Source organism: Amphiura filiformis, chromosome 6, assembly GCF_039555335.1.
Source record: "Amphiura filiformis chromosome 6, Afil_fr2py, whole genome shotgun sequence".
NCBI classification, from domain to species: domain Eukaryota; kingdom Metazoa; phylum Echinodermata; class Ophiuroidea; order Amphilepidida; family Amphiuridae; genus Amphiura; species Amphiura filiformis.
In genome coordinates, this window is record NC_092633.1 from 41,405,072 (window position 1) to 41,549,250 (window position 144,179).

General features: G+C 37.8%; 4 protein-coding genes across 4 annotated transcripts in view; 2 read left to right on the top strand and 2 right to left on the bottom strand.

Annotated features, from left to right (window-relative positions):
• The window catches only part of LOC140154532 (ATP-binding cassette sub-family C member 5-like), a 36,040-nt gene extending 33,508 nt beyond the window's left edge, over positions 1 to 2,532 (top strand). Inside the window, 1 exon segment of the mRNA XM_072177102.1 lies at positions 2,170 to 2,532. Coding sequence (XP_072033203.1) covers positions 2,170 to 2,265 — 96 coding nt within the window. The 3' untranslated portion in view covers positions 2,266 to 2,532.
• A 30,026-nt stretch (positions 2,533 to 32,558) lies between these two features.
• LOC140154533 (E3 ubiquitin-protein ligase TRIP12-like) lies at positions 32,559 to 91,621 on the bottom strand. Its single transcript, XM_072177103.1, is given in 41 exon segments — positions 32,559 to 38,941; positions 38,944 to 39,069; positions 39,872 to 39,975; positions 41,398 to 41,492; positions 41,987 to 42,100; positions 43,624 to 43,788; positions 48,589 to 48,753; positions 50,311 to 50,465; positions 52,104 to 52,218; positions 52,352 to 52,450; positions 53,046 to 53,199; positions 54,264 to 54,406; positions 55,095 to 55,246; positions 59,549 to 59,703; positions 60,310 to 60,509; positions 61,008 to 61,196; positions 61,711 to 61,905; positions 64,046 to 64,237; positions 64,789 to 64,898; positions 65,939 to 66,301; positions 66,627 to 66,835; positions 67,286 to 67,451; positions 68,482 to 68,600; positions 70,647 to 70,753; positions 71,632 to 71,690; positions 71,693 to 71,752; positions 74,634 to 74,790; positions 75,845 to 76,001; positions 78,522 to 78,571; positions 80,740 to 80,804; positions 81,809 to 81,920; positions 82,214 to 82,336; positions 82,779 to 83,033; positions 83,518 to 83,613; positions 84,555 to 84,715; positions 84,718 to 84,738; positions 85,535 to 85,630; positions 85,810 to 85,892; positions 87,233 to 87,460; positions 89,150 to 89,243; positions 91,618 to 91,621. Coding segments are annotated over 41 exon segments (5,481 nt in total). The 3' UTR covers positions 32,559 to 38,873.
• Positions 91,622 to 93,892: 2,271 nt separating this feature from the next.
• LOC140155418 (uncharacterized) lies at positions 93,893 to 117,370 on the bottom strand. Its single transcript, XM_072178264.1, has 4 exons — positions 117,089 to 117,370; positions 112,006 to 112,221; positions 104,078 to 104,224; positions 93,893 to 94,870 (listed from the first exon to the last, which is right to left on the bottom strand). Exons 2-4 carry the CDS (start codon positions 112,158 to 112,160, stop codon positions 94,489 to 94,491), a joined length of 684 nt encoding a protein of 227 aa, XP_072034365.1. The 5' UTR covers positions 112,161 to 112,221; positions 117,089 to 117,370; the 3' UTR covers positions 93,893 to 94,488.
• A 14,732-nt stretch (positions 117,371 to 132,102) lies between these two features.
• LOC140154534 (uncharacterized) overlaps positions 132,103 to 144,179 on the top strand; it is a 94,538-nt gene continuing 82,461 nt past the window's right edge. The window contains 1 exon segment of the mRNA XM_072177104.1: positions 132,103 to 132,220. The gene's annotated coding sequence lies outside the window, so the exon portion shown is untranslated.

Sequence of the window (144,179 nt, forward strand, 5' to 3'; positions counted from 1 at the left end):
TATCAAAATATCAATTTTAATGATTTGCCATAAAATGTGTATTAAATTGCTAATTTCAAAAATCAAAATTATTTGATATCAGAATGACATTCTTCGTATTCAGAATGCAATTCGATATGTCTGATGTGCTCTAATGTCCCAAAATAAATACTGTCCAAACGTTCATACCCCAGCCCTTAAGGGACATCATAGTGACCTTTTTCAGGTTAGCCTCTGTTAAAAAGTAAGAATGACCTGCACCTACTATCATGAAACTCACTCAGGCCCGTATGCAAAAGTATACAAAAAGTCCCAAATTTTGAGAATTTGCGAGTGCAGCGAGCCAAAAAATCAGTTTTTTTACGCATTTTTGGTCAAAAAAAGTCCAAATTTGGGGAAGAAAGTCCACTTTTCACAAAATTGCCCCCCCCTTGGAAAAAAAGTCCACTTTTTCAAAATCAGCACCCCCAAAAAAATCCTGCGACGGGCCTGAACTCACTGGTACTAGAACCATACAAAAACTTATTGTCTAAGTATGCATAACAAATGTCAAACAGCAATTGTTTCTATTTAATGAAAAATTTCTCAAAATACTGATTTTTCACCAATTTGCCCAAAACAATCTTATGAGATTAATTATTGGTAAATTATGCTTTACAAATCCACTTGATTACTCACATCTTATGAGATGTAAAGGTTCATAAACCAATATTAACACACATGATTGATAGTTGGTGTAGCTAGGTCATGTTTACTTTTCAACAGGGGCAAACCGGAAAAAGGTTGCTATGAGGCCCCTTAAAATAAATTGGAAAGGGAAACAAATACTGAGCAAATGTATGATTCATTTCCATTCAGGGCCAGTGCAGTTACATCTGGTTGGTTTGCTTCATCAGTGTTAGTATGCTTACAGTATATGCTCCCAATGCAAATCCGTCCAAGTGGTGAAGCAACTCTCCTGCAGGCTTGCTTACTTGCTTATTTCGGCCGGGTGGTTTTCCATATCCTCTTGCCCTGCATCACAGTTCCTAGGTCAAATGCTTCCAGCTTTTACTTTTTCCTTGATCATGTAAAATCAAACATTGATTGCAACTGAAAATAAAATTCACAGACATTTTCAAAACATGTTTGCAAAAAAATCATCAAATTTTTGCCAATTTTTCAAGCTTTATGCAATATTTTGGGGTCATTTTAACCTCCAGAAAAAAAAGAAGAAAAACCTTGACCAACTGACTGTGCTTGAAAAGTCCATCCACCCTTAAAACAGGTTCATCGCCTAAGTAATATGCATGCAAAATGATGTGAATATTATACATGCAATGTTAATGCTATGCATCAATCATAAGCCTATTCCATTTTCTAACCAAAATCAAAATGCACAGGCTGCTGAATTTGACAGACCGGGCAACCTGTTGGCCAAACCAGATTCTATGTTTGGCAAAATGGTAGCTGCAGCACAACAAGAAGGCGAAGAAGATTAAGTAAGAATGGATGCCTGCCATTGAAATTAATATCATTATGATCTGTGCAGAATGCCAAATAATCATTACGTTTCACTACCTGGAGAGAATTGATCAAAAATTGAATTCCCTCCCGAGGTTTGTATCTGTCAATGAGTTGACCAGATCACAAGGATGTCATTATAGCTAGAAGCAGTATATAACACAAATGGGTCAATGACCTTGTGTGGTATTTGGTTCCCAGGAAGTGAGTTTTGCCTGAGGCAATTTGTGGTTAAATGTTGATCCCTCACCACAAGAGTTATTACTGTCGATTTAGTTGAAAAAGGAGGTGAGACATGATCAAATCTCTCCAGTGCTTCAGGTGATTTGCCGAAAGGAAGTAGCGATCATGACAAAAACAGCTTTCCACTGTTAAAAAATTGATACCGTCATCCTCTGTACACAAAATGAATCAATACAGACGTTAGCATACTTTGATTTTATTCGGCAATATTCTCTAATCATAATGATATTAAGTATCATGTTCATGCATCAAACATACAACTATTCTGGTATTCAGATTTCCTTTCCAAATTAAGCGTACTGCTAGCCGTCCAGCGTATATTATTTTGCACAAGGTCCAATGCACACGCTTGATGTCGCTCGCGTATACACGATGGTTAACGCGGAAAAGGAACCTTGGAAAAAATTATAATCCATTTTTGTTCCTGTTTATGAATCCAAACAGGTTGCAGAATTTGACAGACCCGGAAACCTGCTTGCAAAACCAGATTCTATGTTTGGCAAGATGGTAGCTGCAGCTGAACAGGAAGGTGAAGAATAGGATTAAGACATTTACCTAAAGCAGGTTCCTGCCGGATGTGCCAATGTTTCCAGTCCATTGTAATTTTGTTTTGTTACCAAAAGTATCTACTCCTATGTCATTATTGTCATTATCAATCAAAACTGCTGGTGGTTAAGTTTACAAAGTATTTTCACTGGAGAGATATTTACAAGTCGCTGTGATGTGGACACTCCTGCGATGACCAATACAACCAGAAACTAGAGAGAGAGGTATAATTCCCTATTTTCTGCAAGCACCAATTGAAATGTATATATATTGGAAAAGACTTGCTATTCTCAAGGATCTGCAGACATGTTACCATTGATGAATCTTGCCAGCTAACAACTTTAAAGCTGTTACCTATTACCAAATGACCTTATTTGAAATTTTGTACAAAAGAGCACCACAGCAAATAAAAGATTCATCCTAATCCCAAAACAAAGGTGCTGGGGGAGGGTTTATATTAATCAAATTGAAGTAAACATCTTTAAAGTCTCAATATTGTAAATCAAATGTCAAAAAGGTTTTACTTTGTTTATATAAAGAATTTCATCAAGATGTATAATGTTGGCTGCAATGTGCATGCAGAGAACAAAAACTATTATAAAATGTAGAGATCCCTTTTGGTATGACTAATAATGCATACTAACCTAGTATGCAGTTTTAACTATCTGTAAAGGAGCTCTAAAAACATCTGTATGAAAATGTATTAATTTTCAAAGTACAGGTTGTCCCAGAATGATTTGTATTCACTTGTATACAGACCATATTATTTGAATGTTTTAATTTAGATGATAAATAACAACTTCGCTTTCATAATTTGAACTTCACAAGGTCCATATTTGCTATTTATTTTCATTGCAAAAACTGCACTTAACTGATGATGGATATGATGTTTTTGAACAAAATTGTGGCATATACCAAAACTTTTAATTTGGACCACCCTGTACATGTATGTAAGCTGTTTTTTGATATTGGGCTATGCAGTTAAAATGTTTTGAATAAAATTGTGGCATATACCAATACTTTTTTTGGACACCCTGTATGTATGTAAGCTGTTTTTTGATATTATGTTATGCAGTTTAAATCCATGCACCCTGGATGGAAAACATGACCTTAATCTCCCACAGAGGGAGTATAGATTTCAAATGGAGTTACCCATTCAGGCAATCCTATTTGAAATTCACACTCCCTGTGTGGAAAGTCAACGTTATATCTTCCATAAGAGGTGTATGGATTTCAACTGGAATAGCCTTTTAAGAATCTAAATTAATGATGTTGTATTTTACAAACAGTTTTACTATAGGCCTAAGTGACATTTTAATGCAAAGTCTTACTGCTTGACAATCATGTGAACCAATGGCTGAAATATTTGCAGTAAGTTGAATCAAAATATTTTACCTTGTTAAAATTCTTTTCCCCAAATAGTGTTTCACGGTGCACATATCCAGCAGGAATATGTGGCTGGAGAATGGTGTAATATAAAATTGGCTTCAGGATGAAAAGTTGCCTAACAGTTTGGGCATTAGTGCCATTAATGGGAGTAAGCAAATTGTATGCACTGAGAAGAGGAAGAAGAATTTTGATCGGCACATTAATTCAAAAAGATGTTGAATCATGAACATGTTTTTTAACACTTTTAAGTGCTAAAAACTTTTGGACCTCAATTTGAGAACTATTATGTCAGGTACAGAAAAGTAAAACTGTGCCTTTACAGTTTTTTATAGTTGTCTTATCATTCGTTATGGATGATATTGAATACATTATGTGACATTTCATTATGTATATCGTCACTCCTTGTAAAAATAAACCACTTCATATGTATATCTGCATAAAGTTATTAAAAGTATAGTATAATTCAAATTCTATATATCAATGTATGATACTGGGATATATACAGTTGGGGTACCAGAAAGGGGGTTATCATCCTGCAATTTAAAAAATTGGGTATGGTGATGTATGGGGCGCTAAATAATGCTTTGTATCTCACTCCCCCATTGGACTCGGTCCCCCATAAACCTGAACTGAACTGATGTATATTAAATGATTGTATCACTTCAATGTGTAAGGCATTGAGAGGAACACAAAATGGGCTGTTCCATTTAAATCCATACAACCCCTATGGGAGACACGACCTTTATCTCCCACACAGAGGTATCCCCCATTCAGGTAACTCTATTTGAGATTCACACTCCCTGTGTGGAAGATAAAGGCTGTGCCTTCCATAGGGATTGTACATGTATGGATTTGAACTAGAATAGCCCAATGTAACAAAAACATACTGACAGAAATAAAAACTAAAGAGTAGGACTCTTAATTCAGCATTTATATATGCGAAGTACTGTTTACTTCAATATTTTTAAAAGATGTGTCAAATTTAAATATAATTTTTTGTAAGTTATCTATGTTATCATATGTACAAAGTGCAAAAGTAAAATGTTATGATAAATTACAAAAGATCTAATAAATTGTGCTCAAATTTAAAATTAAAATGGAACCTATTAGCTGTTTTATTCATTGTGTCTGATGTGGTTGTGAGTGTTCACACAAAATAATAGGAGAAAAGGAATGAAAAATGATTGACTTATTTAATAGAAAGGGGTACGGTTGCGGATGGTTCACAGTTGGATGCATGGTGCGATCACAATATATTATGATCATATCATGAATTTGTGCAAAATTATGAATATTGATTTGTCTCTTTAACAAAGAGACAAATATTGATTCGTCTCTTTGTTAAATTCATGTTACACATGAATTCTTTGATTGTCTTGAATTGTAGAATTCACTTCACCATTAGCAATCTATAATACCGAATTTATTAATTCGTTTTAAACAATTCATTGGCCAGCACTGGTGGCATCCATTACTGCCCCACAACTACCTTATCCATCTGTCCCCAACCATACCCCAAATGCCACCCACCCCTACTCTACTGCACCTACGCTCCTACTCCTTATCCCACCCATCCCAACCTCATTCTACAAACCCACCCCACATCTACCCACAACCCACACCACTCCCTAGCCCACCTCTACTCCCAATCCCACCTACCCTATCCCATTGCCCCTTTGTGATGATGCAAATTACATAATACTTGAATTTGCATATTTTTCACTTAAAACTTATGACAGACCAGTTGGATATCCTCTCCATGGTGTCCCCATAGTCTATTCAGGACCAGAAAACTTGGGCAGAATACAGCACCATCATCAGATAGCTGGACGGCTGGACAGAGAGAGTGGTTTACTAGGTTTCTATTCTTCCTAAAAGGCCCTATGTCACCTGATCGATAACGCAAAGTATCCTTCAAAAAACAAGTTATTTTAGAATATCTCCTGAAATTCAGTGTTATCTTAGAATATCTACTGATATTTTCCATTATTTTAGAGAATGTTGTGAATTTTTGTGTTTTTTTTACAATATTCTTGTGTTTTCTTAGGATGTTTCGTTATTTTGCGTTATCGATCAGGTGACATAGGGCCTCCTAAACATAGTTCAGGCAAGACAAAAATCTAAGTGGTGGTCCCCTATCCCCCCACCTTATCCCTACGAAGTCAAATTGGCGATGTGAAACCAACACTGATAATTAAATTTTTATTTTAGCAAAATGCTACACAATGAGATTTCAAAAGTTCCAAATCACAAAAGTGTGGCATGCTGTTATATGTTAGGCAAACATTGTCACCAAGATTCCAATCTTGCTGACACATCACAGGTCACACATCAAGGCACAGTTTTGTAACCCCAATGAGCCAATCCATGTAAACTCCAGGGATGTGCACTGCAGCACCTCTTCAATTTTTTTTCTTTTTCTGTGTGGTGGTAGATATTGTTGCGAAAGTAAAATGCTGAAAATTTGAGCTTCATATTGTACTCCATTTTGTTTTCCTGTGCCAGCAATTTGAAATTTAGGGGGGGTTTGGAGGTCCAGACGATGTTTGGAGGTCCATAAATGTATAAAGGGAACCCCTACAACTTTGAAAAGTATGTATCCTGCGGTACTTTTTTGTGTAGAATTCAAATCTGGCATCAAAAAAACGTGTAACTCTTTTACTTTAGAAGATATACGGCCCTCAAAATGCAACTTCGTCCCAACTTCGGGGGGAGGGGGGGGGGGTCAGAACTCCAAAAGTAAACATAATTTTAACCAATAATAATAACCAAGATAACACTCATTGAAAACAACACAACTATGTTAAATCAGATCTTCTCTGGTTAAATCCACACTACACATATTTTTGTTTTACCTATGCAATGAGCAATGAGCTGGTATTATAGTTTCAGTTAGGTGAACGATTATAAAGCAAACGCAAGGTAACAATACTGTGTGACCTTTGTTTACGAAATGAGACAATAATAGTCTGCATATTGTTAACCAGCATTCTTGAAAAATGAGAAACATAATGGTTGCAGACGGTTTGGAAATAATTTCTTCATATTTTTTGGTGTTATCTGTCGTTTACATATCCTTCATAAAACACCAAAGTGCGAATATTGCCAAGCACCTAAATTAGCTAAAAATTTAGGACATGTTACAAAACTATATTTTCTAGAATTTCAGAGAGACCTCTAAATATTGGCTGGTTATTTTTCACAGTGACGTTAACTAGGCAAATCCCCTTTTACTTATAACATACATTAAAACACCAAAGTGCAAATATTTCCAAACACCTAAATTAGCTAAAAATTTAGGACATGTTACAAAATATATTTTAGAACGGAGTACTTTAAATATTGGCCGGTTATTTTTCACACAGTGACGTTAACTAGGCAATGCCCATATACCTATAACATGCACCGTTTGTCGAGGTCACGCGTCAATGGTGAGAGTACTGTGTATTATGTATAGGAAAATGGACGGTAACTGCAGTATGTCCATTTTTTTGCCAGTCAGAGCCCTTTGGTGGCACATTAATATTATCCATTATTATTTATATCAGGCTTTTGCTATGCGGTAAAACCTAGCCACCGGGTTTAACCAATGTGTATTGTAATGTAAGCTTACCTTTTGACCTTCTTGTTTTCTGCTCTTTACTCTCCAAAGACAATTTCGGAATAATTATATATAGGTTTATTTGTAGATGTGGATTATATTTCCTAATCATCATCCAGAATTGCTGCAAATTAAGTTTGTGATTTTACTTGTTTATACAGTACGAAATTTCCTGTGAGCCGCTACGATGTCTGTAGTGTATTGTTGTGCTGTTGTATCATGACCCGTGTTGGTGCCGTTACCATGGTAACGCGTACGCGATACGCGTACAATATTCAAGAAATATTGTATTGCATCGGGGTATTTTGAAAATATTGTACAATATACAGTTTTATTGTATCGCTCAAAATCCTGATATAATAATGGATAATATTAATGTGCCACCAAAGGGCTGACTGGCAAAAAAATGGACATACTGCAATAATAATATTGAATGGCTTATTTTCGTGTGATACCGTACAAGAATATATTGCACTCGATAGAAAAATATTCTTGTATCACACTCAAAGCCATTCAATATTATATAAATATTGAGCCTATTGAAGAGGCGCTGTGGTGCACATCCCTGGAGTTTACATGGATTGGCTCCAATATGTTTGTATTCCTTGAACGACCTCGCAATGTGTTGGGTACAAAATCATACCCTTCAACTTAAGGTCAAATTTTGAGCTATGACTATTGAATGGGGTTAATGAACTGTGCCATTGGTGATGATATTGTTTTGATTCCTAGTGAATGTTTTACAGATTCATACAGGTTCATTCCTATAGTTTGGTTCATTTGGTTCACTGATCATTAAAAGACTACACCCATTGAAATAAATTCCAACACATAAAACATGCAACTTGTTTCAGGCCACTGATTCTTTTTAATGCTGACATATATCACAATTCACTTCATGATAATAATCTGATACTTATCTCTGTTACTTATTCAATGGAGGAAAACTACATTGCAGATTATGGTGGTGAAAGAATCAAAGAATGTACAATTAAGTTATGGTACATGTACTGACACAAACAAAAATAGGAAAAAATCAAAAAATCAAAACCTTAGTGAATTACGGTATTCATTCCATTAACCACCCAGGGTGCTTAACAAGGTCATTTTAGGTGGTGCTTATTTTTTATATTGTTAACCCGGGATTGTTAACATAATTGCATATGTAAAATATGGCCCAGATTATGTAGTAAAGTTGCTGGGTGGGTGCTTATAGGGGCATGGGCGGTTAATGGAATACGGTATTATATATAACTAAAGTACCTGCACTTTCTTATCTCTTATTTTATATTCCAGCTCCAGTGACACATTTATTTCTCTGGACCTTTGGATGTAAAATTGTAACTAAAATTTTACTTTGAAAAATCAATATAACAGGGCTATAGTGCCAGTTTTCATCCCCCGGCCCCAGTAAACATGCCTAATCATACCCAGGAAAAGATCAATCAGGTATCACTGGCAGTGTCGTTGCATCATAGGGGCATGGGGCCCGGTGCCCCCCCCCCTTCCCCCAGGAAGACACATGCTATGCCACTGGTCACTGGAGTTGGAACAAATAATAATATTTTCAAATTATCTATATATAGTGGAAGTCTCATATCTTAGATATTAGATGTTTAACTATTAGGCTATACAGTTACATGTATGTACACAGATTTGCTGTACAATTCAAGTAACAATTATATATTTACAGCAACAGTGGAACTTCTTCAACACAAAATCTATGGGACCACAGGTTTCAGTTACAGGATTTTGTGTTATCAGGTACAAAGGCAATGCCTAAGACTCAAAATCACTTAGTGTACGCCAACAAAAAAATTGTTATGTCTTAAAGTCGCTGGCGCGTTCCTTTTTCTTAATAACTTGTCCTTGTCAGCTGAAACCGCAAATTCATTTTTTATTTCCTTTTTTTTTTTAGTTTTAGTTTTTGCTGTAAAATCATGACATTCTGAGACAAATTTGGAAGAAAAGTTACTGGATTCGATATTCGTATTGTTTAGGTATTAAACAATTGATATTTGTACTTCAATTGTGCAAATCAACCACAATTTTATCCTGTGTACTTTAAAACACTCTTAATTCAAAATTTATTTTTAAAAATTCTTTTTAAAAAAATCTTTTAAAAAAAAACTCATTCCGCATTCGTTTTTGAAACTGCTATGGGCTTTGTGACGTAACAATATTTTTTTAGCCTAATCAGGTTTTTGTGTTTAATAGATATTGTGTTAACAAGCTTCCACTGTATTTATAATCATAATGATCAGAATACCCCTTGACAGTAATTGTTACTAATATTATCTAATAATTTTTGGCAACAATTGAAGAGTAACAAAATAAAAATTAGACCAAAATCATACATTATGGCTTTAAGATATTCTCAAACTGAATGTTGATGAAAAATATATGAATGGCATGTTACAAGGATCTTATTGTCATGATTTAGCACCCTTAAAAGGCTGGTCCCTCTATTCTTATCAACAGTGGCACCAGAATCATGTTGGGGGAGCAGGGTGAATTTTAGGTGGCTAAGTCCCACAATTTACCTACAACTTGACATCCCCCCCCCCCAAAAAAAAAGGACATTTCCCTAATAGCTCCTAATACCATTGAGGCAAATGTGGGCGGGACAGACTGGGGCAATGGGGAAGAGGGACAAATCACAATATTGGGGAGGGGGCAACTGACCATATGACACCCCACCCTGCTACTAATCTACTAATCAGTTTTCAGGATATGTTCTTCTACTAAAAATATGACAACATAACAAGTATAAAGAAAAGAAGAGAACTAGAATTTTGTGGTTTTGGGTTGCAGGGTTCTTGTTTCTTGCAATCATTATTGGTGGGCCACTTGTCAGAGTAATTTTCAAATTTGACCCCTACATGACATTTGATCTGGAATAACCTCCACTTGAATTTTTAGCATGTTCTCGTCCTTATCAGGGTTACTTCACCAACTTTGAGCCCAATCAGAGCAATTTGACCACTGAGATGCCCTTTGACCTCAAATGATCCCTGCTTGATTTTTAACATGTCCCCTCCCCTCTTCAGGTTTATGTCCAACTTTGGGCCCAATCAGAGCAATTTAAAATTTCACCCCTAGATAACCTATGACCTTTGACCTCTGTTGACCTTCACTTGATTTTTAATATGTTCCCCTGGGGGGGGGCACTCCAACTTTGGAGGTGATGTGTATGTAGGGCTGTTAAGACCCCCTTTTTCTATATCGCTGTCACCCGAAGACCCCCTATTTTTCCATTTGATCTATCACCCAAAGACCCTTGCAAGTTCAATTTGAACAGCAACTTTCATTAATCACGGATTTTGTTACTTATTTTGAAAAAACAAAGAAATTTGAAGCCATTTAGAACTATAAAGTTGATGTTCGGGGTTTCTGGGGCGCTGTTTCGGCTCTCAGCCAAAGGTTCCATTAAAAAAAATCATGTACTCACCCAATGACCCCATATTTTTTACATTTTGCTCTCACCAAATGCCAAAAATCATGCTCTCACCCAATGACCCCAATTTTTTACATTTTGCTCTGACCAAATGCCCTGTACTGCAAAAGTGCCAGCCCTACACCTATATGCATTTCATATTGAAGTGCCCCCCCCCCCAGGATGTTCCCCTTCAATATTTGGGTCTGATTTGACACACAGCTCTGGTTGGGTTACGTCAATAGCAATATTTAGGTCTGATTGTACACAATTATCTGTTTGGGTTACATCAATAGCAAAATTTGACACAAGGTTCTGTTTATCAATAGCATCATCATTTGTTTTGGGTTCTTTTTTTGTTTGTTTTGTATGGTTTTTTTTATTTTGTATTATTATTTTCAAATCAAATTCAATACCACTAGATACACTTTAGCATCAATTTCAGCTTCATCAGTACCAAAAGTGGCACCAGCAGTATTTTGGTTTTCATCAATTTCCATAGTAATAAATGATCTGTCACCAGTGTGTCTTTGGGCATCATCATTAGTAATATTTCCAAGAGCTTTTGCTTGGGATCCATCAATAATGATATTTGGATCTGATTTACAAATGTTCCCATTCTCTTCTTTATTCTCTATTGGACCACTGTGATCACCATTTGCTTCTCTATTCTCTATTGGACGATTGTGATCACCATTCTTTTCTCTATTCTCTATTGGACGATCACGATCACCATTCTCTTCTCTATTTTCTATTAGACAATCATGATCACTTTTCTCTTCTCTATTCTCTATTGGACCATCATGATCACCATTCTCTTCTCTATTTTCTATTGGACCATCATGATCACTTTTCTCTTCTCTATTTTCTATTGGACGATCATGATCACCATTCTCTTGTCTATTTTCTATTGGACCATCATGATCACCATTCTCTTCTCTATTTTCTATTGGACGATCATGATCACCATTCTCTTGTCTATTTTCTATTGGATGACCATGATCACCATTCTCTTGTCTATTTTCTATTGGACCATCATGATCACCATTCTCTTCTCTATTTTCTATTGGACGATCATGATCACCATTCTCTTCTCTATTTTCTATTGGACAATCATGATCACCATTCTCTTCTCTATTTTCTATTGGACCATCATGATCACCATTCTCTTCTCTATTTTCTATTGGACCATCATGATCACCATTCTCTTCTCTATTTTCTATTGGACGATCATGATCACCATTCTCTTCTCTATTTTCTATTGGACAATCATGATCACCATTCTCTTCTCTATTTTCTATTGGACGATCATGATCACCATTCTCTTCTCTATTTTCTATTGGACGATCATGATCACCATTCTCTTCTCTATTTTCTATTGGTCCATCATGACCACCATTCTCTTCTCTATTTTCTATTGGACGATCATGATCACCATTCTCTTCTCTATTTTCTATTGGACCATCATGATCACCATTCTCTTCTCTATTCTCTATTGGACCATCATGGCCAGCATTCTCTTCTCTATTCACTATTGGACAATCATGATCACCATTTTCTTGTCTAATCTCTATTGGACGATCATGATCACCATTCTCTTCTCTATTCTCTATTGGACGATCACGATCACCATTCTCTTCTCTATTTTCTATTAGACAATCATGATCACTTTTCTCTTCTCTATTCTCTATTGGATGATCATGATCACCATTCTCTTCTCTATTTTCTATTGGACGATCATGATCACCATTCTCTTCTCTATTTTCTATTGGACGATCATGATCACCATTCTCTTCTCTATTTTCTATTGGACAATCATGATCACCATTCTCTTCTCTATTCTCTATTGGACGATCATGATCACTTTTCTCTTCTCTATTTTCTATTGGACGATCATGATCACCATTCTCTTCTCTATTTTCTATTGGACCATCATGATCACCATTCTCTTCTCTATTCTCTATTGGATGACCATGATCACCATTCTCTTCTCTATTTTCTATTGGACAATCATGATCACCATTCTCTTCTCTATTCTCTATTGGACGATCATGACCACCATTCTCTTCTCTATTTTCTATTGGACGATCATGATCACCATTCTCTTCTCTATTTTCTATTGGACGATCATGATCACCATTCTCTTCTCTATTTTCTATTGGTCCATCATGACCACCATTCTCTTCTCTATTTTCTATTGGACGATCATGATCACCATTCTCTTCTCTATTTTCTATTGGACCATCATGATCACCATTCTCTTCTCTATTCTCTATTGGACCATCATGGCCAGCATTCTCTTCTCTATTCACTATTGGACAATCATGATCACCATTTTCTTGTCTAATCTCTATTGGACGATCATGATCACCATTCTCTTCTCTAATCTCTATTGGATGACCATGATCACCATTCTCTTCTCTATTTTCTATTGGACGATCATGATCACCATTCTCTTCTCTATTTTCTATTGGACCATCATGATCACCATTCTCTTCTCTATTCTCTATTGGACGATCATGACCACCATTCTCTTCTCTATTTTCTATTGGACGATCATGATCACCATTCTCTTCTCTATTTTCTATTGGACGATCATGATCACCATTCTCTTCTCTATTTTCTATTGGTCCATCATGACCACCATTCTCTTCTCTATTTTCTATTGGACGATCATGATCACCATTCTCTTCTCTATTTTCTATTGGACCATCATGATCACCATTCTCTTCTCTATTCTCTATTGGACCATCATGGCCAGCATTCTCTTCTCTATTCACTATTGGACAATCATGATCACCATTTTCTTGTCTAATCTCTATTGGACGATCATGATCACCATTCTCTTCTCTAATCTCTATTGGATGACCATGATCACCATTCTCTTCTCTATTTTCTATTGGACGATCATAATCACCATTCTCTTCTCTATTTTCTATTGGACAATCATGATCACCATTCTCTTCTCTATTTTCTATTGGACCATCATGATCACCATTCTCTTCTCTATTTTCTATTGGACGATCATGATCACCATTCTCTTCTCTATTTTCTATTGGATGTCATGATCACCCTCCTCTTCTCTATTTTCTATTGGACGATCATGATCACCATTCTCTTCACTATTCTCTATTAGACAATCATGATCACCATTCTCTTCTCTATTTTCTGTTGGATGATCATGATCACCAGTCTCTTCACTATTCTCTATTAGATGATCATAATCACCATTCTCTTCTCTATTCTCTGTTAGACTATCATGATCACCATTCTCTTCACTATTCACTATTAGACGATCATGATCACCATTCTCTTCTCTATTCTCTATTGGATGACCATGATCACCATGATTCTCTTCACTATTCTCTATTAGACCATCATGATCACCATTCTCTTCTCTATTTTCTATTGGACCATCATGATCACCATTCTCTTCTCTATTCTCTATTGGATGACCATGATCACCATTCTCTTCACTATTCACTATTAGACCATCATGATCACTATTCTCTTCTATTAGACCATCATGATCACCATTCTCTTCTCTATTCTCTACTAGACTATCATGATCACCAGTCTCTTCACTATTCTCTATTAGATGATCATGATCACCATTCTCTTCTCTATTCTCTGTTAGACTATCATGATCACCCTTCTCTTCTCTATTCTCTATTAGACCATCATGATCACCAGTCTCTTCACTATTCACTATTAGATGATCATGATCACCATTCTCTTCTCTATTCTCTATTGGATGACCATGATCACCATTCTCTTCTCTATTCTCTGTTAGACTATCATGATCACCCTTCTCTTCTCTATTCTCTATTAGACAATCATGATCACCATTCTCTTCTCTATTCTCTATTAGACGATCATGATCACCATTCTCTTCTCTATTTTCTATTGGACGATCATGATCACCATTCTCTTCTATATTCTCTATTAGACAATCATGATCACTATTCTCTTCTATTAGACCATCATGATCACCATTCTCTTCTCTATTCTCTATTGGACCACCATGATCAATATCCTCTTCTTCATTTGCAATTTCTTCATTGTCAATTATAATGTTACAGTCATTATCTGCATTTTGTGGTCTTTGATTCTTTTTGCGATCCAAGTATATTGATATAATATGTCCGAGAGCATATATAAAGGATTAACAGCAGAATTAATTGGTAAAACAAATGCTATAATCCAAGCAAATGCCTTTGGACTGATATCTTCCAGTATTTCTGTTTGCACCAAGATGCCAAGGACCACTATTGGCATCCAGCACAGAAGGTCAGTTATAATTATGAGGCCCATTTTTATGATCACCATTCTCTTCTCTATTTTCTATTGGACCATCATGATCACCATTCTCTTCTCTATTTTCTATTGGACGATCATGATCACCATTCTCTTCTCTATTTTCTATTGGACCATCATGATCACCCTCCTCTTCTCTATTTTCTATTGGACGATCATGATCACCATTCTCTTCACTATTCTCTATTAGACAATCATGATCACCATTCTCTTCTCTATTTTCTGTTGGATGATCATGATCACCAGTCTCTTCACTATTCTCTATTAGATGATCATAATCACCATTCTCTTCTCTATTCTCTGTTAGACTATCATGATCACCATTCTCTTCACTATTCACTATTAGGCGATCATGATCACCATTCTCTTCTCTATTCTCTATTAGACCATCATGATCATGATTCTCTTCTATTAGACCATCATGATCACCATTCTCTTCTCTATTCTCTATTGGACCACCATGATCAATATCCTCTTCTTCATTTGCAATTTCTTCATTGTCAATTATAATGTTACAGTCATTATCTGCATTTTGTGGTCTTTGATTCTTTTTGCGATCCAAGTATATTGATATAATATGTCCGAGAGCATATATAAAGGGATTAACAGCAGAATTAATTGGTAAAACAAATGCTATAATCCAAGCAAATGCCTTTGGACTGATATCTTCCAGTATTTCTGTTTGCACCAAGATGCCAAGGACCACTATTGGCATCCAGCACAGAAGGTCAGTTATAATTATGAGGCCCATTTTTATAGCCATTCGCCTCTCTCGTCTGAAACGTGATACGCTCATTCTCAAATGTGGTGAAAATTTTACAATCACAAAGATACCAATGTAGCAGAATGTCACAATTAAGCAGCAAAGGAAATTAAATCCAATAAAAAGGCTAATGGCGTAATATGAAAATGGTGTGCTCCCAATTTTGTTTCTCATGGATAAATGTAATGTATCATCTTCATTAGGGGAGGGATTTTTAGAATTATATGAATAAGATTCACCTGCTGTGCTTACTGCATCGGGAAATTCATTGAAGCCTGGAAAATCATAATCAAACACATGTACCTGTTCTGCAAGGGTATCATTTTTATGTTTACTGAAATATATATCAAGTGAATGGTTTGTGTACGTAATTTCATATGTCTGGTTTCTAACAAGTGGTAACCCAATACATACTTCTGAAAACCCATACTCTGTATCATTCAAAACTGTACTGGGTATGATACTTAATGTTAACGCAGTCACCCAAACACAAATTGCTACTGTAATGTTAGCTGCATATGTTGAGAAGAGATGCTTGGTGGGATATATAAATGCATAAAAACGTTCAATACCTATCAGCACAAGAAATAATAAAGATGCCTCACTTGACAGAATAGTTAGAACCCCAGCAAATGAGCACATTAAACTATTCCGCCAGTAGTCTGCAAATAAAGGGAATTGCTCACCATGCCTCTGATCTATGATAGCCATGATGAGCATGTAAATTCCCATAAGCATGTCTGCTACAGCCAGGTTTGTAATCAATAGCTTCTGTCTCATATTAGTATTTATCTTCCGGTTACATATTGTGAGACAGCTCCACAAAAATATACTTGTATTGAAAATAAGTGCACAAAAACCAATAATCCAAACTGAACTCTTAACCCAGTCATTTAGCAGAAGCTGTGAACATGTTGAATATGGGGAGCTTACAGTACCTGGTACACATTTATCATTATTATTATCAATAAAACAACACATTGATCGGGAATCTACCACAATATATGTGTTATTGTTATTAAGGTTGAGGAATGAGCTTTTACTGATATTGGACAGTGGGGTTCCTAGTAAATTGACAAATTCCAAACCACTTAAGTCACACGATGCACTAGATTCAATTGTGATCAGAGCCTGATTATCAGCAAGACTTATCCCTTGTAGGTTTTTAAGATTTTCAAAGATACAGGGATCAAGGCTTGCTATATTGTTCATTCCTAAATCAAGGTTTTGAAGATAATTTAGTCCTGTGATTTCTTCTGTTATTTTATCCAAGGAATTATTCCGTAAATACAAATCTGTCAGCTGAATTAAACTTGTAAAAGCACCATTAGCTAAAGATATAAGTTTATTATCACTGAGATCTAAAATAGAAAGTATTGCCAATTGATCAAATAACTTATTATCAACATGTGATAAGGAGTTGCTACTTATGAGAAGAACTTTTAAGTTCTCCAATCTACTGAATATTCCAGCATCCAAATTTTCCAAATTATTTGAACTGACATTCAACATAAATAAGTTAGTAAGATTATCAAAATAACCTGGATTCAGCATTTCAAAGTGGTTGTCACCAAGGCTCAAATTTGATAGTTTTTGTAATTTATGGAAAATATTATCATCTAGTGTGGTTAAATTATTACTACCCAGTCTCAAAACACTTAAATTAACTAGATTATCAAATAGTCCTGGTTCCAAATGTGAAATGTGATTTGCTTGAAGGTATAAATTGGTCAATTTGTTTAACCCATGGAATAAGTTAACATCTAGCTCTGTTAAGTTATTTTCATGCAGATACAATTCTTGCAAATTGGTAAGATTATGAAATATTCTTGGTTCCAAACGTGAAATATGATTTGTTCTAAGGGACAAATAGGACAATTTGTTTAACCCATGGAATAAGTCAGCATCTAGCTCTGTTAAGTTATTGTCAGACAGCCACAATACTCCCAAATTGGTAAGATTATCAAATATTCTTGGTTTCAAATGTGAAATGTGATTGGTTTGAAGGTACAATTTGGCCAATTTGTTTAACCCATGGAATAAGTTAACATCTAGTTCTGTTAAGTTATTCTCAATCAGATTCAAACGTTCCAAATTGGTAAGATTATCAAAAATTCCTGGTTCCAAATATGAAATATGATTCCTATAAATGGTCAACCATTTCAAGTTGTGTAACCCTTGGAATAAGTTAACATCTAGCACTGTTAAGTTATTCTCATACAAATACAAAGACTCCAAATTGGTAAGATTATCAAATATTCCTGGTCCCAAATAAAAAATATTATTTGTGCCCATGTACAACTTTACCAATTTGTGTAATCTATGGAATAAGTTACCATCTAGCTCTGTTAATTTATTGACAGTTGGAAACAAACCTTCCAAATTGGTTAGATCATCAAATATTCCTGGTTTCAAGACTGAAATGTTATTATAGGCAATGGACAAAGAGAACAAGTTGTGTAACCCGTTGAATAAGTTAGAATCTAGGTCTGTTAGATTATTGTCATACAGCCACAACCTTTCCAAATTGGTAAGATTATCAAATATTCCTGGTTCTAACTGTAAAATTTGATTACTCTGAACCTCTAGATAGGACAATTTATGCAACCCATGGAATAAGGTAACATCTAGCTCTGTTAAGCTATTCTCAGACAACTTCAAAGCTACCAAATTAGTAAGATTATCGAATATTCTTTGTTTTAAGAATGAAATCTGGTTTGTGGCAATGGTCAAATAGGTCAATTTGTGTAACCTGTGAAATATGCTAGCATCTAGCTCTGTTAAGAGATTACCAGACAGTGACAATTCTATCATATTGGAGAGATTACTTAATGCATCAGGTTCCAATGTTTCTATCACGTTACTATCCAAATACAAAATTTCTAAGTTCCTTAGACTAACAAACATATCACCAGTAAGCTTACTTAACATGTTACTACTCATATACAAATTTATCAGGGAAGGCAAACTTACAAATGTAGTGTTACTTAGATATGATATTCTATTATTAGATAAATCTAATAATTCCAGATGAACAAGTCCTTGGAAGGTCCCATCTTCATTGAGAGTAATCTCATTCCCTGTAAGAAACAGATAGATAATGCTGCTAAACTGTTGAAATGCACCCGGAGTAATAGTACTAATGTTTCGATGTGATCCAATCAGTGCCTCAATTTCAAAACTAGTTTCATAAGTAAGCAAAATGCTATCTGTTTGATTCACAGAAGAGCATTGGATTTCAAATGCAAAATGTTTCAGCAAGCAGGAACAGAGTGTTGCACATTTTGGTAGTTCTGCAGCTGAAATGGATTTTCTGTCAGGAAAGTAAGAGTTATTCCATAAATGCGAATTATTGTATGCATAGAAAACTGAAGGTGATGCTATGGGTTCAGCGAACAAAATAGTGCCATTAGTGACATTAACAGCACCATGAAACACATCATCAAAGGTATCCACATTCCTGCATTTTCTTCCATTTCTCCCTAGAGTCACATCTGATGGATGATAAAGTGGTGTAAGCAGCAAAGTAGCAGAACCGGTGACAATTAAGTTGTTGCTTGTGAAAGAGATGTTGCATGGATCTGGTTCCTGGGTGAATGCTACAATGGTTTTATTCCATCCCGATTCCTGATTATCAGCTTGTATATAGAAATACTCATGTACAGTCCAGTTGACAGTGGAATCAAGGACGTCCAGTTGTATACCCATTCCGGATGGGGCCGATATGTTGCAGGTTCCATTCACTTTCATTAAGCGAGTGTGATTATTTAAGAAAATGGGATTATCAAATGTGCAATAAAATTCAGTGGCGTCGGTTATGAGCGAATTCGTTGTCATTTCATACCAGGATGAAGTTGCTGTTATCGATGTCGTCAATGTAGGTGTAGATGAATTTACTTGAAAGTTTTCCATCTCTGGAGTTGGTAGAGTTGCAGCTGTTTCTACAACGTCTGTTTTACCCAAACCTCTTGTACTTGTTGTGACCGCAGAAGATGGTGTTGCATATAGTGTAGCATTTTTCCGTTGACTCTGAGATATAGCATTCAAACCTGCACCGGTGCAGTACAGTAGTTGGAGACTTGTTATTACAGTCATGAAGTACATCAACAACACTCTCGCCATTGTCATTACTTATACATACACAGAACACAATTCAATGTTCATCAGCAAAGTTTGAAAAATTCCAGCTATAAATTGTGATTTTTATCTCAAAATATGTTCAGCAAATGAAGCAGCACAATATGGACTACTCTCTGTAGCTGTTATTTCCAACTCTTAAGACCAAATCTTAAAGTTTCAAACAAGTTGCACCTGTAGATTAAACCTGCATTATATTGATACAGGTACTTTTCAAACCAAGCAACAATAAGCAATTCCTGTATTATTCAGTATATCAGTCCTCAGTATGATTGTGCACAGCCTATATCTTTCAATTTATACATGACATGACGACATCTATATTTATACATGACATAACCTGTGTTGCCTAAGGTATGCCATATACACCCATTGGGTTAAGTTCAAAGTGGTGCCACTTATGCAGAGTATTTTCAAAATTGGTCAAATGTGGTTAAAAATTATACCAATGTATTCCTCTCATCATTATTAGGATGCAAAAAAAAGAATAGTTTTCAAATAATTTTGGGCTCCACCTGGGTAAAAAAATGACTATATGCATATTTAAATTCGTGACATTGTTGTGAAGCAAAGTGGGCAAAGTGTGGGGGGACACAAAAATTTTGAGTTGCATAAAGGGGGGACCAAAAAGTTTTGGTTACTAAAGGAGGGGGGGGGGGGGTCAAAAAAGTTTTAAAAAAGAAAATACCAAAAGAACAAGAGCATATTACAAAATTTTTGCATATGTACCAATAAATCCCTTTTTACCCCAATTGTGACCCAAAATAGTGTAAAATACATTTTTTTGGCGCGCACATTACCGGTATCCCATTAAAGCCTTTTTGGAATCTCAAAGACTTCACATGTATTCTATATGTAATATACCGGGTCAAAATGATGCAACCACCATTTGTTTTGTCTTTGCCCCGAAATTTATATTTTGTCCCCCTGACCATGAAAACTGCCCACGCCCCTGATAAACAAGTATTAAAAATCTTGAGTATGTGCCCAGATGTTGCTCTCAATTTCCAGTGGCATAGCGACGGGGAGCAGGTGGGGGCATGTGCCCTGGGCGCCACTCTTAGGGGGCGCCAAATTGACCAATTCATCAATTCTGCGCCCCTCTAAGCGATTAAAGTCAAAATTTTTGCGCGCTTCACACGTATTTCAGGACAATGTCATTTGAAAGATCAATTCAAGACCGATATTCAACTTCATTATAACCAAAATTAATTTAGTGGTAGGCCCTATTTGTGCTCCAGGCACAATAATTATTTCAAGAATCGGGAGCGACACCTACCATTAGCCTTGGGTGCCACAAGCTACGCCACTGTCAATTTCCCTTTTTTGTGTTACTTTTATTTATTTAATTATTGGTTATAAGAATGAAACATATGTATTTTCAAAAAATTAGAATGCATAAATTGAAATTAAACTTCATACTAGGAAACAGGCCTATTACAAATAAATGTATGAACAAACATGAAAGCCTATAATTGTGACTGAGTTTGCACAAATGGAGTAAAGCTCCCTCCCCAGACTGTTTTTAACCTCTTGGAAAGGGGGGGTCAAAAAGTTTTGTATGTCTAAAGAAGGGGTCAAAAAGTTTTAGGTTCTCTGGAAGGGGGTCAAAAAGTTTTGACTCCAAAATTCCAAGTGCCCAGCCCCCCACCAAAGTATTTATGAACGGTCCCTAAGTACATTGGAATCTTCAAACATGGTACTTCAGTGATAAAAGATTTAGGCAACACTGATGACTATGACAACATGGGTAAAATCACAAATTCACTCCTCCAAAAAGTTTAAAAGTACAATACCAAGTTATTTTCCTTGGAATGGATTACATCATTTTGAAATCACAAAACATGGCTCTTTGGTGATTCAAGTTTGGGCAACACTGACTATATGATAAACACAGAGAAATTACCAAATTGGTCACATTCTTTCCATAAAACTCCTCCCAATCCCAAAGTGCAATGCCAAGTCATTCGTATTGAAGCAAATAATATATAAAATGTTAATTGGTTTGGCATTCAGTGGTGCATGATTGATCACAATAATGTCTATGTCATTTTATCAATTTATAGTTTTATCACATTCCCAACAAGGTCATCACTTGGTAGTGCCAATAATTTTCACATCTATATAACACTTAATTTGTTTTTGCAAGGTTAATATTTTTGTAGAAGCAAAGCCAAATTTTCGTCCCCATTTGTCAATTTTCTGTCCCATTGCGGAGACAAAGCCAAATTTTCATTCCCATTTGTCAATTTGTTTTCCCATTTTCAGTCATTTTAATGACACTATACTCTTTGTCGTTCCCATTTTATACCTAACAAATTTCTGTTTGGGGTAATCCCCCCAGCTATGCCACTATATCACACACAATTTGGTATGTCACACGACTGTGGTACATCGTACAATAGGTATTTAATACCATGTCTGAAAATGTGAAATATTACGATGCTATAAATTACCTTTAGAATTGTGCTACACTGTATTGATTAAAATGAAGAAGAAATCCTTTGAACTTTACACACACAAAGAGTAAAAAAAAGGACACAAAATGAAGGCGTTCTCTAATATATCACACAATGCACACAATTGCTACATATCCAGGGACTGAGAAAAATTGACTATCCCACGATATATCGTGTGACTGTAGTATAATATGTGTTGTCTGAACTGATTTATTGTTAATATCATTGGTAATGGTGTGTTCATCCATGGAAATAGTAGGTAAGATCTCTATGATCTATTTATCTACTTTTTCCCCGGAAGTCACTCCCATTGTGGCCTGTACACCATCGCGATAATGAAAAGCAGCGTAAAAGGGTAGTTTTTCGGGGAATCACGATCGTGGCGTAACGCGTTTAGGGTGTCAAAAACATGAAATATTGGGAAAAAGGGTAGCAAAATTGCAATTGCTAATACTGCTGAAATGAAATTTAGGGTATGAAATTTGATGCAAGGAATAAAATCCCTGTTTAGGGTATTGTTTTAGCCAAGGGTTAAATCCTTGTTTAGGGTGCTTTTCAAAAGTTGATTACGCGGATGGTGTACAGGCCACAATGGGAGTGACCCCCCCGGGCTTTTTCCATAATGGTTCATCAGACAGTCATAAAATTCTTGAGGATCGGTGTACTCAAGAATTGTGATTCCTAAGTCAATCCCCGACTGTGTGTTCACACCAGTCCATTGAAGACTGGAATCCTTGAGATTTGCAATGCTTGATGAATGTCAGCTTGTGAATTACAACCAGAATGTGACCTATCTAGTGGCATGCAGAATTGAGCCATATTAAATGTAATTAAACCAAGGTCATAGGTGAAGCTCAGTACTTGAGAATTGCAAAATGTATCATTCACATGGCGGTAGCACTCAAGGATCTCTGTGAAATCGGGAAATCCCCTAAATTTCATAATAAATTGGGCGGATAACCCAATAACTTAGGCATTGGAATCCTCGAGACTGCTCACACAGCAGATTTCTCCAAGTTTTTGCTTGAGAACCACATTGCTTAAGCAAAAAGCCCTCCATGTGTATGTGTATATTGTCGACATGTATAATCCTTTTAATTGAATTTGGTTGATTTTTTCAAATTGATTTTTTGCATATTTGAAATATTTACAGATCTCCCAACTATGGAATCAGCCAAATTTGTTCTGTGTGTTGGACAGCAGAGCAATCCATAGAGTTCCACACAGTTTTAAAAGTGGCCATTGGTTTTCAATCATTTTACCTTGTTAGGTTGGGTTAAAATGACCAATATGACTTATGTTCATTTCAAATCCTTATCTTTATCATTTATCATTTCTTATTGCAAAAAAACATGGGGATTTTGTTTTAGCAATGAAGATTTAACTAAAGGAACCCTTCAATTTCTTTTTACAAACATGTATATTTATTACTAGGAGGAGATTAGATTACCCAGAGTTTGTGTTTGATGTATGTTTTAATGAAGTCTCATGTTGTGGCCATTGGATGATTAGGTAGTCCTCTCATACATAATACAAGCCCCCCCGACTGCACAGTCACAAACATTCCCACTGGACTAGTTTTTAACACCCCGTTTATACTTCAGCCCCCCGGGGTCTCGCTTTCTGGGCACGCTTCTGTTTCTCAAAAAAGTTGAGATTTTTATACCACTGGAAACCTCTGGCTACATGCATGACTGCATGTTTATGTACAAAAAATTTCTTGCAGATTAATTCATTTAGCAACAAGAAATGTCTTTAAAAAAGACAATGCCTCAAGAGATTCCAGCAGGCACCATTTGTTATTAGCTTAAAAGAGATACTTGAAATGCTAGCTTTAAGCCATCTTGCAATGGTAATAATTCTGATGTATTTAATGCAGGAATACCTGCATGCCGGGTGGTAGTCCGAATAATCAGTCCCAAAACAAAATATTCATTTACTGACATGATCGATGGACCCTGCATTTGGATGCTGTAGCCTTCGTACTGAGTGAAGAAGGCTACACACACAAGGAAACTAGGCTATCACGTATCATGTGCCCCGGATGCATGTAGATAATAGAGGGCCTCCTTCAACTCCCAACTTGTGACCACAGAAATAGCTTAATAACTGTGTAGGAAATTTGGACACCAGAAACTTCAGGTTGAAAGTCAAAAAGTGTCAATTTAATAACTGTGTAGGAAATTTTGACACCAGAAACTTCAGGTTGAAAGTCAAAAAGTGTCAATTTAATAACTGTGTAGGAAATTTTGACACCAGAAACTTCAGGTTGAAAGTCAAAAAGTGTCAATTGGTACACCTTGATACAGAAGTTATCATACAGTGATAGTAAGATTTTTTCAAATAAAATCTCTTTTCTGTCAAATTGATTGCTGTGCTGAAAAATGTTGCATATAATGGGTACTTGCTTTTTTGTACAGCAATTCATTGTAAGGTACCGTCAATGATGGTCACAGAATTGGGAAAAAAACATTTGCCCATATCTTTGCTAATTTTTTTCCTACAGACATGGTTGACCCCTTATTTTTTGAGTCAAATAATCACCTTTCTAAACAAAACAATTTAAGGCTGCTTGGAAATTTGATGATCATACCTAGCATGGAGGACAGGCCTAGGGTTTTCTAATAATTTCTCCGCAAGCGTCATTTATGTCGACAAATTGTTCGCAAATCCACAGCAGGGTTGCAAATATACCATATGTCACTCCGAGTGTGACAATTTGTACAGATAAATTTATCACAGGTGTTTTTCTATTAATTTGGCCATTCGTCTGCATATTACCAAAAGTAACGTCATTTATGTCGACAAATTGTTCACAAATCCACTGGTTAGTTTTAAGGATATAATACATGGCATAAAATATGACACCAGGACCAAAAAAAGTACTAAAAGGCTGCTTGGAAATTTGATGATCATACCTAGCATGGAGGACAGGCCTAGGCAAAAAAACCCTTTTTTTTCTAATAATTTCTCCGCAAGCGTCATTTATGTCGACAAATTTTTCGCAAATCCACAGCAGGGTTGCAAATATACCATATCATGCATATGTCACTCGGAGTGCGACAATTTGTACAGATAAATTTATCACAGGTATTTTTCTATTAATTTAGCCATTTATGTCGACAAATTGTTTGCAAATCCACCGGTTAGGGATATAATACACTAGATTTCGCGGTTCTCGGGTTAGGTGGTTCTCGTGATAGGAGTATCTCTAATTACCCTAGTTTCTCCTATTCAAATGTTACCTATGGAAAAAAAATCATTTGCACCCCGGAAATAGTCATTTGAACCCCGGAAATTGTCATGTTCTGCTGTAATAGGCACGTGTGCCGTATTGTGTTGAAAATAGGCCTATTGATCCGATGAGATGCACCTGCACGATTAACCACACTGTAATGCTTTCACTGCGCCCGTCGTTACTCGCCGCCTCTACGCGATAGCGCACCTTTCGACGCGATAGCGCACCTTCGACGCGATAGCGCACCGCCGCGCCTACGTTAGCGACAGAGGGACGGACGGACGTACGGACACGCCATGATTAGTATTATGATGGCATAAAATATGACAATTTATCAAAATAAATTTATAATGAACGCTTTTGTGGATATTTGCCAATACAATATACACATGTACATCTGACATGTGTATATATGATTTATGTCTTCAGTACGAATTCAGCTGAGACTTATCTCAGGTTGTAGTAAGAAGCTACAAATTTCAAATGTTTGAGGACTTGTTCTCATTGCTTACCTGTATTTTCACATCATATTTTGTGGTCAAAATGATTACAAATGTGTAAATTTGCAATCATTTAAATCGTGTGTAATACGGGCGTGACGTTGTCAGTGCTACTACTTCAATAGTGAAACAAACGTATTTGATTGACGCAAAATTTCTCCAACATGGTGGATGTCGAATGCTAATTTACGTACCCTTATCAGCAAAAATACAGCTGATTTAGCCAAAGTGAACATGGGGTCATCGGCTATAATATATTCCTAGCATATTGAGCTAACACCACAGCTACTTGGTTTTTCACAATATACTAGTAATAAAATAAAGAAAATCAGTAAGCTTTAAGCTTAAGCTTTAAGCTGCTTAACGCATCGAGCTCTATGCTTAACCTGAGACGAATGCCGGTATACCTAGGGGAGACCGGGGCAAAGTGGAACACATTTTTTTTTATCCAGCCCAATCAGGATTACGAAGGAAGGCAAGGCAAAATTAAGGTTTACAAGATACATATTTGGTGCATACGCACCAATATGAACCTCATAATCGGACCGTCTTCACGCACCAGAGGTAAAGTTTGACATATCGCATGACTCTGGGATATTTGGTTAAAAAGATAGAGGGTTAAGTGCACAAAGTACAAAAAAGGAACTATATCTCATTAACAATGATCCTACAGATATGCGACCACTGACTTTTTTGATCCTTATGACCAGAGGAAAAGTTTGACATATCGCACAACTCTGTGGTATATTTGGTTAAAAAGATACAGGGTTAAATGCACAAAGTAGAAAAAGTGACTATATCTCGTTAACCAATGATCCTACAGGTATGCGACCACTGACTTTTTTGTTCCTTATGACCAGAGGAAAAGTATGACATATCGCACGACTCCATGGTATATTTGGTTAAAAAGATAGAGGGTTAAATGCACAAAGTAGAAAAAAGTGACTATATCTCATCAACCAATGATCCTACAGATATGCGACCACTGACTTTTTTGTTCCTTATGACCAGAGGAAAAGTATGACATATCGCACAACTCCATGGTATATTTGGTTAAAAAGATAGAGGGTTAAATGCACAAAATAGAAAAAAGTGACTATATCTCATCAACCAATGATCCTACAGATATGCGACCACTGACGTTTTTGTTCCTTATGACCAGAGGAAAAGTTTGACATATCGCACGACTCTGTGGTATATTTGGTTAAAAAGATAGAGGGTTAAATGCACAAAGTAGAAAAAAGTGACTATATCTCATCAACCAATGATCCTACAGATATGCGACCACTGACTTTTTTGTTCCTTATGACCAGAGGAAAAGTATGACATATCGCATACGACTCTGTGGTATATTTGGTTAACAAGATAGAGGGTTAAATGCACAAAGTAGAAAAAGTGACTATATCTCGTTAACCAATGATCCTACAGATATGCGACCACTGACTTCTTTGTTCCTTATGACCAGAGGAAAAGTATGACATATCGCACGACTCTGTGGTATATTTGGTTAACAAGATAGAGGGTTAAATGCACAAAGTAGAAAAAAGTGACTATATCTCATCAACCAATGATCCTACAGATATGCGACCACTGACTTTTTTGTTCCTTATGACCAGAGGAAAAGTATGACATATCGCACGACTCTGTGGTATATTTGGTTAACAAGATAGAGGGTTAAATGCACAAGTAGAAAAAGTGACTATATCTCGTTAACCAATGATCCTACAGATATGCGACCACTGACTTCTTTGTTCCTTATGACCAGAGGAAAAGTATGACATATCGCACGACTCTGTGGTATATTTGGTTAACAAGATAGAGGGTTAAATGCACAAAGTAGAAAAAAGTGACTATATCTCATCAACCAATGATCCTACAGATATGCGACCACTGACTTCTTTGTTCCTTATGACCAGAGGAAAAGTATGACATATCGCACGACTCTGTGGTATATTTGGTTAACAAGATAGAGGGTTAAATGCACAAAGTAGAAAAAGTGACTATATCTCGTTAACCAATGATCCTACAGATATGCGACCACTGACTTCTTTGTTCCTTATGACCAGAGGAAAAGTATGACATATCGCACGACTCTGTGGTATATTTGGTTAACAAGATAGAGGGTTAAATGCACAAAGTAGAAAAAGTGACTATATCTCGTTAACCAATGATCCTACAGATATGCGACCACTGACTTTTTTGTTCCTTATGACCAGAGGCAAAGTTTGACATATCGCACGACTCTGTGGTATATTTGGCTAAAAAGATACGAGGGTTAACTGCATGAGTGTGATGTTCTTATTACATGAGCTTGGCGATTGAGGGTCGCATATATAAAAGTTAATGGGGGTATTCCGCTTTGCCCCGTGTTCCACTTTGACCCGGTCTCCCCTAAATATTCTTCTTAGGCTGAACTATTTAGGTGCCGTTCACAACAAAAAAATCGACATTTTTGTAAGACGGGGGGTGCAGGCCCTCTAAATATCCCTAAAATCCTTCACAGATACCTTATTTCAGATTAAATTCTTTAAAACAATAAAAACTTTACACATTCAAAGCTGTATATTCTTTTCAAAGTCCAGAATCAAGTCAAACATTTTTTATAATCACTCTTCAAGGCAAACATTTTACAACAACCTCGTATAAAGAATTTATGACCGTCCCTGCCATTTTCTTTTCTAATGCATAATTCATTAGCCCGACATGCAGACACATTCAGCATATTGTACCGTAAGAATTTTGTGGCAACATGGAAAACGTAGCCCAAACCTGAGCGCTATTAATATTAGAGTATGATCTCTACTAGAGATCAGTGACTTGACAGAATGATTTGTCATGGCAATTCGGCTATTATTCCGCCCAATAGTCTTGTTTTATGTTCCAATTCCAATACTGCTTTCGGCAGAAAAATATCATGAAGTTTGAATTACGTTCTGGTACAACAGAACAAAATTTATATAGAAAGATTTAAACTCTTGATCTCAATACAAATATATTTACCTCCATAATTTTCAGCTGTTGCTGCTACAGCCTTCGTCAGCGGAATAACCTGATCATGCACACTTAAAGTGTGACATAATGACCGGGTCATAGACCTTTGGTAACTTGTAGCGCCCTCCGTCTTTGTTCAGAGATGGTTGGTTGGATGGCTTCCTTGACTCCTCTCTCAAACGAAATTACAACACATTGTCTATGAGCAGTGTAATACACATAATCGTGCATAACTCGCAAACACAAAATCGGAATCAACTGAAAATTTTGGGAAAAGTTTTTTCGTGAATATCTGCTGAAAAATGTCATAAAAAGAGGATGCTAGGATCACGAAATACTCCTTTAACAGGTGGAGGTAAGTTAAGTCAAAAGATGAAGCTAATTACATTAAATATTGTAATCCATATGCGGAATCGGACTGTGAAAACTTACTTGAAATATTTTTCTGGATAGTTGACAGGCTTCTACACCCCTGGTGTAGCGTTAAAGCCACTGCTACATAATAATTTGCACACATCATCCATGTTGGAATCTACTGAAGCTTTAGCAGCACTGAAAACAACAACAAATAATTCCATTCAAGTTTTATTGAATAATTATTAATATCACATGAAACAATATAATACATGTATATGCAAATAATATTGAGGGGATGATAAAGAACAAAATTTGACTAAATTTGACTTTTGTAACTTACTGTTTGTATCATGTTGGACTCATGAAAGCATAAAACTGGAGATTACGATATAAAATTCAGATGATAAACTGCAGATAAAAACTGTGATAAAATGGGTTAATTGAAAAACTAGAAACAATTCTATATGGCATTTCTAAAATTAAATTAAATAATAAAAATAATTTTAGGGACGGTGGTCCCAGATAGGTCGTCCAAAGATATGGAGTAGTGAGGTATTTCTAATATTAAGGGGGTACTACACCCCTGTCCTTTTTTGTGCCTATTTTTGCATTTTTCTCAAAAATCATAGCGCATTGGTGACAAGTAAGATATGTATATTATAGGGGCAAGGACTACAACTACTGCACTGGAAATTTTATTTCAGCACAGACAGTTGTGGTGTTACAGTCAAAAACGAGGGAAAACCAGTATTTGATCAATAAATCAATAACTACTTGCCTTGAGTTGCTGAATTTTCAGTGCAGTAGTTGCAGTCCTTGCCCCTATAATATACATATCTTACTTGTCACCAACACGCTATAATTTTTGAGAAAAATGCAAAAATAGGCACAAAATTGGCCAGGGGTGCACTACCACCTTAAATAACATAATAAAAATAATTAACAAAAATAGGGAAGGCGTTCCCAGATAGGTTGTCTGAAGAAATAGGTAGTGAACACCACACATAGTAAAAATTCATGCGAAACATTTTTTTTTGCATTTTTGTGTAACTTTTTTTAAATTCTGCCAATTTTACAAGTTGACCTCAAATGACCTTTGACCTCGAACACCACCATTATATGAAAGTTCCTATAATGCAGCTTTGGCTCAAGTTTGATATAAAATTGGGTGAGAACTGTTCATATGAGACCAAATTTAACCAAAAAGCCTTACGTAATTGTTGACAGACACAGACACACCCCGACTGACAGACGGACACACGACTCATGATGCCATGACAGGGACTGTCTTTTGAGGAGAGCGAGAGCAATCACTCTCTACTGCTCTCCTTAAATCTAATATTGGAGAGCGATTTTAAGCTCTACTTAGTTGACCATTCTCTCCTTACATTCTATTGTAAATGCTCTAAACAGCTCTCCTTGAATGCTCCAGAAGAGCTATTTCATGCTCTCCTGCAAATTACAAGTCTCTGCCATAAGATCTTTTCCTTTGGACAACCTAAAAAACATAACATCAAAGGTAAAACAATCATATATGATTTTTATACATCAGTAAGTTTAACGAAAATGTCACGCAATTATACTACTTTATTCATGTTTAAGGGATCTGGAATGAGCGTTTTGAGCATTTCGACAGTATTTTTTGTGGGACATGGGAGCACATCAGACATATCGAATTGCATTCTGAATACGAAGAATATCTTTCTGATATCAAATTATTATCATTTTTGAAATTCACGATATAATACAAATTTTATGACAAATTATTAAAATTTGATATTTTTCACATTTTGATATATAACAGTCCTGGAAGTAATTTTATAAATCTAATAACATATTCATAAAGTGTATGTAGCTGGGAGGAAAAGCCGAAGATCAATTGAAAATTTTGACCTTTCGTATTGAAGATAGGGATTTTTTTCCCAAAAAGACCTAATTTATTTTGGTGTTTTGGGAAATAAATCCATATCTTCAATACAAAAGGTCAAAATTTTCAATTGATCGTCTGCTTTTCATCCCACCTACATACACTTTAAGTATAAATCGAAGTATAAATCATCAGATTTATAAAATTTACTTAGAGTACTGTTAAATATCAAAAATATCAATTTTTAATCATAAAATGTGTATTACATTGCGAATTTCAAAAAATCAAAATTATTTGATATCATCAGGACATTCTTCGTATTCAGAATGCAATTCGATATGTCTGATATGCTCTAATGTCCCACAATAAATACTGTCCAAACGTTCATACCCCACCCCTTAATATATAGTAAGTATGAGAAAAAGAAGTTGAAAATTTGGATATAATATACATGCAACAATGAATCTACTCTATTCCATAGCTTAAGACAACTACAATATAAATTTCTAATTCTACTAACCTAAGGGTACACAATGTCTTACCCCAGCTCCTGAAGCGTAATGCAGTTACACAGGGTGCATTCTACATTGAGCGTAACACTTTAAGGGATCTAAAATGAGCGTTTATTGCATTTCGACAGTATTTTTTGTGGGACATGAGAGCACCTCAGACCTATCGAATTGCATTCTGAATACGAAGCATGTCTTTCTGATATCAAATAATTTTCTAGGTTCACGCTAGAATTTCAATCCGTTTTGATATGACAGCTGAAAGAGTGATTTTTGAATCCCTATAGAATTCTGTGTAATCCTAATTTTGGTCGACCAAATGTGTCACCTTTTTGTTCATAAAATCCAAACTAAACACATTTCAGCCCTCAAATTTCACAGGATCAATGAGAAAAATATGAACTTTCTTCTGGTACCAAAATTTATACTACTTCCGTTAAAATTTGGCGTCCTGGGGAGGAGGCTATTATTAGCGATCAGGCTAAGCCCCTTGGTCTCACTCACCGGAGATGCGGTTTTTGTTGATAAAAACTGTCCAAATAATTTTTCAATTATTTTTAGACAAAAAACCAGAGACAAATCCTGTTTTGTTTAATCCCAAGTAGCTCAGTCCATATTAAATGTCATTTGAACTATGACCACCTAGTCTAAATGATCTAGATCTGTTTGGAATGGGAGTAAAGATGACAAACTGACAACAACAGCAATAACTAAACAACATGATTTGTCTGGTGAACAATTTCTTTATTGCCCAATCAGAGCCAATCAGGCCATTTTTTCTTTGACAACAAAAGAACAACATGAAATGATCATCTTATGATACACAAATATATAATAGTAACTTACGTAAATGAACAGAAAATGAATCTATGTAGGTAGATACAATTGGCATTGTGTACATGCCAGTATTATAACGATGAAGTAACACGCTATGTTGAATTGTTGTATCTACATTTTGTTTATAATCGCCCATATAATGTTTTGATACAATACTAGCATTTGTATGTTCAGCATTGCGTTATTTATTGTGTGTGAACTTAAATATTAACATATACTAAAGAACAAACGTCATATAAAATACAGACTAAGAACAGAATGTTGTGTTTTAGTGCGTATTTGAACACTTGAGTACAAGGGTTGATGTTTGACAGCAAATATACAAGTTAGAGTTCACAGCCTTATAAAAACAGTTGACCTCTTTGATCGGTGTAATATGATAAAGTTAAGATGCTGCCAACTGAATTTTGAAATAACAAACAAAATATAAAAACAGTACTGCCTGCCAAATAAAGTATATTGCTTTTGAACATTGTCATCGTGGATTATAGGGCTATCACAATTATGCAAATGAGATAATATTCCAGTTGAAGTCTATACACCCCATATGGGGTTGCATATTTTATCACCCATTTAGGAAACTCACTTTGAAATACATATTCTGTGTCCCTGTGTGGGAGATTAATGTCATGTCTGGATGGTGTGGAGATACTATTCCAGTTGAAGTCTATACACCCCATATGGGGTTGCATATTTTATCACCCATTTAGGAAACTCACTTTGAATTACATATTCTGTGTCCCTGTGTGGGAGCACGTCTGGATGGTCTGGAGTGTGTGGATTTCAACTGAAATAGCCCTATGATTCTGCATATTTTTTCCTTGCCAGTTACCAGTAGTGCATGACCAATCTATTCTGGTATCTCATTTGCATCTTGGGAATATTAAAGCACAACCATGTCCTGGTAATATAGACTGCAAACTGCCTGTAAGTTACATCACGCCTTGGCATTTAAATCAACCCATCCTTTCATTTAACATTATCTTTCTACAAGGCAAAACTATTGCATCCTGCTCAATCTCTTGTCTAACAAAGGATCATTTACAGCGGAAACAAAAATGTTTTCAATCAAACCAAGCAATTTACAAATTATTAAGGCAATTACTTAGCTCTACATTTGGGGTCCTTCTTTTACAAAATCTATAAGCGGTGTCTATTAATTGGTCAACACAACAATGAATAATAACCCTAATATCACTATACCATAAAAATCTGTTAATAAGCATATGTGACTATTAACGAGTTGCTCAGAACGAATTTTACGGTAGTTTGTTAATCTTTGTCATTTTTTCCTATTAATTTACCAATATCCGTGTTACATTTATTTGTAAATTAAAAGGAAAGAAATTGAAAAGTTAACAAACTAATCTAAAATTTTGTTCTTGTCCGAGCAACTTGTTAATAGGCACATATGCTAATTAACACATTTTTACACTATATTGTGAATAAAGTAGCATAATCATTGAATTAGCAATATCCTTATTTGTGTACTCCAGGATTATCATAACTCTATTCAGGCATGCAGCTTTGGTTGATTTGACATCGAAATTTTTGGTGTATGTTTTATTATAGGTGTTGAAATCAAAGATAATTGACCTCTAATTATTAAACACAACCCACCACTGGTGGAACTGGTGAAGACTATCATTTTCAGATATGATGCCGTATACCATACAGACCTAAGAAACGACTTGGCCATATATGTGTGTCGTTCATGGAGGGTGCAATAATGTACCTCAGGAATATACATATGCCCGGTAAATTTGATTTGAAAGGCATCATGCAGATAATGCTCACTAAGTGCTATGCAAGCAAACCTTTGTAGCACTCAAGGCAAATCGTCATTCGATATCAGGCTTTTTGGTCTCCATACATAACACACCAATATGGATTGGTGGTTTTGATTATACACAGGGCAAGGTCTGCTCTCTATGGATCTCATCTTGTTGCCTAGTTATACTGATATATGAACTAGAGGTTTGGTGCTTTTTGTAAAATATATCGATATCATATCTCTTGAACTACAAGCCAATATACCCATTATAAATGTACATATTTAGAATCTCTGATTGAGCTCGCTGAGTTCTGGATGATACAAACAAACAAACAAACAATAAACAACAACAACACTGCCAAATATTTGTGAAAGTTGCACAAATATTACCTATAGTAGAGCCAGAGTGACAGGTGCAGTTGCTATTTAATTTTGGATTATCTGTTGCCAGAAAAGATCCAAGGTCCATGACAAAATGATTGGTTTTCAAGCAGGAGAGGGCAACCTTCTGAATGAAGACATTCTGACGATTTATCAAAATTTTCCTTCAAGTCTTGCAGGCCACACAAAATTCAAAACTTCAGTTCAGTAGGGGTAGGGGTGGGGTGGTGGGCATGGATGTGTGTGGTCTATCACGTATCACTTAGTGGTCTTCTTATGGACACCTGACCATTTTTTTTAATAATAAAAATTTAAATTTTGATGTTACTGCTACAATTAATGCTTCAACTGACAACATACATGTCCGCAAGTTATTTATATCAAATATAAGTATTACTTTGAAGTTGAAAAGGCGTTAAATACAAAATGGGGGCCTATAGCTATGCTGTACAAGAGGACATAGCAATACATCTGACGTATCAATAGATGGCCCTTCCCCCTTTCAGCCGTGCTGACCAGGACTACACTCTGATCAGCTCATAATAGGCGGGAGTCATAACATTGTGGATTGATATAGAATGGCGTATACACAGCTGGCACAGCATCTCGCTGAACTGCACTTTGTGCAACTGACACACGCTTTTGTGAATTTACACAGGCATAAGTTGAGACTTAATTGACTCGCACAGTAACAAAATAATTCTCGCTAGGAGCTGATCATAGTATAGGCACGGACACCCAATACTGATGTTGAAACAGGAACATTTTGAATCAAGCATAAAAATGAATGGATACCACATTAATACTAAATTAACACGAAATTAACATACGCCACGTTATAACACAAAGCTTGTTCACAACACACATACCAAAGATTAACCAAATATTAAAATCACACTTCGACAATTGAAATCAGTTATGTTTGGCTAATAGATCCAAATTGATATCACACATTCAATTGAAGGGTACACATGTGGTCAGCAAAGTCACCCTTGAAGCCGAATTGGGCAGCTCCATTTGATTTCACTACACCTATGGAAGACATGACCTCCATCTCCAATGCAGGGTGTAGATTTCGATAGTCCCCCCTTCAGGTAACCCCGTTTGATATTCACACCCCCCTGTGTGGGAGGATTATGGTCATGTCTTCCATAGGGAGTGTATGGATTTCAAATGGAACAGTCCATATTTATAATACTATGCATCAGTGGTGGCACCCCATAGCACACTAACGATCCCCATGCTTTCTATGCAATGAGAATCTCACATGTTCATGAGAGCAGATCGTACTATTCGTCTAACAAGTTACACACGGCGTTGCGTGTCTACCATATAGCTGTATAAAGGGTTTATTACTGTTTTACAATACCTACATGCATTAATGAAAAAGATGATAAGGCTACGCCTGTGATGGTTTTTTTCAGAGTGGGTGTGGCCTTTTTGTGCGCACTCTTCGTGTAACAATTGGCCCTCATTAACAGATGCTGGACTTTGGAGTTTATCAGTCTATGGGCACGCCCTCAGTCTTGGGCTTCGACTCCTGCAGTCAAATGTAAAATCTGGGAAATGTCTGCTTTTTGGGCCCAACATTCATAATTTTATGCAACATTTTCATTTGTTGCCCTGTCCCCCTCCCCCTGGTGCCGCCACTGCTAAAGACAAATGAATGAAAGAGACATGTGAGATGGATCTTGCTGTAAAATCATGCTTTCAAGCCAAACAGCAATCTTTCACTGCTAGCAACGGCATTGTAACCTTCAGATGTATAGTATCCAGCTGACACTGCAAGTCCAGATAAGACTGGATAGTGGTTACACTTTATACTGTTTTCCATAGCTGTTGATAAAACTGCAGCTGCATTATAAATTCAGTTTAAAAATCACCTATAGATGTAGCTAGCAAAATATGTCCATTTCAATCTCAATTCAGAAATGTTCAGTTGACATACAACCAGATCTCATATTAAGCACTCTTACATCGCAATTTGCATTCAAAAATTTGCAGGTTATGATACAACTTTTTAAACGATGAAAATTATCGTACTTCGTACTGCCATTTTCAAACCAAATTGCACCTCAACTTCAAGGGCTCTTCCAGTTAAAATCTACACACCCCCTATGGAAGAAATGACCTTAATCTCCCACATAGAGGATGTACGTTTCAAACGGAATCTCCCATTCAGATAGCCCCATTTGAAATTCACATTACCTGTGCAGAAGATTAAGGTCATGTCTTCCATAGGGGGCATATTGATTTCACTTTGAATAACCCAAAAGTAGGGGCACTTGGTGACAATAAGTTAGGAAAGTGGAGGCTTGACAATGTACGTACACAACTGCATGTCACACACTTTATTCAGTTATATAGCCAAATTTGTTATCCATTTTCTGAATAGACATTCTGCTATACATTTTTACACTATGTCTTAACATAAACATATTTTGTTAAATTCCTGTGAAATTTGATCACCCTGAATAAAGCATATCTAGAAGATGTAGGAAGCAGGTAGATAGGTTATGTAGCAGAAGCTGCGAGTTAAGTGTGCTAAGATTACAGAAAATGTAAGGGAGCTGTCACAAGAAATACACACATGTAAAGAAAAGTGACATAAATCATGACCTTTTCATATCTTTTGCTTTGGCAAATTTTCCCTATCCCGCGTCGGCACTTCATCATATTTACAATTACCGACACTCATGAAAATGTGTCCTCCCCTGACAAAAACCCAGAAGCTAGTAATATTTTACATTGTAAAGAAAACGCCTGAAAATAAGCCATAATGATAACACCAAGATTATGTTTGTGGCAATCACTTCAAGATATGAATAAATTTGTAAAGACATCGTAACATTTTTGCTTATTTGCTATTTTGAGAAGTAATTAAGTTTTTACCAAATGGAGTAAATTCAGATAGTTTTGACTAAGTAATCACCATTTCATTTCAATGGGCTCTTTCATGTATTTGGAACGTCACTCATGTCTGGCAACGTCTTCTTGCTAAGGAGCATGCCACAAATAATCCTTCTGCTCCCTAACCTCTCTACCTCATTACATCGCTCTATTTCTAGTGACCGCTCCCTTACAGCTTTGGTTCAAGCCATTACATACAATCTCTAAATGGAACAATGTACAAACTACTGTATAATGATTATGAACAAAATAAGGAAGCTGCTTGGTTGCCTTCTTCGACCAATGTTGATCATGTATCCACCCAAACCACACGATGCACACACACCCGCACCCTCGCACTACATACATACGTTGACATGGGTTGTATACAAGGTACTTGTTGTATTATATAAAACATGTAACAATGCCATCTTCAGCAGGTATTTTACCTGCATATTTACCAAGTATCGTTGAAATGTGTAACATAGAAGAGCAGTTGTACACATAATTACGACACTTCTCGTAGAACCACCATCAGGTGGCTTTCCTTTTAATAAAATACTTTATAAAGCAAGTAGTCGTTCCATTTTGTCCATCATACCTGTACCGCAGATTCTGCCAAGCCATTTGAGATAGTTACATTTGAACCAGGTTACTATTTTGAAGTTTCAACTGGTCTTGTGAAGCAAATCAACACCCGCTGCTTAATAATTATCACATAAATTATCAGTCTGGGTATTGATCATGTACGGCGCACAAAACGTAGTCCTTACATTGCGACAGATTGGGTCAAACCATTAACTGGTTCAGTTCATGCAGGTCTGAACCCAAAAACCCATGCACATCAAAAAAGCAAATCTAGTTCATCATCATATTAAAACCAAGTTCAGCATAAATTAGAAGCTAAGTTATATATCATATCATCATTCACCAGAGTTATGTTATTTAAGTTTATGCAGCTCTGAGCCATTTCAACATGGGCGCTATCAAACAAATCCGTCGCTATTTGTAGTCATAATGAGTCTGCAGTATCTAGATCACAGTTTCAAACACATTTTTACACAAGTTCCTTATGTGTAATATTAAAACCAGTTCACTTAACATCTAATCAGGTTTAAGTGCATGTCTCATCCAAGTTCAATCCTGATTAACTAGGTTTACGATAGGTGGAAGGACAACTGGCCTTCCAGCGCTGCTTTATGCAGTTTCTCTTCCATTATTTCCGGTTGGAGTAGTCGGGTAGTTTCAAATAGTTGACACATGTCATAACAGAAGGCAAAAAAGTGTCCGCTGATTCGTTGGCTTCAAAGGTTTTGCGTACTATGGTTAGAGGCGGGCTTAGAGCTCGGAAACCTGAATAAAGAAGAAAAAGAGTTCGATATCAGTAAGACATAATGATAAGGCAACATAAATTTCTTAAGGGCTGTTGCACATGTTCATTTTGCAGCACACGTTTGTAGGGGAGATATTGGCCAATTTAATGTTCCCTTTAATTTTAATTTGTTTAAACCAAAATATTGAAAAAAAATTTGAATGCATTGGACTTTTGCACTTTGGATTTAAAGGGGTACGCAAGCAAAGAGCAATAAACAAAACCCTGCTCTTGAATTACATACAATAATATTCATTTAACTACTTGCAAGAAACAAAAAAATTCACACTTAACATTTCTTACACATGACAAAAACAAGCCATTCAGGATGATGAATGGGCTTAAGGTACTACACCCCTGGCCAATTTTGTGCCTATTTTTGCATTTTTCTCAAAAATTATAGGGCATTGGTGACAATTAAAATATGTATGTTATAGGGGCAAGGACTACAACTACTGCACTGAAAATTCAGCAAACTCAAGGCAAGCAGTTATTGATTTATTGATCAAATATTGGTTTTCCCTCATTTTTGACTGTAACTCCATAACCGTTGTCTGTGTTGAAATAAAATTTCCAGTGCAGTAGTTGTAGTCCTTGCCACTATAGCATATCTTAATTGTCACTAACGGCTAACACACTTTAATTTTTGAGAAAAAATGCAAAAATAGGCACAAAATTGGGCAGCGGTGTAGTACCCCCTTAAAGCCCAAACACAGAAAATTGATGTTGCATGTTGACATACTGCATCCATCCACGTCCTTATTGTACGTATTCCATGCTTACCTCCTACTGGTAGCTTGGGACTCCCCGTCACAAACTGCAAGAAATGTCGCTGCTGTTGGCCATCGTATGAGGCCAGGATTTCATACAGGTACTTCACAGAACGACTGAATAAAAACACACCACATGGTAGCAATTAGATTTACTTGTGTGAGAAGACCAACATGTTGCCACTGTTTGAATAGACTGCTTACAGCCTTATAGAGATGGGTTAATTTTGTTCATATCTTTATAGGCAATTTGTCATATATGTGACCTGTTCCGACAAAACCAGGAACAAGTCACATTTTTGACATTTCATGATGTACATAAAAATGTAAGCATGGGACAATAAGCTTCAAAATGATACTAAAATTATATACATATCATCAATACTTTTCAAGATATGGATAATTTTGTAAATTATACCTTGATATTTTTGTCAAATTGCTAGTCTGAGTAATGTGCTAATTAGTTTCCTGCCTTACACAACTGTCAATTACTGATTAAATAAACCTCTTTTAAATAAGTACTTTTAAGGATTTGAAAGTCAACTCAGTCCCAAGGTCAAATACCATGAAATTAAGAATTCCAAAAAAAAATTTTTTATAGGAATGCCATCTTTAAAGGCCTATAACTCATAAACATACCTGGCGACTTGTTCCGGGTTTTGTTGGAGCTGGTCACATATGTGACCCCACGCCACAACTGCGCCCGGATGTTGCCCCTAGACCATTTTGAGGTTTTGGCATATTTGGCATACTTGCAAAGGCCATACCATAAGCTTTAAAATACACTTCAACCAGCTTCATAGCATATCTAGAAGTAAAGTTATGGTCGTTCAGCTTTCCGGCAATACCAAACATGGCGGCACTCAAACGAGAGAATTTTTCGTAGCAGTGGACAAATTTCACGATTATTTCGACGCTCTAAAACACTTTTTACTCAATTTTAGGAATATTTTTAGAACAACAAGCTTCAGAAAATGAGGTTTTTTACTTGTTTCTACTCTATATTTTGCAATGAAACTTGGACTAGTGTAAGAAAACATATTAATCATTTCAAATCTTTAAAAATCTAATTTTTCATCGGAATGACCTTTCAAGCCAATTTTCACTGTAGCGCAAAATCAAGTTTAGCGACATCCGGGCTCAGTTGTGGCGAAGGGTCACAAATATTCATTCATAGGTGTAATTTTATCACTCAAGTAGTTTTGAAATAACATATCTTTTCAGGAGTGTTTTGTTGACACAAGGTAAAACCTCATTCAAGTTTACGCTCATTATGTTCTATAATGTGCTATTCCAGTTGAAATCCATACACCCCCTATTAAACACATGATCTGCCGCACAGGGGGTGTAATTTTCAAATGGATTCACCCATAAAGGTAACCCCATTTGAAAGGCACACTCTAGATGGGAGATTAAGGTCATACCTTACATAGGGGGTGTATGGATATCAACTGGAATAGCCCATTTGCCTCCAATTTAGTCAATATTTAGTGTACATGCATTGTGTTACTGGCCCTCTACCCTCCATAGTATGCTTACCTATCATGAGTGTAGCCATGGTCTGGTCTACAACATTCCATAAGCACTTTGATATCCCATGGTTCACTATGATTGCCACAGAACAACTGATCCAGCTGTACAAAGAATATATTATGACATGTCAAAAATTGATAACCACAGGCAATGAATTATGGGTAAATGTAAGTTGAAAAAAGCTTCAATAAAATGTGTTGTGTTACAAGTTCCATTACAGATTGGATATGTAGTTCTTTGAGCAACACAATTTGAGCTGACTGTGAATAGCAAAGGTATGATTAGCAACACAATTGACTAGCAAGGCAAAATAAAAACTATTCAGCATTTGTATCACATGTTATTATACATTCCAGCTATGGTGACACCTCGCGACATCACACTAGACAAATTCCAAAGTGTGCACGAATGCAATGGAGCAAATAAATCTGCAATCAATACAGCATTGATTTGTAAAGAATTGAACAGGTCACCTGTCTCAGAAAGTCACTCTAATACATCAAAAAAACCTCAACCCAAAAATGACTTTCCTTTCAGAATTTGGCATTAACACATAATTAGCCAAAATTGTCTGTTACTGGTTTGTGATAATTACCTCTTCGGAATAAAAGCTGTGCAGATTAGACAACGGGAACACGGATTTGAATCCTTCCTTCAATGCCTCAAACTGGCGACCCACACCTTCTACTAGGCTCCAGTGAACCACCAACTGAAAATGCAAAACAACATATTAACTTGATGAACTGTTAAGGAAGCAGTGCGAAATTGGAGTGATTCAAGTCTGAATTTACATGGTTTGAACCTTTATTTAATCACTATACATGGCAAGGTGGCCTATAGTTTGATCAGCTCGTAATTGGCGGGAATTGTTAGGCTTTTACCACTACGCCGAAAAGAAGAATGATATAGGTGACCCGTCTGGTCTATATGTTAATGACAGTAGACAAATTGTAGGACTTGAATTAATAATTTGTGATGCTTCTGGCAAGATGGTCATCACTGTTTAACAGCGATATGTCCATGTCACTTGTGTGGCTTAGTTCATGAGGGCAGCTTTAGCTTCCCAAGCAGGGTAAACCATGCAGATGTGCTGGACACGATGAACAATGACTGAATCCCTTTCAACAACAAATACAAAGATCATCTAATTCACATGATTATTTCAAGAGGAATGTCAGTTAGTCATTGCCACTCAACCTTACAAGAAGATCTGCGATTTCTCTGTTGATATCAGCAATAATACTAAAGAATAAAACAGCAATTTTTAGCTGTTATAAACACATAAACACACAAGTTCCAGTCATGACAAATTTTATGCGCTCACACGTAACGTAACGTGTATACCCGCTTCCGTTAACTTGCGTTCGTGTATATGCTATTGAAAGTGTAGATTCATCACCGATTAACAATGTTTGGCTCAAGTACAAAGGTGTAAGAAGAGTTCTTGAATGCTGGTTCAAGTGTCTGTGGAATCTTATGAGTTGTTTTCCTTCTAATTCATAAGATGTAAGAAGAAAGAAATAATTGCAAAAACAAGTCTATTTCTCTGTCTCTCAACTCACTCACCTGGATGTACTCTTCTAGATTATGTATTGTCACTGCTACATCCTTGCCACCTTTCTTGAGTTCTATATGAGGATACCCAGGCAAGGTGAAATCTAAATCAAGGTCACTCACCTGAAGATACTCTTCTAGATTATGTATTGTCACTGCTACATCCTTGCCACCTTTCTTGACTTCTATATGAGGATACCCAGGCAAGGTGAAATCTAAATCAAGGTCACTCACCTGAAGATACTATTCTAGATTATGTATTGTCACTGCTACATCCTTGCCACCTTTCTTGAGTTCTATATGAGGATACCCAGGCAAGGTGAAATCTAAATCAAGGTCACTCACCTGAAGATACTATTCTAGATTATGTATTGTCACTGCTACATCCTTGCCACCTTTCTTGAGTTCTATATGAGGATACCCAGGCAAGGTGAAATCTAAATCAAGGTCACTCACCTGAAGATACTATTCTAGATTATGTATTGTCACTGCTACATCCTTGCCACCTTTCTTGAGTTCTATATGAGGATACCCAGGCAAGGTGAAATCTAAATCAAGGTCACTCACCTGAAGATACTCTTCTAGATTATGTATTGTCACTGCTACATCCTTGCCACCTTTCTTGAGTTATATATGAGAATACCAAGGCAAGGTGAAATCTAAATGAAGGTCACTCACCTGAAGATACTCTTCTAAATTATGTATTGTCACTGCTACATCCTTGCCACCTTTCTTGAGTTCTATATGAGGATACCCAGGCAAGGTGAAATCTAAATCAAGGTCTTCAACTGAACTACCGTCCATCGTAAGGCTGTCTAGGGCTAACTGCAGGCTAGCTGGTGTCTGTAATCACAAGCACATACACACATGTGTAAATATAGTAACTAAAATATAATGGTTCACATTTTTATTTGGGTACTTTTGTTACATATCGTTATAATCAAAGCATATTGCCAAATATAATCCTAGTATAAACCATTTTCAAGGCAAAAATGTCTTTTCACAGGGAAAATTCAGTAACATCGCTCTCTGTTGACGGAATACAACAATACAAATGTTTGATCGCTACTAGCACTCGGCCTGCAGCACTTGACATGTTAGGGGTGGTTTATATCGCTACTAGCACTCGGCCTGCAGCACTTGACATGTTAGGGGTGGTTTATATCGCTACTAGCACTCGGCCTGCAGCACTTGACATGTTAGGGGTGGTTTATATCGCTACTAGCACTCGGCCTGCAGCACTTGACATGTTAGGGGTGGTTTATATCGCTACTAGCACTCGGCCTGCAGCACTTGACATGTTAGGGGTGGTTTATATCGCTACTAGCACCTCGGCCTGCAGCACTTGGACATGTTAGGGGTGGTTTATATCGCTACTAGCACTCGGCCTGCAGCACTTGACATGTTAGGGGTGGTTTATATCGCTACTAGCACTCGGCCTGCAGCACTTGACATGTTAGGGGTGGTTTATATCGCTACTAGCACTCGGCCTGCAGCACTTGACATGTTAGGGGTGGTTTATATCGCTACTAGCACTCGGCCTGCAGCACTTGACATGTTAGGGGTGGTTTATATCGCTACTAGCACTCGGCCTGCAGCACTTGACATGTTAGGGGTGGTTTATATCGCTACTAGCACTCGGCCTGCAGCACTTGACATGTTAGGGGTGGTTTATATCGCTACTAGCACTCGGCCTGCAGCACTTGACATGTTAGGGGTGGTTTATATCGCTACTAGCACTCGGCCTGCAGCACTTGACATGTTAGGGGTGGTTTATATCGCTACTAGCACTCGGCCTGCAGCACTTGACATGTTAGGGGTGGTTTATATCGCTACTAGCACTCGGCCTGCAGCACTTGACATGTTAGGGGTGGTTTATATCGCTACTAGCTCTCGGCCTGCAGCACTTGACATGTTAGGGGTGGTTTATATCGCTACTAGCACTCGGCCTGCAGCACTTGACATGTTAGGGGTGGTTTATATCGCTACTAGCACTCGGCCTGCAGCACTTGACATGTTAGGGGTGGTTTATATATCGCTACTAGCACTCGGCCTGCAGCACTTGACATGTTAGGGGTGGTTTATATCGCTACTAGCACTCGGCCTGCAGCACTTGACATGTTAGGGGTGGTTTATATCGCTACTAGCACTCGGCCTGCAGCACTTGACATGTTAGGGGTGGTTTATATCGCTACTAGCGCTCGGCCTGCAGCACTTGACATGTTAGGGTGGTTTATATCGCTACTAGCACTCGGCCTGCAGCACTTGACATGTTAGGGGTGGTTTATATCGCTACTAGCACCTCGGCCTGCAGCACTTGACATGTTAGGGTGGTTTATATCGCTACTAGCACTCGGCCTGCAGCACTTGACATGTTAGGGGTGGTTTATATCGCTACTAGCACTCGGCCTGCAGCACTTGACATGTTAGGGGTGGTTTATATCGCTACTAGCACTCGGCCTGCAGCACTTGACATGTTAGGGGTGGTTTATATCGCTACTAGCACTCGGCCTGCAGCACTTGACATGTTAGGGGTGGTTTATATCGCTACTAGCACTCGGCCTGCAGCACTTGACATGTTAGGGGTGGTTTATATCGCTACTAGCACTCGGCCTGCAGCACTTGACATGTTAGGGGTGGTTTATATCGCTACTAGCACTCGGCCTGCAGCACTTCACAAGTTAGGGGTGGTTTATATCGCTACTAGCACTCGGCCTGCAGCACTTGACATGTTAGGGGTGGTTTATATCGCTACTAGCACTCGGCCTGCAGCACTTGACATGTTAGGGGTGGTTTATATCGCTACTAGCACTCGGCCTGCAGCACTTGACATGTTAGGGGTGGTTTATATCGCTACTAGCACTTTTCGGCCTGCAGCACTTGACATGTTAGGGGTGGTTTATATCGCTACTAGCACTGCCTGCAGCACTTGACATGTTAGGGGTGGTTTATATCGCTACTAGCACTCGGCCTGCAGCACTTGACATGTTAGGGGTGGTTTATATCGCTACTAGCACTCGGCCTGCAGCACTTGACATGTTAGGGGTGGTTTATATCGCTACTAGCACTCGGCCTGCAGCACTTCACATGTTAGGGGTGGTTTATATCGCTACTAGCACTCGGCCTGCAGCACTTCACATGTTTGGGGTGGTTTATATCGCTACTAGCACTCGGCCTGCAGCACTTCACATGTTAGGGGTGGTTTATATCGCTACTAGCACTCGGCCTGCAGAACTTGACATGTTAGGGGTGGTTTATATCGCTACTAGCACTCGGCCTGCAGCACTTGACATGTTAGGGGTGGTTTATATCGCTACTAGCACTCGGCCCGCAGCACTTGACATGTTAGGGGTGGTTTATATCGCTACTAGCACTCGGCCTGCAGCACTTGACATGTTAGGGGTGGTTTATATCGCTACTAGCACTCGGCCTGCAGCACTTGACATGTTAGGGGTGGTTTATATCGCTACTAGCACTCGGCCTGCAGCACTTGACATGTTAGGGGTGGTTTATATCGCTACTAGCACTCGGCCTGCAGCACTTGACATGTTAGGGGTGGTTTATATCGCTACTAGCACTCGGCCTGCAGCACTTGACATGTTAGGGGTGGTTTATATCGCTACTAGCACTCGGCCTGCAGCACTTGACATGTTAGGGGTGGTTTATATCGCTACTAGCACTCGGCCTGCAGCACTTGACATGTTAGGGGTGGTTTATATCGCTACTAGCACTCGGCCTGCAGCACTTGACATGTTAGGGGTGGTTTATATCGCTACTAGCACTCGGCCTGCAGCACTTCACATGTTAGGGGTGGTTTATATCGCTACTAGCACTCGGCCTGCAGCACTTGACATGTTAGGGGTGGTTTATATCGCTACTAGCACTCGGCCTGCAGCACTTGACATGTTAGGGGTGGTTTATATCGCTACTAGCACTCGGCCTGCAGCACTTGACATGTTAGGGGTGGTTTATATCGCTACTAGCACTCGGCCTGCAGCACTTGACATGTTAGGGGTGGTTTATATCGCTACTAGCATTCGGCCTGCAGCACTTGACATGTTAGGGGTGGTTTATATCGCTACTAGCACTCGGCCTGCAGCACTTGACATGTTAGGGGTGGTTTATATCGCTACTAGCACTCGGCCTGCAGCACTTGACATGTTAGGGGTGGTTTATATCGCTACTAGCACTCGGCCTGCAGCACTTGACATGTTAGGGGTGGTTTATATCGCTACTAGCACTCGCCTGCAGCACTTGACATGTTAGGGGTGGTTTATATCGCTACTAGCACTCGGCCTGCAGCACTTGACATGTTAGGGGTGGTTTATATGGCTACTAGCACTCGGCCTGCAGCACTTGACATGTTAGGGGTGGTTTATATCGCTACTAGCACTCGGCCTGCAGCTCTTGACATGTTAGGGGTGGTTTATATCGCTACTAGCACTCGGCCTGCAGCACTTGACATGTTAGGGGTGGTTTATATCGCTACTAGCACTCGGCCTGCAGCACTTGACATGTTAGGGGTGGTTTATATCGCTACTAGCACTCGGCCTGCAGCACTTGGACATGTTAGGGGTGGTTTATATCGCTACTAGCACTCGGCCTGCAGCACTTGACATGTTAGGGGTGGTTTATATCGCTACTAGCACTCGGCCTGCAGCACTTGACATGTTAGGGGTGGTTTATATCGCTACTAGCACTCGGCCTGCAGCACTTCACATGTTAGGGGTGGTTTATATCGCTACTAGCACTCGGCCTGCAGCACTTCACATGTTAGGTGGTTTATATCGCTACTAGCACTCGGCCTGCAGAACTTCACATGTTAGGGGTGGTTTATATCGCTACTAGCACTCGGCCTGCAGAACTTGACATGTTAGGGGTGGTTTATATCGCTACTAGCACTCGGCCTGCAGCACTTGACATGTTAGGGGTGGTTTATATCGCTACTAGCACTCGGCCTGCAGCACTTGACATGTTAGGGGTGGTTTATATCGCTACTAGCACTCGGCCTGCAGCACTTGACATGTTAGGGGTGGTTTATATCGCTACTAGCACTCGGCCTGCAGCACTTGACATGTTAGGGGTGGTTTATATCGCTACTAGCACTCGGCCTGCAGCACTTGACATGTTAGGGGTGGTTTATATCGCTACTAGCACTCGGCCTGCAGCACTTGACATGTTAGGGGTGGTTTATATCGCTACTAGCACTCGGCCTGCAGCACTTCACATGTTAGGGGTGGTTTATATCGCTACTAGCACTCGGCCTGCAGCACTTGACATGTTAGGGGTGGTTTATAGTAAACTGTTATTCATCTCTCTGCTGAATTCATAACAATATGCATTCATGTGAAACATACACAATGGGCAACAATTAGGTTTAGTCTTGGCTCCCTGAAATCAACCTCATTTCTAATTTCTCACTTCTAAATAAAAGTTTCAGTTTTTTCAAGGTAAGTTTTTTAAGATTAAGATAAAGTTTTAAAAGATAGGTTTTGAGTTAAGTTTTTTTAAAGATAAATTGTTATTAACAAGGAAAGACAGACCAGTCATACACCTTTGGTATTGTGAAATATCTAATAATTGTGCTCTGAACCTGGGAATATCCCAACTGATGCGCAGTCATTAACCTGTAAATCAACTTACATGTTCCTTGTCATTGATAAGTTTCTTCTTCTGTTGCAGCAATTCCTCCAGCTGGTAGAAGGATTTAGCCACCACCGGGTCTACATAGCGTAGGTCAGCCGATGTCAGGCTTGATTCTCTGCCTAATAGCCATTTAAAGAACGGCAGACCTAGTGGTATATCCAACTGAAAAAGAGTATCAAATTATCAGTGGCTGCCTGCCTCAAGAAAATACAAGATTCAACAAATATCAGTTTTGAGAACACAGAGGCCGATTTGACAATTATCAGGCATCGGGCAGAAATACTGTTCCATACTTTTATAAAGACCTTTTCATAAGTTTCATTTCCATACTTTCTGTAATTCATTTTGAAATAGCAGAGAAAATCAACTAAGCAGAGAAAATCAACTAAGTTTAGAAACATTTAATTTTATAGGGAAAGTTTTTCAATAACTCAAAGCTTTCGTATTGGATACAAGCATTTTTTTCTGTCTACTCATATTTTAAGTAAGTAACCTTGTAAAAGCATGACCCCCATGATTGGGCTATTCTAGTTGAAATCCTTGCACCTCCTATGGAAGACACAACCTTATACACAGGGAGTGTGAATTTCAAATGGAGTTACCTGAATGGGCGAATCCCTGTGTAGGATATAAAGGTCATGTCTTCCATTAGGGTGTATGGATTTGAACTGGAATAGTCCATTTATATTGCTCAAACAACAATACATTTCTGCAACCACAAATTCAAATATCAATGATAAAGATCCCACTACAATTCACCTCAAGTTTGGTAGAGATGTTAGTACTTACAAAAGGTTGCGGCTCAACCCACCATTGTATGCATATGTTTTCACTCTGTGGGATGAGGTTAGCACGAGGGATGAGGTTAGCAGTCGCGATTCAATACTGCAAAATATGTACCTACATTACTATCAAACTTAAGGTGACGTATATACAGTACGAGATTGAAATAGTCATATCTTAAACAGGTCCCATCATAATCAATAATCACAGCTAGCCTTCAAACATTATTATGTTTTGTTGAATCCAAGTGTGTAAAAATATTGGATCCAAAGCATAATAATGATGAAATTGGATGCTTTACGCCCAATATATATTGGTCTCGCTATGAGTTTAAGAAATAAAGGGTAATGCATTATCCTTTACACAAAAAAAATAATGTGTCGAGGAAGTAAAACGTAAATAATGGGTGAGGCGCAGCGAACCCATTATTTAAACGCTTTTACTGCCGAGGACACATTATTTATGTAAAGGATAATGCTGCACCCTTTATTTCTATTCTATTACCACAAAATAGTGCGATTAAAAGAGAAAATATCACATTTTTGCCCAAATATTTCAAGTTGTTTACCTCAAGGTGAAGTGCATACGCGTAGCCAAAGCGTAAGTGATAGCGAGTATTACAGAACGCGTATAACCAAGCGTAATGCTTTGCGTAGAATACGTAATGACACTAATTCACTGCATCGTGCTTTGCTGTGCGCTGTGATGCGAAAAGAGCATAAAGTTTGTTGTACTGGCCACTTTATTGCTAATTAATGGTCTTTCACATGACGGGTTTCAACAAATCACAGTGCGCGATTTTGAATAATGGGTCGTGGGGGTAATAGAATTTAAAATATTGACTCGACTACGTCTCGTCCAATATTTTAAAACTCATAGCTCGACCAATAAATATGGGCTCTATCGATCCAATTTTATATCAAACTTGGTACTTACCATTCTAGAATCCATTAGTGCTTTTGCCATAAACTTGCCTATAAACTTGAACTTTGCCTTGATGCGATTGACCACCTGTGATTTGGCATTCCTTGCTAACGGTGCCGGGAATAAACCCATAGGGCTATGTACATAGTTAACTCCTGCTTGAGCACCTGGTTTTACAAGGGAAGAAAATAAAGACAAACAATCTATAATAAATTACTGAAACTTACAAATTGGTAAGGCTAAAAACTTTTACGGCGACTTTTGCGATGCGAAGAACAAGGTCGTGCTCACTTCAATTTTGTTTTTGTTTACGTTAAGGGTGTCAAATTAAGTTTTTTAGTTTCAGAAGCACTGAAAGCTCTCCGTGAGCTAAACACTGAGTAAACAGTCACAATACACTACAATACAGTCATCTGTCCGAGAAGCCTCAGCCGTGTAGTCCAGTACTCCGGTCACTGAATTAACTATTATTATACCCTAGGCATTCAATATCCTTTTTGGGGATCCAGACTTAGGGTTGCCAAAAATTTTCAGTCAGAATCACGGGTCAAATCATCAGGACTTCACCCAATTTTTCTCTTAAAACCATTGGTTTTCTAGGAAACTACCGGAAGTTGCGGGAGCCAATGTTGAAAACTATCTCAATTTCTTTTCCTTAACCATTCTTTTATATATGGGACAGGAAATGTACAAATTGCGGGGAACATTTCAAAAGTCACCCAATTGGGCTACCAAAGTGTTGGTTTGGCAACCCTGACTATGAACAAACATCGCATTTACACCTATTGTGGCACATCTTGGAGAGTCATCAAATCAATTATGTAAACATTTACTCAAGAGGGTGAAATGTCGTTTTTGGAGGTCAATACTGAACATCTCACACCTAGTAATATTAAACTAACTAACCAATGGCTACAAAATATTGAACAGCAACACACCTTGAACATGTACAATGTATGTGACCCAATGAGTTTGAGTATTATAGTGGCCATTCTCTCATTTACATAATGACAATGATATTGGTTGGTACTGGAGTGAGTGGTCATTGTTTATACGCCCATCAATTACATGATGACAATAATTATATTGACTTCTGAATCATTTTTGAGGGGCTGTTGAGGAATTTCCTCTGAACTTTTCATGAGTAATTTCATCTTTTTCTGAGTAGTGTCAGCTACACCTATGCAACTTTCTGCTACATGATGTGTACTTAACAAACAAACCACCTAGGTATTGCATTGCTAAATGATAATCTCTCTAACGAAACTAATCACATTAAATAGCACATTTACACACCCAACATATCAGTACAATTTACCGACTGCCGAAAGGCTGTGACCGCTAAAGACTGTGACCATAAACCACAGGTTACCGCTAGTATGGATTAAAAACATTGTTTTGGCTTTTTTTTAAGTTTTCATATATATGAGTATCAAAATATTCTTTAATTTTTCAGTATTATTCAGTATTCTTTAGTAAATTCAGTTCAAAATAATGAACATCGGTTATACTTGGCAGCTCTGTAAATGTCCAAATTATTAACTCCGTTTAAACCTGGTAAAGTCACAAACGAAATGAACGAAATGATTGATATTCTTTGCGTTGCATCAAGTTCGGGAGTGATGTCAATACTTTTTCGCAGTTACCCTGCAAGCGGGCCGACAAACCTTACTTGTATGTGTGCGTGTATGCTCTATGCAACTAACTTGACGTACACAATTTGATACTCCTCCCAGCAAAATATGCACATACATCACTCAAGAACTTGAAGCAAACCAATATATAGCCTTAATGCCAACCCTTACCTTTAGGATCAGCTAATATTGTTGCTTCTCCCCTCCATAAATCTAGATCGGCTCTTTGTAATTCTTGAGACACAAGTGCATAGAATTCTAATGTTGGTCCGAGGCCAGTACCCACCTGTGAAAAACAAAACACAGTCAAGATTTAAACATTCACCTTGTGACAGAGTGTGCCCTAAATTTACATTATTTGACTTGGGGGGAAAATGATAGTTTGACAGTTCAGTCAATAGTATACATAATCGCCTCACCTCATTTTCATACTGTACTTCTAGTATGGCTCTTGAGCTTGCTAAATCGTCCATCACTGACTCGGCTTGTTTTAGTAAATCTCCTCTTGATACAGTTCGCTAGAATAAAGAAAAACAACATTATCTTACACCAAACAGACATAGCGATACCGGTTTTTTTTAAGGAACAAACTTTAAGCAGCAACGAGACAATGCTACTGCATCCTGGGTAATTGGGCTATTCCACTTGAAATCCATGCACTCCTATGGAAGACATGACCTTAATCTCCCACAAAGGGCATGTGAATTACAAATGGAGTTAACGAAATGGGTGACTCCATTTGAAGTCTATACCCCATAGGTGTGAGATTGAGGTCATGTCTTCCATAGGGGGTGTGTGTATTTCAACTAGAATAGCCTAATGGTTACTGGTTAGTTACTCAAAACATAACACATGAATTCAAACTATTCACCTTGTGACAAACTAGGCCCAAAATTTACATTTTTTGACTTGGAAAAAATGCAATACAAGTTTTTTCCCAAAAAAGTTACAAATATTTCATAGTAGTTATTTACAGCAAGTGTGCACATAATTATTTCAATGAATACAATTTCAGTGTGGAAATAGCAAGGTAGTGAGGTTTTAGTTTATTGCTGGGCCATAATTAAGAAAAATACCTTAATTTGATACGAGTTTGAATTTCAAATATCTTACTTTTCTCCTGTCTAACCTAGGTGCAACCCGTTCATTAGAATCCGACACATTAAGATCCGGATTGTTATCTTGCAGTCTCTGCATAGCACGATCACGATCAAATGCGGTAGCGTAGAACAGCATCTGACGGGTGTCAAATGGCAACAGGAATGGACTGTTGAGGAAAATCAAGATATCAATGAAGTCAGTTGTAGAAGATATGATTTAGTGATAAGCACATTAACCACAGAGAATCAGAAATGCAATTTATTTATATCAGATATAACAATTTATTTCAAACATTATAACTTACAGGAATCAAATATACAGAAGTCTCCAGTGAGTTGTACAACTGTCATAAGTACACCTTACTTACATGTCTATAACAGTCTTATTAGAAAATGTTTCATTCACTAATGTTTAAGGTAGTGTAAACAAATTGATCAAGGATAGCCAATTTTCAAAAAGCAAAACCATAACAATTTACCTTAAGTTTCTACCTTTAGGTTGACCGCCGGTTCCGTCCGGCCGGTTGCTATTGTTCTAAACAATGGTAACTAGACCGAACCGTGCAGAACCGCTCTTCAACCGCCGGTCGAGTTTTGATTTCATCCCTTACCAAGTACTGACCACAGAATAGAGCCATCTATACGGAGGGCTAAGAATACGTGGTATCCACCTACATAAGGCTCTTCCAGTTAAAACCAATAACCCCCCTGTGAGAGACGCAATCTGAATTCAAACTCTGTGAATTTCAAATGGGTTACCTGAACGGGTAATGCCATTTGAAATTTACACTCTCTGTGTGGGAGATTAAAGTCATCTCTTCCATAGGTGGTGTATGGATTTCAACTGGAATAACCCATACACTCCACCTCTATAGTTTTGGTTGAAGGTTCATACACCTACTAGTGGTGTACCAAATGGACCAAGGTACCCCATGCATTCATTATTAGACACAAAAAAATATTGTTGTGTTGCCCTCAAGTGGGAAAATGGGAAAGTTGGGTCGGATGTATACCTGTTAGACATCAATTAAAGACTAGTCTTTCAATAAAATATTATAATTTGATGTGAAAAACATTGATTTTTTGAACAAATCTGTAAAAATCATCATTAAAAAATTTTTTTTTAAATGCCGACCCTGATTTTTCAGGATTTAGGGTCGGGCGGTTGAGGGCAACACAACATTTTTTTTTTGGCCTTAGCATGTATATTGAAGTCTAGCCTAGCACCTACCATGTATTAGCTACAGCATTAAGCCATGTTGGAAGATTTCCCGTCATTATCACCAATGGGTCTTGGAGTTGTCTAGCTGCCTTAGCAGTCAACTTGCTGCTAATGAACTCATTACCATTCAATGCTGACTGTGGCATCACTCCCTGGTAGGTGGGTGGCAAAAATACACACAATATGTTAATCATCTTACAACAAGTTAATTTGAAAGCCAGAAACCAGGCTACCTTCTGGGATCTTACGTAAACAGCATTTGACAAGGTTGCATACTTTTTCAATGATTCCCTGTACTTCAATTCAAAATACAAGAAACCACTTTCAAATCTTAATCCCAGTGATTTGGTCATGGAATGACTATTTTCACCCCCTACTTTACATCCCCCAACTAATACATAATGCGATAGTCTAAATATACAGTAATATTACATGATAAATATGCAAAAAGCAACACAGGTACAAGACAGCTTAGCAATATAATGGTTAACATTACTGTGATGCTTCAAACAAAGCTGTCATTTCAATGTACAGACAAAAAAAATCACCACTTTTTCACATTTCATTGTAAATTGCGCGGAAAATTCAAATTTTGCAATTGCGCGGAGGAATTAAAATTTTATAGAATTTTGCGCACCTAAAGTCGTTGGAGCTTGCCTATAGTGTCTCTCGTCTCAAGTTGAGAGTAACACCATGTTGGATTTCATTTCACAGCGGCAGATTCGAATCATGCGCTCTAACCTAATTACGCAGGACGTATACACACATGTAGGTCCATTTATCCGTACCTTGGCGATGCAACCGCGTAAAGAATAAAATTATCTGCATTACATAGCTCACCTCAAACATACAATTCCAATGCGTGTTGAGACCATAGAGAATTCTAAGTAAAGTAATTGCCTCTGCGGATGGATCATCTATGATTACTCCACCAGGTAATTTAGTGGTCATATATCGATCTAGTGATGACACTGTTGCTGGACACTGCCCATCTAGAATGAATCAAGGCATATAAGATATAATTTAGTGGTCATATATCGATCTAGTGATGACACTGTTGCTGGACACTGCCCATCTATAATGAATGAATCAAGGCATATAAGATAGCATCATGTACCAATTAAGGATAAAATGTACAGTGTGACATGTTCGAGAAACAAAAAAAAGCTAGACTTAGCTGTGGTCTAAGACCACGAACACAGCCGTTTTGGGACCCCGTAATGCCATTTGACCCCAAAATATATGAAAATCCCATAAACATTGGCTAATGTCAACGTATGTGTGCAAGTGGCATCACTTTGCCATGTTATTTATGGCAGAAGGGGCATTTTGAAGGCTTTTTTGTCTCAGACCGGAAGTGACCCCTTAATGACCTTTTACCCAAAATAAAAAATACCACATATACACTGAGTAACATCAATTCATGAGTAAATGTACCGTCTCTGTGCTATATTTTTCTTGGCTGATAAAGTTTTTGAAGTTATTTCGCTTTATACCGGAAGTGACACCTTAATGACCTTTGACCTCAAATCTGTGTACACCCCATAGACACTGGGTAATAACAATGCATGTGGGTAAGTGGCATCACTGTCCCACGTAATTTGTGGGAGAAGATGCATTTTAAAGGTATTTCGTTTTATACCGAAATGACCCCTTAATGACCTTTGACCCCAAATAAAAAATACCATATATACATTGGGTAAACACAATTCATGTGTGAACATATCATCACTCTCCTATGTTTTTCTTAGTTTATACAATTTTTGAAGATATTTCGATTTATACCGGAAGTGACCCCTTAATGACCTTTGACCCAAAATCTGTGTACACCACATTGACACTGATTAATAACAATGCATGTGTGCAAGTGGTGTCATTGTCCTACGTAATTTGTGGGAGAAGATGCATTTTAAAGCTATTTTGTTTTAAACCTGAAGTGACCCCTTAATGACCTTTTGACCCCAAATAAAAAAATACCACATGTACATTGGGTAACTGCAATTCAAATGTGAACATACCGTTACTGTCCTATGTTCTCCTGAGCTAATAAAAAAATTTGAAGGTATTCCGTTTTATGCCGGAAGTGACCCCTTAATGACCTTTGACCCCAAATATGTGTACACCTTATAGACACTGGGTAATTACAATGCATGTGTGCAAGTTAAGCGCCACTGTCCCACGTAATTTGTAGGAGAAGGTGCATTTGAGTTAAAATCACGTTTTTTAACCCCTGACCCAGCATGACCTTTGACCCCACGAAAGTGTCATGTGACATGTAGGGCAAGGTCAATGATCATTGTGACGAAGTTAGGTCAAAATCGATGTAAGCGTGTGAGTGCTAGAGCAAATGTAATGGTTGACAGAAGAAGAAGAAAGAAAGAAAGAACCTGTAAGAAAAAAGACACAGCCGTGACTAACGTCACGGCTGTGTAAGAATAAATTTTGATTAAAATTTTACTGCTTTGATCAAATTTGTGAAATTTTTGTTTTCTTTAGTCATAAAAATTATGTTAAATATTATGAGACAGACCGATGTACAATGGACCATTCTATTTGAAAACCACACCCCCACTTGTGGAAGATTTTGGTTTTTCCTACCAAATTCAATAGTTTAACCCCCTGAGCACTACCCGCTGATCTATAGTAGGAATTCCAATTGAATGAACGCAGCTTTCAACAGCTGTACTCGATCCAACCGCGACCGTATATCGCGTATTTCAAACTACAACGCGAACGCACGACCTTGGATACAATGCTAACCAATCACGAGTGTGTTGGCATGGTTGAAATGGTTGAATTCGCTTCCGCGTTACTCACGCACGGTCGCACACGCTGGCGTACATCGCGCAGTGTACGCAAAAATCGTCACGCTATCAAAAGCTGCGTTCATTCAATTGGAATTCCCACTATAACATTGCCTCAATTACATGATATCTTCACTTTAATCACCAATCAGAATGGAGCTTTGCAAATAATTCACCCCAATTTTTTTGTGTGGTGAAATTATTCTAACAATCATCCATAAATAGTGGAGATATGGCAGATTGTGGACCTCCAAACACAATTATCTAATTTTATGCCAAATTGTGCAAAATTCAACTGAATTTTCACAAATTCACAAACTTTCAACTAGAAAAGATGAAAGGTGAAAGATGTATTGTTTCATTCCCTCGCCGTTCTGGCTCGTGGAATGGAACAATCCATCTTTCACCTCGTGATTATATTTCGACCATCACACTCATAGACAGTTAATATTTGTATATTATATCACTCATACATAAATTCTAGACAGTTCATTGGTTGATTTCCATTTATCATTTTTACCATCAGCCTCTCCGTGTGATAGCTTTTACCATCATAGTGCTGTGCCAAGCCGTGCGCTGACTCTTAGACTCGCCGATTTAGTTATGGGGTGAACAAAATGTGAGGTATATCATGGCAAAACATGGTGTTATTTATGTTGATGAAAAAATGTATTTTCTAACTTAAGGTCGGATCGTCGACTAGATCGTGTCATGCACCGAATCCCCTCAAAATTTCCTTAATTGTGCCCTATCCTGTAATAAATATCTTCCCCAAATTACAGATCGGGGCATCATTTAAATCGTTCAGAATCAGCAAAAAACAAAATGTCAATTTTCACTAACTTAGCCGTCTCATTGATATTGCGCAATCACAATAGTATCGTGCATGTATGAATAAAATAATAACATTGCTTGGCATAGTTTCATTGAACATTTTTGTCTGATTTTTCTGGGAAATTTTTAGAATGCTATGAGTTGTACAGTAAGAATATATGAAATTCTCAGCGAGCGACAAAATTCAACACACTCGTGCACAGCGGCTCCCCGGGCTCTTGAAATTGTCACCGGGAATTCAGCTGTGAGCATTCGACACTCCCTATACTCATACACACACCGCTTATACGGAGCAATTTGGCTCCCAAGTTTCACTAGTTTTCGTGCACAATTAACTTACCAGTCAATTTGGTAAATATCCAATACCTCAAAGTTTTGTTTACCTTTGAAGGATTTATCTGAATAGTGTTTTCCCACCCAGTGAAAGTATTAGTGTTTGGTCAGTAGCAAAGATTAATTGTTATAAATTGATCTTTCTTTATGAATGAAATTTGCCACCTGCTACGTAATATCTGGACACTTACACACGCAAAAGTGTTTTCTGTAAAAAATGCCTAAAATAGGGATTTTCAGAATTATTGTCACAAAAATTGACTTAAGGGGTACTACACCCTGTAGTAGATTTGACTATTTTTGCATTTTCTCAAAAATAATAACACACTGGTAACAAAAGTTATGTATATTATTGGGGCAAGGATTCCAATTACTACACTGAAATTTCAGTGCCTCAAGACAAGCGGTCCCGTATATATGAGAAGAAATGGGGTACATCCTAGCGGTACCTTATTTCTTATCATAAATAACGAACCGCTTGTCTTGGGTCACTGAAATTCCAGTGTAGTAATTGGATTCCTTGCCCCTATAATATACATAACTTTCATTACCACTGTGTTATTAGTTTTTGAGAAAAATGCAAAAAAATAGGCACACATTTATCGAGGGGTGTAGTACCCCCTTAATGTAGACATTTATTTTAAATTGAAAGTTAAACACAACAAGATTACCTAAATTCTCTCGCCAGCTTTTGTTACTTTTCAGCTTCTTTAAGCAGAAATAAATTTTTAACGACATCAATATTTTCACAGACTAGAAACACGTGCTATTACGTAATTAATGGACTTAGGCGAAAAAGCTGGCAAGAGATTTTAGATAATATCTATTTACAATTTTTCCGATAGTTGGAATCAGAGTTGAAGTTTTTGCTAGCAATAATTATTAGTCGTAAAATTAAGGTGGAACTAATTAATTGATATTCATTAATTAATGCAAATTAGCAACTCAAATATTTTGTGGTTTCAAGCATTGGGGTGTGTAGTTTACTCATAAAAATCAAGGTGTGCACTAGGAGGCGGAATATTTTTTATAATTTTTTCCTTGCCGACGTGTGGGAACCGAGTTTCCTACCTTAAATAGTATTTCAGTAATAGAATTTATGTACGAGTGATATAAAACAAATATTAACTGTCTTAAATTCATGTAATGGTTGAAATATAATCACTGGGTGAAAGATGACTTGTTCCATCACACTCATAGACAGTTAATATTTGTATACTGTTAGTTTGGATAAAACATCTATCATATCCAAGCATCTTTTCCTCTTTAAATTTAATAACTTTTTACTTAAATGTTATATGGATATTAATTTTATGATTTTACCTAGCCATAAGTCATCATGTTTCCTTGATTTACTGGATGATTTGTGTGAGGAACTCCCTTTGCCTCCTCTCCTATGCCCACTTGTTGAACTACTCGTAGACGACGCACTGGCACCATGACTACTATCGGAGGAATTCTCATTAGCTGGACGGTACCTGTAAACAATTAGCATATCAATTTCATGAGCATATATGTTTTTACAAGGCTGCATTCAAAACACACACACTAAACAAGAAATACATTTAAAAGTCCAATAAAACCAGAGGTGTGCCATTCACTAGGAGCAATTACCACAATGTTACCCCATTTTTAATATTTGAAATTCTGCAATTTCATAATTTCTGGCCATATCACATGAGATGATATAAAATGGCTGAAGCACATGCTGCTTCATACACAAAGCTCAAATCAAAAGATGAAATACTGACTACTGGACTGATTGATTTCAAGACCAAATAAATGAATCTGGATCATAACTTTTCCTTCATGTTATATAAGCATATTCAGAACTGAATGAGCAGGGCAATGCAAATTTGGCTGAAGCATGATTCGAACTGGAGAGCTCTGGTGGTTTGCGGGACCAGAGCTCTACCATCTGAGCAGTCCGGTCCTATGATGGGTGGTGATCCCAATTACCAACATCCTCTTTACTTATGTGTTGTCGTGTGGCATATGATCATGCCCAAAACTGTTCAAGATATTCTTAGTTGTGCATTTATCAAAACAATTCAACACACTAAAACAGAGCTTGTATTGCTTACCATATAACATGTGTTTTAATCCATATACCAGCTCTTCCTAATGGGTTACTTTCATCATCTGTGTCTCTATCATCATCCATTGTATTCTCATTCTGTTTAATGGCCTGGTATACTGTCATATTGTATGGTAGCACACGCTCCCCTATTATGAACTCCAACTTGTGCTTAATGTTGATGTTGGAACTAGAAAATGCCGAAGCCTATGGAGGAGAAAAATTGTACAAAACATGATGATAGAAGAATAGGTTTTCTTACATCTCTATCATTGAATAATTTTAAGACCCTCTCCCAGTGTTAATCGAGTTATTCAAAATCATATTAACTGTACTCAGTGTAAGGTTCATTGATCTGTTTTTTGTTCTTCTGTGGCATATTATGCAATTTATATGCAGCTGATCCAGAAATGGGGGATTGCAATTCCAATCATGCTACGTTTATTACTCTATAATTATACCAACAAAGAATTCTAATCCAAATAAGTAGATGGGTTTTCTCAGTGAATTCATAAAAAGTTAGTAGCATTTTTACGAGTATGCCGTCAGTTAGTCAGAGACACATCTGCCAAAAGCTCGACCACTCACACTCGTAGAAATATACTTTAACATATAGATAAGAACACAAACATTTGGGCCAACAATGCGGGAATTCCTTTCTTAAACAGGGAAACCTTTCATGCCTGATCAAGATGGGTCACCTACCAGTGTTTCATCAATGTCATCATCTGAGGCATCCTCTTCACTGTCTTCATCCTCCTGTCGTATTCTGCCGTAACCTCTCACCACCAGGTACCTCTCTATAGCCTGTACTAAGGCTAACGGATCAATCTTAACAGGACCACCTCGCCATTGTCTCAGATTTGTACAACCTGGATGTCTCTGTAGTTGGCACTGAAATGGTAATGTGAGAAGAAGATTCATCAATCTGCTCCTTTCTTCACAACATGTCGTAGCTTAATATTAACAATGACTAATTTCAGATTATGCATTCTTATCTTTAAAAAACACATTTTCTTTCAAAATCAGCCTATACACATGATTTTGAATGCAAGTCTTTTGGCTTGATTGTCACAGCATACGAAAAACACCCTATGTTTTTGGCCCTTATATCCAAAAATCTCCTAAATATTGACTTTCACTGCCAGTTAGGACTAACTAAAAGATTAGGATTTATCTGTTTCAGTTGGCAAAACAAGATAATATTTTTATAATCCAAAAAATTGCTGTATTTTTCTGGAATGGAGTAGTCAGAACATATGATACTATACTGCAACCAGAAAAATACATGCCTATGTCACTAAAATACTAGAGCTGAAACTCACTGTAGGCATTGAAATAAAAGATTTTTTTAAAGAAATAGCACTACACATTGGCCTTTGAGTGCACTGCATATCATTACTCTCACCTTTAACTGGTGGGTATTGAAGAACTTGAGAGCCTGTGACCCTCTGCTACTGGAAGTGCCTGCACCAGGAAGGTCATGAACTTTGACTGGAAATTGTTCTAGGTGATTGATGCAGCCATTGACCTTGCTGACTAAGGAGATGAATGGGGTAATGGCAGACAGGTCCAGTGTCTTCACAGGTTGAGCACCCGTAGGCTGAAAGAGAAGCAAACAAAAAGATGATTTGTTTTGTAACCAGACAATATTTTTGGTGAAAAGATGCTCAATATTTTGGTATAGGACTCCTGTGATGACAATTATTTGCCCAATGCAAATTCACTGATCAATCCATATTCATACACTCCTAGATAGCAAGAACCAAACATTAGAAAAATGTGAACCATGCATTAATTCTGTATAATGCTCAGGCCAGCACTCCGCATACTACACGCAGTGCTTTCAAACGTGTTCATTTTTCTTGCCGGTTGATGCAAGTTACTTGTATTTTCCGACATTTTTCGTGACAATTTTGTCATAAAAATAGCACAAAAAAATTATGGAACTTTTTCTTGTGTAAAATCATGGGACTTTTTTTCTTGTGTATGAAATAGGTTAATACATGTTTATCACTGTACACAATAATGCACAAGTTTGTTTTGTACCAATTTCACTCCCAACAAGTGATATGCATCTATTAACCTATAATGAATTAAATCTCATTTGATTCATTTCAGTTGATGTTTATCCAACTTTCTTTTAATCCGTACTAATGACACCCGACTTACTGTCACCACCAGCCTTGCACTTGTTGTTTCCTTTGTTTTGTCCTCTTTTATTTGCCAAAACAAGTTCTTACCCCATACAATTTGAAGAGTTCAGGCGTTTTCAAACTTTTTACATCTGCCCTACAATGCTAGCTTAACAAATCCAATGTATTGAAAATTATCTACTTAGTTCTCTGGGTGATAGGATGAACAAATTTTTTTAATTATTTTTAGCTGCGGGTAGCAGCTCTATAAGTCACCATGTCTCTCCGTCTGTTAGTCCGTCCGTCCGTCCGTTAGTCCGTTAGTAACAAACGCTAAAAAATGCTGTTACGTCTACATTGTTTGTCGCATGGCTATGATACTTGGTGAGGGGAGGGCCTATACCGCCCCATACTGGAAAAAGTTTCATTCCAAATTTGGGAAAATGAGGGAAATTGAGGAAGTTAAGGGAAATTGAAGAGAATTAAGGGAAATTGGGATTTTTTTTTTGAAGAGAATTAAGGAAATTGAAATTTTTTAAATTTTTTTCCAAATTTTTTTTTTTGAAATTTTTTTTCCGAAATTTTTTTTTTTTTTCTGAATTTTTTTTTTTTCCAAATTTTTTTTGAATTTTTTTTTTTTTGAATTTTTTTTTCCGAAATTTTTTTTTTTTTCCTAATTTTTTTTTTTCCGAAATTTTGTTGTTGAAATTTTACAAACTTGAACCTGCTTCAAAGACACCAACACTGCAAAATTGAATTCCTTGTCCCGCAACGACCGCTACGGATCCGACGGTACTTGTTTAATCTTTACATAGAGCAGTCAGCGCATATAAATGTTGAAAAAAACAGTGCATCTAGCCGGATTCGAGCCGGCGACCTTCGCATTTCTAGCATAACTCTCTAGCCAATTGAGCCACATCATTCGAACCTAATACCTATAGATTTAAACCTTCCACTCTTCTCCAGTGTTCCTCTGTGGCTCAATTGGCTAGAGCATCGTACTAGTAATGTGAAGGTCGCCGGTTCGAATCTGGCCAGATGCATTGGTTTTTTTGTTTTGTTTTGGGGTTTTTTTCAACATTTATGTCCGCTGGCTGCTCTGGGTAAAGATTTTTTTTAAATTGTAAATCCAATGCATATTTTTGAAACTGTGATAAAAAAAACAGCACATATTTTCTAATTATGTTTGTTATATTGTACAAGTTATATTTGTCTATAACTCAAAATGAGATTTGCATGTGAACACTTCATTTGACTGAGGCATAAAATAATTCCCACCAATCTAGGGCACAACTCATTATAATGGGCAGTTCCATTTAAAATCCACACCCATGTGGAAGATTTCGCTTGTCTTACACAGAGGGAGTATGAGTTTTGAATAGAATAGACAATTGGGTAACTTCTATTTGAAATACTTACTCCAGTTGTGGAAGATAAAGTAAAATCATAATACAGGGGGAGTATGGGTTTCAAAATAATTAACCCTGACCAATTACATTTGAAAAACATACTCCTCCTGTGGAAGATTTTGGACCCCTGTGGAAGATATTTCCAAAATCTTCCACAGGCAGTGTTGATTTCAATTGGAATAGCCCAATATATACTTACAGGACAATTAAGGAACACATGTAGGAATCTCTTGACTCTTCCCTCTCTACCCACACCATCTCTGTCACTTGAAGAGGTTAGGTATGAGAGCAGCTTGCCCACCAAACCACTGTGTAGGATTTCAAAAGGTGACACGTCCGAATTGGCCAAGATGTCGGCAATCTCTTGCAAGATTTCCAACCCATGGTCTCTCTGCAATGTAGAAAAGGCAACAAAAAGTTTGATTACATGTGATTATGGGAACTTGCTTTTCATTTCCAGCATGGCGATATTGCAAGCAGTTATTTATTGGGTTTCTTACTTCAGCTTTTTTAGAAGGCGATCAGTCGCTACCAGAAAGTCATGTCTACACCGACTATTATGAATATATGGAGATCAACGTCTGAATAAAAGCTCACAATTCGCTGTATAAGTGACATCATAATTGGATCAACTACCATAGCAATAGATGAATACAAGACTAGATCAGGTTGCACTCATCACTTGTGTACATCTGCTATCATAAATTGGATACAATACCGCTCCTTTCAAAGATAATAATCTTACCGGTGCGAGTGATCAGCATAATATGGTTAAATGCATAGGAGCCACATAAACGTTGTAGTGCAGGGCGATATCAGCAAAAATTGTATTCATCTGATAGCTTTTTTAATAATGCACTAATTAAGATGGTTGACTATCACCATGTTCTTCACATGCTGTATGAGCATATAAGTTTTGAGAGAGTGATTTGAATTACTTACATCCAGTATAAGTTCATCTACAGCCGTGCATAGTTTGTTAAGAAGATCTAGTGCTGGGTGGCTATCTCCCTGATGCTCCAAACCAAAGTACTGTGTAATAAACTTGCCAGCTGCAACAACAAGAAAAAATAGAAAAGTGACAAACATTACTTCTTTTATTTCGTTATTGTTTAGTTTCCTATTAGGCCCTTCGCACTTGATTATTAGTTTCCTGTTTAAGATTTTGAAAAAGGGACGAGGTGACTTTTAATTATTAATTATTAATTTTATTTTATTTTCTTTATTTGGTTTGAACTATTACAAGCAACTATCGACTCGTTAAGACAAGGGCGGGCATTTAATTATTTCACAACAATATTTGATTTTATAAATAAGTGAAGGTGGAGTTGTACTCTTTGTTCATTCATCATTATTGTTGATATTATTAAAGTCAGAAAATGTCAAGTAGAAGTAGTTGAAAGTTATTTTAAAGGAGAAAATTGGAAATAAAAATAAAATAACTAATTATTTTGAGATTTTCAATTATGGACGCGGGCGGTAAAGGAAACTAATAATCAAGTGCGAAGGGCCTTATTAAAAAATCTTAACTACATCATGCTGATATAATCAGGGATATGAAAAATAATTAAAAGTTTGAAACACAAAGTAAGTTCAATAATCTCAAGTCAAATTGGCTTAAGTCTGTTAATTCTCAAGTGACTTCAGTGTGTATTCAGATTTCATTAACTATAAATTGCATGGCCAAAGATTTTCTTTCAACACTTTTTTTGTTACTCTTTGTTGATGAATTTAATGTTTCCCTGTTATCAAAATCTAACAGTTATCAACAAACTAGTCTTGACAAACAAAAATAAAATCAAGCAAATAATCAATGACTACATGTACTTCTGTGACACCTTATTGATTTGCCAAGATGTAAAGTAAATTTCTTAATTCACCAGAGTTTCAGATACACGCTGGTGATCATTGTGTGTGCAGAAGAGGCAAAGTCTCCACTCCTATGTGCTCGATGATCAGTCAATGACCAATGGGTCAACCATCTTGTTGTCATTATTTGTTGATAAGCCAATCAGCGTGATTGTTTATCTGTCTGCATTCACTTCAAGCTTGTATACACCCAACGAACAATTAGACAGTCATTTCAACTTACATTGATCTTTGATCCAAGCTTTGACTTTCTCTTTTTGATTACTACTACTCTGGCTGCTCCCCATCACTGCATGCGCTCCTATGGTAGCCATAACAGGTGTCCCTATACTATCACTGCCAGCAGCTGCTCTATCAGCGTGTCTCCCGTGGTGATGATGATGGTGTCCATGGCTACTGCTGCCACTACGATGCTGACTGGACTCTTTGGTTGCTTTGCTTTCAGCAGATGGACTATGGTGACTACTAGGTGAACTGCTGTTGCTACTGCTACCCACAGTTGCGTTACTACTGCCGGAGCGCCCCCAACGTGACGGGTTCAAGCTTGCCAGGAATGAGGACCGTGATGTGGCACCAGAGTTTTTGCCTAAAGGAGAACAAATGGTGAGAACATTCATGAAAGAACAAAATATTAGCATCAAGTTGAACTACCTTCATCACCTTTAGAAAAATCTGGGTCAGTTTGGCACAATTTAAGACTCTGGTATGCCACTTGTGTGTGGCGTATTGTATTGTACAACATAGCCTTCAGTTTAATCAAATTAATCAATGAGATTAGAAAAATACCATGTAAACACCAATTGTTTGAGTCACTGTGTGAAATTTAATACTACACGCTCCGGAGCACGCACTGACGTCACTATCTTGAGGAAGCAACATGGACTATATACCTGATCATGGTCTATACATACCTGATGCCGATTTGCCTTTACTACTAGATGGTCTACCAGTAGGAGTCTTGGAAGGTGGAGGAATTGGAACAGACACACCACCTAGCCTGCCTTGAGCATCCAACACATCAAATGGAGAAGACGATGGCTCGTCTGCACTCGCATCCTCGCTCTTGCGTCCAACAGTCCGCTTTGGAGGGCGCTTCCATTTCAGAACATCGCTTAGTCTCCTGTAAGACATAATTCAGTGTGTTGCACCTTGTAACAAAGTCTATTTTGTTTTACGATGCATCCTAGTTTGCTTATTGTATAGAGATACAAAGGGTTCAAAATCATGGAACACAGATTTAATTGGTAACATTACGGTATACTTATTGCTCAGATTTGTGCTTATATGCTGTATTTATGCATGTTGTTTCACAAAACGCTGTTTTTATCTACACAAAACAGATCATATCTGATCCACTGGGTTTGTTGCAGGTGTAGTAGAAATTGTCCATATTTATATAGGTGGAAATCAAAATATATACATGTGAAAGGCGCTATATAGATGTCTATTTATTTATTACAAATCTTTAATTCTACAACAGAAAATATCTTTATGAAGAAAAAATTAAAACAATGTTAGCAACTTCGTTTTACATACACATGCACACCCCATATAAACACACCCCACTTACCCTTGTGGAGGAGTGTCAAAGTCCACACCCACATCAATAGCAGCTGGATCTCTTGGTGTGTCTGATGATGATGGTCCAGGTGCGGCTGTAATCTTGTCTTTGATTGGTGGTGAGGAGTCAGAATCCACCTGTGCCTCTGCTAATTGCTTCACCTGGTGCATCACACCTGTCAACACACAATCATGTTATATTGTCACAAACACATCACAAGAAATAAGTCACCCTCTCAAAATTTTGTCACAACATCGTAAAATAAAACTGTGTACCAATAAAACTAACTTTGAAATAATTATATGACTGTTTAATAAGTGTTGTGTGAAAATGAAAGATGTCCATGACTTCAGGGCTGAATGAGCCCAAATTAAAGACAAAAACTGCCCTTTCCAAAAGTCACTAAGTATAACTGAAATGTGTATTGGGACAAGGAATGGGACTGGCCAATTTGCAACTCACTGTGCTGAACTCTGCACCAAGAAGGGGATTTGCATGATTGAATGATCAAGAATCGATACACATTAGAGTAAATGTTCACTTGGTGAGAATTTTAAACTGCACTCAACCACATGGGTTTTTCCATTAGTAACAAGCCATGAATCAACTTTTGTGACAAGCATAGGCCTACTTTGTGACTTTTGAAAAGGGCAGTTTTTATCTTCAATTTGGGCTCATTCAGCCCTGAATCATGGACATATCTTTCATTTTCACACAACACTTAGTAAACTGCCATATAATTATTTCAAAGTTCGTATTATTGGTACAAAACGAAACCTTACAATGTTATGATGAAATGTTGAGAGGGGGACTTATTTCTTGTGTGTTTACTTCAACAAGACACATACGAGTACACATGCAATTGCACACCGTAATGATCGATTATTACAAAGCAAGGTTACCCATAGAGCTGTGTCAGGAATATTGTACATACGAGTAGCTTATGAAAGATGAGATTCTACTTGATTTAATGAGGGGCAATACCCTATAAATACTTTGTCATGCCTATAAAGTCGCCCTTTCACTGATAAGATATCCAGTTTGGTGGTAGTGGTTCTTGCCTGAATCACTACCTGTCTGCAGTAGCTCAGTGAATTTCAGATGTCGATCATAAGCCACTGAAGCAGTGAACAGCCTAATAATTTCTTCCATCAACATGGCCCTTTGTCCTGAGTATTGTGCACCACATATCAATTAAAACATACCTTCTCTTCTGAAGTACACATGGAATATATCGGGTAGTTTTTGCATCAGTATCTCAGCCATTTGCAATGCTCCAACTACAACTTTGAGATCATGAGAGGACATCATTGCTGCTATATGACTGCAAAAAAAATAACAGAGGGGATTATATTATGTCACCATCTTGAATTTCATCAAGTAGTTTACACTCTATTCATTTTTAACAATGCTGATATTAACTTTTCCAATCTAGGGCTCAATTGCATATTTAGGATATTTCTAGTTGATTGCATATGAAGAGATCATGGACTGTCCAAAGTTGATGAAGTGAGAAGAAAACATGTGTGATGGAACTTGAGGGAAACTCCATTTACTGGTACCAATTCATACTCGGCAGTCCACGCTTTTTAATGCGTGCCGGTTCGAAATTCTGAAAATTGGTAAAAGCGTGGAGGTTTAAACTTTTTGGGTAAAAAGCGTGGAATGGTATAAAGCGTGGGAATAAAATAAAAAGCATGGGCTTGTTTCAGCTTGCAGTATATTTTTATTGAATGTTAAAACAATCATAATTCCAAGAAAAATCGCCAAACCTGCGCAAGATAAAATTCCATTTGATGCAAGCGCCTGTTTACGTGAGTCCAGACCAGCACAATATCCTCCCCGGAAGCCCTTCCGTGATATGCAAATGTCCGATTTTTTCCATGACGTGTTACGATGTGTGGTAGTTAAATTCTTTACATCGATCGTATGTATGAGTGACGTCATTAATCATATGCATAATTGATTGAGCGAAGAAGGGTAGGATATAAGTCACAGAGCGCACGCGAGATACGAATCAGTTCATGACAAGAACAACATTTGGACGCCATAAAAGTACAGTTATGCATTATAATGTAATAAAATTTGCATTGTTCACATAATGTATCAACTTCATGGAGAGAAAAACATCGGACTAGCATGTGTGAAATAGGTGCAGAATTCGCATACTTGATTTACTTGAATATGCGTGTGACTTCATCAATGGATACAAAAAGTGGTGGGGTCAGGAATTTTCAGTATAAAGGGTGCCTCAGTAAAAAGCGTGGGGGCCAGGAATTTTCAGTATAAAGGGTGTCTCAGTAAAAAGGTGGGGGTAAAATAAAAAGGGTGGGGGTCAAACCCCACTGCCGAGTATGGACTTCATCAATGGATACAAAAAGTGGTGGGTCAGGAATTTTCAGTATAAAGGGTGCCTCAGTTAAAAGCGTGGGGTCAGGAATTTTCAGTATAAAGGGTGCCTCAGTGAAAAGGGTGGGGGTAAAATAAAAAGGGTGGGGGTCAAACCCCACTGCCGAGTATGCAATTTTTTCCGTATCTAATATCTAAATAGGGGATCGTTTTTGGAAGGGATTATTCAAAGTGAAGTGAGGATTGGTCATACACTCTCATATTGTCACGGAGGTATAAATACGTTAGTGTTATAGACCTGACGGGAAGTCCTCTTTGGTCTATAGGCTAGCGGCCGCCTCTTAAACCCAGGGTCGTGGGTTCGAGTCCCGGCAGGACCGGAAGTGGCTCGAGAGGCGCAGGATACTTCCGTGAGGGGTTTGTGACATAAATGGTGGCAGCGGTGGGAAACTTTGTCAAGTTGGCGCACCATTAGAACGCATAGCTTTAGATATTTTAGGACCACTGCCTCAGGATACTTCCGTGAGGGGTTTGTGACAATATGAACATTATATTCCCAGTGAAATGTAACAACAGACCTCCTGGCTATAGATAAGCTATGAAATTCTTGCTATATATTGATTATACCACTCAGTTTGTCTGGTGATTCAACATCCCCCGTACACAAACACCCCTCCCCCACACACCCCCTACACGTTTTCACCGACAAACGTGGACCCGAATTGCGTGTGTAGTTGTTAACAGTGAAACCGTGGACTCACACATACAGAATAATCCAAACGTGGACCTAGTATTACACCTACGATAGAGGTATTACACCTACGATAGAGGTACGACCATGCAAGGTTATGCTGTATAGCACCCCCTGCCACTGTCTTATGACCGTGGACGTCCATGGTTCGCTATGTGTGTTTTTTCACAACATAAGTGTGGATTCAAAGTCCATGTTTGTAGGTGAAAACAAATGCCCCCCACACAGCCAAGCCACATATACCAAATAAGAGGCAAACTATTGAAATACCTTGACACAGCATGATTCTTGAGCACATCTTTTAGCAGATCAGGATTGGAGAAGTACACCATACGTAATATTGCTTTCAGGCACTTGTGTCTTACTGCTGGACCAGCCTGTAAACAAAACACATCCAATTTAAAAATACATCATTTTCTCGTATAAGTGTAGAAATTCTCTTTCTGTTTTGCAGAAGTGATTATAAATTTAATGTGAATGAAAATTTATTCTTAAACAATTGAATATATGAATACAAAACCCACCCAAGTCCCATACTTTGGCCACATTGAGTTAAGCATGGGAAATTGTTGCTATACATAGGCCTGTCATATGTATGACAGAACAACTCAAATTCATCCTCTGTGTCTATTGAGCATGTGAAAAATAGCATGTATGAAAGAACCACCCAATTCCATGATTTGAGTCTTGTAACACATTGATTGAAATCCAGTATGTATAAAAGTCCACTTGAAATACATTCATTGCTGGAGAGTGACTTTTGAAGAAAAAAATGGGTTTAAAAAATAAAAAGGAAAGTGTGTGGTTTATATTACATGGCAGAATGCTTATCAACATTATACACACCTGTGTGCTTTATTTTGTATTATCTTACTAGTGGTAATCTCATTCCAACATTGTTGTCTTTGTATATGATTAAAAAACCACCCAAGTCCAGCATTTAAAATGAACCCCACGAAGTCCCTTAAATGCTAATCGTCATATCTAATACAGTTTAATCCACTCATTTGCACGTAACACTTACCATATTGACCAGGTAAATCTAACTGAAGGAATTAAAATGATACACAAGTTTTTCTCTCAAAATCACTTCCCATGGACTTGGGTGGGTTTTGTATTCATGTATTCAATTTTTGTTTTTCATTTAATTTGACTGGTTCTTGCCCATGTTACATGAGACAATACAGTACAGCTGGGTACTGTGCCATATTTTAACATGAAACAAAATACAAACAAAATATTGAGAGCAACTTACCGATGAGCTGTAAACTTCATACAAGACAGCAAAGAGTGCTTTGATAAAAGCTATGCCAGATCACTGTCCTCCTGGAGTAAGGTGGCACGGGCATCTTCTTTTGTCACACTTGTTGTAGAGCCTTTGGTTAAAGAGGGAAACACAGAATGTATGATATGACCAACAGGACAAAAATGTGATTTTAGGTCAAAATGTGATTTTGGTCAAAAATGTGATTTTTGGTCAAAAATGTGTGATTTTTGGTAATATTTGAAAACTCCAGCGAGATCGATAAATTCAGGTATCATGCGAAAGTATCCGTCCAATTTTATCATTATTATATCTTCCGAATCTTTTTTGGTCAAAAACATGATTTTTGGTCAAAACATGATTTTTGGTCAAAACATGATTTTGCTTATAAAATGTGAAAAATGTGATTTTGGTCAAAAATGTGATTTTTGGTCAAAATGTGATTTTTGGTCAAAAATGTGTTTTTTGGTGAAGAATGTGATTTTTGGTCATGGCATGGCAAAAAAATCACACTAAAAGAGATATACATGGTGACTTTTGCATGTAAAGTATATGAACTATACACTCTATGAAGAGGTTACAGACCGATACACAAATTTATCGGACAGCTAGGTTATGTACAATGGTATAGGATGCAAGATTCTGAAGACATAATAATGAAGTTGATCGGTTATTGCGTTGCAGCTGGGCAGTGGATTTGCTTCTGCCCAGACAGCCAAACAAACAAACAAACAACCAGGCAACCATTTGGATGATAACATAAGCCCCACATATGTGTGGGGGCCAGGGTTCAGAGTTTATCCAGGACGCTTTTTGAACTCACTGGACCCGGAAAAAGTAAGATTATGTAACCTGAATGGGTCCAGCAGGCTGTGCCGGAAAAAATCCCATCCAAGAAATAGAAAATATCATCATAGATCGTCATTGTGCTCAATCAGCTCACAGCACATTTTTTTAACAACTTTTCATTCATAAATTACATACAATTACAAAAATCGCTGGAATGTGATACACACCTCATCGCTATTTCATGCACAGATATTTGATCAGTGATATGAGGGGAACTGTGGAAGAGGTGGACTTGCGATTTTTTTTTCGGATCGTGCAAATATTATGTTACAATAATAATGTCAACAAAACACGTTCAATTCCTGGTGACATCTTCCTGGTGACATCGCGAAAACACGTTTTTGCGGTAGTTGTATTTCAACCGAGCAAATATAACAAAATAACCAAATAATTTAGATGATTAAAGTAGTGCATGTTATTAGGTAGTAATTGTAGTTCTTTATGAGAAAGTCGGCCGATCACTGCAAGTAATTTGACTCGACTTTGGTAAGTTTTCGGCATACTTTAATATTTATCGTTTGCGCACATTTACGGGTGTTTCTGCAGTTTCGTACATAAGTGCAATTTGGACCCACTAAAATCAATTAAATGGGAACTGAATGGGTCCAGCAGAAAAAAGTGGACCCGGTTATTTGAGAGCAAACTGTGAACCTGGTGGGGGCCAAAAATATATTTCTCTGAGATGTAAGAACTTTACAACTATTTATATTGACTTAACTATTTATACTATCTTAGACAGGACAGGTCACCTCCAGTAAACCGACTTGTTATTCAAATACTAAAGACTAAAATCTTTGGTTATAAGTGCTTGGAAAAAAGCAACTATTTTTCTTGAAACTTTCTCCAAACTGACAGTCCCTCCCTTTCCTCCGCCAATCAATGCTGTAAACTCCTTTGAGGGTAGAACACACAACAAGGGGATGCATTTACAAGATGACTGAGAAAAACATTTAAAAAATGTTTGACCACGTTTATATATCTCCTAAACAAATTTGGTAGTGCACATGTTGTTTGTTTTTCTGACTAATATAATTTTTATCTACACTGTTTGTCAAAAGAGTTGGAACACTTTCAATAGGGTAACATCAGTGCTGTACGGTGCAAAAACTCATTGAGGAGCCAATGGCTCCTAACTTTATAAATTTAGGCGCCCAAATTTTGCTCCCAAGTAAAACTGAGGCGCCAACTCATCATATTCCAACCACTCAAAGTCATTCTGCCACAATGGCTTAAATTACGCTCAATTTTGAGTTTTCTAGGCTTACTTCCATTTCCAGTTCCAGGTTCCCCTAGATTCATATCATCTGCTGTTGGATTCCCTGATTTAATTGTTTAATCCTCCTTCTCCTTGTTCCCCAAAAGGTCCATCAAATTCAAAGTTCTTTTTGATTTTGATGCCATCTTGAGTACGATTAAATCTTTTGACCTATCCTATAGGCCTATTGACTGCACGCAATACATAGAGAATACTTTATGACCAGGGGCTTCCCTGTCACAGCCATGGGTGTTGAATGTTCATAGCTGCTGTACTCAATCTATGTACATTCCCATTGAATGCTACATACTCCATACACAGCATGTACAGTGTAGGCCTATATGTTTTCTAGAAAGTCCCCATTGAGACGTCATAATAATGCATAGCCGTACATTCCCACTATTGAATGCTATGTTATGTACATGTTTTGCATTTGCTGGCGATTAAAAGCTTCAACAGTTGGTCGCCATTGGCGCCAGGGATTGAAGGTTTAGTCGCATTCGAAAAAATCTGGTCGCCAATGCGCCTAAAATGGTCGCACCGTACAGCACTGGGTGACATAAATGAGCCTCCCATTCCCCTGATCAATGTTGAATTTTGTAATGTTGCTCATGCCCAGCTTGTAGTACCCAACATTGATTGGAGGGAAAGGGGGAGGGATGGGAGATTAGTAAAGGGCTTAGGCTTGACACCAAACAAAATGGCATTTCAGCATATTAAAAATAACGGAAATACGGCAATAATACAGTGTAACTTTTTCATAGGTGTCTCAAAACATTTTGACCACAATTGCAGTTCTGATGCCTGAAAAATTTCATGTGAATATCTAAGATTTTTCTGGGGCTTTTTCATTGTGCTCTTTGTTTTCCTCCGTAATTGTAAAATGTACCTGAATTGGAAGATAGATTGGCTGGGTTTGGTTGCCTCTGCACAGGTCTCGCTGTGCCGGTGTCCTCGTTAATTTGCTGCATTGCATTGAAGTCTATTGTATAGGCACGACCCATGGTAGACAGGCATACCTCATCCTCTCCTGACTGATGTGCAGCCTACAAAATAAAAAAGGAGTTAATACGCTAATTCAACCTCTGATCTTGTGATATAAATGACTTCTGAAAGGTGATCTTATTTCGTGAATGTGGATAAAATAATCTCACCGATTTTCTTTTTTGCTCATTATAATCAACATTGCCAAAAAAAATCAAGTTTGAAATAACTTCCTGTTTCACAGCCCTCGAATTAACCCACGGCACCCATGGCATTTTGCCGTGGGTGCCCAATGCCCATCCCCACTGCCGTAATGCCCTCAAAATATGTCCTTTACCCAAGGCAGTCACTTGTCGTGCCCACTAATGAAGTTGCGCCGGTGCCCCAGCCCTGCCCCTTAATTATAAAATCATCTATCTATGTTTGTGTGTGTTTTCTTCACTTTTGAGAAATTGCCTTGGTGCCCTTCTCAAATTTTCAACAGTTGCCATGATGTCCTCTTGAAATATTACAAACTGCCGTGCTGCCTTGCCTTTTCAGTGAAAATCCAAGGCAATTATCAACTTGCCCTAAAAAAGTTGCCGTGCCCCTTCAGATCCTTAATTCGAGGGCTGCTGTTTCAGTTCATTTGTACTACTACACAAAGTGAAAATTAAAACTGTATTGTTCTTTTTGAAGCTGAAAGTAAGCTTAAAGCAAAATAAGATTTTTGTGTGCTATTTATAGACTATTTATCAAACACAAACACTTTCCTATGTTTTAGCAGTTAAGGTGAAACTGCTATGTACAAAACATTGCTCCTCTCAGACAATGACGTCAATAAGTGTGAACGTTTTAGCAGTAAAGGTGCAACAGTTGTGTACAAAATACTGCTCCTCTGACGCTGATGTCAGTAAGTGTGAACAGTTAATGATGGAAGCTGAGGAGGGCAGATGTAGCGTCAGAGGGACTCAAACCGGACCTTTTTCATAGACTCCTGCAAAAGTTGAGCCTTCCTTTTTTTTTTTTTTTTATGGGGGCTCTTTATCCCTGCCTTAGGTATACGAGTATGAAAGCGAGTGTAAATGTGAGTGTGAATGCAAGTGTAAAAACCTCCGTCAGATTAGAGTAGCTTACCTCAATGATTCTGCTATCGATGTGTGTATATGGATGCCACATGCCTCTATCATCTCTCCACTGCCATATAGCTGCATCCACAATGTGACTGTTACCTTTCTTTAACATTGTATCTATTGCAAATATTCCATCACTTGGTAGTCTAGGCATTAGTTCCCTGAAAATCATGAGTAAAATATGTTTAACCCCATGAGAACTACCTGCTGATTGGCCAAAAAGAAGTTTTCATTATCAATTGGACCAATCAGCAACATTGTTAGAATAATTTCCCCACACAAAAATGGGGGTGAATTATTTGCAAAGCTCCATTCTGATTGGTGATTAAAGGGAAGATATCATGTAATTGACCAATAAGAGGCAATGTTAGATTTTTTCTCAAGTTATTTGTCTTTTGTCCTGTTTAATCTAAAAGCAAAATGAATAAAGAAAAAAAAAAAAAAAAAATGTTAGATCGGCAGGTAGTGCTCAGGGGGTGAACATACCAGATATGAAGAGCTGAGTTAAGGACCGTCTATGTCAGGAATAATAAAAATATTGGCTACTCAATATCGATAAAAATCGATAAATCAATTTTTCTCCCAATTTTATTCGCATCTTCTAAATTCACCCAATACATGATATCCATCTGCTACTTGTTCATCCCTTGATTTTTCGATACCTTTTTTTCATTATCGGCAACTTGGATATAATATCGATTTTCCTCAGAAAATGATGTCTGATATCAGTGATTTTGTCGATGAGTACTATGAGTGTTGCCTGAATTTCAATTTGAGTTCTCCAGAATATCTTTCACTGTTTAACCAAAACCATAACTTTTACCCCTTACCCTAATCTTAAACAAATCACATCCAAAAACGTGTTATATTCTGGAGTAATGCTCATATGATAGACAATAAACAAATCCAGAGTAAGTTTTTTTTTGCTTGCAAGCTAATTTGATCAAGTTAACATTTAACACACAAAACACTAGTCTATCGGCTTCAACAAGAGAGTGACTTCAGTGCATGCTCCAGTGTGCGTTGTATTTAACTTGTGCTTGTTGACTCCAGGGTTGCCAAAACTTTTTAGCCCAAGTCGCGGGTATTAGCCATGAAATGTAGCCCAAATAGCCAAAAAAAATCGCCCAAAATTTTAAAGTCGATTTAGGGGGTTCTACACCCCCGTTTTATTTTGAATTTTTGGAAAATGCTGAAATAAATTCTAAAAACAACAAAAACTGAAAAAACTGGAAAAAAAAATTAAACAAAAAAAGTTGAAGAAACATTTAAAGTCGATTTGAAGGGGTTCTATACCCCCCTTTATTTGGGAATTTTTGGGAAAAGCTGAAATAAATTATAAAAAACTAACAAAAAATGAAAAACGTTATAAAAAAAGAGAGAAAAAATTAAAAAGACGGCTCAGGGGGTTCTACACCCTTTCTTTCTATTTTTTTAATGCTGAAAAAACTAACAAAAACTGATTTTTGTTATAGGCCTAGGCCTACTGTAAGGAAAATTTATTTGTGAATTTTGTGGAAATATATAAACTAACAATATTGAAAGAAAAAAATGTTTAAACTGCAAATTGAAATAATGAAAAACTAACAAACATTTTCAAAAATGTAAGAAAAAAATTAACTGCAAGGAAAATAAAATGTTGACTTTTGATGGGGTTCTGCACTATCTTTTTAATTTTTGGGAAATGCTGAAACAAATTACAAACAAAAAAACAAAAATTATTTTAAAAAATGCCAGGAAAACAAACAAATTAATTAATAGACATGCCATTCATTGCAATGGGGATAGGCCTACAAATATTTGCCTTCAGCTGAGTGATAACAACATGTGCATGTACTATTTTTAATCAAATTCAAAACGGCCGGTTTTTTTTTTTTTGATCATCATGCCGCTTTTAAAAGAAAATGTGCGGTAGGTGTTTAAACATTTTTATTTCAAAAGAACTGCCGCCAACGAAAAAAACACCAAAACTTATGTTGAAGTAGACTGAACTTGGCACCCGCTGACACTAAGAAGCTACGTAAGTCGAAAGTCGTCTTAAACCACTTGTGAGTATTTAGATGGGAATATTCTAAGGATAATCCTCCAGCTCAAGTGGTCTTTAGCAACAACATGTGATGCGATTAACCAGCCCCCCTCCCTGTGCATCCCATTGTCATGGGAAGCACACTGATCACGGAGTGTTTTGTAACTTTTGTTTATTGAATTAGTTGTTTGGTGCTTTTGTTGAATGACCATCGGAAAGAATTGGCAATCATGATCAAAAAGTTTTGAAGTCGGCTTTGTCACAAATCGCCCAACATTTAATACATTTCGCGGGTGAGATTTTCAAAGTCGCCCAAATGTCGCGAAATCGCGGGAGCACTGTCTTTGTCGCGGGACGGAAGTTGAAAATCGCCCAATTGGGCGCCGAAATCGCGGGTTTGGCAACCCTGGTTGACTCAAAAAACTGGCATACTTCAACAGGTGATTAAAGGCAATACATCTGTACACACACAAAGTAACTCCCACAAACACTGATACCACTCCCTCAAGGAAGTCAAATGGATTATAGATGTACACACACAAAGTAACTCCCACAAACACTGATACCACTCCCTCAAGGAAGTCAAATGGATTATAGATCATCTGATTTCCAGACAAAGAGTGTCATTTCACAAGAACAATCAATAAAAACTTACCCTATTAATGACGTAATTTCATACAATTCTTGTGGGGTTCTGGCAACAAGCTGTGGAAAAAAATACAACAAATGAACATCTCTATTCAATGAAGCTCTCACAAAGCATTAGTTTAAAATGAGACTACCAGGATAAAACTGTTTGGAAACATCCAGGATATCATGCAGAAAATATTGTTTTAAGGGGGGTACTACACCCATTGCATTTTGTTTGCATTTTTTTTGCATTTTGTGAAGAAATGAGAAAAAGAAATTGGACAAAGTGGTATGCAAAATGAAGGGGCAAATCTTCTCGCTCAATTGGTGGCATCAGTATAAATGACGGGTACATGCTTGTAATGGTATAAGCCAAAAAGTGGTACATCACTGATGTTTTAAATTCACTTCATTTTGGAAAGCTTACTATCAACGGATTTCGTTAAAATTTTGGATATGTGTTGCTAACACATTAGGGAAATAATGTTGATATGTAAAATGGGAATAAGTGGTCCCTGATTTCTTTTATGACTTCATGAACTTGGTGCTCCACAACTATCAAAAACGAACCGGTTAAAATGCTTCTATTTTCAATGTTGAGCTATATTTTGTATTTTGAACTTGCGACACTATTTCACTGAAACTTAATTAAGCCATAGGTAACAGGTTATCACAACCACACTACAGCAATGTTGAAAAATATTGTATTTTTTGTCACCTATACCACCATATTAGGTAGTTTTCCGTAAGCTTCATTTTTGTGATTTTGGTAACTATTTTATATTTATTTGCCCAATCCATCTCAACTAGGCAATCTAAATTGTACTCACCATTTACATCCCAAGGTATTTTAGTATATCCACCTCACACATTTCCATTATATATCCAGTAACAGACAAAATATCAAAATTGATGCCTATTAATATCAAAAAGAAACTTATAATTTTTACAACTTGTGAATCACAAGGTCATATCTTAAAATAGTGTCAATCAAAATGAACCAAAATTACACACAGGATTACTTTAATACTCTACTCAAAACACATACCAGTAACCAAGCAGTTGTCCAACTGACACAACAGCAAAATGTACTGTCATGGGACAGCTTCCTGGACTTCCTCCACTTTCACAGCCAAACATTTGGCACCCAGCACAAAAAATCTGTGAGAATGCACACAAGATCCTTGCACAGATGATAAAACGGTGCTGCTTTCTGCTTTTCATACACTTTTTTCATGAAACAGGGCTGGGCTGTGAATGTGGTCCAGGAAGCTGTTCCATGTCAGTGCATTTTGCTGTTGTGTCAGTTACATAACTGCTTGGTTACTGACATGTGTTAAGAGTAGAGTATTGAAGTAAACCTGTGTGTAATTTTGGTTCAATTTGATGGACAGGATTTCAAGATATGACCTTGTGAAAAATTATAAGTTTCTTTTTGAGGCCAGTTTATGATATCACAGACTATCACATGTATTCAGAATTGATGCCTGAATTTGACCTGAACCAATTGACCTATAACCTGACCTTTGATGACCTTATAGCCTTTTTTAATCTCTTTTCCTAACAACACATTATGGAAGATACATACATGGCGTAGTATTAAATTGTCTATGTGGAAGAGATTAGGCCTATTTAATTTATTCAGTGTTATAATCAGTGAGTACATTTCTATAGATAGTATAACAAAGGATTTAATGTATTCTATTCATGTATTCTACTTGGACATGTTCAATAGAATAAATTATGGTTTGTTAAGAAACACACATCTCAGTTACTTGGATACAGTAAACAAAAAAATATATAGGGCTAAAATGATTTTCTAAAATGGTTTAAAATCACTTTGTAGGTAGAGATATTTTATAAGTTTAGGACATGAGATGATGAACATATTTATGTAGTTCATAAAAAAAAAAAAAAAAAAGAAGAGGGTACTGATGAAAATCAGGGTATTATTCCCCCTTAATTTGCTCCATATTTGCATAATCTTCTACATCGACTGCTCGGTACCAGAAGTGGGTAAGTGCAATAGCTGCCATTTGAACATTTGGCAATTTACACACAGTATACTGTACTTCTCTACACATGGCAGCTATTGCACTTACCCACTTCTGGTTGCAAGCAGACGACATGTGTCTCACTTGTGAATCCAATTTCTAAATGTATTCTATTTATTCAGGATAATCCTGTCATACTGAGCTTAATCCATCCAATAATGTTGTGAATTATATATAACAATTTCTTACCTCTATTTCTTGACTAGCTTGTTCTGATGAGCCCATTAAAAGATAACCTATGGTGTCTGCTATATCTGTGAGCATAAACAAAGAAATAAGAGACAATGTATTTTATTTATTTATAACATTTGGCCGAAGCCAGGTAAAGCCCAATAGTGCTCTGAGGCTACTAAATTAAAGGGATGCCAACCCAATATGACGAGACAGGGATAAAGGAACAGGTCTGCAGGAGGAAACCGAGCCCGGAGAAAAACCTGCGAGGACGAACACGGATCGGCAACCAAACTCACATGTGTCAACACAGGAAATTGAACCAGGCTGCAGTGGTGAGAAGCGAGTGATAAGACCACTACACTAACCCGTCCTCCCCAGTAGTATATTTTATGTTTGGTCATGTAACCGATGCTTATCATTCATGATCATGTAAGACTTTTAATAAGACCTGTTACTCAGAGCTTACAGTTTTTTACCAGTTATAACCCAATTCATTAAAAGATGTAATTTTTGGTCGACTCAAAAATATTATATCGTAAGATTACAGACTCATAACTGCACCCGACATAATGCTATGGTAAATCCGCCATCTTGATTGGTCACTCATGGAGGGCAGATAATGCACCTCCAATATTTATCAGCAAGAATCAGATGCATATTTGGGCTCGAGTGTTCCAAAGTTTTGCGCATGCCGTTTTTAGTGCACATTTTCGACTCAACATGTTATACATGCAGAATGCAAGCAACCATGCATTTAGAACCAAGTTTGCCGGGCCAGAGCTATATTACGTTGCCTCCTTGAGCGACACGCAAACATGGTGGCATTGATTTTACTCCATTGGGTCTGCTGAGAATGAAGGTAGCTTCATTCTTTTACTGCACATGGAGATTGAGAATGTGCAAATGTGGAGGGCCTGAATGGCTAGATTAATCAATATTCACATTGTGTACCACCACATGCTTGTAGTTTAAATGGTCGCATTTGCAGACAATTTTCTACAGTAGGATTACTTTCAGATTAAACTATTTAAATAAATAAAAACCCAACATGCCCCTCTGCCACCTTCCCCGGCTAGGTTCTTACTTTGTTTAAGTAGCTGCACAGCCAGTTGAGGACAACAGGAACACATAAGAGCCATCATGCGTATCACCATGATGAATGTGCCTGTGCTGATGACAGGGGGTGCCACTACCAGCTGCAAAACAAACATACAGATGGGTCATTAATAGTTAGCCTGCCAAATCTAGCAAACAGGTGATGGTCTTGCAACAAGTCCACAAGACGAAGAATGTAACTGTTTAAGTGAGCGCCCAGCAATTTTACTTGATTAAAAGCGGCCTTGGTCAAGATTTCATGTGTTCAAAATGACATTGGCTCCAAGAACTTCAAGACTAATGTTAAACAAGAAAGAAAAAACAATAACCCACAGATAAATTCCAGTGATTAAAAAAAAAAAAAAGACTCCTTTCCATCAATTCAAATTCTTACCAGTTGCTGAAGATTAGCCAAGAGCCCCAGTGATGCAATCTGCTGCAGTATCTTGTCATCATTTTGGAAGTTGTCCACGAGACGAGCAAAACAAAGGCAGCAACTTTCAACTGATTTCTTGTCCTACGATGGAAAAAGGTAGAAAATGTCAAGTCACTTCCAATATCAAACATCATATCATTATCAATATCATTTTATTTACTTTAAATTAAGCGAAATAAAATCTCTACGCTCTAAATTAAATTTACTTATCAATGTTATATAATTCCAGATTTTTTTGCAGTATGTGATCCTTGTAAATTTGTGCAAGAAATTTCATACTCATATAAAATTTTGTTTTAATGTTAAGTTGGTCTTCTTTTCATGCTATCAGGCTTTCAAACATCTCCTGCATTCTTTTGTTATTTTGATGTTAAATAGAATGTAAAATAAAGTGTTTCTTTATCTGCTTATCTGTATGAATGTGCTGAAACAGATGCAGTCTTCACACTCTCTTTCTTTATTCTTTTTCTTAATGAGTTAATGGTTGAAATAATCAAAGACTTTTAAATCTGGGCTCACATACCTGGTGTTGTAGCCTGCCTGTGAGTAGTGGTAATGAATCAGACACCAGATTGAACTCATCGGTGCCAATGCTCTGGCAGCAGTTAGCTGCAACAGCTAGAGCATTCCTCTGTGCTGTGATGGAGAAGAACTCTATGTAGAGCAGACATGATGATAGGCCACCTGCCTGCACGATGGCTTTGCTGTGTCGTCTGGACAACATCTCCAAAGCCGTCAGAGATTGCTCTGCAACATCCATGCACTGAATAACTTGCAACTGTTTAAGAAAATTGAGGGAAAATAAATACAAGTAAAAAGCATGGCATTTGTAAAACATAACAAACTAAAGATTGCTTTAAAATCAAGATTTTACAGTTTTTCATAATTATGGACCATCAAATCATTACCCTAATCTACCTAATTAACACCCCTTTTCTAAATATTGCTCCATGTGGACTTTTCTAACTTAGAACTGTTTATGCACTCTTTTCAATGCAAGCAAAAATATCAATATAAATCACAGCAAAACAATTTCAGTATTGCATTATAATGGCTTTAACATTTGTTCAACGTTTAATTTTTGCTATCATCCCAAGTTACACTGTTGTTTTGCTTAAACAATGTCAAGTTTAAATTTCATAAAGCATTAAATAATAAACCTCGCAACAGACTCTTTTTGCCTATATAGTATTAATACAACTACATTTTACACTACAACTAATGTACATAGTTAATAATAAAACATAATTTCCATCTGTTACCTTTTCCAGAAATACTGGTATAGCATCCATGACAACAGTGGATGACCTTGGCAGGGCTTCCATCATGTAGGTCAGAGCCCGACAAGCATGATTCATCTGGTAAACAAACAAACATGTAAACAAACAAGAATCAGTTTAGCTCTAGCACATTTTGCCAATACAATCACATGATAACAAACCTTTCAAATCATGGGATTATTTTACAGTACAACCTTGCCGTGTAGTAGTTGACTATACCTAAAGATCATATTTAAAATTGGACTATGCCATTTAAAATCCACACTCCCCTGTGTAAGATTTTAGAAATATCTTCCACGGGGGAGTATGAATTTCAAATGGAATGAACACATTAGGCAGCTCCAATTGAATACAATACACCCTCTGAGAAAGATTCAACCCAAATCTTGCAGAGGGAGGTTGAGTTTCAAATGGAGCTGACTAATATATATATATTCATTCAATTTGAAATTCATACTCCCCATGCGGAAGATATTTCCAAAATCTTCCATGGGCGTAGTGTTGATTTTAAACAGAATAGCCCATCTCAGTTTGGTCTTACAGGATTACAACTGATTACAATTAAAATTGTGTCACCTGATTAAGTAGTATTGAAATCTAGCTTAAGTTCTGGAATCTAGGGTACATCATATATGCATAATACACCAAGCCAGACTGGTTGTAATCTGCATCAATACTAAAATGCAAATATCCTGACAGAATCACCAATTTGCAATGAATAGGCTATTCCATTTGAAATCACACTACCCCTGTGGAAGATTTTGGAAACATGTTCCACAGAGGAGTATAATTTCAAAAGAATTAACACATTAGGCCGCTCCATTTGAAACTCGCGTTCCCTCTACGGAAGATTCAGGTAGAATCTTTCTCAGAAGGTGGGTGAAATTCAAATGGAGCTGCCTAATGTGCTAATTCCATTTAGAATTCTTACTCCCTCTGTGGAACATATTTCCAAAATCTTCCACAGGGGTAGTGTGGATTTCAAATGGAATAGCCCAATATTGATGTAGTATACTTACAATGTCAAAGTTGTGTTCCATTTTTAATAGCGTTATCAAAGCAGGGACAACTTGTTTGACAGGAAATCCCAGAGTGTCCTCGTTACCCATAACCAGGAGCTGGCACATCTCAATGACAGCCTGTAACTGCTGGCTTTCGTCCCCGGTAGCTTGAAGCCCGTAAGGAGCTGATGAGCTTTACTACCTGTTGAAGGCAAACATAATGATACATGTGACTCCAGTCTTATCCGCTGATGAGTTTTGTTTGTTTTGGAAATGAGTAATTGACATGTTAACATTGTGTATGAACTTTCTTATCTAGCCTACATCCAGTTGCGAAAGCTTTTTTTTTTCTATTTCTTGAACATATCTTTGCCATTACTACACTTGCTGACAGATAAGAATTGCATTTGTTTTCAATTTGAGAGGGTACACAGTGTAAACACAGAAGTGGGGTTCTGATTGGCTAATTCAGACCGGTAATCTGTTTGGCCCGAATACGGGTCAAAGAAGCGATCGGCGCAAAGCAGCACTCATCAAAGCCTGGCGTATGTGTCGTTCATTAACAGGGCGTGAACATCAATCAGAGCAAAAGAGTGCCATACTTATTAGAAACATGTGTACAACTAGTGTAACATTATGGAATATAGAATTATTGGATAATAATCTTCTTCACATAAACACAACATCAGTAAACAAGGGTTTCAATTTCAAGAGGCTTTCACAACATGAATCCATAACAAACAATAATTTCAACTGGGCTATTTGATTTGAAATCCATCTACCCCCTATGTAAGATGTGACCTTAATCTTTTACGAAGAGAGTGTAGACTTCAAATGAAATCAGCTATTCATTCACTTTCAAATATATACTCCCTGGCTGGGCGATTAAGGTCATTCATATGGCAGTGTATGGATTTCAACTGGAATAGTCTGTTAGAGAGATTGTCAAAGTTTTCATCAAGTGTGGCTATGATAAAATGTAGCAAAGCGAGACTTACTTGCACCAGATCCCATGCTTCTGTGCAAGAGCTGATGCATACGTGGTCCTAAAGCGTTGAAGAGATGGGGAGGCAGTCCACGAGCCTCCAATAAAGCTGCAAAGACAAAAAAAAAGAAAGAAAATGCACCATTAATAAAATATACCTAACTCTCCAGTTCAGAGATAGAAAGCAGGGAAGAAAATGCGCATAGAGACAGACAGAGAGAGAGAGAGAGAGAGAGAGAGAGATGGAGGGAGACAAAGACAAAGAAAGAAATGTGCAAATTGTGTTACCTTGTAAACGTCAAACTTCAGAGTCATCAGATTCACACCCTACCCCTGCTGCTAATGCTGAGGCTCCCCACCAGAACCTGAAGCTGCATCATTGTAAAACGTAATAAACAAAATGCAAAATATATGGTGTTGGAACACATAGTGGATGGAGGTCAAGCAAAACTAACAATGTTTAAATTGCAGATAGTCACGATATAATGACTATCGAGGGTACAAAATTTGGGAATAATAATCAGGGCTTCAAGCTAGCCGTTGCAAAAATATAAGTAGAATGAAAGATTTTGAATGAAAATCTAGGACAGCAGAAGTGAAATACAAACAGTGGGTATCAAAGACCTGTAACTACTGGTAAGGGGGGAAAGTACCAAAGATACTGGAATTTATGCATGATACATGTGTGCATCATTTGTAACCAAACCGGTAAATATAGGAGGAATTCAAAAATATAAAAAAATATAGGGTGACTTGAAGCCCCAAATTCTGGAATACCCTATGCACTACCCTAACACTAACCCTGACCTTAAACTCTATAATCTAACACACAGGGTGCAAGGGGTGAACCAGGCTTATGCCCAACTTCTGGCTATCTGATCTCTTACAGTCAATCAAGAAATCAATCTACATGTATAGTTGTATACCATATTAGGAAGTTTTCCCTCCTAGTACTCCTGTATCTCACACACTTCAGAAGAAGCTACTGTCACATTCACACATTGGCTTATGTTCAATACAATTTATTCCGTAGCACAAAAATCAGCGATACAGAATATGAACTTCTTTCCATTGAGTCCACACCTTCAATGCTCTTTCATCTTCCAACAAGTCAACAACCAAAACAAAAGATTATTATTCTTACAAGTATTACGCTTTAGTGCGCCACACCATGCAATACATCTGATAAACAGAAATCCTTATGATATCCCTTGATTTTATGCCACAGAACCAAATGCCTGAGAACACACACATTTGAAAGTGGACATTTTTACAATTCATAAAAGAGACCCAGGACAGGTAATTTGACCCACAACCGAGGCCCTTCTTTTTATGATCTTATTATATGCATATTTATGTTTTCGCCCTCTATTGAGCAATGAGCATGGTCTAACAACTATGTTCTCGGATTTAATGTGTCCACAGTGACCCAAACTTTTATTCACAAGTGTGTCCATGTTTCAAACGGAAAAGTGACGTGCACAGCCCAACACAAATGATTTTTTTTTCCAGTTTAATGTGAACGTTAAGAGTCCAGTTTTTACGACCCAAGTGTGGATTGATCCTAAACCCCATTGTTATGTTTACAATGCTTTTAATGCCATTTTTGATCTAAAGACACCATCCACATGTTTGTTTCTTGCGCATCCGCAGTTGCGAAGTCTCTGTCCACGTTTGACATTGTTCACAGTAAGCACACACTCAAACACACTCACCTGAAGCTGCTTGATTGTTGTCGTCATTGGATGCAGCCACCCCATTGCCAGGAGCACCATCAACTGCTGAGGAGGTGGCGGCGGCGTTAGATGCTGCCGTACCGGCAGCAGCTGCAGCTGCTGGGGCACCTGCTGAATCCCGTCCAGATGTGGCGGCGGCGGCGTCTGAGCGGTTTGTACCACCACTCTGCCCTCGCTTGCTCATCCCTGAGCTCCTCCGACTTCTGAAAATAAGTTTGTTATCCAATGAAAAGTAGGAGCAAAATTCCTTTACCCAATTGAAAGTAGGAGCATAACTCCTTTACTTAACACTTATGCTGTCATTTACTATAACACCACATTATGTGTTTTTATCAGATATTACACATTAAGTCCATGTGTAACTCTATGGGCATCCCAACAATGAGTTGTTATTCATGGGGACTGAAATAGTATACATTCAGCATTTTCAGGAAAGTGCACATTAGGCCTCGTATCCATAGGCTGTTCCCTTGTGGCATGTGCCCTTGTTCCGTGTTTACTTTTTCCCATGTGACCTGCCACACAGACAACCTACGGATACGGCCACTATGCAAAACAAAGGTTTGTTGTCTGTGTGGCAGGTCACATGGGAAAAAGTAAACACGGAACAAGGGCACACGCCACAAGGGAACAGCCTATGGATACGAGGCCTTAATCTGCATCTTAAAGCATTTGAATTAAAAATGATTGCTTGTTGCCCATACCTAGCACAAGCTATATCTTGTTTTATCACATTCACTGTATTTATAGTGGGAGCATATTGCGGTACATTGTGGTGTCCGGTCAGAATTTATTCGGAAACTTGCTCACTATAAACACTAGCCATATTTGTTTGTACCGCACATCGATATCCTTCTCAACTGAAGGATATTGTCGCGAGATATTTGCACTACAAACACACAAGGATAAATTGTGTGCTGTATTATTACCATAAGTAGCAGCTTCTTCATGATGGGTAGGATGCACGCAGGACATTCGGAACGCTACTCACCCCCAAGAGTTATCAAAACAGAAGCTACATGTTCGCCGCCATGATCATATTGTTGAATGGGCTGTTTATAGCTCGTGCCACAATATTTACATATTCCTTGTGTGACCTCGGGGTCATTGCAATTGTACGTTCTGTGTCTCACTATAAACAGCAAGAGTTTTGGTAAATATACAAGGACTATCGTATATGGTATACTCAAAACTCGGTATATTCACTACAAACAAGCTGAATGATGTATACTGATAATCTGAATTTTGTCAGGCGTTAACTGCCATTAAAATAACACACAAAATTAACTTGGTGGAATCTGAGCTCTCCTTGTCTCAATTCTTTGCCTAGTACTCAATAAGGTCATTGTGATTGTTGCATGTTGACAGGGCAATTTTGGAAACTAAAAATTTGGGCTTGCTCTCAGGACTACCTTTGGTGAAAAAAACAAAACCTTCAGACAAATGTGAAAATAACTGAGCAACCCAAGACCTGTGCTTTGGCACAGCAGTGACAAATATACATTTAGACGTCATGTTCAATGCCTTTGTATTTATTCAAAGAGCACATTTAAAATACTCCATAAAACTTAATTTTACCATATTGGTTTAATACCCAAGTTGACCTCAAAATGACTTTTTCCCCACCACATAATATGCATGTTCCTATAATGCATAATGTACCTTATTGCACTTGAACCACCTTCCCCCTTTTTTCTTTTTTACAAATTTCAAACAAACTGCATGAGCATGTACTTTAATATTATATTTATTTTTCTACATTACATGTAGAGCAAAACAATGAATAGTTAGTTTCAGGGGAGGCAATAGTATGAGATGCTGTAGGCATTCAAAATGCTAATTATTTGTCAATATTTCAGTATCAATCAATGTTACCCAATTCAGTTCCATACCTGGTGCTCGCACAGGTTCCCGTGTTGGCCTCTGTCGCCCTCTGACGAGAGCTCTCAGGCTTTGGAGAACCGCTTCTTGCTTTGAATTTAGCTGCTGCAATACAAAATAGACAAAATGTGTACAATAATTTTCATACCACTACTAAAGTTTGTTCGGCTTATAATTGGCAAAAAAAAAAGACTCATAACATTGTGTATTGATACAGAATATTGTACATTTGTACACGCACTTGGGCACAGCACTTATGCTAGCTATGCTTTGCGTAATGCGTGACTGGCGCGCGCTAATGTGAATTGTCATGACTGTAAGTTGGGACTTTATTGACGCATGCATGCACGCCATGCAATAACAAAAAACAAATGATTTTTCACCAATTATAAGCCAAACAAACTTAATCTATACTACAAACAGAAACAACTGATTGTTTCAATTTTTAGGAATGACAAGGTTCTACACACTTATTTTTTTTTTCAAATTCCATCAAATAGTATTATTATATACAGTGAAGTTTCGAAATGCATATTGCAAATATCAAATATGTGATACGATCAAGCTAAATAAGTCTAATGTCGATCAAAATAAAAATCCCATTTTCAATTTCATTACATGAGCCATTCTTAGAGCTTTATTTTGCTGAAAACCACATTATAATTAAGAGATATGCCTATTTGAGTGTTGCTCAGAACAATAAAATACAAAATCCGGCTCATTTTGATTGATCGCATCACATATCCAATCAATCAATTTTTCATATCATAATTTTGAGCACGAAAAAGTGTGGATTTACAAACCTGTATGCCGAAACATATAATATATTGGACAATTTAGTTAATAAACCTATTTTCTGATATTTTTTCTTTTCAACTACATCAAAAAAATACCTTCCTACTTTTTCAAACAAACGTATAAAATATACATATGTGCGGTTTTTAATAGCTTGTCTATTCAAAAGCGTTTTTGTCACCATGGGGTCTTCCTGTTGGTTTTGTTTTGGCTGGGTTTTTCTCGATGTTCGGGGAGTAAGGCAGGTTGTATTAATTGCCCCAGCTCAAGCCATATCAGTAACGTCACCCTTGTGAGGTAGTAACTGCGGCGGGCTATTCCCCTTCTTGATTGGCTGCCTTACGACCTTGCCAGGCTCGGGCCAATCAGATCTCTTGTTAGTGAGCGTCTGGTACTTCGCGGTTTTTTCCCTTTCCATCTCATTCACTTTTTCGGCTGGAGCGGTCAGGTTCGTTTGAAAATCTTGCAGCCGTGTGCTCAGCCGGGTATGGCATGTTTTGTCAGGGGGATCAGGGTCTGGACCGTGTCTTTTTTGGTAGTTTCAATGGTCGTGTCCGGAAAATATTTGGAGGTGTGTTGCCCCAAGTGGGATCCACCATCCAAATCATCAAATAATATGTCCAGAATCCGTTCCCACCTTTTTGTTCCCTATCAATGGGTAATCTCTGTAGATAGTCCTACTTGTTCGTGCATCAGTGTGGTGCTTTGACCGTTTCAGCTAATTCCACAAAAAATAAATGTTAATTGGGTGGTATCATAAATTGGCTGTGTGATGAGTTATTTTTCTCTCTGTGCATGTAGCCTAAGACCCTCTGAGGACAAATATATATATACATACAAACAAACATACAGAGCAAATCCATAATTTCAGAATAAATATATGCCTGATAATCAAAAGAGCAGCAGGAAACTGCCTGCAGCTAAGAGTAGCAATAGGTGTCAATATCCCAACCTGATTGGTATTTAACCACAGACTACTCTATCACTCTTTGCATGGTAATTTCCCTCCAAATAACCTGCTCAAATTGTATACCATAAAAAACTTGATAGTTAGCATATATGTGCTTACTATCCAGGGCTTTTGAAAACATGAAATTGTACCAAAGTCCAGCGTTTTACCAACTGAGCTAATGAGGTTGAGCCACAAATTTGCAGGTTTACTAGCTTGTTCGTATAACTATGTGTATCGATGATTTGATCAAAACCCTTTACACATTTGTGGATCTAGGGCACTTCATGTTTGCATGTTTTAAAAGCGCTTGATAGTAAGCACATAATTATGCTAACTATCGAGTTTTACGGAAGTTACACCAATATGATGTTTGATTGCCATAAGGCAAAAAAAAAATCGTTTGTTTGTCCATAAAGGCTTATGAAACAGTTGGGTCGGTAGGTCGTTTTTTTTTGTTTTTTGTTTTTGTTTTTTTAAAGATATTGCACTTGAATCTGACAATTTGAAGACTGGTAAATAAGTCAAAACACATAGCACTTTACTGGTTTAACTCTTGAGATGGTTCTGCATGTTATACTGTTCATTTTCTTTACATTTTCTTTCTTTAAATTTATACTAACCACTTGTTTTATACGATGTCCCATCGATGCCAAAAAAAAAATCAAAAATCAAAAAAAAAAAAAATTCAAAAAAAAAAAAATGTTTTTATACATTAGAGGTAAGCCAACCTACCCATATTTTGAATGGTTTTGCTGTCCAAATGAAAACACAAAGAAAATATTCCATCTTGTAATATTTTTGCGGGGGAAGAAATGTTTCAAAAATTTGTATACAAAATGTTTAAATAGATACTAAATACTCAGGGGGTAATTCCAATATACATGTATCTAAGGGTCGGACTTATGACAGCAAAAAAACGCACCATTGTTTCCTAAAAAACAATTTAACAAAAATGTGAAAAGCTTAAAAATTAGGCCAAACAACACAATATTCATCTCACTTCCAGTTCATTCTCCATCAGGGATGGTGCTCCTGTAGAAAGGAGGAGTTTACGATTATACTACTTACTAAGGATCACCCCCATTAAACATTGTGTTGTCGTGATTTATCAGTAAATATGGGATGAAATTACACAGTACATTAAATATGATTTGCTCAGTTCTTTAAGGGAGTACTACACCCCTGGCCAATTTTGTGCCTATTTTTGCATTTTTCTCAAAAATTATAGCGCATAAGTGACAAGTAAGATATGTATATTATAGGGGCAAGAACTACAACTACTGCACTGAAAATTCAGCAACTCAAGGCAAGTAGTTATTGATTTATTGATCAAAGATTGGTTTTCCCTCATTTTTGACTGTAACTCCACAACTGTTGTTTGTGCTGAAATACAATTTCCAGTGCAGTAGTTGTAGTCCTTGCCCCTATAATATACATATCTTACTTGTCACCAATGCGCTATAATATTTGAGAAAAATGCAAAAACAGGCACAAAATTGGCCAGGGGTGTAGTACCCCCTTAAATAACAATCCTTATATAATGTTGATTTTGAACTTACCTCAGATTTTTTTGAAAAGTGCAATGGATATCAAAAACACCAGACGTCAAAAAGTGCAAGCCCGACACTTTTATATCACATTTCACAACATAATAATAATTTGATGAATTACTTCTTTCATTTCCTCTGGCTTTGAAACTACCTGAAAATCTAGTATGGCCCAAACAAGAAGTGAATTTGTACAAAACTGTTTTGCGATTACAGAGGAAGTGGTTTGCTTTTCCCCTGAATATTTGACTTCCTTCTGATACCTGTTTCTGGAATTGTTTTGATTGTTGGGGAGGTCAACTAAGCATAAAGAATAAATAAATCATAAAAATACCTGGAAAACAATCATAAGAATCTGGGAATACAACACCAATAAGCAAGGCTATAGTTCCTCACTAAAACCAACCTCCAAAACTAGAATTACACGGTTCGTAAATCAAGTGGCCCCCATACAAAGGTGTGTAAATAACAAAGGTGTGTTAGTAATAATATGCAATATGCAAATAAGCTAATTAATATTCATAAATATGCAAATAACATGCCACAAAACTATACAGCACATTAGGTCACTATATACTATCACAATATCAAGTTAGAAGTTGATCGGTTATGGATTAATGAAAATGTAGGCAAGATAGGCAAATAAGCTCATTAATATTCATAAATATGCAAATAACATGATACAAAACTATACAGCACACCAGGCCACCAAATCCAATCACCAAACCAAGTTTGAAGTGGATCGGTTATTGCGTTTAAGTTGCAGAGTGGATTAATGAAAATTTAGGCAAAATATGCAAATAAGCTCATTAATATTCATAAATATGCAAATAACATGACACAAAACTATACAGCACATCAGGCTACCACATCCTATCCCCACACCAAGTTTGATATAATATTGAATGGCTGAGCATGATACCATAACATATCGGATGAGTCATAAAAATATCGGACGAGCCAACGGCGAGTTCGATATATTTGTATGATGAATCCGATATGTTATGGTATCATGCTAAATCATCCAATATTATCATTATTAAACTTTCTTAACTCCTAATAACCCTGAAAACATAATAATGAAGTTGATTGGTTACTGCATTGGATACCATTGCACACTATAACAACCAAAATGGCAATTCAGGCTTCAGAACTTGTATTTGCAACCAATCATCTTGCATATGCAGTACCGTTCTACAGCTTTCCCAGGTCAATAGACATGCCTCACATTTTATACTTCTTCATTGTATAATGTTTCCAATTGTTTTACAGAAGAAAAATACATCTGACCTCCACTTAATCAGCACATCACATGCAATTTCCCGTTGCCTGTCCCATTCTTATTGTCAAGGAATTTTGATTTTCTACAGTCTATGATTGAATGACAAAAGGAATTGTAAATAAATTAAATTTCCTACCTTTTGCACTGGAACTTCTTCCTCGATAAGGAGCTTTAGTTTTGGCAGAAGATTCTCCTTCAAAGCTTCCTTTACTTCGTGAAGATTTGTGGCGTGTGCTAATTCTAGAGGAAGTCTGTGCTGGGAGACTAGATGCCTCAGAGCCAGCCGAGGTCTCTGCCCAGGCGGCTTACCACACTACCTGGGGTAGTGGAGGCACGTGGCCTGTTAGCATTTATCTCTCTTGGTGTGGTTACAGAGGTGGTGGTGCTAGTCTTCGTCTCCGATGTGGCTGCTGAGTTTGGTTTTGAAGTCGGCTGCTGGTTGGGATTGGGGTTGGTACTGTTGTTACTGTTGCCCCTAGAGGGGGCTCTTCTCTTTGGAGCACTCGTCCTGAAAGCTTGTTGCTGTGCCACCTGGTATTTATAGGTAAGGCGGCGTGGGTGTACGACTGGTGACAGGCGTGCTCACGCAAGGAATATCATGGTGTCTTTTCTCTTCTTCTTTAACAGTGTGACTACTACTGGCAAGACTCTCGACGTCGGCGTGCGAGTGGTCGGAGCTTGTCGAACGCAGCCTCCTCTTGCGGTTTTGCTGTAAACTCCCCGCAGATGAGGTGGAAGATGTGCGATCAGATTTGACACTCAGACCACAAGAACTTATATCAGACAAGAGATTCCTATTCTGATCACCAGGCTCTGTGGGGTCTTTGAAGCGAGTATCAGAGCTCCTGCTTCTGGACCTAATAGGTGGCTCACCTCACTCGGCAGGAGTTCTTTTGTGGGGTTTAACCCCACTGCTGTGGCCGTTAGTCTTTTTGGACTTCTTTGAGGTATGCGCTTCTTACTCCTTCCTCTGTCACTGTCTGGGGATGTAATGGTCCCCTTGTTCGTAAGAGAATCAATATGATTGGAGGAGCACGCTTGCTCCTCTTCCTCTGAATCTGTCTCCCTGGCTACTTTCTTAGATGGGCAAGCAGCTGACGAAGAGGCTGTAGAAGAACTTCTCCGTTTGGAGGCCTTGGACTTCTTGGATTTGTGCCTGCGGAGGTAAAAAAATAATAATCAGAGACTATTATGCTTGCTGCTTCTACCTCTTTTATCAAGCCTATATTAAGGGGGTACTACACCCCTGGCCAATTTTGTGCCTATTTTGCATTTTTCTCAAAAATTATAGTGAATTGGTGACAAGTAAGATATGTATATTATAGGGGCAAGGACTTCAACTACTGCACTGAAAATTCAGCAACTCAAGGCAAGTAGTTATTGATTTATTGATCAAATATTGGTTTTCCCTCATTTTTGACTGTAACTCCACAATTGTTGTCTGTGCTGAAATAAAATTTCTAGTGCAGTAGTTGTAGTTCTTGCCCCTACATATCTTACTTGTCACCAATTCCTATAATTTTGAGAAAATTGAAAAATAGGCACAAAATTAACAAGTGTAATACTATAAACAAGTAATGGGAGACACATTCGTTCACGCCCGAATTTGAGATTTCTTGATATTTATCAACACCAAGATGTATTCTTTCACTTGAAACTGATAAAATACAACTTGCTAATATTTACTCGTATTTTGCTTGATTTGTTTCACTCTTTTCAACTCACATGTCACATGGCTCAAGACAGCTTAGTAAATTGGCGGGAAATAATGAGTCAGAAATCGCGAATGCGAAATATTTTGATTACTGCAGCGATTAAGCTTAGCGTGACGCTGGCGCAACTCTGGCGTATGTCCAACGCAGTCTAGGCGCATTCGGTTTGTTGTTCACGCCAGCAAATGTGGTGTAAACAAAACAAAAATTTGCAGTCAAAATGCCACTTAGATTTTTTAATTATTTTGAATTTTGGTGCACTGAAAGCAGACATTATAGATTTATTGGTGCAAAAAGATGCATATTTAGACCATGCACCAGATACAGCTTTTACAAGCGTGAAAGTCTTACCGTTTTAAAATATAAGGACGTTTTGTGCATAATTTTGACATTTTTTACTAATACTAAAAGCGTCTATTTCTCAGAGTTCACTTTTGACAATATTGCACGATTTTTGTGACAAGATAACTCGAAAAATATGCAAGCAAAAGGTAAACTTTTGCACTATCATTTAGAGTACATCAAAGCCTAGGGAAGGTTTTCTCATTTTTTCAAAATATTTGTTTTAAACAAAAATATACACCATTCTGTGCAATTTTTAGCTTAATAGAGTGACAAAATTGCTTTTTTCACATGTTTTTTTCAATGTTTGAAAAAAGAGGCAATTTCAAACAAATAAAAAACCTTCCCTAAGTTCATGTCTCTTCTTTATGAAAAGCTAACTGATTTTTTTTTTTACTCGAGCGGATTTTTGTCTAAGTTGTCACAAAAAAAATTGGGGGTAAAAAGTGAATTTTGTGATTTTTTCAAAAACTCGAGATTTTTGAACAAATCTGGCGTCTCATGGGATTCCTTGACTCATTTCCTTTCCAAAAATGTATAGTTTTATATACTTTTGACATACAATTCAGAAATAATGATGCTGGAAAAAGTCGATGTTCTCTCCCATTACACTGGCCTCAAATATAAACTTTCATCTGATCCTATTTTAACCTTTTTACAAACCAAGATTTCCATATTAGCTACTCATGCAATTATGAAATGCAATTTTAATCAAATTTATCAGTGCAATACACAAAGGATAAAGGTGAAATTTTTTATGCTTGACTTCAGAAACCTTAAGGATTCAGTTGGCTTCAGGCTTTGACCTCAGCATTGTAAATGAATGTACATAAATTGTCGGCTTTTCGCAACAATAGACTATCTTTACTACTCATAAGGCTCTCAAATAATGCTCACATGTATGATTAAATTCTTTAATCCCAATGTATACATTCCTAGAATGACCTGTGGTTTTTGGTGTACACAATTAGTGATTTTCTTCCCATTTTGAAGTCAACACTCATGAGTTCAGCTGGTTTCTCTTAATCTCTTAGTAGTGGTACAAAATTTACAAAATGTTAAACAAATATTAATTTTTACACTTATTTAATTTTTTTAAACAAAAGCTGTCAGGACTGAAATCTTTTGTTAATTTAAGGGGGTACTACACGCCTGTCCAATTTTGTGTCTATTTTTGCATTTTTCTCAAAAATTATAGCGCTTTGGTGACAAGTAAGATATGTATATATTATAGGGGCAAGGACTACAACTACTGCACAGGTAATTTTATTTCAACACAGACAACAGTTGTGGAGTTACAGTCAAAAATGAGGGAAAACCAATAATTGATCAATAAATCAATAACTACTTGCCTTGAGTTGCTGAATTTCCAGTGCAGTAGTAGTAGTCCTTGCCCCTATAATATACATATCTTACTTGTCACCAATGCGCTATAATATTTGAGAAAAATGCAATAATAGCCACAAAATTTTGCAGGGGTGTAGTACCCCCTTAAAACCAAAAGCTATCAGGACTGACTTTTCTAATTTTCATATCTATTAAAGCCATTTTTTCTTTTGAAATTAATTTTGTTAATTTGTTTAAATCCAGATTTTTATCATAATTACGATATTAATTCTGCCGTAGAGTACTGCGGTAGAGATAGTACATCTATATGTGGTTTTCTTTCATTTTACCACATTATTTCTGCTTAAAATCGATAGAAAATCTCCATGACAGTTATTCTATACTATTATTATCATTATTGTATTATTTTTGTGAAAGAATAACCAAATTTAATTTATTCAATACAATGAATACATTGTTGATTGTATCTGTGTTTAAAACACTATAACATGCGAGTGGTTTGCGATATGAAAATACACTGACTGTGAAATGCACTTTAATTTACCTACACACAATGACAAGAGATGCGTGCTCTAATAAGACTACAGGCATTATGAATAACAACAACAAATTAATAAAATAAATCATAAATCAAGGAACAAACAGAAAAACACAACTTGTACAGACCTAAGCGTGTGATTTGTTTTATGGTGCACACTTTCATAAGGGGATCATCAAGCACAAGGAGAAAATTGTACCAGGTTTTATGTAATCAGGTAAATTTATTGGGCAGAAGGAAAAATCTATATGACATTAGATGACAAAAACACACCCCCTGCGCTATGGTGAGGCGATGGACCTTTCAAGAGAGGGTCGGTCTGTCAGGCTTTTTATGACATTAGATGACAAAACACACCCCTGCGCTATGGTAGGCGATGGACCTTTCAAGAAGGGTCGGTCTGTCAGGCTTTTTTATGACATTAGATGACAAAAACACACCCCTGCGCTATGGGCGGGCGATGGACCTTTCAAGAAGGGTCGGTCTGTCAGGCTTTTACCCAAGAAATATCATAAAAATGTTGCTATTTTTACACTCACTTCCCTCATATTTTTTGTCACAATCAGTTCATCCACTTTAGCCAACAAAAAATACAGTTATCAATATTGCTGATTTTACATGCATAAAAGGCAAAAAAAAAATAATAATTAAATATCCCCAAATGCAATTTTATCTGGTTTGGTTTTATGACAAAATTTTAACCGTGAATCTGCAAAATAAATCTGCCACGAAAATAAATGTTCCAGTTAATTCTGTGTAAGCAGGGTAAGCCTCATGGTGTACGCATCATGTATGTATGTATGTACTGAGAAGGACATAATGCCTAATTGATCAGCGCTTGATAAATGTTGGCCATGACCTTCATTACATGTATACATGGGATGGTACAATTTGATTTCATTATTTAAATATGTAATCATTAATACCTTGTAAACTGTAAATTTAAAGCTGCAACATATTTTGATACAGCTTGCAATAATTGTGATAGTTTTAATCACCATGTATGACTGAACTTAACACTGTAAGCCTCTTTTTCTGTGTGCATGGTTATCAAAAGAACTTATCTCGATTTGACAAATAATTACATTTAAATGAATTCAGAGTAACTACCGGTACCGTATTGTCTCTAATAAACACTCCCCTCTAATAAACACCCCCTTCCCACACTTTTCATAGATTACAGGGATGTAGGGCTGTGGTATTTTCATTGTCAACAATCATCAAATCTCAAGATCCGACATCGACAAGTTGTCGACAAAGCAATACGTCGACAAAGTAAAAATATTACGTTCAGAGACCATGTTATAATACATCACAGATATACAGGGTGTAACAATAAAATTTGTACAATTTTATTTTGACTTCTCAGGAAAAAACCAAAAGCGTTATGGCACAAATGTTATATGCAATGCAATCAGTAATATCTTGGCTAAAAATAGACGTTTAGTTGGTTTCTTTACTAGCTTGGGTTCAAAAGTTATGTCCAATTAATTAAATCATCCAGAAAACATGTTGGGCCACTTTTGCCATGTTTGCGCATATCAAGTTTGAACCGCGTATATATGCTTATTGTGCATTAAACAGCGAAGGACTGACACAAAAGAATTATAAGTGGTGTTTCTTCATATAATTAACATGAACTTAACAATAATTATGATATTTATTTAAAATCCAAAATGAAGTCATGAAATTTCTTTCAAATTATCTTATAAATAAAGTAATTTCTCATATCCCTGAGATATCATTGGTAAAACAGTTTTTGCATCCATAACATGCACAAGTACAAAACAATCAGATTTTGAAATTAAGTTCAGCTGGGCATCTATCTGTTCTGGGGTGACCATTATTGCCAGTATTTCTGTTAACAAATTCTACATACTTCTCATGTAATTGTATGCCTTGATGGAAGACGTGAGTTTGGAAAATGAGCTATACACAATCTTATGGTGTCTACTTGACTCCATGTGCTAGCGAATCTCACAACCATAAAAATACGCTCTTCCAACGTGAATTGGGGTTGAAGTTTTTGAGCTGCAGCCACAATTTCTAGTAAATGAGGTTGATATGTCAGTGCTTTAGTTGTGACTTTCAAAACTAAAGGAGAAATTCCATTATGTAATAATTTTACCACTTCGAATACCCCATTGTTTAAAACTGCCTATCATAAGAGCATCGTCCAACTGGGCCATGGTTCCCGCCATGGTTCAACTCTATTCAGTCACTTTTGTAACACTTAGACAAAAGTGGCCCAAGCGGTTTTAAGACTAGGTTACATAATTGGCCATATCTTCACTTATATACCGTCAATTTTATTGAAACTAAGCTTAGCTGGTGGCTAAAGAAATTATCTTGATAGAAATATAAATATCAAACCAAAAAATAAGCGGCATACTTGTGTCATTCTATTTTCAAAATTGTACAAATTTTATTGTTACACCCTGTACATTAACTTAATCAGCATATATGTAAACTTCCAAAGAGACAATATGGTATTTTTACAAACATGCCAATCATTGGAAAACAAGATTTTATAATTTACCTAACCCAGAAGAGATTTTGACATGGATTAAGTATAGGCCTAACTGTAAGGTCTAAGGTTAGGATTAGGGTTAGGTTTTAAGCTTAAGATTAGAGTAAGGGATTAGATTAGGATTAAGATTATTATTATTATTCTAAAAACAACTTTTTTAATCAAATCTACAATTAAGTCTAAATATAGCTCTATTTTACATTCTAATTAAGTTGGTGCGTCTTGTCAAGAATACATTCAATTTGATTGGTTTTTCACCTATACATGACACGATAGTGGAAAATGATATCAGCGGACGCCGATACGCAACGGCAGCACACTTGTAGATCCTCAATGATCGTGCAATAATGCGTTTGCGTAATACACACGTATGCGCGAAATAAGAACGCGTCGGCATCCACTACTCAAAATATTGGCCAGCCCATCCGTCTTTTATTCTCTAAGTATCACTTTCACCCTATAAGGCACATCAAAACAATTTGTTGTACAACTTAAATTTGTTTAAAAATAACTAGATGGACCGCGGTTCTCGGATATCGCGGTTTTCGACGCACAGCGTCGACCGTGATGCCTCCACCAAAGGGAGTGATGTGGAATTCACTAAAACAGGAGACTGAATTTGACCTTAGATGACACCTGGATGACCCCAAAACAACCTTTCAATGACTCCTGGGTGACCCCAAAATGACCGCCCAAAAATTTGGCTCTAAATGTTGATTGACCTCAGATGACCCCTGGTGACCCCAAAATGACCATCAAAAAATTTGGCTCTAAATGTTAACTACCCACCAAGTTTCATGCCCATACGACAGTTTTTACTAATTTGACCTCAGATGACCCCTGGATGACCTCGGATGACCCTCCAAAAATTTGGCTCTGAATATTGACTGTACCCACCAAATTTCATGCCCATACGACAGATTTTACTCATTTGACCTCAGATGACCCCTGGGTGACCCTGGATGACCCCAAAATGACCTTCAAAAAATTAGGCTCTGAATGTTGACTGTACCCTCCCAAGTTTCATGCCCATACGACAGTTTTTACTAATTTGACCTCAGGTGACCCCTGGGTGACCCCAAAATGACCTTCCAAAAATTTGGCTCTAAATGTTGCCTGTACATTTGTACCTACCAAGTTTCATGGCCATATGACTATTTTTGCTAATTTGACCTCATATGACCCCTGCATAACCTCAGGAGACCTTGACCCACTAACCAATATAAACTTGTTATGTCTGGGGTCAAGATGCACCCACCCACCAAGTTTGAGGAACGTGCGACCCACAGTCTCCGAGAAAAGAGGTAACTAAGGAAAATGGGCCCTCTGACCTCAAATGACCTTGTACCTCAGTATATGACCTTGAACCTCACCCAAAAAAAAGTAGCCAGAGTTTTTGACCATCACCCACCTATCCTGAAAATCTGAAGTCAATCCGCCCATCCATGCCCGAGATATCGCATCCGGACGGAAGGACGGAAAGACGGAAGGACGGACATTGCAAAAACAGTATGCCTCGCGGTGGAGGCATAAAGAGGCATAAAAATATTGTTGTTGTTGATGATGTTTTGAAAAGAGACTGCATGATTCATATACAAATTTGTAATACCGGTATAGGTTAAGTGAGGAAACAGTACTTTATGTTCTCAACCACATGACCACAATGTGCATGTACATTGTACTTCCTGGGCATCACAGTCCATTTAAACACAGTTAACACCATAACACAATATATGTCATGGTTCTCAGGATTTGTGATGATGCACGGTCATGGTGTACTCAATTTGATCTAATCAATACTTCCTCTCCGAAAAATATTTAACATACATGTTTGTGTTCGATACTCTCTGTGTGAAGCATAAATGAAATGGGATAGCTGATTGGTAAATCACAGAAAATAAATTATGGCAACTTCTGATTTTGAGTATAGATTTATTATATGGTGCCATAGAACATACATCAGGTCCAATTGCGTGCCGGTACTCTATCACCGTCAGGATCCACTAAGTCAAAATATTATGTTCCACCCCAAATAAATAACATTATTTGTGATTATATATTCAGGCCTTTGGTTTTGTGAAGAGCTACAGCTATCACTCTCCTCTACAGCTCTCCTTAAATGCTTTTGGTGTGAGCTATAAATAGGCTTAGAGAAAAAACACAATTTTTGACCAAAAATGCGAGATGGCAACTTCAAAGTGCGAGAAAAAGCGAGATTTATGCCCCAAAATTGGCGAAAATCAAAAAAAAAGAAAAGGTCAAAAAATTGAGGGCAGTATTTCATTGACTCCATACCCCTGAGTGATACCAAAACAAATAGCCGAAGTTTTGTCTTCATAAATCAGCTTAAAAGGTCAATATACTGCAAGGTTTGAGTACGGTAGTAAATAAAGAATATTACTTGTGTTGTTGCTTGGATGTGCCAGAAAATGGACCGTTTTTGTAAATTCAGGCTGGAAAATCAGGTCAAACTTAAAAGCACTAAAAAGTGAGATTCACGGCATGAAAAGCGAGATTGCGTTTTCTCTCTAAGCCTAGCTATAAATCACTCCATCAGGGAGTTACTTCACCCAATATTCTGTAGAAATTTATTCACAAATTCTGACTTATCTGTAAAACATACTTGAAATCTATTGATTTTACCAAATTCAAAATTACACCTTTTGCATTCTAGGTGTCCTTTATCACAGGCATTTATACTGTAGAACAACTCTCGCCCACCACTCTCCTTAAAATTTCAATGGAGCTGATAGAACAGTTCTCCTTAATACCTCAAGGGGAGCTGTTGACAAAAAATTTAAACACAAAGCCTGAATATTAATCCAACCTTTACTTAAATGATTAGTTTTTAAGCTGGTTCGTATGGCTAATCACACTTGCCACAAAATAGCCACAATATAGCAATTCAGAATTGTGTACGGTATTATAAATTTAAAACTCAGAACAAACTAAAGAGGAAGTCTTCACTGCAACTTTTTTTAGAATTTCATAAAAATTCTAACATTTCTAATGCGTTTCTTTATTTTTTACCTCATGTTTCCACATTTTAATTTTTTTAGCTCACAATATATACATGGAGTGTGCTATGGATTCAAAGTTTCAGGGATGGTGTAAAAAGCTTAAAATTTAACAAGTTTTCTCTCACCAGCTTTTTCAGATAAAGTGTTCAAAATTACATTGTAAAAATCAGTTTTTGTAGAGAGTACCGTATTGGTCCAAGTATAGTCCCACCCGTTTTTTAGGTGAAAATTTTTCACAATTGGGGTGGGGGGTGGGATTATACTCGGAAAAAAAAAAAAAATTGCATTTTGAAATCATTAATTGAGTATGACATGAATACAAATTATCAATTTTCATATTAAAAATACAAAACATCTTGAATTTTTTTTTAATTTTTTTTAGGTCAACCATGAATGACCCTAGCATCTAGGTCTAGGTCCAGGGACACTCCACAACCGAAAAAAAACTTTACTTTTTTTTTTACAATTTCTGGAATTTTTCGAAAAATGGGGGTGGGACTATCCTCGAAGCGTGGGACTATACTCGGACGAATCACGGTATTCCAATGAGCTATTATAATTTCATTGACCCAGTTTAATGACCAACCAGTAAATATGCTGGTTGATCATTTGATGGAGCAGTTATGCAGTAAGCAGTATTTTGCACAGAAACCCTCAAAGTCACATGCTTGCATCAATTAAAGGCTATTTATACACATGCTGTCGCATACAAAACACTGCATTTATTATGCGCTGTGTTCACAATGTTATGGTACATTTGATTCCAGCCAGTATATACAATGCATAGTATCACGAATGTACTTTGCAATGATTTATAACAGTAAGAATGCAATCAATACATGTATTTAACAAAGAAGTAAAAAACCTTGCTTACTTGTGCTTGCGATCAGTTGACTTTGACTTGGCACGTTTATGCTTTTTACGGTGAGATGATTCTGGGGAACTCTCTGAATTCTGATGATGACTTGATGCTGCCGCTGCTGATGCAGCTGCAGTCTCTGATGATCCTGACTGGCGAGTTCTGCAGGAAACAATCAAAACAATACCATCTGTATACAGTGTGCACTTATTCACCACGATTACCACATCCTTCCACAAAGCTACTTGTATCTTTTATTCCAAATATCTTCATACACAAAGCAGAATGTCCATTGATTCAATTTTACAAGTGCCGACATTTAATCATTTTGATAATGACTGCTGACCAGGTATTACCACTGGCAGAAGTAAAATCACATGCATTAATATCTCAACTGGGATATGACACACTAATAAAGTGTGTCACAACTGCAACACTTTGATCATGTATGATGTAGATTTGACAGGAAGTGTTGGCACAGATCACAGGCAACCAAACTTTAGGGCTTGATGTTTTGTACAGATGCATTCTTGAACAATGCTTATAAATAAATTTGCCAAAGTGAAAGGGTACATTGTGTAATACAAGGGGAAGGGAAGAAGAAAACAAACAGACTGAGTACTGATGCAAAAGCTCATACTACATGAATATTTATAGTGTTTTGGACATGCATAAGATATCTTGTAATATTGTATCAGAGCAATGAGAGCTGTGATGTATACATCATCTAAATTTAGATGATCTATGGTTCATGTAAGAGCATTATAACTCAACTATTTTATAAGGTGACCTCAAATTAACTTTAGCCTCTCTATAACAGTGAACACCACTATAAATGAAGGTTTCCAAATCCATTGGGTTGCAATGGTTCAGCTATGACTCAAGTTTGATATAAAATTGGATGGTTTGAACTACAAATTTATTGGTCGAGCAGCTTAGCTATGAGTTTTAAAATATTGGACGAGACGTAATCGATCCAATATTTTAAAACTCATAGCGAGACAAATAAATTTGTAGTATTGGGTTTAAAAAACCATCCAATTTTATCATTATGTTTTCAGGATCTTTACTTGTCTTGAATCTCTTACGGCAAATTAGTTTGTGTTTATCATACTCTACTAGGTTTGCAGGTATGCAGCTTCTAAGTATATGATGGCCAGCAAAATACATGTAGGTGCAGCTGCAATATTTGAAGGATTTACCAATGCTAGCAGTAGAGTCTAGAGAGACTGACACTGTGGCACTATGCTGGTTTCATACTTTCCCGCCTCTCTGCTTTGCTGTTCTGATGATTTTACTGCACCGTGCAGTCGCACCAGAAACCCCTACGGATACCAGCAGGAAGTGTAGATATCAACCACTCTACCAGTTTGCCCAAAGTGACAGATAGTTAGGTCTAGGAGTTGAATTCAATTTCAAGTCGACTTGGGAGCTGAAGTACCGTATGAGAACATTAAATGATTTCTGGCGGTGCTGAGCAGCAATATTGGCTTTCATATTCATGCCGCTGCCGTTCAGCGGGTGCCGCTCTGCTTGCACTTGCAAAAAAGTACAAGTGGCTCATGAAACGGATAGCGGCAGAAGGTATGAAATCAGCATTAGGCTAGGCCTAAGACTAGGCTTGGGCTAAAATTCAGGCCTAGCTGATGAATGCATGCATTTTATTCAAGAATTAATTGCTCCCCACATAGTCATAGACCAAGCAGCTGCATAGGCTAGCAGTTCTAGTAGAACTAGTACTAAGAGACATTGGGTTGATTAAGGCCTAGGCTACACATGTAAGCCTTGAGGCTGAGGCTAAGCTTTGTGATTTGTGATTCATGAATCCAAGTGTGAAAATATTGAATCCAAAACATAATAATGATAAAATTGGATGCTTTACGCCCAATATTTATTGGTCTCGCATGAGTTTTAAAATATGGGCTCAATCAATCCAATTTTATATATATTTTTGTGGGACCTGAGAGCACATCAGAGTAGACCAAATTGCATTCGATGCAGACTGTCCTTCTGATATCAATATCGCTATGAGTTTTAAAATATTGGACTCGACTACGTCTCATCCAATATTTTAAAACTTATAGCTCGACCAATAAATATGGGCTCATTACAGGGGTGAAATTAAGTGGGAGACGGGAGCCGTTTGGCCCCCAGAAACCATGAAATGGCCCCTGGTTCCATCTCAATTTTAGTTGACCAGGGGACACTTTTTTCACAAAACTGGCCCCTGGATAGTGAACCAAAAATATCAAATTACATTACAATACAAGCAAATAGTGCTTACAATTACATGTATTTAACTCATCCAGCACATCTTTATTTTTATTGGCCCCTTGGTAATTGGAAATGGCCCCTGGTTCTTCCAAATCTTAGTGAACCAGGGGCCACTTTTTGCCAAAGTGGCCCCTGGTTCAAGCTCTCTTATTTTCACCCTTGGGGCTCAATCAATCAATCCAATTTTATGTATTTTTTTGTGGGACCTGAGAGCACATCAGAGTAGACCAAATTGCATTTGATGCAGACTGTCCTTCTGATATCAAATAATTTAGATTTTTCAAAATTTACAATATAATACTAATTTCATGGCAAATTATTTAAAAATTGACATTTATGGCATTTAACAGTCCTTGAAGTACACTTTATAAATCTAATGAAAATATCCATTTATAGTCATATTTCATTGTCATTCAAAGTAAAAGAGCAGACTTTTTTATTTCACAAAAATAGCAAATACGGTTCCCAAGAAATTGCAATTTGAATTGAAGCATTTTGCACGATCAAATGTATTAGTTATATGTATTTTATTGTTTTTCAAGCCGTGATATTTATTATGTTTTTTGTTGTTTTTCAAGTGGAGATACATATATTTAAAAATACAACATTTTACTCAAGTTAGACTATCTTTTGAATAAAGTGCTCAATCCCAAAAGGGAGAGCGTATAAAAAATTAAAAGAACAGACCTTCCATAAAAGGTAGTCGTTACTCTTGAGTTTCATGCCTAAAAGGCAATCGTCAGACGACACGATGAAATCAGCCCGGAGACAGCTCGTTTTAAAAGCAATTAAAGTATGGAAGCCGCCATTACCCTGCCATCGCGTAGGCCTGGAACACTACCGCGATTTCTACCGGCTATATCGGGTCCTTGCTCTGCGTTCAAGTCATGAAAAATCGCGGCTTGCTGCATCCACGGTTAGACTTTTTCAAGCCTGCTACAGCGCATTTTTTTCAAATGTTGAACAGGTTTTTGAATACTTTTAATTATATTTTTTAGCGCATCCATGAACTTAATTTATCAAATGCATTAAATCAACCATGAATCCCGCTATCCGGGCCAAGATTTATACAAGAAAAATACTGTTTCAATCACGAAAATTAATCTAAATTTCGTGCATACACGTAAGACTTGGCGATAGTCTATTCAGATATTGTTGTCAAGCTCGAGGTGATTGACCCCTAATGATTGACAGTTGGGAACGCGTGATTGTGCGCGATGCTGAACGCGTAGTCGTGGTAGCCGGGTTCTAAAGTGGGTGCTAAAACCTCAAATGGCGACCTCCATGCGTGTACCGGGGGGGGGGGGTGCTAAAGTGGAACCAAAACAACAGCGGGAATCGTGTGTTAAATCGACATAGAAAAGAACAGGAGGGATCAGCGAAATTTACTGTCAGCCCTCTGATGAAATGCTTTGGGTGGACTACCATCACTTGGGAATGTGAAAGAATATACATTCCATGGTGTCAACACAGCCAAAGTCTATTCAGAGTCAGTCTGTCTATCGGAGATAGTCAGAAAGTGCTCAACTGCAAAACAGGAGCGTATTAACAACATTTTACTCAAGTTAGAATTTTGTCTTTTGAATTAAGTGCTCAATCCGATAGACAGACTGACTCTGAATAGACTTTGGTTGTGTTGACACCATGGAATGTATATTCTTTCACATTCCCAAGTGATGGTAGTCCACCCAAAGCATTTCATCGTTGTCTGACGATTGCCTTTTAGGCATGAAACTCAGAGTAACGACTACCTATTCTGGAAGGTCTGTTCTTTGAATTTTTATATAATTTAAAAATATATGTATCTCAAAAAGCAAATAAGCTTTTATCTGACATGTTATCTTCACATTCAAAACAAATTGTAATAAATCAAGTGCCTGCTTTTTGATTTTCATCTAATTTGCATAAAAAATCAAAAGGTGTTTCTAGATCAAGGGCTTATGCAGCTAGCCGGCAGACCCGGCAACCTCTGAGATCACAAAACTGTATTCTGAAACCCCAAAAGTCGTATTTTCATTAAAATATGTATTTTCCAAAAATATTAAGCGTTGATAAGCTTACGTACAATGTTATACGATCCACTGTAAGAGTGAGGTTTATTAAATATTATTGTATTTTTTCGTTTTTCTTTCATTCTTTTTCTTTCTTTCTTTTTTTTTCGTCTTTTTTTTTAACTTTCTTTTCTTTTTTTCTTTCTTTTCTTTTTCTTTCTTTTCTTTTTTCTTTCTTTTCTTTTCTTCTTTCTTTCTTTTTTTTCTTTCTTTTCTTTTTTTTTTTTTAATTTCTTTTTTATTTCAATCAAATTAGTATAATTACCTAATATTTACCGCCACCGCTGGCTGGAATAATAATTTTAATACTGCCCTCTTTTTTTTCTTTTTTTTTTTTTTTTTCTTTTTTTTTCTTTTCTTCTTTCTTTCTTTTTTAAATTTTTCTTTTTTATTTCAATCAAATTAGTATAAGGCCAAAAAAAAAAAAAAAGGTTTGTCACAAAGCACAATAGCTTTGAAAAAAATGATATTTAGAAAAAAAAATGCGAATTTTTTTTTTTTTTTTTTTTTTTTTTTTACATTTTCGGCACAATCAATTGGCGATCATTTCTGACAAAATGTCAAAAATAAATACTCCAAGAACTGTATGACATGTTCGCTCTGAATACCGATCTCTTGAAACAGTATGCAAGTAACGGCTCTGCGAACGAAATAGCGGGACAATCGACTCTACTTGTAGATCTAGAACACGGCACTGGGAATTCCCCATGTGCAGATATTTTGCTGCTCGATAAGCGATTTCATATCGGTATACCAGAGAAAAGATCATCATTTAACTAATTTTCATACCATGCCGAGTAAATATTGGAGTTTCCTCAACACATAATGTCAACTTTTTGTACTCCTTACTTACGGTAATGTTTAAATGTAGGACAAAATAGCGGCGCACATCAACATTTGTGGTGTTGAATTTTGCACCAATTCAGTGGCACTACTCACAACATTTACATTGTCACGTCGTGTGATCTAAATTTTTCAGAACTTGTACGGAAACTTGAATTGTTAAGCGTATTTTTTAGTGTAGGTAGGGTTAGGGTTTAGGTTAGGGGTTTTAGGAGGTGATGGTTAGAATAGTTAAACCGGGAGTAAGAACTACGCTTATGCATGCCATGGGTATTTGGGGCGCCGTTTTGTTACAAAAAAAAAAAACATAGCCAAAAGGTCCAGAGACAAACCTTTTTTTTTTTTTTTGCCTAATTACCTAATATTTACCCTACCGCTGGCTGGAATAATAATTTTAATACTGCCCTCTTTTGTCAGGTAGTTGTCAACCATGTAAACACAGGGATCTCGCCGTATTTTCTCGATATCACGGCTGTTTTGCTGTCAAAATTTTCACTCACAAAGCAGTATTACCATGCATAATATTAATTATTGAAGTAAATTAGGCCATAATTTGGTATTTCAGGGTTCAGTTGCTTGAAAATGATGTGCATAATGCAAGTTGAGGAAACTTTTGAGCCTAGTTTTATGACACCTGGATTTACAAAACAACATGTGGGAATTTTTGTTGCCTACGACGGGACGCAGTAACTCACTGCTTTTGCAATATTCATGCGTGAGATTCGGGTTTTGGTGGGTCCGGGACTCAAAAACGCAGCCTAGCCCGACCCTAGCACCCATGCATGGGAAATTGTAACATTTGTTAAGCTTATTACTGGGTAATTTTGTCATTTGAAAGGAAATTTACTAGATGATGTGAAACTTTACTATCTGCGCCAGTAGAGGCAACGTTATGCAATTGCAGTGTTGCAGGCCGAATGTGGTTCAAAATTCGGCACGCTGATTATCATGTTCCCTTTCTAATTCAAAATTTCCTTCAGTAATCAAGAGAAGTTCTACATTTTTGAGTAGAGGAAACTCACAAATTTACTAGCTGAAGCATTAAAATAATGTGAGGAATCTATGAAATCCTGAAAATCTTGTATAATTTTGGAAGATTGTCACGCAGTTTCTGCTTGTACAGCGCATATTTTTAAGTTTGACCGCATGTATTCATTTTTGCATACCAGTTCAGGGGTTTTCATGCGCAGAAAAATGAAAACATGTGAAAGAAAAATAAAAGCTTCGTTACAGCCCGTCCGGAAATTATGTAACATAAAATGTAATGTAACATAAATGTTGAAGTGAAGTCGCGTAGCATTGTAACATAATTTTAAAATACAGATAAAATACACACCGCCGGCATAATTACACAGATTGCGATATTGTCTAGAATCACTGCTGATGAGTTATTGCAGTACTGAATGATCGACACGTACGTGAGTTGGTAATTTCTAATTCTAGGGATTGGAAAGAAATGCTTCGCAGGTGGTGTGTAGAGATATGCCATCGGTGCAATACGACGCAATGCTATCGGACGAAAAAAAAAAAAATGACAAAAATTTGTCTTGACTTGAATTATGTTTTATAGTCAAAATACTCCAGGAATTCAGTAAATATCATGATATTTGGCCTAAACTTGAACTCCTTAGCAATGAAAGTAACAAAATCTGATACTGATATATTAAAGGAGTATTTCGTGATCCTAGCATCCTCTATTTATGTCATTTTTCATTAGATATCCACGAGAAAAACCTATTCCCAAAATTTCAGTTGATTCCGATTTTGCGTTCGCGAGTTATGCATGATTATGTGTACTGCTCCATAGACAATGCGTTGTAATTTCGTTCTGGTGCACCAGAACGAAATTAAAATTTTTAACGATATCTTTGCTAAACGAATTAATCTGCAAGAAATATTTTGTACATAAACATTATGTAGCCAGAGGTTTCCTGTGATATAAAAATCTCAACTTTTTTTGAGAAAAGTGGGGGGATGAGGCTCATGAGGCTGTGGATCACGAAATGCCCTTTTAAAACGGTACATTCAATACTTGAAATATTAGAGAACCCCTCATTTTAGGATTTGACCGCATATTTTTAACAGTTTCAGGGGGTTCAGGGGTTCTGAGAACCCCTGGTTTTAAAACCTAGTGCTACCCCTGGTAAAGTGTGCTGAGGCTTGTGGATCAACATCTAGGCGTTATGCCTGTGCGTAGCGCACTATAAAATCACTGTGCTTTTTTTTTTAATTTCGGAAAAATTACCTACCAAACTACAGTACAAATTCAATGCTATTCCATGCATATTTCACCGGCAATAAATTGGACAAAATTATATTTTATGGTAGCCATGATGTATCTTCTCTTAATTCCATGGATGGTTCAGATAGATAATCGCTTACGGACAATCACATATTTCCCCAGAGGGACCACAGCGCCATTTTTAACATCATTCCGATGGGCGCAGTTCCAAACAAACATATTACACAATAAGTACAGACGAGGAATCAAAGAATATCGCGATGATGTTACGACCTGCATTTCATGACCACTGACCTAAAGCCTTTCAAGCATCGTTAATCTCATTTTTCAGTCGTTTTATTGCGACACGTAATGTTATTAGAAGTACACGGACACTATTTTGATTTTTAAAAAAAAAAATTGAAATCAGTCAGAAAAATGTCTTCATCAAATGTTCACAAAACTTTTTACAGGCCAATGCTTTGATGTTGTTTTTCACCTGTATGGGGTTTTAGGTAGAGAGGGAAAGAAACACAAAATATGTATGGTATTACCTTTCACAAGTAGTATTTTTGATTAAATCAATCAATGAAGAATTGCCATCAGTGACTTGTAACTCTGACTTTGTGTTGGACGTGGCAACTGCACCTCGTCGTAAACGGCGCTGTGACCCCCCTGTGTGGTGGTAACTAGGGTTCTGGTCGGCCATAATAGGCTGCGGCCTGGGGCCGAGACATTCCCAATTTATCTGCTCTTGCTGGCTGTTATATCTGTAAAGAAATCATACATGGAAATGTTGAAATATTTTAATGTTTAGCCATTATAAACTTCGGACAATAGAATAAAGGCATGGATTTACGATCAGGATTGAGTGAATCGACCGGGAACTTTTTGCAAAATCATGTCAGAAGAATGTCATTTTACCGTATTTATGTAAAACTTAAGTGTTCATCCACAATCAACATTTTGAATTTGATGCTATTAAAACATCTGACGAAATTTGGCGCACAGAACTTGTCTATTTCTGTACTCCCCGGGTCATGCACCAATGGCCATTTTGACCAAAATTTAAATATTAATTGATAATAAAAATATTGTCACTCTCAGACAAAAGTGCTACCCAGCCGCGTCTGACCACCTCTGAAATGCACCCTTAATGGCGAATTTTCACATAACCAAATTGCGCCCCTTAAACACATGGAAAATCCTACCGTAAATGGCGTAGAACATACAAAAACAATACCCTAAAATGACGGCAACTGAGAAATATCTAATTTATACCCTAAATGGCGTGAACAGAAAAATGGGCTAATTTGATACCCACAAGGTGTCTTTTTGATGTTGCAGACCAATAGATACATTGTACTAAAGAAAACATGCAAAGGTAACAAGAATCAATTAAAAAGTGGTGATTTTTATCAAATTAGTGCAAACTCGCTCAAACAATAATATAAACCCTAAACGTCTAAGGATTTGGCTGAAAAAGGACCCCTAAATGGCGATGCCTTTTGAAAAAGTCTGTTTTTCAAAAAGACGTCAACGACGCTGTGTGGTGAAAAACATATCCTTTTAGACGTTTTTCTTGGACGCGGGTGCGTAGCAAGTCAAGTAGTGAGTGACCCCCCGGGGAAATAAAGCAACAGTATAAATAATTATGTAAATCATGCATTGAATTCCTTCAATTTCATACAGAAATCCATACAATTTTTTTTTAATGGGTGCCCTTCAGAATCCTTATTTTGCAGCCTGGCGCTCAGTCCTTGCACGGAATTGGGACATGTTGTGGGAGTTATGCCTACGCTTAGGCAAATTGTGACTGAAGTGATCAAAGTCGTAAATAACATCTGATGCAAAAAATGTCAACGCTGTCCGACCGAAAAACGATAGCAACATCATAATCTAGCCTCAAATGCATACCTCGAATGTGTACCGTACATGTTAATTTTTTTATTTCTTCTGTGGTCGAGCCCAGCCCTCGAATTAACCCACGGCACCGACGGCATATTGCCGTGGGTGCCCACCCCCATTGCCGCAATGCCCTCAAAATATGTCCTTTACCGACGGCAGTCACTTGCAGTGCCCCTAAATGAAGTTGCTGTGGGTGCCCTAGCCGGCCAGCCCTGCCCCTTCATTATAAAATCATTAACAAGTACTGGTTAAATCCCCGCAAAATTGTGGAAAATTAAATCGAAAATCTTGAACACGATCGCTATTTTGAGCATCGTAACCCAGCTCTCAATCACAGTAGCCTATACACAATAGTTTGTTGTGAATTAATATTCATTACCCCTACGTAAGCTTACATATTCAGCCAATCACATCGGCTTTTACATTATCTGGTTACTAGAAATCTCACTTCATTTTCTCGATTGGTCAGAGAAATACCTTCAGCGTACTATCGACCAATCAGAAACGCTGTTAGTAACTAAGCAGCTAAGCTTCCTCGACCTCGTGTCGTGAACAAAATCTGAGCGCTGGGCAAATCAATTGATCTCTCGATTAGCAAACATTGACTTCCCATTGCAAACCGATGGCGATACCCTTCCGGTATCGTCTTATCTTGTACATGTAAGCCCATCTCTAGATATTTTTTGCACGAAATAGTTTTTATCCTGGCGAATTTGATCAATATTATTACCAAAGTTACAGCTGTTTCATCGCTGTTTTGAGTCAGTTTTGCAGCTCAGAACTAGGGATCGCAAAATTTAAGTAAATTAAACTGTTGATTTTTGATTGCTTTGTATTATTTTTAAAGCAGGTTTTTTAAGCAATCAGGTTAGTTTTAGTGTAAAGTTGAGAGTCAAATTTTACTTTGGTGTCGAATTCAGCTGACGGCAATGCATCTATTCGCTTTTGAAAAATTGCCTTGGTGCCCTTCTCAAATTTTCAACAGTTGCCTTGATGCCCATTTGAAATATTACAAATTGCCGTGCTGCCTTGCCTTTTCAGTGAAAATCCACGGCAATTATCAACTTGCCCTAAGAAAGTTGCCGTGCCCTTCAGATCCTTAATTCGAGGGCTGGTCGAGCCCCGACCACGGAAGGTGGTCGAGTCGAGCCCTGATCACGGAAGATATAAAAAATTGGTACAATTACCGAATAGGGTGCAGCTTGCTAGACTCGGGTCCAGTCCTCATTTACAGACTTTAGGTTAGGGTTTAGCCTAGGGTTGGTGTAGGGCTAGTACAAGGAACTTATACGTTGTCCTCATTCACAAACTGATACTATCTGCAGTGTTCGAAATAAGCACTTATCCTCTTGTCCAAAAATCACTGGGGACAACCATATTGAGCTATGTACTTATCCCCTGGACAACCACTATATTTTACCTCCAAAAGTATGACACATTTTTGGGACAACCAAAATGTATTGAGGACAAGCAGAATTCATGCTTTAGTTATACTCGGGATAACCTCCATATTTTCCTTATTTCGGACACTGACTATCTGTTCAACGTATAAGACTATTACCGTACGGCAGCGTGTTGAAGGAATATTACACAGTCAAGAATAGGCTCCGTCACCCGTTGTTTGGGATCCCAAAACATCAAAACACCAAAAGTGATGCACATACTTACTTTAGGCCTGGCATTTTCGGGTAATTTTGTACCCGGCGCATTTTAAGTTTTTTATTTTTTCGGTTTTGTAGTGTCCCTGGACCTAGACCTAAATGCTAGGATCATTCATGGTTAACCTAAAAAAAAAATTAAAAAATTTCAAGACGTTTTGTATTTTTAATATGAAAATTTGTAATTCATGTCATACTCTATAGTATTAATGATTTCAAAATGCATTCAAATTCAATGCATTTTGAAATTAGGTCAACCATGAATGATCCTAGCATTTAGGTCGAGGTCCAGGGACACTAAAAAAATATATATATTATTTTTTTAATTTGGTACCGGGCAGGGTATTTCCTGCCCAGGTAATGTAATCTCGGGTGGGTACCCGCTAGCCCGCCCGAAAATGCCAGCCTTAACTTACTTAAGACTGTCTTTTATCACAAAGTTTTGTCAACTTGCCTAGTAGAGAAGGTCAAGTTTTGCCAAATTTAATCGCTGTGCAATCCTAATCCTATGCAAGTCCCACATCACATCATTATCGGCAATCGTGTTTTTTACTGAAGTTTGGCTGGTACCCACCAGTGTCATGCACGTGACACAGCTAAAAATATTGACCGGGAATCGGGGATCATTAAAATGTCAACCGTTTCAAAATACGCAATGACAGTAAACTTATTGGCGAGCGGTCCGAATTTTGAGCCATACAAGTTTACGTGGTGAACGTGGTAGTATGGTAGGGCAGTCTTGCAATAAGACTATTTAATTTGTGTACATTGTGGAACATACTCTTTGCGTGGCTGTGTGTAGTATCCGTCAATTGCAAGCCCGGCTACCTGGCACTGTAGACACAATACCCGGGACTGTCACCCTGAAATTACCAGAAAGTACGTCCCCGGTACCCGGGACTGTACCCGGGATGTACAATCAGTCGTCCCGGTAGCGGGGCCATGATACCGTTATGTAGATGTTATGACGTTGAAACCGGCTGGCATGGCATGCATGGGCGGGGACAGTACCGTGGTTTCACCCACAATTTGTGCCCCGGTACCCGGGACAATACACGGGGCATAGCGGGATTGTTACAATTGCCTTTGGTAATCTCCCCCGCTACGTCCCCGGGTCCCTGGTAGCAGGGCTTGCAATTGACGGAATCATAAGCTGTTGTACGCAGATAACCTTGCTAATATGGACGCGTAGAGTAGCGTTGTACACTCGCATATTACCATGATTAGTCGCAGAGTAACACATGAACAAGCGCAGTTGAACTTGAATGTTCCACATTAGCACATGATATGTACATGAATTAAATAAAATTTTGTTCTTTATTCTCAGTTGCACCCTGGCAATGCCTGGCCTATTCGGCAATTGCTCCAAAAATTTATCGAGTTCTCGAGTATTAAAGTTCACATACTGAAATCTGAATTAGTATAATTATGATAATCACGACAATCAATCAATGAATAATAACATCATATATTGATATAAACATGATTTAAAATACTTTTTATCCCAACATGCCCAATGAACTTTAAATCTTCGTTCTGGTAGAAAATGTTTTATTTTGACCCTTGCCTATATCATGCCAAGCATTATGATCTAAAATGATACTGGTTACTTTGTTGATGGCGATTCAGTACAATCATGACAATCTGATCTGATCATGCATGCATGCGATCAGCTGATCGCGAGAGTCATGAATGAAGCTGGAGCTGTAGGACGTCATCATGGGTTCATGGCATGGGCAAGTTCCAACTTCCCTTTACTTACACACCTTTCTTTTCCTTCCATAGATAAAACTTGACATTCAAGCGTGCATCCTACTACACTTAATACTTATGTGCGTTTAAAACTGGCAGATTATGTGGATTTTCAAAATTCTAAACACTGAAATAACCGAAATATTGTAAGAAGTTCGTGAGTTTATTTAGACCGAGACCACACAAAGCACAAGAAATTCCTGGTTGATTACCACGCAGACATAAAATATTTAGCCCATAAATTTACATATTTCTATGGTAAAATTTGACAATCGCTGGACCTTTCAAATAAGTAAGATAATGACAACGCCATACATACACAATTTAAGACTTCTTGAACGTATTTTGGGTTAAAATCTGGAAATTTCTGGAGTTGTCTATTCCTCTTTCCAGACGACACCTCAGCTCTCAATCTGCAGTATCAAAGTAATTCTATATCACGATGATGTAATTTCCTTTTTGGTCAATATTCTCGCTTAATCATCTGTTCTTAGTTACTGAAAAAATTATATGGTATAAACCAAGGCGTACTTTCCCCTATCTAAATGATATAAGATTAGAAAAAGAATAATAACTAGTTGACAAAATCATTAATTTTTCCTCTTTTAGTAACGCTCTAATCAAAGACAGGTGACCTTTGACATAGTACGCTTCTATCTTCCGGTTTCTGCTGGATTTTTTTAACCCCCTACCTGCTCTCATCCAAGGTTTTTGCTACCCAGGGAGAAAATAACCGGAAATATAGATTGTTGTGCTTTGTTCACAGAAATCATCATTATCATCATCATCATCATCACCGGCATCATCATCATCATCATCACGGGCATCATCATCATCGCCTTCATCATCGGTCATCATCATAAGAGGGGTGTTGCAATATTATGTAGGCTTAGGCCAGGGCTATAGGCCTACTCCTGATTTTTTGGCAGGCCAAAAAGGGGGGGGGGCAAGCATTTTTTGGCAGCGGTTTAGCCCGGCTAGGGGGTGATAAAAAAGTGATAAATTTTGTGCTTTGTTCACATAAATCTTCATTATCATCATCATCATCATCATCATCATCATCATCATCATCATCATCATCATCATCATCATCATCATTGAAATCGCCATGCTCCTTCGCCTTATTGATCATCATCATCATCAATTCATCGTCATCATCATCATCATCATCATCATCATCATCATTGAAATTGCAATGTTTCTTCGCCTTGATCATCATCATCACAGGCATCATCATCATCGATTCATCGTCATCATCACGATCATCATCATGATCATCATCGCCTTCATCATCGGCATCATGCGGTGCAATATTATATAAGTATAGGCCGCTACTCCTGATTTTTTGGCAGGCCAAAGGAGGGGGGGCAAGCATTTTTTGGTAGCGGTTATAAATCTTCATCATCATTATCATCTTCTTCATCATCATCATCATCATCATCATCATTGTCTTCATCATCATCATCATTGAAATCGCAATGCTCCTTCGCCTTATTGATCATCATCATCACGGGCATCACCATCGTCATCATCACGAGCATCATTACTGTGATCATCCATCCGCGCCTTCATCATCGTCATCATCATCATCATCATTAGGGAGGGGTGGTGCAATATTATGTAGGCCTACTCCTGAATAAGTTGGCAGGCCAAAGGGGGGCGGGCAAGCATTTTTGGCAGCGGAAATCTTCATCATCATCATTGAAATCGCAATGCTCCTTCGCCTTATTGATCATCATCTTCATCATGATCATTATCGTCGTCATCATAATCGTCATCGTCGTCGTTGTCATCATCATTATCATCATCAACATCATCATCGTCATCATCGTCGTCGTCGTCGTCATCATCATCGCCTTCATCATCGTCATCATCGCCATCATCATCATTAGGGAGGGGTAGTGCAATATTATGTAGGCCTACCCCGGATTTTTTGGCTGGACAAAAGGGGGACAATTTTTGGCACAGATGTTTTGGGCACCGTTTCTATACGCCCTAAAAAGGTGTAGGAAAACGTTAGAAACATGTTCAAAAGTGTATGATTTCCTGCTCGCATTATATGATAAGACAATTTAAGGTTTTAAATTCGGGTTCCCCAAAATCTTGCATGTGTAAGGGGGGGGGGGCAAGATTTTGTGGCACATCAAAAGGGTTTTTTGGGGGCATTTTCAATTTTTGACCCCTGTATAACCCTATGAAGTCATTTTGGGATAATTTATTTTAAAATGCCCAAGGGTGCCTGCCAGGGTAGGCCTACGTGGCATCCGCCAGATTCTGAACCAGTAGGTCTCACGAGATATAGAAAATACCAAAAAACATCATGTGCGGACGCCATGGCCGGATTTACCATGGCCAGATGGGCCTGGGCCCCCATTATGGCCATGTGGAGGGGGGGGGGATACGGGTGAAATTTTATTTCGACAAATTAAATTTTAAAATTAATAACTGCTATAACAATTAACACTCACAATAGGTCTATTACGTGACTACAACACAAACAATTTGGTAACACATTAATCTTTTATAATGACTCTTGTAATTTGCCGACAATCACATAGCTTTGACTACATTTGCCGACAATCACATAGCTTTGACTTCATTTGCCGACAATCACATAGCTTTGACTACATTTGCCGACAATCACATAGCTTTGACTACATTTGCCGACAATCACATAGCTTTGACTACTTTGCCGACAATCACATAGCTTTGACTACATTTGCCGACAAAGCTTTGACTACATTTGCCGACAATCACATAGCTTTGACTACATATAGGCTATGGAAAAGTAGTCTCTTTTGCTCAAATAAAAGGGGTCCCACAGTTAAGCAATGGGAGAAAATTGTCTTTTTTCACTTTCAACTTCAATTATTATAAAGGGAAAGTCTTTTATTTTTGGCTCACTCTTAATTGTCTCATGTATATATTAAACTCTACTTTCCCCGATTTTCAAGGAAATCTGATGAAAGACCTCGTCGTACAGGAGCACTAAACACTGCAAGGTATTCCCAAAATCTTACTCAATTTACTGCGAAATACACTGACATGCACCCCGTGTTATTAAAGTAGCGTGCTATAGACGGCCCTCACTTGATAATAGTCAGTCCGATTGACTTGGCTCACACGATATTTCCTAGAAATACTTTGCCAGATTCTACTCTCTAAAAAGGAATCTGATTGGTTACAAAATGCCGTCGTACAGTAGGAAAAACCACACCCTCTTCCATACAGCCCTGCTTAGTGTGCTGTGTGCGTAATGTATGCATTGTGCATTGACCTCGAACGCCTCTGTACACACAGCGTGCACACACTGGAGTCGAGTATAATTTATTTAAAGAGACTTTCATAGGAAAACTTTTCCATATGTTGCCGACAATCACATAGCTTTGACTACATTTGCCGACAATCACATAGCTTTGACTACATTTGCCGACAATCACATAGCTTTGACTACATTTGCCGACAATGGCACATAGCTTTGACTACATTTGCCGACAATCACATAGCTTTGACTACATTTGCCGACAATCACATAGCTTTGACTACATTTGCCGACAATCACATAGCTACATTTGCCGACAATCACATAGCTTTGACTACATTTGCCGACAATCACATAGCTTTGACTACATTTGCCGACAATCACATAGCTCGGACTACATTTGCCGACAAGTTTGCCGACAATCACATAGCTTTGACTACATTTGCCGACAATCACGTAGCTCGGACTACATTTGCCGACAAGTTTGCCGACAATCACATAGCTTTGACTACATTTGCCGACAATCACATAGCTTTGACTACATTTGCCGACAATCACATAGCTCGGACTACATTTGCCGACAAGTTTGCCGACAATCACATAGCTTTGACTACATTTGCCGACAATCACATAGCTTTGACTACATTTGCCGACAATCACATAGCTTTGACTACATTTGCCGACAATCACATAGCTTTGACTACATTTGCCGACAATCACATAGCTTTGACTACATTTGCCGACAATCACATAGCTTTGACTACATTTGCCGACAATCACATAGCTTTGACTACATTTGCCGACAATCACATAGCTTTGACTACATTTGCCGACAATCACATAGCTTTGACTACATTTGCCGACAATCACATAGCTTTGACTACATTTGCCGACAAAGCTTTGACTACATTTGCCGACAATCACATAGCTTTGACTACATTTGCCGACAATCACATAGCTTTGACTACATTTGCCGACAATCACATAGCTTTGACTACATTTGCCGACAATCACATAGCTTTGACTACATTTGCCGACAATGGCACATAGCTTTGACTACATTTGCCGACAATCACATAGCTTTGACTACATTTGCCGACAATCACATAGCTTTGACTACATTTGCCGACAATCACATAGCTTTGACTACATTTGCCGACAATCACATAGCTTTGACTACATTTGCCGACAATCACATAGCTTTGACTACATTTGCCGACAATCACATAGCTCGGACTACATTTGTCGACAAGTTTGCCGACAATCACATAGCTTTGACTACATTTGCCGACAATCACATAGCTTTGACTACATTTGCCGACAATCACATAGCTCGGACTACATTTGCCGACAAGTTTGCCGACAATCACATAGCTTTGACTACATTTGCCGACAATCACATAGCTTTGACTACATTTGCCGACAATCACATAGCTTTGACTACATTTGCCGACAATCACATAGCTTTGACTACATTTGCCGACAATCACATAGCTTTGACTACATTTGCCGACAATCACATAGCTCGGACTACATTTGCCGACAATCACATAGCTTTGACTACATTTGCCGACAATCACATAGCTTTGACTACATTTGCCGACAATCACATAGCTTTGACTACATTTGCCAACAATCACATAGCTTTGACTATACATTTGCCGACAATCACATGGTTTTGACGACAATAGTCAATTTTGCCGACAAACTTTCGTATTGGGGTGTCCACATCCCCATACCCCCCCATCTAGCGTCGCCTGAGTTCCCCTGTGACATGTGGCCTAATGATGTTTGGCATGTTGAAAGGGTAGGAGCAAAGATTTTTGGTAAGCGATTTTTGGCAGACCATCAGAATTCATCACCCCGGGGCACACATAAATATTGCACAGCCCCTTAAAGCCATAATGTACGATCTTATAATATGAAATTGGTTAATTTTTTTTTTTTTTTTTTTTTGCATATTTGTAATGTTTACACATGTCCCAACTTGCACCTAAATGGAATCGGCCAAATTTGTTGTCTTTGTAAGTCAACAGAGCAAAGTTCGACTATGCATGTATTATCATAATTAAAAAATTATGATAATCCTCCCATAGAACTGCATGTTAAAATGGCCAAAATAACCAGTGGGGTTTCTTTTACTTCACCTTGTTATTTCAACTTAAAATGGACAGCAACCCTTCCCGGTAGTTATTACTAATTATTTCAACATTAAGAATAACAAAATTTAAATTAAGCCTTAATATCATCAGTCATCATCGATATCATTATCATCACATCATCATCATTGTCATCACTTTCTTCATCATCATAATCATTATGGGCATCACCTTCATCATCATCATCATCATCAAGGCATCATCATCATCATCATCATCGCCACCATCACCTAGGCCTAATTACCATCATCATGATCATCACGGTCATTTTCATCATCATCACTGATCATCATTATCATCATCATCACTGAGCATCATCAGTCATCACCGATCATCAATATCATCATCATCGTCATCATCAATATCATCATCATCGTCATCATCATTGTCATCATCATCATATCAGCTGCTGCTGCTGTATGCGCGATATCGCTATACATCTTCATTTTCATCACGAATTTAAAAAAAAATGTTATTATTAATCATGATAAACGCATTCCGTTGAACTCAAAAAATTATACTGATGTTTATTAGAATTAAAGTGTTAAATAGTAAAATGGTCATCGATGATTAGTGACAATAAAAGTTATATTGAATCAGGGACCTTATACACGGTCCCTGATTGAATGCAATATATCTTGCATAATCAATTCTGATTTTGGAATCTACCAGTTTATTGATCGCGAAAGCCCGAGTGAAACAAACAGAGGGAGTACGGTGACTGAAAATATCAGATGTGAAAACCTATCAATTGCAAACAAATTAATACAAATCAGCGTTTTATGCTTAAATGTAATAGCCATGATGCAAAATGGGCAAGTGGACTACGAGTACGGAGAAGTCTATATATAAATGATCCTATATGCCTATGAGCTGGGATGAAGAACCGTCCATAATTATTATGAAAATTTTGACCTTTCGTATTGAAGATATAGACCCCCCCCCCTAGGTCTTTTTGGGAAACAAAATAATGTAGGCCTATGTCTTCAATTGAAATGTCAAAATTTTCAATTGATGTGTGGTTTTTCATCCCAGCTATACACTTTAAGGGAGTGTTCAAATACTTTGGTAGGGGGCTGGTCTTCCTCACATTTTCGCTCGAAAAACTTTTTGACCCCCCCCACCCCCTCCTCGTTGGACCGCTGCCCCCTCTTTTGACAGACAAAACATTTTTGACCCCACCTGGGCCTGCTGTGCCCACTCTGCCTATGGGCCTATGTGTACAAAATAATTTTGCAATGAAGTGTGCAGTTTACGTGCAAAGAAATCCAATTTATTTGCAATATTTTCTTGATTTAGTTGTATTTTGATCAGATTGGTACATGATCATCATGATCATGTAGGCCTAATCATGTTTGAAGCCTACTTTGAAGAGATATAAAATATGATAAAAAGTGCCAGTATTTCTTAGACCAACCCAGATGTTGCATGTTGCTGATCATCTTTATGTTATATTAATTAATATGTGTACACTAAGTGCCATCATTTTTTCAAACAAAAGCACTGAAAACTTGCCCACACTGAAAACAAAAACTCGTATTATGCAAGCTGAACTAAGCTTTTGTTTAGTAGGACCACTAGTTTCCCCTGGTAAACTAAAACTATAGTTTTTAATGTCGGACTAAACGTCCATCTAGTATGCTTGGCTAGTACAGCATGCAGTGAGGGAAATTGTTAGTACGGACATGCCGAACTATGCCAAATTATGGTATACACCAATCCGAGAAGCGTTTACTGTATTTGGCCCTCTATTGACGGCAACACAGATGTACCAGAGCGGGAGATTTAATTCGTAATTCAATACTCATGATTGTGTATTGAATATCACTGTTGTGTACAATTCCCGGGTACAATTCTGTATAGCACACAATAAATAATGGATAGAACCCCCGACCTCGGGACACCGCAGTTTTACATCGGGGACACCGCAGTAATGGCGAAGTCGGATAGGTGTATAAGTGAAAATTAGTTGCACCGCAAAAGTCGGTCCAACTAACTTTTCTGGCTTTACGAATTGGTAGAACGAATCATGGTTGTGGACCGTACCAAGGGTTGTACTATTAGTACATTCAACTTTAAAAGTTGAATTTACCGCCCTTTGATCACATGACATGACTCTTATGACAAATAAAGCTAGTAGAGCTAGTCTCTACCATGGACGTACTAAATAAGTTTTTTAGTACGTCCATGTCTCTACTAACTTCATAGACAACATTTAAGGGGCTGTGCAATAATTATGAGCCCTCGGGGAGGGGTAAAATTTCCGCCAAAAATCGCTTGCCCCCCCCCTCTCGGCCTGCCAAAAATCGCTTGCCCCCCCTCTCGGCCCGCCAAAATTCTTTGCCCCCCCCTTGCACATGCCAAATTTTTGGGATCCCAATTTACAAACGTTAAATGGTCTATATACCTGTTGCGAGCGCAGCGAGCAGGAAAATTTGCATATTTAAGCGTTTCCGTACTGTTTTCCTAAGCCTTTTAGAGCGTTTTATTAAAAGGCGCCCCATGAATGTGTGCCAAAAATCGCTTGCCCCCCCTCTCAGCTTGCCAAAATTGCTTCCCCCCCTTTTGGCTCGCCAAAAATTTCTTGCCCCCCCAAATTTTACCCTCCCCAGGGCTCATAATTATTGCACAGCCCCTAACACATGCAGCTGTAGATAGCACATCTAGCGTCTTGAGATGGACATTTTAGCCCCGATTCTAGCCCGTTAGAAATGGTCGAAGAAATGGAAAGGTATGTTTTAGGCCGAGTAAAATTAATATTTTGGTTCTCGTCCCTCCTCCTCAATTTCTGGGATTTGTCAGATTTTTTTTTGATTTTTTAGATTTTTCAATTTTTTAGACTTTGGAATGATTTATGAAATCTTCATACATATAAATAAGTTTATTAGAGAACAAGCATCACTTCCAAGTCTTTTTTGTGGTACTCTAGGGGGTTTATCCCTCAGAATCTCACATTTGAAAAAAAAAAAAAAGGGCCTCATCGTTTCCTCGAGCACTGTTGGAGAAGACCGAAAACTACTGACAATGCTAATTTTACATTGAAAAAAAAAAAAAAAAAAACACCTCCCTCCCTCATCAATTCATGAAAATCCTCTGGACGAGAACCAAAACATTAATTTTATACGGCCTTATTGACATTTTTCCCAAGCTTGTTTTTGAATAACTTACAAACCGTTAGAATTTGAAATGAGATTGTAAATCGGAACACAAATGTCATGATCATGGACCGTGGGTTTGTGCATGCATGGTTGAGGCTGCCATGGCTGCCGAATTCGTGGGAACCTTCATCATGCCGTGTGTAGTACAAAACTGACAGGCCTCTAAAAACGGGGCCAAATCTGTTTTTCAAATTCTAACCATGCTAAAACGGTTTGTAAGTTATTAAAAAATACAAGGTTGGGAAAAAAGGTCAATAAAACGTACCTGTCCATATCTTCGACCACTTATACCGGGCTAGAATTGGGCTAGTTCCACAGACTAGTTCAGTCAGCTGAACTAGTCGAACATTAGTAGGCCCAGGGGCGGATCCAGGAATTTTCAATAGAGGGGGCGCCGAGCTACCGTCGCTGCCGCGGCGGCTCGGCGCCCACACCCTATGGCCCACACAAAGTCAGGCGCCGCTCTGAAAAATGCATTAAGTCGGGCGCCGCTTTGCAAAAAATAGAGGGGGCGCGCGCCGGGTGCGCCCCCCTCTAAATCCGCCCCTGAGGCCTACAGAATGCCCTTATGGCTATTAAAAAAAATAGTCGTACTTGACATCGTTTTTGATAGTAGAGCCCATTAGTAGAACACCCCAATATATTAGTAGAGTCCCTAGTAAGCTCTCGGTTGAACTAATTTATTATATTAGTAGGTCAAGGTTGAACTAGTATTTTGATAGTTAAGTCCCTAGTGTATCCTGGCCTACTAACATAGGCCTATAGTTTAGTCCAGTCCAGCCGTATTAGTTACAGATTAGTCGTACTTGACATTGTTTTAACTAACTTTTCATTAGTTAGTCACCCCAAATTTCGTTTTCAGTGCATATTAAAAGTGATAGGCCCTATAGAGGGGCTCAATGTTCATTTTGGGTTTTAAAGCGGAAAACTGCCCCCCCTTTCCTACCACCTAAAACGTTTTGGTCCCCTCTTTAAGGTCCAAAACTGTTTGGCCCCTCCCTTTTACCGTGAGCCCCCCCCCACCAAAGTATTTCTGAACACTCCCTAAGTAGGCCTAGGCCTACATAGGCCTATCATTCCCGATATCATTAGATTTATCAGATTTATGAAGTTTTATATTTGTATTATATTTTTTTTTAAATCAAAATTATTAGCTATTAGGGCCTATTTGATGTCAGAAAGACATTCCTCGTAGGCCTATTCAGAATGCTGTGGTCTCAGGTCCCCACTACACAGTGCCATCGACCCTATATCTTCATGGCAGAAATCGCCATGGTAGGTTGAATCCACAGCCACGATTGACCATTTGGTTCAGACCTTTGAAGCTCTTTGAGACGAATAATTAGTCGAGGGACATGACTAAGGCTACTCACAATAGCCGGGTAATTGATCTTGGTTGTGCGTGAATAAGCTTGTAGGCCTATAGGCCTACCCCATTGAGGTCAATGGTCATCGACTTATACTGCCTAGTAGTGAGTGCAGCTGTACTACACGATGTAGTCCATACAGGACCAACGCAATATAAAATTAGAGTTTTGGTCCGATTTTGAGTTCAAAGCGCACGGCCAATTTTCAAAGCGCATTCTAGCGACCATCATATCTGTTCACACGTAGGGCCCTATTTTCAAGTGTATGAGACCACATCTGGTTTCTTGAGAAAAATTCATTTACGGGAGATATTCATCATTTTCTAACCCGGTATCCGAAGATTTTCGTCTGATATCAAAATCGTGCATAGCAATTCACGTGTATCGATCCCGCACACCGTCATCATCCCTATATCTTCGTGTTAAGAATTGCCGTGGTAGTACGATAAATCCTCACGTTTTTCAACAACTACGCATGGTGATTTTGAGCTATTTTGTTCGAGATAGGCCGTGCGACTCAGGCTATGCATACAATTTGAGATTTTGAGAGCCGGCCACACTGTTTCTATTCTATGTTTTACGATTTTCGCATGATCAGTATATGGCTGGCCGTAACCGCCACAACGTGGAGCTGCTACGCGTAGCTTACTTTTCGCTTCGCGGAGCTAAATTGACCAATCATGTTAGATCTTTTCATTACGCGGAGCCAGTTGATGCATCATCGTTCCAGAGAGAGAAAACTCTTGCCAAAATTAATGTTTACTATGTGGATTTTAAATGAATCGAATGTAAATAAACCACAAACAGTTGTACAGGATCAATACCATTGTTTGATTAGTGTATAGTCAATGTTACCTTGCATGCATGTGCCATGTGTGTGGCGTGTTTGTTTGTTTGTCTACTGTGTCAGGCCAGGATCACTGACACCCACGGTACTGATACTGTCATACTATCACGGTGATCATATTGTTGAATGTTGTTGACTTTAAAATAATCATGATGCAGTCATGTCTACAGTAGAATTCACCACGACCTTTGAAGGACTTAAACCCCATTAAAAGCTATTAAACCAAGATAACACTCAATGAAAACAGCTCAACTATGTTACATCAGATCTTCTCTGGTTAAATACACACTGCACTTGTGTCTGTTTTACCTGTGCAATGAACAATGAGCTGGTATTATAGTTTCAGTTGGGTGAATGAGTATAAAGCGAACGCAAGGTAACAATACTGTCTGGGCTTTTGTTTACGAAATGAGACAATAGTCTGCTTATTGTTAACCAGCGTTCTTGAAAATGAGAAGCATAATGGTTTGCAGACTTAACACGGTTTAGAAATAATTTGTTCATATTTTTTGGTGTTATCTGTCGTTTACATATCCTTCCTAAAACACAAAAGTACCAATATTTCCAAACACCTAAATTAGCTAAAAATTTAGGAAATGTTACAAAACTATATTTTCTAGAATTTCAGAGAATACTTTAAATATTGACTGGTTATTTTTTACACAGTGACGTCATATAGGCAATGGCATAATACTTCTAACATACACTAGGTCACGCGTCAATGGTGAGCGCACTGAGTATTGTGTATAGGAAAACGGGCAGTACCGTAACTACAGTATGTATGGCCTACTACTAGTATATAAAGTAAATCCGAACTGGTTTGCTGAAGGTCGAATTCGCAGGCCACGCCGCGCAAGATGTACAAATCAGCTCCCGGCGATACACTGCAGATCGCAGAATTGTGTGCATGGTTTACCACCACTCTGCCTAGCTATATAGTTGTGTACAATACTGTATGAGTTTCTTGTGAGTGCATGTCCATCTTAATAATAAGTCGGTTCGTACTTTTCATAAATTACTTTTTGAATCATAACTATCGTGACCGAGGATATCTTGCAACTACGTGAAGCTCGTCTGGCAAATTCTTAATGACTAAATTCGCTTCACGTAATGAGTAAGTCGTACTTGATTGGTCAGTTTTACCTCCGAGTAATGAAAAACTCTAACATGATTGGTCAATTTGGCTCCACGGAACAAAAAGTCAGCTACGCATAGCAGCTCCACGTTGTGGCGGTTGCGGCCTACCATATCAGTATCCCATATGATATTTCTATTGTAAGAAAATTTTATTTGGTGTCACGTAAATCACAGGTTTCGTTTAAATGTACTAACTGGAAATTAAATGTACTAATTAGTGAGGGCCGGTATTTTGCTGTGGATATGTTTAACTGCAATTTCGCGGTAAAAAATTTGAAATCCTGGGTAAAATTTTTGATAATATTCAACTCTTTGAGAAAATTATTTTATAAAGGAATGCTGGTAAAACCAGGTGCAATACAATGTACATTATTGACACACTATCACGCTCTTTATCTTCGTCAATAATAGAATTATCGATTTCAATCGAATTGAATGCTTGAGTTTGTAGTTGACTACTGAGCGACCTAAGCGATCGATTGCTAGCCAATCAGATAGAACTCCTTTTCTTGCGTTCAGTGAAATACCACTCGCTTGTCGCTCATTACCACTCGCCCGTCGCTCACCAACGGAGTATTAAATTTATATTTATCGTATAGGACGTCGACGGTGTGTCCCGTGTATTCATTTTAGTGTCTCTGCCGCACCAAATAATTATTAGCCAGGCGGTGTCGGTGTGCACTAGGTCCCAGGCCCAGGTCCCTACCAGTGGTCCCTACAAAAATACTGTACAACCGCCCTCTGTTTCAATCGGGATGAGAAGTAATGTCAACTGTATGTAAAACATCATGTGCATTGCAATTATTTTACTTAGTCTGCTATAAATAATATTACGATTAAAATTAATAATGTTTATGATAAAATCTGAAAAAATACATAAAAGTCTATCATTCATAATAAAATAATAAACAAAATTTTGTGATGTATCAGATTTTATGATAGATATGACAAACTATATATAAATATTTGATTCAACCAACTATATTTAATTACACTTGCACAAAGTGACCGTTGATTATATTTTCAACGAAGGAATGTCAGATGTTTTTCTTGCTGAAGAATTGCCGAAGCACCAATTTGGTTGAGCTGGGCAAATTTCCGTGAGAATAAGTTGCGATTTCGAGGAATAAGTGGATGTAATTGTTAGAAATCTAGTTTGAGAAGACGTATGAAGATATTTTTGGTAAGTAACATAAGCGCCGTGTTTGCGATAACGTTCACTTCAAGCCAGGGGTAGCGCTAGAAGTAGAACAAAACTAGTCCAGTCCGACGTCAGATTTTAGGTAACCCAGGCAAACCTTAGTTAACACATTTGCTAGTCAGTCAAATTCGCCGACAATGTCAATGCATTTTTACATAGAAATTTAAAACAAGTGCCCGAAGAAAGAAACTGTAGACATAAGATGTAACTTTGCTACGGAAAGTGCTATGAAAAAATGGTTTTCAGTTTTGGCTTTGTTTACTCAAGGGCTTTAATTTGATATATAAAATGATGCAGTTTGATGGCAAATTTAAATTCACCTAGCATACCTACAGATTTGTTAAAAAATCTCGAGTTTTTGAAAAAATCACAAAAATTCACTTTTTAACCCCAATTTTTTTGTGACAATTTAGAAAAAAATCCGTTCGGAGTAAAACAAATTCAGTTAGCTTTTCATAAAGAAGAGGCATGAACTTAGCCTAGCCTAGGTAGGCAGCAGCAGGGAAGGTTTTTTTTATTTTTTTGAAATTCGTCTCTTTTTTTAGTCTGATATCAAAATCGTGCATAGCAATTCACGTGTATCGATCCGTGTATTCATTTTAGTGTCTCTGCCGCACCAAATAATTATTAGCCAGGCGGTGTCGGTGTGCACTAGGTCCCAGGCCCAGGTCCCTACCAGTGGTCCCTACAAAATACTGTACAACCGCCCTCTGTTTCAATCGGGATGAGAAGTAATGTCAACTGTATGTAAAACATCATGTGCATTGCAATTATTTTACTTAGTCTGCTATAAATAATATTACGATTAAAATTAATAATGTTTATGATAAAATCTGAAAAAATACATAAAAGTCTATCATTCATAATAAAATAATAAACAAAATTTTGTGATGTATCAGATTTTATGATAGATATGACAAACTATATATAAATATTTGATTCAACCAACTATATTTAATTACACTTGCACAAAGTGACCGTTGATTATATTTTCAACGAAGGAATGTCAGATGTTTTTCTTGCTGAAGAATTGCGAAGCACCAATTTGGTTGAGCTGGGCAAATTTCCGTGAGAATAAGTTGCGATTTCGAGGAATAAGTGGATGTAATTGTTAGAAATCTAGTTTGAGAAGGCGTATGAAGATATTTTTGGTAAGTAACATAAGCGCCGTGTTTGCGATAACGTTCACTTCAAGCCAGGGGTAGCGCTAGAAGTAGAACAAAACTAGTCCAGTCCGACGTCAGATTTTAGGTAACCCAGGCAAACCTTAGTTAACACATTTGCTATTCAGTCAAATTCGCAGACAATGTCAATGCATTTTTACATAGAAATTTAAAACAAGTGCCCGAAGAAAGAAACTGTAGACATAAGATGTAACTTTGCTACGGAAAGTGCTATAAAAAAATGGTTTTCAGTTTTGGCTTTGTTTACTCAAGGGCTTTAATTTGATATATAAAATGATGCAGTTTGATGGCAAATTTAAATTCACCTAGCATAACTAAAGATTAGTTAAAAAATCTCGAGTTTTTGAAAAAATCACAAAAATTCACTTTTTTACACAAATTTTTTTGTGACAATTTAGAAAAAAATCCGTTCGGAGTAAAACAAATTCAGTTAGCTTTTCATAAAGAAGAGGCATGAACTTAGCCTAGCCTAGGTAGGCAGCAGCAGGGAAGGTTTTTTTTATTTTTTTGAAATTCGTCTCTTTTTTCGTCTGATATCAAAATCGTGCATAGCAATTCACGTGTATCGATCCCGTGTATTCATTTTAGTGTCTCTGCCGCACCAAATAATTATTAGCCAGGCGGTGTCGGTGTGCACTAGGTCCCAGGCCCAGGTCCCTACCAGTGGTCCCTACAAAATACTGTACAACCGCCCTCTGTTTCAATCGGGATGAGAAGTAATGTCAACTGTATGTAAAACATCATGTGCATTGCAATTATTTTACTTAGTCTGCTATAAATAATATTACGATTAAAATTAATAATGTTTATGATAAAATCTGAAAAAATACATAAAAGTCTATCATTCATAATAAAATAATAAACAAAATTTTGTGATGTATCAGATTTTATGATAGATATGACAAACTATATATAAATATTTGATTCAACCAACTATATTTAATTACACTTGCACAAAGTGACCGTTGATTATATTTTCAACGAAGGAATGTCAGATGTTTTTCTTGCTGAAGAATTGCGAAGCACCAATTTGGTTGAGCTGGGCAAATTTCCGTGAGAATAAGTTGCGATTTCGAGGAATAAGTGGATGTAATTGTTAGAAATCTAGTTTGAGAAGACGTATGAAGATATTTTTGGTAAGTAACATAAGCGCCGTGTTTGCGATAACGTTCACTTCAAGCCAGGGGTAGCGCTAGAAGTAGAACAAAACTAGTCCAGTCCGACGTCAGATTTTAGGTAACCCAGGCAAACCTTAGTTAACACATTTGCTATTCAGTCAAATTCGCAGACAATGTCAATGCATTTTTACATAGAAATTTAAAACAAGTGCCCGAAGAAAGAAACCTACATAAGATGTAACTTTGCTACGGAAAGTGCTATGAAAAAATGGTTTTCAGTTTTGGCTTTGTTTACTCAAGGGCTTTAATTTGATATATAAAATGATGCAGTTTGATGGCAAATTTAAATTCACCTAGCATACCTACAGATTTGTTAAAAAATCTCGAGTTTTTGAAAAAATCACAAAAATTCACTTTTTAAACCCAATTTTTTTGTGACAATTTAGAAAAAAATCCGTTCGGAGTAAAACAAATTCAGTTAGCTTTTCATAAAGAAGAGGCATGAACTTAGCCTAGCCTAGGTAGGCAGCAGCAGGGAAGGTTTTTTTATTTTTTTGAAATTCGTCTCTTTTTTCGAAATTTCGAAAAAAACATGTGAAAAAAGCAATTTTGTCACTCTATTCAGCTAAAAAATGCACAGAATGGTGTATATTTTTGTTTAAAACAAGTATTTTGAAAAATGAGAAAACCTTCCCTAGGCCTAGCCTAGGGCGCTTTAATGTGCGCTAAACGATAGTGCAAAAAGTTTACCTTTTGCTTGCATATTTTTCGAGTTATCTTGTCACAAAAATCGTGCAATATTGTCAAAAGTGAACTCTGAGAAATCGACGTTTTAGTAAAGAAAATGTCAAAATTATGCACAAAACGTCCTTATATTTTAAAACGGTAAGACTTTCACGCTTGTAAAAGCTGTATCTGGTGCATGGTCTAAATATGCATCTTTTTGCACCAATAAATTGTCTGCTTTCAGTGCGCCAAAATGCAAAATAATTTAAAAAATCTAAGTCATGTTCACAAAATTTTCAAGTAGGATATTTCACATGGAAATTATTTTGTTTAAAAAGGTGATTATTTAACTTAAAAAATGAGGGGTCAACCATGTCTGTAGGTCAAAAATTAGCAAAGTTATGGGCAAATGTCTGTTTTTAAAAAACTGCACTTTTCTGCGGCCATCATTGACAATACCTTACAATGACTTACTGTACAAAAAAAACATGTAATGCATCATTTTTTACCATGATGATCCATTTTACACAAAGGCGATTTTATTTTATGGAATCTAACTTTCTCTGCATGCTGACTTCTGTATCAAGGATAAAGTACCAGCACTTTTTAGACTACGTCTCCAAGTTTCTGGTGTCCAAATTTCAAATTTTTGTATTTCCCTATGGGGATTACACAGTTAAGCCATTGACTGTGAGCTACTGTGGTCGCAACTTTTTGGATTGAATGTCGCCCTCTATAATAAGCAATGTGGACATGTCTATCTAAGTGGCATTTTGACTGCAAATTTTTGTTTTGTTTACACCACATTTGCTGGCGTGAACAACAAACCGATTGCGCCTAGACTGCGTTGGACATACGCGCAGAGTTGCGCCGCGTCACGCTAAGCGAATCGCGCGCGTAATCAAAATATTTTCTGATGTCCGAGTCCGAGTCCTCAATGTTCGAGTCCGAGTCCGAGTCCGAGTCCTTATGTATCAAATTCAAGCCCCAGGGTTTTCACCAATACCTTATCAACGTAGGCGTTTACTTAACCAAAATTTTAGTTCTATATTATTTTCTTGTAAATACATAATTTGCTAGTCCCCCCCTGGCATGCCTAGTATTGTTTTGGGGCTGTGCAATACATATGCGGAACTAGGGAGGGGTGAAAATGCAAAAATGCTTACCCCCTCTCGGCCTGCCAAAAATCTCTTGCCCCCCCCCCCCCCCCTCCCTGCCTGCCAAAAATCTTTGCACATGCCATTTTTTGGGGATCCCAATTTACAAATTTAAAATGTTTGAACTGTCTGGAAAACGTGAGTTTTTTATTGGAATTTTGCTGAGAAAACCTTTGAAATCTGAACATTGTATTCCTGATGAATCTCTTCAATAATTTAAATGGTTTAGACTTTAGATACATGTTGCGAGCGGGAAAATTATATGTAAGTGTTTCCGTACTGTTTTCTAAGCCTTTTTAGAGCATTTTATTTGAAAGGTGCCCCATATGCTTGTTCCCCCCTCTCGGCTTGCCAAAAATTGCTTCCCCCCTCCCTTTCAATCAGTTAAAAAAATTTTACAATGCTCATAATTTTTTCTCAGCCCCGTAGCATAGGCCTACCTTGGAAACAGAGTATAATCACAGACTCACAGTAAATTATAGGCTTGTGTTTTAGAGAGGCAAAGAGATGTAGGCCTAATATTACAATCAAAATATGACGTCACTACCAAACCCCGGCCCCAGGTGCCAAAAGAAGAGGTGTTGGATCTGGCTGTAGCCCTATGCAGTATTATTCCGTGGGTGGGGGGTCAATCACATGTAACGGTGGTACGGTATGTGCGGCGGTCAAGGGGCCCTTTTTCAGGCTTTCCGGCAGTTCCTTAACACATTTGCATCATGCTCCAGTTCATTAAGCCTAACACTCTGAAAATGGTAGCTCTTTAGCTTAAATTTGGAAACAAACTGAAAGTTTTGATAAATAAATAAATAAATAAAATGTCAATGATTAAAATCGATTTAACCAATTAAAGATATAACTGAAAGCAATCTTGCTTTTTGGTTGTACTTTTATTTACAAACTGAATTTATTTGCAATCAAAATTACTTTTAAAAATTAATCATGTGATGGGATCATTGATCAAGCATAAGAAGTTTACAATGAACGAAAATAAAAGACCCAAAAAGACCCTATTTTGCCGGACTCGAGGACTCGAAGCCGAGTCCCCGAGTCCTTGGGGTCCGAGTCCAAGTCCTTAGCTTCCGAGTCCAAGTCCGAGTCCGAGTCCTTGAAAAAAGGACTCGAGTCCGGACTCGAGTCCGAGTCCCGAGTCCTCCAACACTTAGAGTTGAAAAGAGTGAAACAAATCAAGCAAAAATACGAGTAAATATTAGCAAGTTGTATTTTATCAGTTACAAGTGAAAGAATATCTTAGTGTTGATAAATATCAAGAAATCTCAAATTCGGGCGTGAACGAATGTGTCTTCCATTACTCTGGCCTTAAAGAAGCCATAAAATTCTTGGCCTAATGCTAATTTGGAGAATTTTGGTCATAAACGGACTGTGAAAGAAAGAATCTCATTCTGCAAAGACATTGGGCCAAGAGTTATCAAGTTACACTAAGTGAGGAATTTTCAACTTTCACCTGACTCGAATGACCAAAAAGGGAATTTATTAAACATGTTAAAGCAAAGTGTCTGACACCGTGGGCGGAAGTGTTTGAATATATTATAGGCCTACAATTATTAAAGGCATACTATAGTGCCGTTTACCGAGAGGATAACTTTTTTGGTCACAAAACCTATACGGATTTATCTCGAGGTGGATTCATATCATCAATTGTTGCAGTCCAATTAAAGCAAAGTTGCAATCTTTGTGAAATGGGCCCTGGGTTGCCTATAGCTGTAGAAAAATGTTTGGCCAATTAAGATATCATTTTTGTAAATGTATGACACATTTTTTTAAAAAACTGAATAGTTTTGATGGTGTTGTCTATATCACATGAATTATGAATTCAGTGCACGTAGTAGGTCTATACCCAAAAAATGCTTTAAATGTTAGATTGTAAACTTTAAAAAATGTAAATTATTAATTTAAACTTCAACACTACTTGTTTATTTCGCTTACCGGGAGCGCTTTCGAGGAACTTCCTCGTCATCAGCCGATGTTGTTAGCTCTGATGTGTTTAAAAAGTGTGTTTAAAATAACAATCAAAAACATTGAACACTTGCTGCAAGACATTCTAAGTTAAAACAATGTTGGCAAAATAATATATGCCTACTATTTTTAATTTTACTGTAGTGCGTTTCATTATAAAACGTTCTACAAACTTATAACCTTTATAAGCCTATAATATAGTGGTAACCCAACATTTAGGCCTAAATGTTATTAAAATGAATTAACCAATTTAATCAACACTCGTTTAGGCCTAATGTTAAAAAAACCAGTCTGTATTTGTTGGGTGTATATTCAAACTATCTGCATCATTCTCTGCGATGTCTGCAACGCAACACCGAGCACGACACTGAGTACGCACGCGTTGAAAACAGGCGCTTGGTCAAGACGAATATGCTGACGACGGAAAAACCTTAAATATTGTTCAATCTTTTAAGATCAGCACATTTTATCTTCAAAAATGATTGTATTTCATCATGATATATGTTTGGTAACATTAATCATACTCATTTTGAGAAATTTGACCAATCAGGGAAGAGTTTGGTTAATGTTTTCCGGCGTGGTGGCCTAGTGGTTAGAGCGTCTGCCTCACGATCGGGAGGTTGCGGGTTTGAATCCCGGCCGGGCCATACCAAAGGCTTTATAAATGGTACTACTGCCTTCTTGCCAGGCGTTCGGCATTGAAAGAATGGAGTAGGGAAAGTTAAACACATGGCTACCAGTGGACTAACCCCCTGCTGTAGCTTTTCTGCTTGCAGACATGGGGCCTAGGGTTATGAAACGGAGATATGCGCCGCCCAATGGGCCGAAAGGCTTGGTAAGGATTTAACTTTAACGTTAACTTTTCTGGTGAAATAAGGAATTTCTTGAAACACCCTGTTTTAGGTCTAAATTCTGCCACAGCATGTACTGTACACCATTTATCAGGTCTGGGACTTACTGCATGGAGCTTTGATTGCATAGACAATGTACATGGGTGAGTGCACACATAGAGTGAGTGGAAAACTGATCTAGCAGCAAATGTGTTGACAGTGGACATCCCTATGTAGTACGGTAACTACAAATGTCTAACGTTTGAGGACTTTGCTTGTTCTCGTACTTCTTCTTCAAGGTTCAATCTTCTTCTTGTTTATTAAACTGCAACACACCAATCTTTTTTTGGGTCTTGGTCGCAACTTTTTTTGATGCATGTTTCTTATCTAATTGTTCTGTTTGGTTGCTTTGGTGAGTCGACTCTTGAAATTTTCAATTGTGCTTGCCTTGACTGTTTCTTCTCCCGTTGCATTCCACTCCCTATTGCTCTTGGAAAATACCTGTACGTATATGTGTTGAGTCTTGCATAAATTGGTTTATAGTTGCTGCGGTACTTCTTCTTGTTTCATTGATCAGTTCCATATGCAGCGGCAGCGGAACGATTTTTAAAGTGGGGGGGCAAGTCAAGGTGATGTAAAAAATCGAAATGATGGCCGCGAAGCAGGGGGTGTCTGCCCCCCCCTCAGAAGTGAGTAACTTTTGCAAAATGAAGGACCAATTGAAGCCATTTGGTGGACCATTCTGGCACTATTAGGGGCCTATTGTGTACAATTTTAATTTGAAAAATCCGAAAATGTGTTAAATGAGGTTAAATTGAAGCCACTCGTGGACATGTTTTCACTATTATTTTATAAATTATTGCTTTTAGTGTTTAATCCAAGCATCATTCACAATACTAATAGACGAAATGTCTTGCCAATTTTACAGTTCTGAGATAAATGAAACGGCATCATAAGTTCTCAGTGATCTGGTTTGATAACTTGATTTTTTGTTGACTTGACCTTTGACCGCTTTTATATTTTATGTGCTGTTTCCAATGGATGTTGTACACTGCCCTTAGCATACGGGTGTAACAGCCATCCAGCTCTTTGGCTAGTTTGGGAGTTATGGTCCATGCTTCACATCCATACATTAACACAGACTCCACTGTTGCACTGAAGACCCGCAGTTTGAAATTCCTTGGTAGAGCAGACTTCCAGATCTTGCTTAGGCTGTTGCATGCTCTCCAAGCGGCTGCCTGCGTGTTTTGACATCATGCTCAGTGCTAGCCATCCATGCTCCTAGATATTTGAAGTCTTTCACCTCATCTAGCTTTGTACCATTATTTGTGCTGATGTTAACTTGCTGTTCTTGGTTAAAGGTAGACTACCCCGTAGTCCACTTGCCCATTGTGCATACTCTGGATATTGTATTTTTAAAGCTTAAAACTCTGATTTAATTAATGTGTGCACAATTGATAGATTTTCACATCTGATCTTTTCAGTCACCCTACTCTCTCTCTTTGTTAGCTTCCCAAGTAGACTACTGACTTTGCCTTGCGGTTAAGATTTTTAACACGGGGCTCTATGGAGAGTTAGGCCAATTTCTGGCCTAACTAAAATTGGCCATGATGTAATGCATCTTTAAATGGATCTGCCTTGTGATTGGTCGCCCATATCTCGCTATGGTTTAAATCTTCTGGGCCAGCGCCATTACCATTAACTACACTGTACACAACTGTCTGTGGTATTTGCGGCGCTTTTGTGTTGACGCGAAAGTTAATCTCTCATCAAACATCTAGCGGATAGCGCGTCTTGTACTATACCATGCTATAGTACTTGTGGTTAATGGACTGATAAACAAGTATGCTTGACAGTGTGTGTTTTAGAGAGCAAAGTCCAGGGGTAAAGTTCTGCTTACAATTCAAAGTCCATAGTCCTACCTCTGACTACACTGCAAAATATTTTTCACCCCAGAGATTTAATTTTCACCCCATGTATTTGGATTTTCTGCAAGCTCTGGAGTGAAAAACACGGAAAATCAACCCCCAACTTTCGGGGCTTAATGCTACCCCTGAATACGGGGCAAGGGTATCTCCTTTTAGAACGCAGGCTACGATGTCAAACAGCTCAGTTTCACCATCAGGGGAGATCACTTTGGCTCTGGTTTTCTTGTATGTCCTTCCAATGGCATCCACAAGTTGTTTTGGTATCCCATAGGCTCTGAGGATTTGTAGCATCTTGCCTCGGTGAATAGTGTCAAAGGCTTTTCGGAAGTCAATGAATGTTATAATGGCTGGTAAATTTTTGGCCTTTACTCCTTCTAGTATCCTTCTACATGTAAGAGCCAGTATGTGGCTGACAGTAGTTCTTCCCACTCTGAAGCCATTTTGGTTGTTTCTCAGAAGTACATCAACTTTGGGTCTTATCCTGTTGAGTATCAACCTATTGAAGGTTTTGGCCACTATTGAGGATAGGCTGATGCCACAGTAATTACCTCCTTGACTTAGGCAGCAATGCTCAGAAGCCCATCCAGAGCACCAATTTCTGAACGAATTTGCAACCAAATAGAATTATTTTCACGTAAAAATAACATCTACAAATTCACCCCGGGTTCTCACCACTGAACAACACCGATCGTGTGCCGCCATAGTGTTTTGGTTCCACTGGTTCCCGGCAGTTTAAAACACAATACAATAGAATACTGAGGATACACGCATTTGCAAACCATCGCGGTATATTTCGGATCTCGGGTTGCCGACTGTTTTCCTACCAAAAATATCATGATTGCAAATCATTCATTCATTTATTATTTTTCACTCATCAAATTACAAAAAGCAAGAATACATACAAAATCATAATATAAGTGAGAGTGAAGGAATCACAGGAAAGGCCAAGGAGAGGCCTGAAAATCTGTGATCCTTGATTGGTTAATTCATCATTTGACATGGCAGCAGACTGTCACTTCAATGAAGTAACAGTAAGCTGTCATATCTTGATATGAATTAACCTAAATACATCAAAAAATAACAGTTAACAATAGTAAATAAGAAAATGCACAACACAAATAAGAAATATACAATATAAATATCCAATGTGGTCATATAAACCAGATACAATAAGAGTTAATAGTAACTTTGCATAAGATGTTTTTTAAATACATGGCGGAATTGATTAATCGATGATGAACTTTTAATGCTGTTATCAACATTATTCCATAACTTAGTAGCTGCATATTTGATGGATTTTTCACAGAAAGCTCTTTTGATAAAAGGAAGCCTCAGACGATCTTTATTTCTGGTGTTTAAGTCATGGATTTTAGACTGTTTTATAAACAAATCATCAAAAGCACTTGGTAAAAATCCATTTTCATGCTTGTACATAAATAAACCAAGTTCAAATGTATACATATCCCTGACACTTTTGTATTATACCTAATCAGTAAGGGATTAGTACTACTTCTATAATCACTTGCACTTATAATCTGAAGTGCCCTCTTTTGAATTTTAAAAGATCATTTATGTATGATGAACATGCACATCCCCAAGCTAAAATACCATAGTTGATATACGGTAATATCAACGAACAATACAATGTATGTAACGCCTCATGTGGGAGGAAGTTTTTAATTTATTAATGATACCTACATTTCTTGAACATGTTTTTACAATATTATCAATATGTTCTCTCCAAGTGATATTCTGGTCAATTTGTAGACCTAGAAACTTAGTACTTGGCACTCTTTCAAGCGGTGTTATTGCTGTAGAGTGCCTGTCAGAATCAAGAAAGAGTAACAAGTTGTACTCGGGTTTTGTGTTCTTCTTGGTACCGAGTAACATATAATTAGTTTTTTTAGCATTGACAGATAATTTATTTACCTGGAACCATCTATTCACATTAATAAGCTCTTTGTTGAAAACCTCCTCAACAACATTAAACTGATTGTGAGAGTAAAATAAATTGGTGTCATCAGCAAATGAAATCACATCAAGTGAATCAGTAATTAAGTGAATATCGTTAACGTAAATGATGAAAAGTAGTGGACCCAGTATTGAACCCTGTGGCACACCGCAAGTAAGATTTTGCTGTTGAGATGAAACACCATTATAATAAACATATTGTTTTCTATTACTCAAATAATCCTCAAACCATTTGTGTGTAATACAAATGCGATTTGAAATACAAATACAAATTTCCGGCTCATTTCTGGCCAGAAATTTGTGTTTTTTGAATAAAATTTTTTTGGGGGCAATAAAAAAAATTTTTACATACATTTACGCGGTTAACCGACCGGATTGTGGTCCGTTTAAACGGTTAGACAAATTTACCGTTAATTTACACCCCTAATCCACAGTCAAGATTTGGTAATTTTGATGCTTACTTACTTACTTGCTTATTTCAGGTGGTTTTTCCGAACCACGACAGCTCTCCATATCCTCCTGTCCTGCATCGCCGTTCCCAAGACAGATGCTTCCAGTCCAGTGTCTTGCTTGAGTACATCTACATATATGTAAGGGGTGGTCTACCAGGGTTTCTTGTACCATGTTTGGGTGCCCAGTTTATCAGGTTGGCAACAGGCAGGGCCGTAGCAAGGTTGAAAAATGTGGGGCGGCCATCACTAATGGGGCCAGCGGCCAAATTACAAATATATACCCAAATTGAAATAAAGATATAAAGAAAAACATAACAAATTTCTCAAAAAGTGGGGCGGCCATGGCATCCCCGGCCGCCCCGCTTGCTACGGCCCTGGCAACAGGTTCACACTTGCTCCTGAAGCAGTGGCCAGCGAAGCGTGTTCTCCTTTCTCTGATCTTCTCTGAGAGCCTTGGGAGGTCTCCATACAACTCTTTGTTGCTTATGTGCTGTTTCCAATGGATGTTGTACACTGCCCTTAGCATACGGGTGTAACAGCCATCCAGCTCTTTGGCTAGTTTGGGAGTTATGGTCCAGGCTTCACATCCATACGTTAAACACAGACTCCACTGTTGCACTGAAGACCCGCAGTTTGAAATTCCTTGGTAGAGCAGACTTCCAGATCTTGCTTAGGCTGTTGCATGCTCTCCAAGCGGCTGCCTTGCGTGTTTTGACATCATGCTCAGTGCTAGCCATCCATGCTCCTAGATATTTGAAGTCTTTCACCTCATCTAGCTTTTGTTAACTTGCTGTTCTTGGTTTAAAGGACATGAACTTTGTCCTGAAGCACAGGGGTGTCAACATCAGTTGCTACCTGGACGTTTGGCTCATATACGGACGTACTCCACTGGAGACTACAGGTCTCGTGGGGTTGATAGTCCGTAGGGTGTGCGGACCTTGGATTTTTGATCAGCTCAAAAGTCCAGCATGGTCCCGACACGAGACACCACTATTTGTAGGGGCCCAGATCACCCTCACGGAGGAGATCGCGGTGCCCTCACCCAGCGGGTGATTTAACATGGTGCGGTGTGCCCGACTCTTGGCGAGTCTCGGGCAGTACCGCTGTGGCATGGATGAAGGTGCTAGGCCTAATGGCCAGTATGGTAGACCTCGTGCCGTGCTGCCGTTTCTCACGTTAGGGCTTACCCAACTGCACCTTCTAGCCTGCTTGCAGGCCCAGTCGTCACCCAATATCCCTCGCGGTTCCGTTGTCGGAGATCGCGCGAGAGGAACTCTGGTGGTGGACCCATCAGCCCAATTGACCCAGGGTGTCAGGTTTTCCTGCACCCCCGGTATGTCACGTAGTGACGACCATAGCGTCAAAACGGGGCTGGGGGGTCCACATCCACGGGGGTCCACATCCACGGAGACTCCGTCGCGGGCCTATGATGGCCATAGAGACAGAGTTTCACATCTACCTCCTTTGCTTATGAGGAGGTGATCGTGGGATCACATATCGTTGTCCAGACGGACAACACAACCGTGGTAGCCTACCTCAACAGACAAGGGGACTCCAGGGCACCACGATTGTGCCTGCACGCACTGCACCTGATAGGGTGGTGCAAGTTCAGGCAGATTACGATGATAGCGATACACATCGCGGGCGTCACCAGCATCCTCGCGGACGATCTGTCACGAGGAAGGGTGTCGGGACCAACAGAATCGTCCCTTGCTCCGCAGGTCGCTCAGACGATCTTCAAGGGGATGTACCACCCCTCGATAGATCTGTTCGCATCTCATCGCAATCATCCACTGCCGGTGTACTGCTCAAGGGTCGCGGACCCCCAAGCATTCACCGTGGACGCTCTGTCCATAGACTGGGGAGGATGACAGCTTATGCATTCCCCGATCTCTCTACTCACGAGGGTGGTGTCCAAGATCGGGTGGGAAGACTGCATTGTCATTCTGCTAGCCCCGAGGTACCAGATCTACTCCGGATGCCTGGAGGGGAGGTACCCAGTCTATCACTAGAGCACCTGCAGTTAGCTGCATGGCCCTTACCAGGGAACGCGCAGCGGAGGGATACTTTTCATCAGAAGCTGTTTTTCTCATCGCCGGGGCTAGACGGAAGTCTACCCTCCATACGTATAGCCAGCGTCTGGCTCCATACTACGCTTGGTGCGATGAGATAAATAGCTCTCCCGCTAGAGCCTATGTGCTGCTAGTTCCGGAGTTTCTGAAAAAAAGTTCCAAGCAAGACTTCAGCGGGCCACTGGGGCCAGCTATAAGTCAGCTATCCTCTCCATTCACCGAGGTTTCGAGACGGGTCGACTATCAAAACCGATGGTTACCTCAGTTTACGCCTCAACGGTATGTTCAACGAGTGTCCGCCGAAGAGGAAAGGGATCCTCCTAAAGGATCCCAGCACAGTCTTAGATTACTTTAAGGGTCACCCTTTTGAGCCTCCGTCAAAGGCGACGCTTAAATACGTAACTCTCAAGATGGCTTTCCGGTTTAGCGTTGGCTTCGGGACGGCGGTGCTGAGTTGCACGCTGTCTCGAAGTTGGCTTACGAAAGGTAAGATCGTCCGGTGTATGGAGTCTAGTCCAAAACAGAAATGTGATCTTACCTTTCCGATGTTGATTATTCCCGGACCCCGGCCACCCCCTACAAGTTTGGTCCGAGTAGGGGATCCCAAGTCGGATAAGGGATGATCATCTGGTGTGACGTCACCAATTGGGTGAGTCCACCTGGGGATCGGGTTTTTTTTGTTATTTATTCATTTATGTGGGACAAAATGACTATTGGTTTTTCCGCATCTCGGGATCGATGCAAGAAGTATCTTAATCAACATCGGAAAGGTAAGATCGCTCCGGTTAGGAGTCTACAAAACATTTCTGTTTTGGACTATTATGAAACGCCCTTCTGTCGGAGACAAGAGATTGCATCTCAAAACCG

Excerpts from the sequence above, each read along its gene's own strand:
- LOC140155418 (XM_072178264.1), bottom strand. The coding sequence starts at position 112,160 with ATGGCCGACCAGAACCCTAGTTACCACCACACAGGGGGGTCACAGCGC. Across the intron at positions 104,225-112,005 it reads AAAAATACTACTTGTGAAAG|AACTCGCCAGTCAGGATCAT; the intron begins GTAATACCATAC and ends TGTTTCCTGCAG. Across the intron at positions 94,871-104,077 it reads TCAACTGATCGCAAGCACAA|GCACAAATCCAAGAAGTCCA; the intron begins GTAAGCAAGGTT and ends TTACCTCCGCAG.